The 143,178-nt window shown below is 39.7% G+C and overlaps 12 protein-coding genes and 1 long non-coding RNA gene across 19 annotated transcripts; 7 read left to right on the top strand and 6 right to left on the bottom strand.

The window, feature by feature from the left end:
- Nucleotides 1–32,390: 32,390 nt before the first annotated feature.
- Nucleotides 32,391–37,157, top strand: LOC6562134 (tubulin polyglutamylase TTLL4). Of its 4 annotated transcripts, none has more exons than XM_032736246.2 (7): nt 32,391–32,555; nt 33,100–33,730; nt 34,311–34,740; nt 34,808–35,188; nt 35,257–35,443; nt 35,508–36,687; nt 36,779–37,134. In XM_032736246.2, exons 2-7 carry the CDS (start codon nt 33,134–33,136, stop codon nt 36,947–36,949), a joined length of 2,946 nt encoding a protein of 981 aa, XP_032592137.1. In that variant the 5' UTR covers nt 32,391–32,555; nt 33,100–33,133; the 3' UTR covers nt 36,950–37,134. The 4 variants fall into 4 exon arrangements, with proteins under 4 accessions (XP_032592137.1, XP_001988489.2, XP_032592136.1 ...); XM_001988453.3 differs by having other exon boundaries at nt 32,508–32,555; nt 34,299–34,740; nt 36,779–37,155; XM_032736245.2 differs by lacking the exon at nt 32,391–32,555 and adding an exon at nt 32,805–32,996 and having other exon boundaries at nt 36,779–37,157.
- Nucleotides 37,158–37,517: 360 nt separating this feature from the next.
- On the top strand, nt 37,518–44,234 carry LOC6562135. 2 transcript variants are annotated; one of them, XM_032735784.2, is made up of 9 exons: nt 37,518–37,971; nt 38,057–38,441; nt 38,567–38,877; nt 39,286–40,380; nt 40,561–40,701; nt 40,773–40,912; nt 41,220–41,359; nt 41,689–41,979; nt 42,052–44,234. In XM_032735784.2, exons 1-9 carry the CDS (start codon nt 37,813–37,815, stop codon nt 43,698–43,700), a joined length of 4,311 nt encoding a protein of 1,436 aa, XP_032591675.1. In that variant the 5' UTR covers nt 37,518–37,812; the 3' UTR covers nt 43,701–44,234. The 2 variants fall into 2 exon arrangements, with proteins under 2 accessions (XP_032591675.1, XP_001988490.1); XM_001988454.3 differs by having other exon boundaries at nt 38,564–38,877.
- A 212-nt stretch (nt 44,235–44,446) lies between these two features.
- Nucleotides 44,447–46,894, bottom strand: LOC6562136 (sterol carrier protein 2). Its single transcript, XM_001988455.3, has 5 exons — nt 46,764–46,894; nt 46,122–46,445; nt 45,855–46,045; nt 44,899–45,782; nt 44,447–44,833 (listed from the first exon to the last, which is right to left on the bottom strand). Exons 1-5 carry the CDS (start codon nt 46,806–46,808, stop codon nt 44,643–44,645), a joined length of 1,635 nt encoding a protein of 544 aa, XP_001988491.1. The 5' UTR covers nt 46,809–46,894; the 3' UTR covers nt 44,447–44,642.
- Nucleotides 46,895–47,252: 358 nt separating this feature from the next.
- LOC6562137 (sterol carrier protein 2) lies at nt 47,253–48,899 on the top strand. Its single transcript, XM_001988456.2, has 4 exons — nt 47,253–47,379; nt 47,437–47,760; nt 47,837–48,027; nt 48,185–48,899. The coding sequence occupies exons 1-4, from the start codon at nt 47,335–47,337 to the stop codon at nt 48,846–48,848; spliced, it is 1,224 nt and encodes a 407-aa protein (XP_001988492.1). The 5' UTR covers nt 47,253–47,334; the 3' UTR covers nt 48,849–48,899.
- Nucleotides 48,900–49,270: 371 nt separating this feature from the next.
- On the bottom strand, nt 49,271–54,392 carry LOC6561445. The gene is made up of 8 exons (XM_001988458.3): nt 54,197–54,392; nt 53,679–53,964; nt 52,788–53,161; nt 51,897–52,535; nt 51,560–51,832; nt 50,774–51,038; nt 50,338–50,717; nt 49,271–50,279 (listed from the first exon to the last, which is right to left on the bottom strand). The coding sequence occupies exons 2-8, from the start codon at nt 53,952–53,954 to the stop codon at nt 49,361–49,363; spliced, it is 3,126 nt and encodes a 1,041-aa protein (XP_001988494.2). The 5' UTR covers nt 53,955–53,964; nt 54,197–54,392; the 3' UTR covers nt 49,271–49,360.
- Nucleotides 54,393–55,241: 849 nt separating this feature from the next.
- On the bottom strand, nt 55,242–57,517 carry LOC6561446 (UDP-glucosyltransferase 2). The gene is made up of 5 exons (XM_001988459.3): nt 56,964–57,517; nt 56,432–56,814; nt 56,179–56,377; nt 55,617–56,065; nt 55,242–55,557 (listed from the first exon to the last, which is right to left on the bottom strand). The coding sequence occupies exons 1-5, from the start codon at nt 57,228–57,230 to the stop codon at nt 55,263–55,265; spliced, it is 1,593 nt and encodes a 530-aa protein (XP_001988495.1). The 5' UTR covers nt 57,231–57,517; the 3' UTR covers nt 55,242–55,262.
- Nucleotides 57,518–65,262: 7,745 nt separating this feature from the next.
- LOC116805267 lies at nt 65,263–65,973 on the bottom strand. The gene is made up of 2 exons (XM_032736225.1): nt 65,839–65,973; nt 65,263–65,766 (listed from the first exon to the last, which is right to left on the bottom strand). The coding sequence occupies exons 1-2, from the start codon at nt 65,880–65,882 to the stop codon at nt 65,667–65,669; spliced, it is 144 nt and encodes a 47-aa protein (XP_032592116.1). The 5' UTR covers nt 65,883–65,973; the 3' UTR covers nt 65,263–65,666.
- A 2,945-nt stretch (nt 65,974–68,918) lies between these two features.
- On the top strand, nt 68,919–69,803 carry LOC116805289. Its single transcript, XM_032736355.2, has 2 exons — nt 68,919–69,101; nt 69,169–69,803. The coding sequence occupies exons 1-2, from the start codon at nt 69,049–69,051 to the stop codon at nt 69,266–69,268; spliced, it is 153 nt and encodes a 50-aa protein (XP_032592246.1). The 5' UTR covers nt 68,919–69,048; the 3' UTR covers nt 69,269–69,803.
- On the top strand, nt 69,407–70,443 carry LOC6570603. Its single transcript, XM_001996786.3, has one exon. It carries the CDS (start codon nt 69,407–69,409, stop codon nt 69,614–69,616), a length of 210 nt encoding a protein of 69 aa, XP_001996822.1. The 3' UTR covers nt 69,617–70,443.
- A 10,556-nt stretch (nt 70,444–80,999) lies between these two features.
- Nucleotides 81,000–81,559, bottom strand: LOC116805296. Its single transcript, XM_032736408.2, has 2 exons — nt 81,522–81,559; nt 81,000–81,470 (listed from the first exon to the last, which is right to left on the bottom strand). Exons 1-2 carry the CDS (start codon nt 81,528–81,530, stop codon nt 81,096–81,098), a joined length of 384 nt encoding a protein of 127 aa, XP_032592299.1. The 5' UTR covers nt 81,531–81,559; the 3' UTR covers nt 81,000–81,095.
- Nucleotides 81,560–81,813: 254 nt separating this feature from the next.
- Nucleotides 81,814–83,358, bottom strand: LOC116805275. The gene is made up of 4 exons (XM_032736284.2): nt 83,299–83,358; nt 82,753–82,797; nt 82,281–82,693; nt 81,814–82,180 (listed from the first exon to the last, which is right to left on the bottom strand). The coding sequence occupies exons 1-4, from the start codon at nt 83,317–83,319 to the stop codon at nt 81,889–81,891; spliced, it is 771 nt and encodes a 256-aa protein (XP_032592175.1). The 5' UTR covers nt 83,320–83,358; the 3' UTR covers nt 81,814–81,888.
- Nucleotides 83,359–83,775: 417 nt separating this feature from the next.
- Nucleotides 83,776–84,363, top strand: LOC116806111. The gene is made up of 3 exons (XR_004365534.1): nt 83,776–84,010; nt 84,154–84,232; nt 84,301–84,363. It is a non-coding gene; the product is annotated as an uncharacterized LOC116806111 (long non-coding RNA).
- An 8,321-nt stretch (nt 84,364–92,684) lies between these two features.
- On the top strand, nt 92,685–129,207 carry LOC116806194 (transcription factor hamlet). Of its 3 annotated transcripts, XM_043214584.1 has the most exons (9): nt 92,685–92,742; nt 93,143–93,317; nt 107,718–108,214; nt 112,569–112,703; nt 112,794–113,076; nt 119,143–119,251; nt 121,570–121,726; nt 126,498–127,487; nt 127,704–129,207. In XM_043214584.1, exons 2-9 carry the CDS (start codon nt 93,257–93,259, stop codon nt 129,129–129,131), a joined length of 3,660 nt encoding a protein of 1,219 aa, XP_043070519.1. In that variant the 5' UTR covers nt 92,685–92,742; nt 93,143–93,256; the 3' UTR covers nt 129,132–129,207. The 3 variants fall into 3 exon arrangements, with proteins under 3 accessions (XP_043070519.1, XP_043070520.1, XP_043070521.1); XM_043214585.1 differs by lacking the exons at nt 92,685–92,742; nt 93,143–93,317 and adding an exon at nt 104,177–104,376; XM_043214586.1 differs by lacking the exons at nt 92,685–92,742; nt 93,143–93,317 and adding an exon at nt 107,064–107,086.
- The last annotated feature ends 13,971 nt before the right edge of the window (nt 129,208–143,178 follow it).

The following is a 143,178-nucleotide window of genomic DNA, read 5'->3' as shown; positions in this document are numbered from 1 at the left end:
ATTCGAATTATTGGTGGGAATTTCTTAATTTTGTTTATTGAAAATAGTTTGTGAATATCGTACAAAATCAAATTTATTATTATTCGAAGAGTTTGGCTAATAAATTTTTGGAAACAAAGAAGTTTTAAATACGATAACGATAAATATTGATAACGTACTTTACTTATTAAAAGAACTGAAATCAGTTTGACTATAATATGCTTATTCTATTCCATTGTCATTAAATGTATTATTTAGTTCAACTCTCTCAAATTACTTAAGCTTTCAACACATCATAGTTCCTTAGTATGCTGTATGCTGTGAAGAAAGAAGAATGGGAAGCTGTGAAGATAGCAAGAGATAGTGCTGTCAACACTCAATAACCCACATAAGTCAACCCAAGTTAATCAGTTGAGTTCCACACACACACACACACACACACACCAAACACCAGTTTGAGGCGATGAATCTTCATTACAACTGCTGGCAGCAGTTTATAAATCACAACAAAGTTAAACCAGAAAAACTGGCGCCAGTTTCAATCTAAGAAAAGTTTCTTGAACTTGGTTGGTGCCGAACCCAGATCCAAGACCCGAACCGAAACCCGATTCAATCCGAATCGGAATCATGCACTCAGATCTTCATCCATGTGAACGCATTCAGCTTAACTGGCAATTGAGGCAACTAGAAGTGACATCATATATAGGATAATTCACTCGAAATGTTTATACAGCACATAATCCGTCGCATAAGGCGAATAAATTGAAAGAAATATGTTCTCGGCTGGAATGATGATGATGTTGATGAGTATGGAGCCTGGTTCGTCAGAGTTTACGTGGAAATGAGACAAACAAATAAATTTACTTTGATTGAATAATGGTCGCATAATTGGCAACTTGAATGGAATTGAGTAGCAGGCAAAACAGATGCTACAAACTCAATTGAAATTGTTACAACAGACAACAGATGATGTTGCAATAAGATAAGACGCTTCATCCATAAGCACATAAACAGACATATCGTCCGTCTATATAGATAGCGTATATACAATGCTATAATTCTATGTATTCGCGCGCATTAACTAACTGAATTGGATAATCTCATTCTGATTCTCATTCTCAGCAATTGAGTCAACGGCACAGCAAGTTGCCGACTCAATATACCCCGTAACTAGTATTTAAGACTGCAGTTTGTTGTCATTTATAGAAAATCGACTTTGGTTTCTAGAAATATATTCTATATTTACGAGTGTATAGCATTTATCTGACTTTAGTTGTGAATATAACCCAATAAAACACTATGAAATGGGCAGGGTATTGAGAATAATGTCTGAACCAACTGGCGACTGGCAACTGGCGTCGCATTGTCGCCAATTGTTGTCTAAGATTTGGTTTAAATTGAAATGTGCAACTGTGAAATGTCAGGCGGCAATTGTCAGCTAGATGGATGCGATATATGTTCCACATACGCCCCGTTCGCCATGCCCCACTGCGGCAGGAGAGTGAAGAGAGTTGGGCCTGTGTCGTGAGCTGCAGTTTATTAACCTGAAAGCGACTGCAAGTGATTCATGCAGCTGGGCAAGTGAATAAGATTAAAAGATGCAACAACAAGAAAGAAAGAAAACCAGTAGCTGGAGTCATGCAAGGGCTTTCCAGGGAGTAGCAATGGGGGGCGGGGCGGGGCAGAGGGGGCAGACCTATGTCTACACAATACTTGAGAATTGGAAAGCTGTTGAACTTGCTGGCTGGCTGGCTGGCTGGCTGGCTGGCTGGCATCTTGTTCTTGCAACACCTTTCTAAAGTTCTAAGCCCCATTAATGGTGCACGCCACAGATTTGTAATAGCAATGCCAGAATATGTTGTAAATAATATTTTTTATTATATTGCATTTTATAGAGTTTTCATAATAAAAATGGAACGAAAACATTTGCAATCAAAAGACATATAGATAAAAATAGGACTAAATCCTATTCTTTTATAAATCATGATATATATTTATATGCCAGGATCTATAGTTCAAAATAAAATAAAGCCCTGATTGCTAAGATGATTCTTATTAGAACTGAATCCGGTTCTAAATATCCATCTAAATATCTAGCTACATGTTTTTTACTACGTTTTTACAAACATCTACTTTAACAATTACTTTATAGTTTATTTTCGGGGATTGCCATTTATTAATAACAACAAGATATCGCACCCAATAGGCCTGTTTTTTAGTTGAATGACATGCAACGAGAAAGAAACTATGCCTCAAGGCTTTTGTGAGCTTGCAACTTGTGTGTGTAATATGTAAATAGATTGTTGTAGTAGCTGCTGCAATTAGATTAGGAAAGAAGTGCACAAGAAACATTATATATAGAGTTGATGTGGGGAATGTTATTACTGAAAGGCTGCACGCTTAACAACCAAGTCACGCCCTCTGCGAAGGGGGCCACACCCACAGCAAATTGTTCGTCATCGTCATCGTCATCGGTTGCAAGTCTCTGTTTTTTTTTTCTGCTTTTAATTTTTTTGTGGGTTAGAGTTGCAGAGTTGTCATGGAACCCGAAGCAAGCAACCAACCAGCCAACCACATGAAAAGGCAGCGAGCCGACGAGCGTTGAGCATTTTGAGGCTGTCATGAATAACAATGTTTAAAATCGCTCATTAGGAGCGAAATTTTGTAAACTGAACAAGCGATAAAGATCGCTCGTAACTGAAGAATGGTTGAGCTCAGCTCCCCACGCCGCACAAATGGCGCCCCCCGGCGGACAGAAGCGGACGGACGGACCAATGGTAAAAAGCGCACGGCTGGGAACAATGGAACGGCAAAAGCGTGTGGAAATAATTTGGTTACAATTAAATAACAAAAGAATTTGTTTGGCAACTCTGGTGCGCATTTTGGCCAACAACTGTAGCCGCAAGTCGCAAGTGGCAGTTGCCGCAGGTGGCAAGACTGAGACGGCAGACGTTCAACTTGGCGGCATTACAAAGCGTACACTCAAAAAAGAGAAAAAGTTTTAAGCAATTGCAAAAGGAGTTCTTTTCTTAAACGTAATATTTTTTCAGAAAATTCTTAATTTTTTAAATTTTTATTTTACCAACTTTTCTCTTCAAGTTTAGAAAAATATGAGTAAGTCTGGCTTACAATTTTAGCTTTGTATTTTGGCATTGATGTGTTTATTTTTTCTATAGTAAAATGCATATATTTTTGTCTGAGTGTACATTGGGCCCTCCACCCCCGCCACTCTACTGGCTTTTAGCCATTGTCCATTGTCCAGCTGCCTGCTCGCTCCAGATTAAGTCTCCGTCGCCATGCGGTGTTTATAATTAAGCAGCGGTCAGCTGCTGCTGCTGCTGCTGTTGCTGCTGCCGCTGCTGCTGCTGCTGACTGAAAAACTGTCTGTTTACCATAACAATGAGGGGCACACACCAGGGAAAAACACCTTTCCAGCAAACGTCACACTACCTCACCCCACCCCCATCCCTCGCGCAAAGAGTGTGCTCTGCCCCCCCGCCTTGAGATCAGGTGTTAATGTCTGTGTTTATGGCCTAAGTGAATAGCCAGACAGGTTAACCCAAAAAAAAAAAAGCGTTGCCGACTTATATGAGGTGCGCAATTATCGTCATTAGTCGACGTCGCTGCATCTCTACCTAACCGTACCCCGCAGCCCGCATGCCGCACTCTGCCCCATGCAACCCAACCCCTGCCACTGCCATAGCCTGTTGCCTTTGGCATTGTTCGTTTGCCGCTTTAGTTGCGGCTTGTTGTGTATCGATGTGCATGTTATAATTTTGAAAAAGAAAAAAAAATGAAAAAATGATTTCTTCATGCCAGTCACAGTCACAGCGACGCGTCACACTCATCATAATACATAATACATAATACATAATCATCATCGTCATCATCATCGTCATCATTATCATTATCATCGTCAATGCTCGCCTCGACTCATCCAATTATTACAGTTTAGCCAGGCCACAAGTCAAACAAAAGGCATCCACGCTCTGCAAACTCCCCACTTGGGCATTTGCTCCGTTTTTTGTATCTTACAAGTTTTAATTATACTAAGTAGATACATATTTGTGGAATGCATTTCAAATGAGCATAAAATAGATCTTTTCCACTGCCAAAACTTTGTCAAAAGTGAACAAATGTTCACAGGCAATATCCTTTTGATCTGCATTTTTGCCTCTATAATTTGACTACGTTTCAAATTGTGATCACACTTTTTAGTCGAAATTTATATTTATATAGTTCCATTCATGGTTTTAAAATTTCGATTCAAGTTTATGAAAAAATCTGGCAAAAAATCAAATAAGGGCATCGAGAAAAGTTTTACACTTTCAAAATTATATTAAAGAAAACCAATTTTCATTAGAAACAGTCAGATTAGAAAATATTTAATAATCATAAAATCAATTTCTGTAGATTTTAATATATCTACAATTTAAAAGTCTGGAAATTCAATCTAGAGAAAAAATACCAGATAATCATATTAATTACAATCAGCAGCATTATAATTAAAGCCTTTTCTCAACTTATACTTGATATTTTAATTTGCCTTTGCTTTGTGAGGCACGTGTTAAATAACATCTGTTATTCAATTCATTCAATTTTCACCAAATATCCGTTGATCTTGTGGTCTGATTTTCTGTTTAGGGATCAGAAATCCTTTTGTAGTACACAGAATGTTACCCCAACCATTTGGTAAGTAGTTCAACTTCTCCTTTGTCTGTGCATAAAGTGCCATATCATTTATCGTATAACATTCAATGAACTACTTATAGACAGCATCCTTTACCGCACAATGCGGAGCCGAAGACGCATTAAAGGATAACTCACTCCTTGGCCAGCCACAACTGGCCAACAGATTAAGGCCAATAGAAAAATGGCAATACACACACAAAAATTGCAAAAGGTTTTTGTTTTGTTGTTTTTTTTTTCGCTGCATTCTACTCGTTGCTCAATATCCTGCAACTTAGCTGAACATGTTGCAACACAAAAGGTCAAGGGATCTGTGGCTATTGGATACTATCTGTGAAGCGGCTTAAGATTGTCTTTCACCCGAGCAGCTGTGTCCGCAGTGTCCATTTTGATTCTTTTACTTTTTGGTAATATGAGCAATAATATTTTCCTAGACTAAATTGGCTTAAGATTTGGCAAACATATTTTTGTGTTCTTTTCTTGTGGGGTTGAGAATAATGATTGTCTGGGAAATATATTCACTTGCAGCTGTTTTTGTATAATTTCCTGGGAAAGCTTTTCAATTTGTCAGACCAAAACACTTGAGCACTTAAAAAGGCGCATGAATATGAGCCCAGGACTCGCAACTGACTTCCTATCCTGACTTCCTGCTCGCTGCGTCTCCACTTCTTGCGGCTTCTGTGTATGTGTCAGTTTGTGTAAGTGTGTGTGTGTGTGTGTGAAGTGTGCGTGTGTGTGTGTGTGTGAACAGTTTGATGTGTGCGGCAAACAAACTGATTGTTTCAATGCGCTGCTTGCGTCGTTTTGTATTGTTGGGAAACAGTCGAAATGAACTCATTGATTCCAATTGACTGATTTCCATTGCAGTTAAGTGTCTGACGCGGCCAAATGCCAAAATGCCGCGCGTCCTGCCACACAGGACACACAGGACACAGCGTTGAGCCTCGAACGCCGCTGCCTTGTTGACTTTTTGGGCGGCGCTGGCAGCTGAACGTTGATCGGGGAGTCTTTTTTTCTGTGTGTTGGTCTCTAATGCCCTAGCCGAGGGTATTTTAAATTTGTTAAGCATTGTGTAAACTACTGAAAAATGTTATGCCTATATATAGTTATTACATATATAAATATGTAGTCAGATCAATCTTATTGGTCCAAGGGAACTTCTACTTATATGTTCCTCAATCTTAACCATAGAAATCTAACTGGATTTTCTTCAGCTACTAAAGACTCAACTTCGATCTTAAAGACTAGTTAAAATTTTAGATTTTTCCTTATGCATACATATACAAATATATATTCTCAAATATTTACCATAAATTTATTTAAATGTGAAGAGTATTAAGTTGTTTGTGATATTTTAGCTGGCGATTGCTTATTAGTTTCCAAATTGGGGGTGATTGTAGAGCCCGAGGTGTATGGGTTCAAGTTTTCAAGTGGAGTGCCTTGTTAGCTGCCGTCGAATGTGCCACACAAGTGGCTCACATCAGCGGGGGCAAACAACTTAACCAACGGCGCTTCCCAAGAAATCGCAGAATGAGCTACTAGTCCAAGTCCAATTGCAGCAGCAAGTCCAAGTTTGAGTTGAAGTCGAAGTCGATGTCGATGTCAGCAGGCAAAGTTCAAAGTTGCTGACGTCGTCGTCGTCGTCGTTGTCGCTTCCGTTCAATTGACAATTGAACTCCTGGAGCTGATGCTGCTGATGCTGCCTCCAGCTGCTGTTCAAGTCTCTCTGTTCCTCTCTCGATTCAGTTGCAAGTCGGTGTACTTAATTTCCCGTTTAAAACGCCATTCATTCAATTAAGCCAATGAATTTGAGGCTGCCCCCAGAATTGTGTGGAAGATGGGCACGTTGGACAGGGTAAAGATCTTCAAGTTGTCGTTCTCCACTTTGACTAATCAGACGCGGGTCAAAATATTTACCACTTGACCCGATTGATTTAATTAAATAGTTGCAAGACATTCAACCATTTGTTGTCGCACAAACCAGAAAGCTACAAAACGCGCGAGAGACTTCTGAGTCGCTCTCTCTCTCTCTCTCTCTCTCTCTCTGTGTGTGTGTGTCTCTCGCTATCTCTCTGTCGGAGCTATCTGTTTGCGTTACTCACGTTCGTTGCACGATCTTCGACGATCTTCGTCATCGGCTGTCAACACAGATTTCGCATTGCTGCCCCAACTAAAGACGTGTTAATTAACGAGAGTTAACTAATTGTTGTTAGCAAAATACTTTCGTAATTTGATACTAAATTAATGTTACGCTCAACTGGCTCGATCTGCGCTTTTGTGTATCGCTCCAGTCCAACTCCAACGCACAGTGGCACAAGATCAAAGAGTTGCCTAAGACAAAAGACAGCTAATGAAGTACGCCATTTGCTTGACGATTATGTTAATTTCTTGGCCATTCTTTTTTCAACGTTTCCATAAACATTCCGTTACATTGTTTATTGCAAATTCTTTGCTAAATTTGCCAAGGAAAGGAATATGTTTTAGCATTATTTTTAATGAGCTTTATAATTTGCCATTTATATTTTAAGAAAAAAACTCTTAATATTATTCAAAGTTAGTTGATCTTAGCTTTACTGTGGGTATTTTTCTGGGAATTACCTTATTAATTGGAAATTTTAAATAAAATTGTATGCCAACAAAGTTGTTCGTTTTGTTATGAAAGAATTGGAAGCGTTTAAGTTATTATCTTAATGCATAAGTCTGAAGAAGTTATTTTCTTGAAGCTGATTTAAAACTTCTATCTTATAGATGTTCTATTGTTTTTATAAAGTGCAGGGGTTTTTTTTACAATTCTTAATTGAGAAACTAAATTAATTGATACAAAACTTCATTCTTATGTTTTTTTTCTTTGAGAATTTCCTTTCTTGAAGGTTGAATTATTGACTATTAGCAAGAGCGCTGGAAGACTTTAAGATATTTTATTAAAGCACATACTTAAAATAAATATCAGAAGCTTTTTTCTTGACAGTATATATTAAATGATATACTGCTTCATTTGCTTATTATATTATATTAGTAATTATACTTATAAATCAGTTGCTAATACTCTTGCACCACTGTGCCTCCAAAGTGCCGACTCCAAGCCACCAATCTGCGTTGTTTTTGTTGTTGTTGTGGTTGTCGCTGCTCATGTCGTGGAATTGGGAATTGGATACCTGAGCGTTGTCCAATGGCCACAGAAATCTTGTCTTGTGTGTTGTGTCTTGTTTGTGTTGTGTTGTGTTGTGTTTTGCAATTCGCGCGCGCCTGCCTCATGGACTTAAAACCCCAGCGTCTACCCTCGGTCTCCAATCGGCGGGGGCATGGGGCATGTGGGAAGACAGAGAAGACAGCAATGAATCGGTTGGGCAACGCCTTAAATGTTTTATTGTTTTAAAGGTTCGTAAACGAGCGACGGCGCTTGGAAAAGACAGAGAGAGAGAGAGAGAGAGAGAGATTGATATAGAGAGAGTGAGGGATCTGAGATCTGTTTGAGACAGCAGCAGCATAAGTTCCATAAATCAGAATCTATAACGTTTTAAATATTCATGAGCAACGTGTGAACAAGAAGAGGCCAACAGGCAAGCAAATGGTAGGCAGGCAGGACTGTAAAGGAAACGACGTAATGTATTAATTTCATTTATTGCCATATTTATTCACATGACAAGAGGACACAGGATGCCGCATGGCGAGTGAGAGAGAGAGAGAGAGAGGGGTGGAGCGAAGAGGGTGCGGGGTGCAGTGTTGTGCGCGCAATTTAACGGCATGGCTGGCAAAACGGGAGCAGACATTGCGACATATAAATGACAAGGACACACCCATATTTAGCACGTTTTAACAGCCACGCACAATGGCAACTGTGGCCAGGACATTATTCGGTGGTGCCTGGTAGTCCTGACTGCCTCACGGCCTGACTGCCTGCCTGCCTGGTGCTGCTCTTGGTGGTAGTTCATCCTGTGGCACCCTAAAAATCACAATCACTGCGCGCGCGGGTTAAATGAAATGGAGAATGCCATTCCTAATTAATGTGATGTGTGTGCTTCTCTCCCTCTCTCTCTCGATCTCTCTCTCTGCCTCTCTCTCTCTCGCTCTCTATCACTCTATTATCCTGGGCACCCTTTTATATTGTTGCCGCATTTAGCTTGGCCTGTCGTCGCAGCCATTGTTGCTGCCCAGCCACAGGATGAAAGATTTCGTATTATATATTTTTATTTATTTTTTTTTTCTGTTTTCGAATCTGGAATTTTCTGTTTCCATTCGCGCATCCTGCCCAGAATGCCAGCCGCTTTTATTTATTTGTGTTTATAATACAACAAAATCAGCTACGCTTGCACCCGGCACCATGCACCCTGTGTACCCCCTGCCCCTGCCCTGCCCCTGCCCCGCATCCCAATCCAGATCCCTCCTGCTCGGACTTTGACATGGCCGCTGCCTCAACATCAAACTGGTTGCCTGCCAGTCGCTACCACAACCACTCTCCCCTCGCATCCCCTCTGGCACAGCACCACCCAACTCCCAACTCCCAGTTCGTCTCGGTTGTTCGCCGTGTTGTTGGTTTTGACTGCAATGTCGACGTGATGTTTACATTTATGGATTATTGTTTCCGTATGTCCTGGGTCCTTGCTGGCTGCTTGCTGCTGGCTGCTTGCTTACCGCCACATAAGTTCCGCACAATCATGCTCATCAGCATTTCTTTCATTTTTTTTTTTTTTTTGCGTGCCATGCTTCACTAGAGCCGCAAGATTTACAGTGGGACGAGTTGTTGTCTAATACTTGTGGCTGCCCTAAGTGCGCTTAAATGAGGCTGAGGTGTTTGCTTGAAAGCACTTGAAAAATTCACAACTTTTAAAACTTCTGGCAGAGTTTTCAATTTTGTTAAAGTTATGTTATGCTGCAGGACTAATTATGATAAAGTTTTTTAGCCATCAATTTCAAATTCAGCATGATTTGTAAGCTCCTTTTGAGACTACTAAAAGTTCTGTAGTTTTCTATCTATATTGCCACATATAAAGACCTTTTTATATGCTTCTCAAATCTGTACATTAATCTAAATACAGCTTTATATCTGTGCATTAATAAGTTAATTATAAGTTAATAACTTAAAGTGTTTTTCGTTGGAATAAGGTTTAGTGTTTCCTTGGAATTTGAAATATGTCGCAGTTTAAAAAATAAAAAACTAGGAGCCATCGAAGGATGGAATTAAAGAAAATATAAAAATTAAAGAAAATATATGGGAAAAATAAAAAGAGAACAGCAAACAATAAACAACTAAGCAAATAATCGAAACATTTCAGATCTGTTTATGCTAGACTTTATTGTCATTATATTTTTTCTCTATTTTGAATATCTATTAAAATCACTTTATATCGCTTGTGGATCGCATTCGACAAACTCAAGCTCACACACTTTTATTGGCATACTTTGGCCCCACTGTGCGCACTGCAATTGCCAAGAATCATTGCCTTATTGAGCTGCTCTACCTTTTGGCTTAGCATTATCCACTTGAGTTGCATTCGATTTGCTTGCGTTTTGTTTTTTGCTGTTTTGAAAGTTTTCTTTGATTTTACACACACACATACACACTCACACTCACACACACACACTCACACACACTCACACACACTCACACATACACACACTTTTGTTTCAGTTTGCTGAAGTCGCATTGAGATTCAAATAAATAAAATAATATTTGGAATTTCGCACCCTAAATACTGAGGCGAGTTTCCGTTGCAAGCAAGCCATTATCCTCGCCATGCCCCTAACCCTACCCCTGCCACCAATTTACGCTTTCGCTGGCATTAGTTCGGCTTTATAACTGTTAAAGAGACGTTGACGTTGAGGTAGTTGTTAATATTTTTCTTTATTTTCATTTTCATATTTTTTTTTTTTTGTTGCTGTTGTGATTCGCTACGACATTACACACATATACACATGTATGTGTGTGTGTGTGTGTGTGTATCTGTATGTGTATGTATATATTTATATTTGAAATTCTGGCCCTGCTGCGCTGAGGTCTTAATCTGACCAGAAGTGTAAACCAGCCAAGCAACCCCGAGGGGGGTTTCTCTGTTTTCAGGGCATATGCGAGTAGACAAGAAACAGCGCATATGCTATGTTGCAGCAACCCCCCACCCCCTGCCTCACTCTCTATCTATCTGCCTGTCTCACTCACTCTCTTTGCGTATTACACGGATTTATATTACGCTCTATTGACTTTTGCCTGCTGCCTCATCCAAGTGGCCTTTTTGGGTAACGAGTGGGCTTAGTCGGGAATTTGGGATTTGGGATTCGTATATCACGCTTCTATATATGTATACACATATGTATGTGTGTGTGTGTGTGTGTAGGGTATCTCACTTTTGGGGTGTTTGCCATAAACGCAGATTAAGACATTAATTTAATTGCCTGACATTGCGAGGTGTGAATTATAAACTGATAGTTTCGCAAAAATCTGGCTTGTTATTTGCACATTTGATTAGCGGCTCCTGTCACAGTGTCAACGGTGGCAATGGGGAAAATCTCCGTTTGATTTATGTACTGTTAGTAAATGTTGATTTTTCCCATGGTCACAACGGCTGACAACAGAAATCCGGAAAGTGGACGACTCTTGATTTGCTCAGCTGGAAGCAGGTTTTTCTTTGAATGAATGGCATACATTCAATTATTCATTCATTAAGGTACTTCGGAGATTATATATGTGTCTATTAGAAAGATAAATGTTACTTGAAATCGTTTTTGATTATATCTCAAACATTTGCTCAAACATGGGTTAAATGCTATCTTCAAATTATCGATCGATTACCTTTCTAATTCACAGCAAGTTTACAAATCTAATTTACCATTCAGAATGCCACTGATGCTTTTCACTGTTATTTACTGATTTTGCAGCAGCGTATGGGAAGAGTCAACAAATTGAGACATTTAGTTGGCACTTGGCTTAAATGCCAATGCTATTCGCAACTGTTAGTTGACCACACCTTCCCCCACCCCCACATACATCTGTGCTGCACTCGAGAGGATCAGTTAAGTGCCTGGCAACAAAAATATTATCAATAATAATTTTCACAATATTCAACTGGAAATTTCACACAGAGCCAGGCTATGGCAATGGCCTAAGTCTGAGTATGTTGTCTCGTGAGACTTGGCTAAGCAGCAAAGTTGGCCAACTGTCCAACTGTTGGTCGGCAACTGCTTCTCGTAAATCGCGCTGTGATGCCAACAACAACAACAGCAACAACAACAACAACAAAAACATTTGAGCCACAAACTGGCGAACGCTTTTTGCTGGCTGGGCAAAAAATGTTAATTAACTTTTCAATCCTTAAATAATGAATGATCAACGCATCCGCGGCGACACGCTGAGTTCCTTTTTATCACTGAGCCTCGGCGAGTATGCCTCCCGACTCCGCCGGAGCCTGACTTTGAGCCTGAGCCTGAGCCTGAGCCTGAACCGCCCCTCACCGTCCCCAACAAAATGAGCCGCCGCCAAACAAAAACAGCAGCAACAACAAGAGAAAACATCTTGATAATATATATATGCCTGCAACTGAATACTCTTGCATATCGAATATATATTCTACAAAAAGATGTTTGCCTTACTTTTATTTTAATCTAGATCAATTATCATATGTCATTTTATAATTTTATGATATTTTAGAAGCAAATAAGTATTACATTCATATCCTACATAAGCTAGTTTTTCTGATTGAATCTTAGTTTTTACGTCTGCCTCAACTTTAAATAATATATTTTATTTGTTTCTTACTGATCGTTACAGACTTAATTCTATATAAATATAAATATTTATTGCAATATTAAATATTAGTCATAATATTTTTATGATATTTTACATCACAAACAATTAAGTATTCTATTTTTTTCAGAAGTAGCAATATTCTTCCAATTGATTTTGTTATATTTACATCTATCTCAACTTTTTATCAAGATAACTTCAGCAATTTGACATAAATTTAGAAAACTTATCCATTTGTAAAATGTGTGCTTCAAAGCATTTTAAATAATTAGAATAGCTTCGGCAAGAGTGTTGCAAGTGAGACAAATACAGTCATATTCTCTCTTGCTCTTCCCCTTGCTGGGTGCATAGTTGTTGCTCTGGTGATCTGGTGATATTGCCTTGTATATAATTTATATGCAATACGATAAATTTATGCGCTGTGCGCGCGCATGCGCCTGCAAAACAGCGACTACCGTCGGAGTCAGAGTCGGGGGGAGGTGGGAGGTGGCAGTGGCAACTTGGAGTTGGAGTCAGAGTTGGAGTAGCTGCTGTTGCCGTCTAGTTGCCGGCACGAATCGCATTCAAATGGGTAAAAGGGAACGTCTCTACTATGGCCAAATGTCAGCGGGTGAGCCGAGTGTTTACACGCAAATTTACACTCTCATTTGTTGGCAACGAAATTGTGTTGTTGCAAATCCGCAAATCGGTGGCTGATGTGGCTGATGTTGCTGTTGCTGTTGCTGCTGCTGCTGCTGCTGCTGCTGTTGCTGCTGCTGCTGCTGCTGTTGCTGCTGCTGCTGCTGTTGCAAGTTGTCTCGGCCACCGCTTGCCATAAATAAAGTTTTGTATTATGCGCACTCGCATTTGGCAGCGCATCCCACAACAGCAAAAGCAGCACCACTGCTGCTGCACCACACACTGCACCACTCGCTGCCACACTCGTAAGTAGTTTGGGGCACGGCAATTATCGCTCACTGTGCTGAGAAATTGGTTTTTGCCACTTCGCACTTTCATGATTTTCAATCACGTTCAATTTTAATTGAAAATATTTTCAAATGTTACGCAAAACGAGAAAAATATAAAAAAAAATATAAGAAATGATAATAGTGCAAATAAATAGTTGCAACATTGTGTGCTTGCAACATGGCGACGGTAAGCAATTGCTGAAGATGCATAGAAGAGCATTCAAGGTGTTCAATGTTGCCGCACCTCTGTGCAACATTAAAGAATGCAATTTACGCAATCTTTTTTATTTTTTCACATGCTCGAGTGTGTAAGTTATGACAACTTTAATTTAAATAAATAGAATTTTCTGCACCAGTAATTAATTTAAGTAAATATGTTTATGAAGTATTTGAATTTATATAAATTAGAAATGGATTTATTGTTTGATTTTGGCTGATGTGATCCCAATTTGAATACGTTTTGAGAGCAGACATGTTGTTTTGTGTAACCTCTCTCTCTATCTCTCTCTATATATCTCCTCCCTTCTCTATCTCTATCTCTCTCTCTCTCTCGCTTATCCCTTTTATCAGCTAATTTGCATAGTTTTGCCTACAACAATTAAATAGCTGACCACATTTTGCCAGGCACGCCTCACAATAGACCATATCATGGCTGTTCCAGTGCCAAGTATATTTAAGAACTTCCTTATACACACCCTCCCTCCCTTCGCAGCGCTCTCTTTTGGATTTGACGATTATAAAACATAATACTCGTCGGATTTCGCTCGGGTATTTAAAGTCGGCAAAAATGAGTTGTTCGTCGTCACTCAAGCGACCCTCTTTGATAGGGCTCCCAAGTTGCATAACTTGAATGTAGGTCTGCATGTAAAAATGTATCGAGTTACGATCTCTGATAAGCTGCTGGGCAAATACATGTATAATATTTATACGCAAACTTGCTCAACGACAACGACTGACAGACAGACAGACAGACAAATGTTTGCTGCGTACTCTGAAATAAAGGAAAAACAAATAAATACAATTTGTGGAATGGGGCACTGCAAATTTGTAACGATTTTCTAATATTCAACAAACAACAAGCCACCCCAAAAAAAGGTAAATTGTTAAATCGAATGCCAAATCTGATGTAGTTGTTAGTGTTGTTGTTGTTGTTGTTGTATCTGGCTGATATCTGTTGAAATCGCTACAACAAACACAGCAGCAGCAGCAGCAAACACGACAAACAATGAAACGAGAGAAGAAATCTCAACAAATGTAACAAAATGCGGATTATTCGACTGATTGTACGTATGTATACCGAGTCCTGATTCCTGATTTCTGAGTCCTGAGTCCCGAGTCCCGAGTCCGACTGCTGACTGTCGAGTCCTGTCGCCTGTGCACACATTAATGAGAATATTGTTAAATTAGTAGGCTTTGAAATGTGATACGCCCAACCACAGGAACAGAGGGTCCTGCGACTGCTTTTGACTTTGCCAAAGCGAGCAGCTGTGTGTGTGTGTGTGTGTGTGTGTGTGCGTCACCAGGGCAGAGAGAGAGAGAGAGGTTGAAGGGGAGGAATAGCATTTCATTTGCACTCTTGATTGTAAATGTCATAAAAATGGGTTATTTCTATAGCTTCCACAAGCAAAAAGAGAAATAAAATAAACCCAAAGATTCTCCTCTCTCTCTCTCCTTTCTCCCTTTCTATTCTAACTGGTAAGTGCAGGGAGAACTTTTGGCCTAAAGCTCCCTTAATAGGCTTATGATAAACATGACACTTGACTTTTGTGTCGCTGCTGCTGTTGCCCGTGCAGCCCAAATTGCCAGTTGACACTCAATTTGACACATGAGACCCCGCCGCAAGCTGCCGTCTTCTGTCTTCTTGGCTAAAGGCCGCGTCCTCCTTTCGACTGAACTTCATGTGCTGCATGTGGCAACCTCAAGTGTGTGTGTGCTCCATGGTTACTCGCCTTGGCTAATGATGCGCCCCATTGCCCGTTGCCCGTTGCCCGTTGCTTTCGGTTACGGTTTACGGCTTACGGCTTACTGATTACTGCTTACGACTTACGGACTAACGGGCACACGTCTACGGTTTCAGTTCAGACATATGAATAGCTAAACATTCATCATTATGGCACCAAACTCAACAGCAGTTACGATTACAATTACAACAACCAGCAACCAACAACTTGACTACAACTCTCGGTTGGGTTAGCTCAAACTTATGTCTTTGAGTGTCTGGATGAGCACACTTCATCTGGTGACGGAGGTGAAAGGAACGACAGGAAAGGACTGAAATACATAACACAAGATACGATATAGAATGCAAGACAAATATAAATACAATTATATATATTAAAATCAACTGTAGATGTAGGAAAATAAAAATCATAAAATCATTACGGTTCCATCTTTCTACATTATTTTGTATTTTATTTAAATTTCTTCTTCCGATCTGGCATACATATGGCATCCATAGCATCCATTAATCAATGAAGTTTTAGAAAAGTCTGCAAAAAGCCATATTATTACATTTTTGGTAATCATTCCTACTAATTTTATCAGCGATTGTTTATAAATATTAGTCAAGGTAATAGTAAGAGTTTTGACAAAGTTCTTTAAGTTAGCAGTAATCGCCTTTGTTCTGAATTTAACAACAGTAGAAAGATTTTGTGTAGCTTGAACTTAGTTCCCATCAACTGACTAACATCTTCACAGAACAACTGCATTTGGAATCTTCGCTCTATTATAATAGTTCACGCATAGCTATTACCATTGTGCTCCATAGAAAATCATATGTTTTATGAGTAACCATTTAGGCTTGAAGGGGCTGTCGTCACCCGATGAAAACGATCCACATTGGGCATCGGAATCACCAAAACTAAGCGGCACCTCATCAACACATCAGCATTATCATCAGCATCGGCATTCAATATATATATATATCTATATATATGTATTTTAGTCGCAGGCACATGGGTCGCTAGCATAATAATAGCTATAATAATAATAAAAGATTTCAAACCTTTGGGCATTTGTGGCATTCAAAGTCGTCGCGGGGCATTGGAGGCACAAAAATATTTATGATTATGAGAAATACACGGCAGGCTTATTATAAAATATACAACAACTTTTCCAAAATCAAAAGAAAAACCGAGTCAAGCCGACGCACAAAGACCGATCCGGACTTTATTTAAATATGTATGTTTGTGTCCCAGGTCGCTTAAGTAGCCTTCAAACCGTTCGCCTTTCGGCCATATCGACAGGTAGCCCAAATATTTATAGTGTTCAATAATTGAAATACACATTAATGAGTCTGGAGCTGGTGCTCTGCTGTGATTGGAGGGAGATTGGAGTTGGGGTTCGCTTTTCAAGCTTGAATTGGAGTTTGAGTTTGAGTCAGAGTCCGACTCAGAATCGTAGTAGCGCCCATTATTTCATTTTGAATAGAGCAAGCATTACTCTATAATCGTCCATTATTGACTAACACAACAATCTCAAGCATTTGGTGACGCTTGAATAGAGAATTTTCTGTATAAAGGTGTAAATTGTGATTATAGTAAAATATATAAATGCTAGCTATGTTTTAGATGTAAAAAATTAGTAAAAAACTAAATTCAAATATCATGCGAGTCAGAAAATCAGGTTCTATTCTAAAATATATGATATACAATTTATATACATGTATATAAATATAAATGCAGTAAAATATATTCAAATTCCATTAATATGCATGTTTTTGGTTATAGATTCAGGAAAAGGAAGGAACCAAGATTATGTACTTTATCAGATGTCAATATATATAGTTAATATAATCATAATATGTATATAAAGAGTTCTTTGAGATATACATAATACTGGGAAACATTGCATTTATTAGAACGTTCAAGTATATCTAATGCTGATCTTTATTAGGCGTCAATATATATAGATAATATAATAATAATAGGTATAGAGTTATCTGACTTATATGATAGGAAATATTGCATTTATTAGGTATGTTCAGGTATATCTATTTTGTATTTCTCTAAGCTGTCTGTAGTGTATTTTCCATTCGTTGTGTTGCCTGCCTGCGTATAATTTGTTTTGTGGGTTCAGTTCGAATTCGGTTGTCTGTTGTTGTCATTGTCATTGTTAATTTAAATAATAATTTTTTGTTGTATTTTACAAGCAGCTCTTTTGGCTGCTTTTCTCACGTGGGCTTTTGGTAACTAGGCAACGGCACGATTCAATATATCTGCATCTGTATCTTTTGAGACTCTATCTGAATGCGGTGTCTTTTGTCGGCTTGCATTCGCTTTGATTGCGCTGCAACTTATTAGTTGTTGTTATTTGTTTGACTAGACACAGTCATATAGTAGTATAGTATCTCTGTATTATTATAATGTTGTCGATTCGTTCGTTGAGGGAAGTTGCCGCTTGCCGCTTGCCGCTTGCCAGTTGCCAGTTGCCAGTTGCCAGTTGGAAGCTGCCGCTGTCTGTGGTGATAATGGGACAAATGTCGAGAGAGAAATAACCGGGCTTAATCTTCAGGTGTCTCTCTCTGTCTGTCTCTGTGTGTGTGTGTGTGTGTGTGTGTGTAATCATTTGTGCCCTTTTCTTTGCCGTTGTCAACATAGCTGGCTTATATGTGAGTCAGAATTATGTGACGATCGTTCGCTCGCTTCTCAGTCGGCCTTTTTGAGGTTGCACAGTCGGCGGACTGTTGCCACATGTTGTTGCTGGCTTTAATAAAGACATCAGCCGCGTATAATTATGGATTTGTAGTAGCTGTCCCCAGTTCCCAACTTACCAGTTGCTACACTCACAAAAACAATACATATTTCTAAGGGCAGCTTAAGTTCTAATTATTTTGCTTTAGATTATCTATGAAGGAACGCTGTTTCTATTTTTTAGAAGTAAATATCGTAAATTTATAAATTAGTTTTTATTCGAAATACACATGCAGAGATTTTTTAATGTGTGCGGCACATTTTCTCTGAGTGCAACTTCTGTGGCAGTTCTTTAGTTGTTTGGTTCTTTGGTTCTCTCGTTCTCTGAACTCTCCACAAATGCAATTCGTTCAGCATCGTTTTTCAGCCTTCTTTCATAAGTCGTAGATTGGCATTATTGTCATGAGTTTGGCTCGGGTTGTTTTTTTCTGGATGCCTCTGGATGCCTCTGGATGCAGCTACCTCCAGCTTCGGTTATCATTTAATTCTATTGCATATCACCGCATTCCAATTCCATTTGCAGTCGCTTTGGATTTCTTGACCAGCTTCGGAGCGATCCAATGCAAATGAGCTCTATTAAATTTATATCAAATATTAGCTACTGCGTGACTCTTTTGTAGTCCCCATTTTGGGGAGCAGTTAAGTGCAGTTAGTTCTTTTGCTTTTAAAAACGAATAAAATGTGTTGTTTTCAGTTACTGTTAAAACATGTTTTCTACTATTTAAATGCTTCAGATAAAAGTGCCTTTTATGAGTTGAGTTGTCTATATAAACTTGTGATTAATAGAAAAACGGAGACTTAAAAAATGTAGTTGGATATGTGATGCAGGTCTTTTGTTTGGCATTATTTTATTTATTTATTCTTGCTCACATTGGATTATATAAGCCAAACCAGTATTAAATCGTAATATTAATGTATGAAATCTTTGCACATTTTAAATGATATTTTAACAAGAAATTGTCTAATAATAATTGCAGGCAGATCTAAAGCTTTAGTTTGCAAATTTTAGTTTTAAATTGCATTTCAAAATACTTTCTCCAACAGGAAAAAAAAGCAAACTAAGCAAAATTCGCTCAAGATCATCTCCAAGCTGTGTTGTTTTATTCCTTAAAGCTTAAATCCATTTGCTCTTCTCATGACTCTGCCTCGCTAGCTAGCGATCTTCCCATGGAAGCCAAGCCATCCAGCTGTTTTGGGGGAACTCAGACTCTTTTTATTTTTTTTTTTTTTTTGTATTTATAATAATCCCACACAGCCGTTGACAAGCTGCGTTGATATGGCTGTCATAAATATCGTACATAGATGGCTATAATCTTGCATCTAATAGCCGACACATAAGCAGCAAACACCTCTTATCTGCGACACCCCCAAAAAGGCGACGGGCATAAGAGGGAAGGGGGCAAGAACAGAGTTTGTGCAACGATGTTGAAACATATTAAAATTAACAAATGTGTTTTAATCTCCGACAACAAATTTGAATTGTATTCTGTGTGAGTTGGAATGTGTTTTTTTTGTATTTGGTTTTTTATTTAGGCGAAATTCGTTTGGCCGCTGTTGATTCGATCACCCGCTGCTCGTCAGGTAAACCTTTGGGAATCAGGGACCAGAGAGTTGCCTCTGCTGCGTTTTGTGTGCTACCCGGTTAAATGCTGACCCGCTATGCGAGTTGTTCATGTTGCTGGCATTGTTGAACAGGTCGATCGATCTATGACAGATGAGATCATGTTGACTTGGCACAAAAGCACCAAGCACCAAGCACAACAACAACAGCTGCAGCAGCAGCAGCAGCAACAACAGCAGCAGCAGCAGCAACCCAGAGAGTCGAAGCTGCTGGCGTTTCAATTCCACGACGAGTCCTGTTGCTTTTCGATGATGTATCGTTTTGGAGTTGGGTCCTCTCACTCACTCACTTATTCACTTATTCACTCTCTCATTGGGCTGGGTAGCTCAGTTTGAATTCACGCTATGCTGCGTTCCTCATCTCAGCGCGCAAATTCTCATTCGAAGTGACATTTATGCCATGTTCTACACATTCCAGACGATATCATTTGTCTGACTCAAACCCTATATATATATATGAATATATATGTATGTATATTCTGCATGGTTGGGTTCTTGCGGTGGCACAATGAATGTTTATTGTTTCTGATTTGTGTCTTATTTGTTGACAGTTTATTTGGCTTATCAATTGCATTGAGCCCTTTTGTCAAGGGTGCGCATTCATTTTGGCATTAAGCCTACTGTTCTTCTTTCTAGAAATTAGCATTGCATTGCACTGAGAACAATTCGCAGGTGATTAAAGTGATTTTAGCTATGCTTCAATAGTTACACACTTTATTATTTTATTTATTTTATATGTCAATTTTTAGTTTTTTTTTAATTATAATAGAATTATATTTATCTAATATAACCAATATAGTATGAATCAATATGTTATGCAAATGCTTTTTTTTTTAAATTAAAGCACTTAGTTTAAGTTTATAGCAAGCTTTTTTTAAAGCACATTTCTTTAACTAAAATTTGCACATTAAATGTACTTGAAGCGAGTAAGCAATAAATAAATGAATAACGTTTAAGCCTTTAGTTTATAGCCATTGTTAAAAATCTTTTCTGATTATTCTTTACTAACATTAACACTTAGACACACTCATAAATCAGGGCAACCTTATTTCTCTCAGTGCTCACACACAATTTGCATGTAGATTACCAGTTGGCAATTCGCACACAGATAGTCACACCTATATATATATATATATATATATATATATGTATATAATGCACAATTGAGCTCTGAGTGTGGACATTTCTCGTGCTGCGTTTAGTGGACATTGCCTTCTGGGTCTGCCATCCATTGTTGCTTCCGTTGCAGCAGCAGCAGCAGCAACTGGACCTTCTTCCACTTCTTCTTCTTTTTTTTTGTTGGCCTGGCTCATGTGCATGTCCAGCTGACATTTTAGTTGTTTTCCTGCTGCTGCTGTTGTTGCTGTGCTCGTTTATATCAGCAGCTCCGCCTTTTTCTGTTCAGCTCTTTTGGCCTGTTTCTTTCTTCCTTTTTTTTTTTTGCAACTGTTGTGGAAATGGCTGCAATTGTGGGCCAATTTTTGACGTATGCGCATTTCTTGTGTTCTGTTTGTTTTCCAAATCGTGTTGACAGCATGTAGAAGCTGCAGCAGCAACAATAACAATAACAACAACAGCAGCACTGGCAATCAATCAAGTTGGCCAGGAGAGAGAAACACACGCTTGGCACTGTTCCACATAACTGGGATGACTTTTGGGTAAAAGCCCCATGGGGGAATTTCAAAGGGCGTGCAGTTTTCCGTTCCCTCTCTTATTTTTGGTCACAGTCACAGTCATCTGGAGTAGTAACCGCATTCGGCGTAATCAATTGTTGTTGCTACCAGAATTCCATAGGGGGCAACGCGTGGCAGACAATAGATTCTAACGGTTAACAGCTGCTGCATAATATTGTTTGTTCTTGTTGTTGTTGTTGCTGTTGTTGTTTTGTCTTGTGGCTGGTCAAGCCTAGGCCCCAAAATTTTGATGTAGTCTCCACACACAGCGCCATGAGTAATTACAATTTAATACAAAAAACAATTCAGCAACAACAACAATTTAACCATACAAAAGTACAACTCATACTCACACACACACACACACACTCACACACACACACTCGTAGTCATAGCGAGTACTCAGACTTATATTCATACACTCATACGAGTATCATTTGGCGCGCGAAGCCGCTTTGATCACAACAACAATGCTTGCCACAACAAAACAACTTCTTTGGCTTTGTGTGTAGTTGTCTGCCTGAGGGAAGGGGCAAGGGGCAAGCTACAAGCGGCAGGGGCACTAGTTGTTGTAGAAGAAATGTGTGGAAAATGAGAAAAGAAATCCATCTTCGCGACCGTTTCACACTGATCACCACCACAGTGGTGAATCGCTCTTTAGCTGTGTGTGTGTGTGTGTTTGTGTGTATTTGTGTATGTATGTGTGTGTGTGTCTGTGTGTCTGTGTGTGTAGCTCCATTTAGTCACACAATGGCCGCCGCTGCTATGGCCAGCCGTTATTATACCTCTAGTATTTAGATAGGAAGGGTATGATCTACTGAAAGGTTGTGCAAATTTTTATATGTGAAGATTGGCGTGCATATTAATAATAAATGATTTCCATAAGGCGGATAAAGAAAGATAGAAACTGTTATTTCCAGTGTTTATACAGGAGACGTTCGATTATATGTTTTTAAGAATGTGAATTTTTGATACTTTACCTAAAAGTAACAATTTATTTGATACAGGGTATCCCAAATTCGCGCACTCTTCAATAATTATCCATTACTTGTTTTATTATTTTTTTGGTAGTAGCTCGCGCCGAATGGTAAAACATTTCGTACTACTTGAATCAAGCATTTGTAAACAAATACGGCCATGCAGCAGTGCCACACCCCGACCCTCCCCCCTCACACACACACACACACACACAAGAACAGGCACCCCTCTACCCCAACACTTGGCTCTCAAACTATTCGTCGTTTGGTTTACAACTACAACTGCAACTACAACAAGAGCAGAGAGCAGATGATTGTAGTTGTATTCGTATAGTGCCACAAGTGTGTGGCGTTTCAGGCATCCTAATGATAATGGACGGCACATTCATGCCACATACCACATACCACATACCATACATACTAGTCCTCTTGGGCACAGTGGGACCAACATAATTCGCATTTTGTTATTTTTTACCATTTTATTTTTAGTTAATCGAATTTATAATTATTTAAATAAATTATTTATAATTAAAATTTAAATAAAGTTTCAACTTATTACATAACATAATTGAAAAGCAAATGAAATGAAATTTATTTTAGTTCAATTTCGAAGTTAATTTAAACTTTAGTTTATAACTATCTTCCATTTATCGATATGTTTAATGTCCTGATTACTGATTACTATATTTGATTACTTGATTATTATATTTTTTAATCATATACAAATTTGTGTGTGTTTTTTACTCACATTATTTAAAGCACTTCAGCGTGACTCGATTATTATTCAATGCTTGGCACACTGTGGCGCAAACATTGGTTTCCAAGTGCTTTGGCCCAAACAATTCAATAATACAATAACAACAATCATAATAATAACACAAAACACACCAGCGAGCACTGCAACAGCAACAGCAACAGCAACACCAACAACAATAACAATAACAATAACAACTGCTTGAAAGTTAAAAAGCGCAACCACATCAATACTCGAATACTCGAATACTCGGATACAAGTAGACACCCCCACAAGCAGACACAATGCATACACACTGAAGGGGTGGAGGGAGGGTGGGGTGTTTCATATAAACATATACATCATAACGCACCGACGCCGACTGACAGTCAGTCTGACTGACTGACGAACGTCGCGACTTCGACGTCGACGGCGAAACGACCTTATTCCACTCACAATCAGTCAAAATTGAAAATTTATTGAATAACGAACTGAAAATACAACAAAAAACAACTAAAACGTCTTGCCGTGATCTTGCTGTGTGTGTGTGTGTGTGTGTGTGTGTGTGTGTATTGGTATTGGTATGTGTTTGTGTTAAGATCAACAAAGGATTTCTTACCAAAATAGCTCGTGTCAAAAGACTTTGATCCATTAATCAATATGCCGCAGCCGCCGTGTGTGCGAAGGTTTTGCCAGCTTGCTAACCCCTCTATCCCTACCACACACACCCCACCCCCTCCCTCCTTCTCGTTCCCCACTCTACTGTTTGTTGTAAGTTTGTTTGATGATGAGTCCAGAGACACACAGACCCCCAACTTCAGTTCCAGTACCCCAGTCGTCAGTTGCGATACAAAAGCAAGTATTTACCTTTATTTTTTTTTTTGGTGCCCGGTCAAGATGATGATGAGGCTGTTATTTGTTGTACTCGGTCGAATATTTTGGTTGCCCGAGACACTCGGTAGGTATTCACAATGATGACGTTGTGGATGATTGTGGGGGGGGGAGCCCCATTGCTATTGCCCTAGCCTGACGCCCATTGTTACACGTAATGCTCGAAGAGCATGTGACATGTGTAAGTGATAGCGTTAATGCCGCTCTTAAGTAGTAATTACTACTACAATTGGGGCCTTTACCTTGATGGGTGCTGGAGGCTGGGGTGGGGGAACGTCGCTCACTAGAAAACTATAGAAAAAAATACTTTTGGCTGTATGTTTTCTAGGTTAATTACAACTTGGAAATTCTATGCGATGAGCTGCCTGAAGTTTGACCATTTCAAAGCAAGAGTTTCTCTGCATATTCAGATTGTTAATAGATTTTTATGAGTTGAGTTCCTCATGCAGAATCAAGTAAGCGCCTAAGACGGATCTGGAATGCTTCTTATTTCAAATTAATATTGAGCGAAAATCGTATTACAAAAATTTCAATTGTCGATTTTTAGTTATTTTTCCACATTTATTTGACGTTTATGTTTTGTTAATTTATGTTTTTCTGTGAATAAGGGATAATATTTGAATTACATTTTATTTATTATTAAAATATCAAATTATTTAATTATCTATATTGTCGAAATTGCTATGCTGTGATCCATTTTACATATTTTATCATTCCAAATCAAGAGATTGTTTCTCACAAACCCACCTGCAAATTATTTTTCCATTTTGTTTGGACTTACATCTTTAAGATTTGGAATTCTAAGTAAGGACATTCTATACCGGCGCTTAGTGGGCAAACTTCAGTTCCATGTCAATAGTCTTCTCTCAACAATTGTTGTTGTTGTTGTTGCTGTTGTGGCTGCTGCTGCTCAGTCAAAACTGGAAACCAAAACAAAACCCAAACTCCAATTCCGTGTGAAGCAATAATTGCCCCCTAATCTCTGAGAGAAGTATCCGAGTCCAATGAAAGCCTCAATGCGGCTTTTGTTTTTGTTGTTTTTTTTTTTTACGAGGCAAGCAACGAGTGCTAAATTAAGCTCTTTTTGGTTGTTGTTGTTGTTGTTGTTGCTGTTGCTTTTATTGTTGTCATAATTATTGTTTAGTGGCGCAGGATGCGCTGCCAGCCAACTTGTGTCCTGGCCGGATGCCCCCCTACCCCCTGCTCCTACCCCTTTACCCTTTCGCGTTCCCGCCTGCCTGCTAAAATACAAATGTTGTACATAAATCGCGCACACAAACGAATGGCTGGCGATTGGGATGCGGGATTAAAGAGCAAAGATATCGAATTACACACCTGACGACAGGGTCTCTACACTCAGAAAAACTCAATACGATCTAAAATCTACAAGATCGACATACTTCTGACAGCCTTCGGGTTGCTTAAGCTTGTTCAACATTTTTCTACTGAGCCAAACTATTTTTCTTAAATAGGAAAATAAATTTTTAAATAAAGGTTACATTTTTAGGGTTATCTAAAGTTCGTTTTTATGGTTTTTTCTTGTTAAGCCAAAAACTATTTCGATTTTTTCCAAGTGCACAGGGAGAAAAAAATGAGAAGCGGGCACACAGAGAGCTGAGGGATGCAGACAAAAGCTAAGCCATCGTATTTTATTGTGAACTTTCATTTGGGGATTTTGCAAGTGGCTGTTGCTGGTCGGAACTGTTGGCCAGAACGCAGCTTCCAACATTTGCCAAGTGTCAAAGTCAGCTGGCTGGCTGCTTGGCTGGCTGGCTTGGCTGGCTGGCTTGGAGCAGCTAATAACCAAGGCACTGCTGGCACTGCTGCAGTGCATCCTCTCAGCCACAGCATACTTTATGGGCATTAAAAATTCAAGTGGCAGCAATTTTTCGTTGGCAACTTCAAATGGAAAAAAGCCGCCGCCTCGAAAACAGTGCCTTCCGTCCTGGGAGCTCTCCTTGGGGCCACCAATTTAATGTGTCGGCGTGTTTATCGGCTAATGAAGTTGACAACACGCGGATTAGCGCATTTAGTTGCCAACTGCTGGCTCTGACTGCCAGTCTCCTCCATTCCACAGCCAGCAGACTCCAGCCTACAGTCAACAACAGTCTCCAGTCTGCAGTGTCTCGACTCTCACCTCTCTCTTGTTTCTCGTCTCTCCTCTCGTGACTCTTGACTCTTGGGCATTAGCACAAAACAACATAAGTTATTAACGATAACGATGAATATTATTTTTATGCACAAATTGCGGTACCTGGCAATAGTACGGAGCTCCGTCTGCAATCATCCTGTCCATCCTTCCACCTCTCTCTCTCTCTCTCTCTCTGTCCCTCTCTCTCCTCTCTCTTTCTCTGTCGCGCACTCTCTTTATGTCTTTCATTCTTCCCAGCCTAGCGGTATTCAAATATGTTGCTGCTGTGAGAGCTTAGGCCTACTACAAGCTGCATCCCATTAGCTATTTATACCCTGCACTCATATAATTTAGCAGAAGGGGTATTTTAAGCCAATAAGAGCCAGAAAGGGTCATCAATATTATAACTATTAGAAATATAAAATTGACTTCTACTTATATAAATAGGAATTGATCATTTTTCGCATATTATGTATATTTATTCAAAGAACCAGGTTAAAATCGGCGTTGAATTAATTTTATTATGTTCATATTTGTTAACCCTTGGCAACAGGGAATTCCCTAGTTAGACACTTTCCTGCTTGTCATATATATATATATATATATATATGCTATTCATAGCGAATGTAATTTGTTGTCATTCATGTTTTTGTACACGGCTCTATTTGGATTGAATCTGGTTTCCAGTCAGCGGCTGTGGTGACACCGCAAGTTATACGATGTGATAAGACAATAAATATTTTTACTATTTACAGTTCAATTATGAATTCGTTGGCCATATAAGCCACATAAATTTGTCAAAGCAACGGCTCTCGCCACAAACCAGCTACCAGTCTAGACTAGACTCTAAGCCCAAGTCTCAAAAATCTAGAGTACCGTCGCCAAATCAACTTTGTGGACTTGTCTTGTCGGCTTACCATTTTCATTTTTGTGTTTATTTGATTTCATATCTAACTGAAACACAAATAGAGTTTGATTGGTTGCGTGGGTTTAATTGGAATGACAATCAAATGGGTTTCTTATAATCATAATCATAATAATCTTAGAATAGTAACTAAAATCAATTTGAGATCTCTCAACTCTGCTCTTTGGAATGCGCTCAACAAATTGTTGCAGTGTATGATTCATTTCAAATTCTTAGAGACTTGTTTTGTTTGCAAATAAAATTCGGGACTATTAAAAACAATAATAATAAAATGTATTTTTAAAAATCATTAAATAACCAAATTAATAAATAAATAAATAACATTTGCATACAAAGTTTAGTTTTGACATGTTAATGGGAGCTATTATAAGGCAACAACAAATAACAAGGAAATCATATATATATGAGTCATGTGATGCGATGCGAATGGAAATTCAATATTCCGTCAAGCTCTATTTAAATGCACATTCCGATTGAAATGAATTTCGCGTCAGCTGCGAATGACAAATGCAAAACTCCGTTGAATGACAAATATTTATAATAATTATACACAACAATGCTGATGAACTGATGCATCCAAACCACAAATGAAATCATTTCGAAGCGAACCATCAACCATAAAAGAAATGAAGGATAATGTTTATAAAAAGGAAATACTCGCAATTTGTGTACAAACATGCGACAATGAAAACTAACTTTGTGGAAAACAAATCGTGCTGTTCGAACCACAATCAAATGCCAACCCATAATTACAAAGCAACGCAAAGCTCCCCTAAAAATGCCAAGGATGAGCGTCATGTGTTAAAGACGCTACCAAAGCGGACGTGTCTGGTAGTGATAGTGGTAGTGGGAGGTGGGCTGTGTGTGGGTTTGGGTGTATGTACTTCATAATTCATGGTTTCTAAACCTGACATTAACTTAAATTGCTCGGAAAACGCACAAGCGGACAGCAGCAAGTGGGTGGTGCGTCTGTGGGTGCGAGGTGGTGCTGCTGTTGCTGAACGGCATGTAATTTAAACCAAGTTTTAAATGGTTTACTACCTTGGCTAACTGTGCGTGTGAATATGTGTGTAATAGAGCGTCACTCAGCGCCCAGCTGGCTGCGTTCACAATGCGCCCCAGTTATATAATTTGTTGACGAGCCCAAAGCCCAAAAGCAGCAACAACAGAACCCAACACAAACCCTCGAATTCAAATCACGGCACACACAACAACAACAGCAAAAACAACAGCAACAGCAACAGCAACAATAACAACAACAACAATTCCGTCACGTGGCTTTATTTTTTAGTTAACTGTTAGTTGCCTTGACGTTCATCGATTGCGTCTGCAAGTCTGCATCATCTGCGAGCAAATTAATTCCCAGTTCTATAGCCCAGCACACAATGCTGTCAAAATATTGAATTCTTATATACCATATGTATATCTATGTGCGTATAATTTCGACAAATTATCAACGTCAGGCGAGCTGCCGGATGGGAAGCACACGCGGAGGTGCAAAAGTAGAAATAACAAGAAAAAATACAACAAAAATTAAGATATGTATAACTCTTTTTGGCAAGTCGAAAATTAGATGCCCTTTGCACATCTATATTAATAATCGTATCTAAATTAATATTAATAAAGTACTTAGTCTGTGAGTCAGGTAAAAATTCAAGAGTTTATATTGAATATATATATATTTATGGGGTTGAAAATATCGCCATTTATTTTTTCGTTTTGGTTTTGAAATATAGTTTTGCTATCTTCAGTTCAAGTGATTTTATTTTATGTACTAAGCAGGTGATCATGATTCGTATTTAGAAGGATATTCACAGCATCCGCTTAGTCAGCTGTGGAGTTTGAAAGTTTTTTAATGACTGAATTAAAATACCTTTAGGCAAAAGTGTATAATACAAAAAATTCGCGACGTTTGTTGTCATCGTCAAAATTGCCTCATCAACAGCTTCTTTGGGCGTTTTTAAATTCGCAGAAGCTAAAGGTAGTCCCAGCTGACAGCCCCTTTGCAGACAGAACCAGCGAGAGAGAGGCAGAGAGAGAGAGAGAGAGACAGAGACAGAGAGGGACAGTGAGAGAGAGAGTGAGAGAGAGTGAGAGCTACCCCGTTTTTTGTTTTTTTTTTTTATTATATTTGTTTGATGCCTCACCCATAACGACTGTAAATTTCCAATTTTATTTAACCGCCGTCACAGTGAAATACCAGAGAGAGAGGGTAGAGCTTATGGTCTTTTTATATGGACAGCATGAAAACAAAATAAGCTATAAAATTAATCGTCAACTTAGCTGCCGATTAAGTTTATACGACTCTCGTGGACAGCATCCATTTTGTGTGTTGTTGTGTTGTTTTGTGAATGCTTTCAACTCAAAGTAGTAACTAAAATCTAATCATCAATTTTGGCTGACAGTGTCTTTTCTCTATATATGGTTGGCTCTTAGGCGTTGCTTGAAATGAATTGGAAATCTCAACGAATTTGTATCAATTTGTTTTATGTCTTTTAAATGAACTTATTTACTTAAAACTTTATTTCATCTTTTGTGAGATGTTTTCGCTGAATCAATAATATATAGGTCCGGTTTAGAGTAGCAGGTTGCGATCTGATATTATTCATGATGTGATATGTTTGCCAGAGGTTACCATGTTTTCCATAACATTAAAGATTATGTCTTATTATGTTTTTTTGTAATAAATGGATCGTTTATAATTACTCATTAATATTTGTATATGTTTTCAAAATAGTTTGATACACATCTCATCAATGCTTTACAACTCATTTTACTCTTTTGTGAGCATCTGCTTTTCTCTGTGTGCATCCGATTAAGTAAAAGATATGCCCAATTTTACACCTTTTTTGCACGCAAAACTCGAAGAATAAATAATGTTGAATGGCTATAGATATGATCGCAGGCATGGGTTGGGTTGTGTTCACCTGGCAAAATGCCTTCTCCATTACGTAACACGCAACCGATTAGATCGAAACCATATGTGAGTGAGTGTAAGGAGCAGAGAGGAGAGGAGTATGGGGGATGGATGCTACAAATCAGCCATATAGATTTATGAGTACCCTTTTGTAATTGAATAATGGCAAAGTGAGTCAGCTCAGTTTCGTCTTAAGCACACCTTGAACTGAACGCTGTAAATTGATCTCTAATCAGTGTGCGAGGATCAAAAGGAGCGTACGAATCCTTTTCAAGCATCTCGGGTTTACCAAAAGGTGCCGAAACTAGCAAAAGGCTTAGGAATACAGAACCAGGACCCAAAGCACACACATGTCTCATGTCCCCTGTTCCCTGTCTATTGGTATCCAATGAATAGAACCGAATTAGTTATATAAATATGGCCAAGGCAAATGGAATACAAAGTGCATTGTGCAAATTAATTGCATTTTACGTTTGAAACTCGATCTTTTCTAGAATGCGTGCCGCCTACACAAAGGAAATGAAGCCAAAGGGAACCTGAAATTCTAAACTTGAGCAGCGAGAGGTAAGACTCCTCCTCCTCCCGTTTGTTGATATGCCATTAATTATCTACATTATGGCTTAATTAATAATATTTAACAAACAAATCTTCACGCTGTGAGAGCCAAGATTATAATAAAGCCAAAGAGTTTGCAAATATTTGAAAAATATTTACGATTTGCTTTTGTTTCTTTTGTTACAATCAGAAAGAGTTTTTCATATGCAAAACTCAGCTGTTAAGTAAATATTTTTTGCTTTTTCATGTAAACAACCAGTAAGTATTGAGCATCAGATATAATTTCAAGTGCCTAAAGTCGCAGACAACAAATTCTAAGCTACTGTGAAGAGGAGAAACTTGAGACTTGTTGATATGCCGTTAATTGTGAGCATTATTTGTGGTAATTAATAATATTTAATAAACAAGCAGCGCGCTTATCGCACACAAAACCAAATAATCAAATATGATGAGAGTGTGGAGTGGAGTGGAGTGGTTAACTATGAGCTGGATTGCCAGATTGCCAAATTGTCGGATTGGTCGCTTGTCAAAGGCCTCACACAGAGAGAGAGAGAGAGAGAGCGAGTGAGCAAAAGAGAGAGAAAGAGAGAGAGGAGAGGGGAGCTGGAGCAGCTACTGGATTAGGCACATGGTCATATCTACATCTGCCATCCGTCCAGCCACTGCACCGCAAAATGTCAGTCAGACAGACACGCAGACAGACGGACAGTTTGACAGACGGAATGTGCACACACAGAAGAACACGTTAAACAATATTCGAGATGAAGATAAGTTCAGCATCGTAGCCAGTTGTTGGACAGGCTGGTTTCTCCTCTGGGTCGGGGTCTGGGTCTTGGCCCGGGTGTTGACGTTTTCGTAGGCGGTGCCTTGAGTGCCGTTTAAACGCTCATAAAGCCGCCGTCGCAGCCACAACTTATCGACAGATTCCTATCGTCTTCTCTCTACTTCACCGTGTCTCTCTCTCTCTGTTTCTGTGTCTGTTTGCCGCACAGGCAGCGGGCTCTGTTGCAGTGCTTTTGAGTTTGAGCGTTTTTGCCGCAGGATCTGCGATAAATCACTTTGTACCTCAGCATCAGAATCAATAAAAATAAAACAAAGAATAACAACAAAAATAAGCAACTGAAGGTGCACAAATTGAAACGTTGATGTCTTCATCAACAATATGAGGCGGCATTTGATCTGAGCATTCGTTACACTCATGTAGGTCGGACCGCCATGTGTGTGTGCATCTGTTTGTGTGTGCGGTGTGGTGTGTGTGTGTGTATTTTTGTGGGTCCACAGTTAGTGGTCTCTTGGGTCAATTCTAGTTTGATTTATGTGCTTGGAACTTAAAACACTACTTATTGCTCATCAATTTGACACATAAGCGATGACCAACTGATGAATTTATTTTTGATTCTAATTTTGTGGTTATTTGAAGTTGAACTTGAATATTATTTCGCAGAATTTAAATTTGAATTCGCGCTCAATATCTTGGGGTCTTCGGCTATACTTGATGCTGGGTGACACTGTTTTTCATTGATCACACTTGTAAGCTCTGCTGATATACTTAAATCCTTGTTTAAATAATTTCCGATTGCTAGGCAGCACTTTCTGTTGATTCCTTTTGCTAGGCCTGTACCTTTATATATGTTGAACAGGTTAACATCCTGATGGCTTTTAATTTGATATAAGACAATTAAATGAATAATAGACATTAACAAACTTAATTTGCTCTTCATCTTCACTATTTGTATATTTATATGCAAGACTACTTTCAGCTTGGTTACAAATATTTCAAATTGAAATGCGCGGCCTGTCACAAAACTTAGTTTGGTAGCACTTGCTGCTCAGCACCACTGCATGATTGGCCACACTGTCCCTATCATATGTTTAGTATTTTTATATCGGCATTTTTTGTTGATTATCGTTCTTTTGACGCTCGGTCACTTTTGGTTTTGTTTTGTTGTCTTTAGTGTTTATTGTTTGAAAATAATGAAAAAAATATTTGTATTTAATCTAGTAATCTAAAAACCAAACTCACAGAAACATTTTTCGGTTTGTTTGCTTTGCTATATTAACAAAATTATTTGTGCACGTATTAATGTAAAAGGTGAGTCTAGCCTTGTGTGTCTGTCCGTGATTTACTCTAACTACAAAAAAAAGCGCCACGCCGGGTGCGCAAGGCCAGCAATCACAATAACAACAACAACAAACAGCAACAACAAAATTTACGCGGGCTGCAATCAAAGCATTTTGAAAAGGTGCAAGACTTATTTTTTTGGTAGTTTTTTGTGAGCATTTAGTTGGCCAACGCCCAGCGATCTTGATTCCATTGATACGAATACTAATTCAATAGTCGATTATCGAGACCAGCAGACGACGGATAGATAGAGAGAGAAAGATAGAGCGAGTGGGGGAAGGGGAAAGAGCGGGGCGTTGATCTTGGTGCTGTGCCATGTCGAAAATAGCAGCCATTGACAACATGCAACTGCAACTGCAACAGCAGCAGCAGCAGCAACAGCGGCACACATCCCCCAAAAATCGAGCAGAAGTAATATGGCGCGCATTAATCACATAATCGAAACAAATGCGAAAACAGAGAACAACAGTTTGCATTATCACTTTTTTCAATTCCAATTTCATCCCATTTGCAGTAGTCCAAATTAACTGTGGAATATATCCCCCCATATGGCTCAGATAACAACGGAAAAACGAACAACGGGAACAACGATGCGACCAATACATCATGCGACACCATCGGGCGCTTCGACAGTCATCGCTGCGAGTGCCTCAGCCTTGGCCACAAAGGAGAATTCGCGGCATCAGGCAACATCGCGTGGCGGCGGCAAGGGCATCGAGATCTTGGACTTTCACGAATCCTGGCTGGAGGAGGTCGAACTGTACAAGAGCAAGTTGGTCATGGGCAAGCAGCTGTCGCAGCACAATCATCAATCGTCCCATCAATCAGCCCACAACTATACCAATTCCAATTCCAATGGCCCCTCCAAGCGTTACTCCACGCAGATACGCAACTCCGCTGGACACTCAACCACACCAACACCAACATCAACAAGATCATCACAAAAAGCCAACCAACAACAACAACAGCAGAAATCTCCAACGTCGCCAAGACGCCAGAAGCATTCGGATGCTTCAGCTGCGAACATTGTCACCAATGGAACGCCTGCCGCGAAGACTGCCCCGCCACGTCTAACAACCAAATTAAACTCGGTGCCAGCGCCCGTTGTTGGCGTTCTCCAGTCGGAGCCATATAAAAAGGTTCAGGTGCGTATCCATTGGAAAAAACAAAATATGTAGCATCGACTCATATCCAATTATTAATGTTAATCAACTGATTTCAACTGATTTGTCTGCATTAATTTAAATCGAGGATTACTTTAAGCCAATTTCTCAAAATGTTGCATTTAATTAAAGTCTGTCTAATGTTGTCGCTCTAATTATTTAAACTACCAATTTCTGTTGAGCCAAAAAAAAGTGCTTGTTTATTGTTTGTGTTGAATATTAATATACTTTCCAGCTATTCCATTTGGATATTCCTTGAGCTTAAAAAAAGAAATCACTTGTTGATTGTTGATGTTGATTTTGATATACTTTCCAACTATGCCATCTTATAATTCCTCAAGTTTTAATTTATTCACAAATATCTATTCTAAAACGTACTGCTCCTTACATTAATTTGGGGCTGTTCAGAAATTGTTAATTCTGTTTTTGAATTTTCCCATTTTTGCCTGTTTACCTGCTAATAATGTCACCTGTTATCTAACTGTGTTACCTGTTTCATTGTATTGCTTGTTGTTTGCTTGTGCTTTTGGCTTTGGATGCTAACATGCAGATGCTTTTAAAGCGTGCACGTGAGGATGTGCTTGCCAAAAATGCCACGAATAGCAACGGCAATTGCTATAAGCGTCCCAGCATCAGCACGGCCGGCACAAGTCCACCTCGGAGTGGATTGGCACGCAGCCCGAGTGCGACAACGATTAAGGCGGCCAGCAAGATTGTTGTTAACCCGTTCCACGGCAGCAGCATGCTGAGTGGACAGCAGCACGATGAGAAGAGCAAGATACTAACACAAAATGGTCTAACCAAATCAGCAGCCACAGCCCTGGAGACATCGCTGTATGCCTCGCTGTACGCCCAGCCCACCCAACTGCCATTCCAATGCATGAGCACGCGTGTCGCCTCCGGTGAGCATAGTGGCAACAACTATATGGGCGTCTCCCTGAACAAGTCCGTCAATCATGATTGTCAACACAGCGACGATGATCCCTGCGGTGGTAAGTTATCTACATATATAAATCTATACCTTTATCAAAGATAATAATATGGCAATTCTTCCGACAGCTATTGACGAAATCACTAGCTATGATGACTCGGATTCGGATTCGGATTATGTTGGCACACCATTCTATCTGGATGAGGATAACGAAGAGACTAGCCAGAGTCGTCACATTCGCTTAAAACTGGATAAGGTGGCGTCAAAGACATCGGTGGCAACAACGAATACCACAGACACTGAAGCATCTGTGTACTTTAAGCCCGAGACAATATTGTCGCCCAGTCTGTTCCCGAATGTGCCACCATATTTGAATTTCACCTCGCATGCAGACAAGGGACCGCCAATGCCAGCCGTTCTGCACCGTGTGCTCAAATGGAAGCTCAGTCCAGTTATGCCAAAGATTGTGAAACGTGTTGTCCTCAATTCAGGATTTCGCATTATCAGAAGTGAGCAGATGCAAACCAATCCAATCTGCGCGTATATCATATTAATTAATCAATTGTTTTCCAAACAGATACCACTGACTGGATGGCCGTGTGGGAGAAGCATATGAAGAGTCCTGGCTTTCGTACGATACGCTCGCACCAGAAGTACAATCATATGCCCGGCTCATTTCGTATTGGACGCAAGGACACTATGTGGCGGAGTATTGCTAACAATATGAAGAAATTCGGAAAAAAGGATTTTGGCATTATGCAAAAGTCAGTTGCAATCCACACAAAAAGTACTCTTAATTTGATTTATGTATTTATGTTTTATTTGCAGATCTTACATAATGCCCGATGATTTGGAGGACCTGCGTCAGGTGTGGCCAAAGAATGCATCGAAGCTGACCAAATGGATTGTGAAGCCGCCGGCAAGTGCCCGCGGCACAGGAATTCGGATTGTGAACAAATGGAGCCAATTTCCCAAGGATCGGCCGTTGGTGGTGCAAAAGTATATCGAACGTCCGCTGCTTATCAATGATAATAAATTTGATATGCGTATTTATGTGTTGCTAACCTCCGTGAATCCGTTGCGCATCTACATGTTCAAGGATGGCCTTGCGCGATTCGCGTCGGTCAAATATAGCTCGGAGCTGGGCAATCTGGATGAGCGATGTATGCATCTGACCAACTATAGCATCAATAAGTTTTCACAAAACTATGCGAAGAACGAGGATTTCAATGCGTGCCAGGGACACAAGTGGACTCTGCAATCGCTGTGGTCCTGCTTGGAGAATCGTGGCGTCAACACCAAACGTCTGTGGGCCACGCTGCGCAATCTGGTCATCCGGGGCATTGTGAGCGGTGAATCGGGTCTGAATCGTATGTACCGACAGAATGTCAATTTCCGTTACAATTGTTATGAGCTCTTCGGCTTCGATGTGCTGCTCGACGAGAATCTAGTGCCTTGGCTGTTGGAGATCAACATATCGCCATCGCTACACTCCGAACTGCCTCTTGATTTGCATGTGAAGGGTCCACTGATCCAGGCCGTACTCAACACGGCCCTCTATCAGGTGCCGCCCAAGCTGAACGAGCGACAGCAGCAGGAGGTGCTTGACGAGCTGGAGATGCAGGGCCCGCTGGTCCATGATAAGCGCATCTTCACCACTTGCCTAACTGCGGAGGAGGTGCGCAAGCACAATCATTTCACCAGTCGTGCCATTGAGTATCGGGAGGAGTATGTGGATACCATACTGGATAATCTTCTGCCCGACGATGTCCGCTGCCTGATCCTGTCGGAGGATGAGCTGGCCCGCTGTAAGCCACTGGAGCGCATCTTTCCCACTCCGAACAGCCATACTTTTCTGCCCTACTTTGAGAATGCGCGCTACTACAATCGACTCCTAGATGCTTGGGAGACCAAGTACGCCAAGAATCGTGAGATGGGTATCGCATTATTGACGCGCTTTTGTCAGGATAAATATCATTTGCAGGTCTCCGAAGCAGCCATGGAAAAGGTAAGCATTCCCTACGTATTTTACACACTTCTATCAATTTAATTTTGATCATTTATTATTATTAATATTTTGTGTAATTTATTATTCACAGGAACCGAATGTGGCGCTCACAGAGATTGATATGCTGCATGTGAAAAAGGATGAAATTTTAGATAATCCAACTAACCTGCCGCCTATTAAAGCCGTAGAGACCAATGATGCTGCGTTGCTATCGGCCAGTGACTATATACCGAGAAGTCCAGAATCGGCAACAATTAACTAAAAACAAACAATATATCACAAATCTTAAGACTGACTGTAAAATTGAATTGAGCAACTTGGCGACAACATATCCACTTTCTGTTTGTTGTTTCATGTGAGTGCGACATGAGAGCAGTTTAAGCAATAACTCCAGTCTTATTTTAAATTCACGTTGAATTTCCCACAAAAAATAAAGTTCAAATATTTCTGGTTAATATTTTCTATATACATATATTTTCTATATATACAATTAAATATATTTAAATTTTTTGAATGCAACGGCAGCTTAGCAAATGGTGCATAAAAGTATCGATACTATTGACGGTTTATTAATATACCATTGTAAGTACAGGCAATAATTTAAGCAAGCAATCCAAATCGACGATGGTTAAGTCGTTAAAAATTATTGCCAGCATAATTATAAATTGCATAGTAATAAATGGTTCTCCGTAAATTTATATTCAACGTTTTTCTGACGATAATCGACGATTCTCGATATATCGGTTAACAATCGGCGTGATGATTGCACGCCGAGTGCCCATTGATGCATGGCCAGCGATGGTGCGACAACCCTAAATTATCGGCAAGGCAAACAATGAATGCACGACGTACGACGACGTTTCGTTCTAGAACGAAAACGCGAAATTGTTATTAAAAAGTGAACAGGCATCAAATTACGAGCAATAATCCGGTCACCACTACCAATGCAAACGTCAAGTGAACAACAAACGAGCAACAGCAACAAATTGCGCGTGAGAGTTAGATAGCTTCCTGAGTAGCGTCACGTAGACGGCAAAGCGACTTGCAAATCGATATTCACACTCACACATACACACACACACACGCATACGCATACACATACAAACACCCACCAGTACAAACATTATGGAAAACACATTAGAAGAAGGCGGCGGCGGTGGCGGAGCCGAGGAAAGTGCTGTCCATAGTGAAAATACACCGGTTACCATGTGCCAGGATAGCGAATGCATCACTAGCAACACACTCCCAGCGACGGCTGTTACAGCTGCAGCTGCGAAGCAAGCGGTAAGTATCGCAATCTGCCGCCCAATATTTTTTGCGCCTAATACTCATATTTTTCTTTGTTTTTCCCATCCATGCACACCTGCAGCCAATGATATGCAGCGAAGTTGCTGCCTCTTCATCGACATCGACATCAACAATCGCAAAGAGCAAGTCGCAATTGGAGAAAGAAGAAGAGGTCAGCACGTTGGCCACGGATCACCACAATAATAAAAACAACAACAATAACAACAGCAACAATAACAATAACGAAAGCAGCACTAAAACTATTCAGCAACAACAAGAACATGAAGAAGAAAAAGAGCAGCTGTCAGGCGATGGCAATGCAAATACCACAGTACCAACAACAACTAAAGCAATAACAGCAACAACAATAATAACAACGAATTGTGTCAAAGTGACGGAAGCAGTGACGGCGACGACGACGACGGCGTCAACTGCGTCCACCGAAACAGCAGACAGCAAGAAAACGGGTAAGGCTGAAAAATGCCAAAAGCTCTTTCATTTTTACCTTCTGTTTGTTTCTCTTTGTGTTTGTTGTACTTGATGCACGAACCAATTCTTTTCTATCTTGTTTTTCTTTTGTTTCTTTTAGCAGAGCGCAATCACAAGAAGAAGAAAAAAGATAAGGAACGTGAGCGAGATGAAGATAAGCGACACAACAACAACAATAATAGCAGCAACAGTGGCAAGGATCGCGAAAGCAACAGCCTCAAAAACAATAGTGGCAGCACTGGCAGTGGCAGCACTGGCACCAGCGGCGCCAGCAAATCCTATTCAAATCGACATAGCAACAGCAGCGATTACAAGTCAAGTTCCAGTTCCTCAACCTCGACCAGCTCGCGCAGCAAAGACAAAAAGCAGCATCGCAGCGACCGCGACAGAGAAAGAGAGCGGGAAAGAGAAAAGGTAAGTGAATTGAAAAAAGAGAGAAAAGCGTTGAACAAATACTTAACTTATTGCAAGCCAATGTCAACATTAAAATAACAAACAGTTTTCGCAACTTTTAATTAAATATTTACTGACTTATTGCCTAATTTTTGCTCGAATATTAATTCATAATTAATTAATCGATTTGACATAATAATATTATATTACAACAATTAAATGAAAATTAAATCTATAATAATAGTCTTGCCATAATTATGACAGAAAGTAATTATTTCCTTTGTGTTTATTCGAAGACTTACAAATAAATACATGACTCGTCAATGAAATGCCAGCTTCTAGTTACTCAATACAAACATTTGCTCAACTTCTTAAAGTAGTGTTTGCTCAACAATTAGTAATGAGAATATTTCAAACATTTTACAATAGATACCATCGTCATCGTCCAGCTGCTCATCGAATTCGCATCGCCGTCGCAGCTCGGACAGCAGTCGCAGCAGCAGCAACACAAGTTCCAGCAAGCTGAATGTGATCAAAGAGGAGGAGAAGGAGAAAGACAAGGAGATGGGAATCAAAACGGAGGCGAGTGAGCAGAAAGAGGCACCGTCTGGTGCATTAACGGTACTTAACCACAACAGCAGCAAAGATATCAAATCGGAAGCAGACATCAAAAAGGAACCAATCGAAACGAAGCCACTGCTAAATGGCGATGCAATCAAACCATTGATTAAGACACGCGACGAAGTCACGCGACAGCTGAACTTCGCTGCGGCTTCAGATGCGGCAAAGATAAAGGAGAACAACACCAACAGCAGCAATAATTCCTCTTCCCTTTTAATGCCTTCGCCTGCACCCAAAACAATCAATAACAGCAGCAGCAGTAGCAACAGCAGCAGCGGCAATCATCATTCCTCATCCAGTTGCAGTGCGCGTAAAACCTCCTCCTCCTCCTCAAGTTCCTCCGCCAGCAGCAGTCATCACAAGACTTCCTCCTCCACCTCATCCTCCTCCTCGTCACGCCATTCGTCATCCTTTTCCTCATCGCGTGATTGTTCCAAATGTTACAAGCGCTCCAAAATACGTCGGAGCAGCGTTGGAGTTCAGAGCATTCAGCATGCGCCCATTGCTGGCGCCTGGACAACGGTTCCCAGTTTGGCGAAGCCAGCGTCAGATCGCAAAGAGACGCTCACCGGCCTCGAAAATCTGAAATACGGTCGTTACTTTCAAGTGGAACAGTATCCGAATGGTGGCGCATCCGTAGTGCATCTTTATCAGCACGATATAGATGCACTGCCGCCGGATGAAATGGAACAACTTGTCGATGAGTTCTTCAGCGTATGCTTTGCCGAGGATGAGCAAGGCTATGCACATCATGTGATGGGCATCGTTCATGACGCAGCCCGCTATATACCCGATCTTCTCGAGCATATGGCCGAGAATTATTCAACGCTCACAGTGAAGGCTGGAGTGCTCGGACGCAACTCGGACATTGATACGTGCACCATGGCACAGTACAATGAACAGGTGAGATTGAATAGAATTTGTAATGCAATCGGTAAAATGATAGTTTTATCATGTTTTTATTATGCTCATTAAATTGATTAATTATTTACCGAGCATTATATAAAAACATGTAAAAAAAAAGCATGGAAATTATTTGTGACTAATATTGACATGATAATTGAATCTTGCTTTGCTTTGCAGGTGGTGCGTAATTATTGCCAGGGCACATTCCGCTATGGACCGCTGCACCAGATCAGCTTGGTGGGAAAAGTGCACGAGGAAGTCGGCGGTTATTTTCCGGATCTGCTTGGACGCATCGAACAGAATCCATTTCTGCGCAAGGCAAGTCCTCATCTCCAAACACACCTTAATAACTACTCGAACTAACTGAAATTAAACCAATTCTCCTTTAGACAATGCCCTGGGCTGTTAATTCAATACTACAAACGGATCCACGACAATCAAACGATGGACCAATTCTGTGGATACGTGCCGGTGAGCAGCTGGTGCCCACAGCGGAGCTCAACAGCAAGACGCCACTCAAGCGACAGCGGTAGGTGCATATTTTGCTAGATTCCCAATTAACTATCTACAACAATCATTTCTTAATCTCTAAAAATGTACAAATCTTTCTCTATATAAATTTTTTAATTAATGTTTAAAATACTGAATTAAATATATTTGATGGCTATCATAAATATATAATAGAAATGAATAGCTAAGTTTGATTAGTACAGAAAATATCATGAAACCATGAAAAATAAAAATAACTACTTTTATCATAAAATAATTTACAAACTAAATATAAATAATATTTTGGTGAACTTTTAATTAATGATTGCATACATTTTACTTTGCAGCACTCGCATTAATGAGCTGCGCAATTTGCAGTATCTCCCGCGTCTGTCGGAGGCACGCGAAACGATGATCGAAGATCGGACCAAGGCGCATGCCGACCATGTGGGCCATGGACACGAACGCATCACCACCGCCGCAGTTGGTGAGCTATAATGCATCTTAAATGCTTTTTATTTAATACGTCGAACACACTTTTCATCAAAGTATTTTTGTTTTATATGCTACGCATAGTATTTTCTTCAGATTAGTTTTTCTCTACTCTACTTCATTGGTTCTCTTCTACTACATGTTATCCATTTCTTCTCGAATGTGAACATTTCTAAATTGCAATGAATGCAGTGAATCTTTCTTTTTATTTTATTTTCCATTTTCTATTGCTTATTTCTTCAAATCCTTCATTTATTTGCTTCAAATTTCTCACCACTTGCGCATTATTTGTTTATAATCATTGTCTGATTATGTCTTTTGTAGGTATTTTAAAGGCTGTGCACTGTGGACAATCCTATGATCAGAATCGTATCACCAAGGATGTGGTTGCCTTTGCCGCTCAGGACTTTAATACGCTGGTGGAGATGCTGCAATTGGATCTCCATGAGCCACCCATCTCACAGTGCGTGCAGTGGATTGAGGATGCCAAGTTGAATCAGTTGCGACGCGATGGCATTCGCTATGCTCGCATCCAGCTGTGCGACAACGATATCTATTTTCTGCCGCGCAACATCATTCACCAGTTCCGCACCGTGACCGCTGTGACGAGCATAGGTGAGTGAAGGGGGATACCTTTTAACAGACTGGATCTCGGAATGAATTGCCTATTATTTGTTTATTTTTAAGCTTGGCATCTGCGTTTGCGCCAGTATTATCCCGGCCAGGAGGTAATCAATGAGAAGAACAATCCCGTGTTGGCTGAGACACCGCACTACAAGGAGAAACAAACCATATTGCCCAATCCGATTGGTCACGATGAACCGGCCAAGAAGACACCCTCGAAGCGCACACACGATGGCAAGCCGAAGCGTAAGATCATCGATTTGGATGGCAAGGAGCGTCGATCCAGTGAGAGCAGCCAGGACGATCATTCGTCATCGGCGGGCGCATCGCCCAAGAGCAATAACGGTAGCGGCAGCAGCAACAGCAGCGGCACACCCAGAAAGAAACCGAACAAAGATGACGCCAAAATCGATATGCGCAAAATGGTTCTCGAGCACAACAAATATAAGCTGACCAAGGCGGCAGCGGCCACGGACACGGCCACAGCGCTCGACAAGGATCGTAAGCCAGTCGTCGTCAAAAAGGACAACAACGAAAAGTCCACTCGTGATAAAGATAAAGACAAAGATAAGGATAAGGAAAAGGAGCGCATCATCAAAAAAGAGACGAAATCGGAGCATTCAGCAACGCCAGTGAAAATGCCGCGACTGGCGGCTAACGAAGCCAGCATATCAACTAATGTGTCAACTAATCCTAACCCTAATCCTGTTCCAATTGCCGCAGTGCCATTGTTGCCACTGCTGCCCCTCGTGCATCCGAAGCCCTTCATGCATCGCGATGCGTATGTGAATAGCTTGAATCAAAAGGAGCCCGAAATCAAAATCCAACTTAAGATGGTATCCGATGAACCCAGCAAAACGGAAGCCATCGCCACCAATTGCATGGCAAACCCGAAATCCCCTTTCGAAACAATTGTGCCCGATCCCGTTGAGGATGTGGGCAATGAGCTTATTGTGGAGAGCACGCCACAGCTGGTGGTGGATCATGAGGAGGAGGTTATCGAGCTGTGCGAGGAAGTGATTCCATTAGATATACCAGTGCCAGCTCAAACAGCTCCACCAGCTCCTGCTCAAACTCCCGCTCTCACACCCACAGTTACAGCCACACCCATACCCTTGCCAATGATGCGCATCACACAGCCACCATTACCCGGAACGACTGCTGCTTCTACAGTTGCGCCAGCAGCATCAGCACCACCACAGGTTGTGAAAGTCGTTTTGCCCGGTGTGGTGGGTCGCTTGTCCGCTGTGGTGCTGACGCCACCATTGCCGCCGATGCCATTGCCACCACCGCCGCCACCGCCACCACCACTACCAACAGCTGGAGCTGGAGCGGCAGCAACCATACCGACGACAGTGATCAGATCCGGCAGCAATCCGAAAACAATGACAACGACAACCACCTACAAAACGTTCAATTTGCCCACGCACAAGATTATACTCGCCGGCAGCAGAGCAGTTGCAAAGACAGCAACTGTAACCCCAGTCGATCTGCTTGGCTCCATCATGGCCAGCATGGACAATAAGAACAGTATCAGCACCAACAACACCAGCAGCTCGAGCAGCGCTTCCACAACAGCAGTCACAGCTGCAACAACAGTGCCTTCCAGCATCAGCAGCAACAGCAGCAGCACGACAACCAGCACAACAAACAATAACGCTTCGCTGTCTTCCTATGCCGCCAACTCGTCCTCCACTAACAACAGCTACTGATGAGTCAGCAACGGCAGCCACAGCAAAGAGGCTTCTCCAATCCAATCATTATTGCAAAATTGTTGCAACTTGTTTTTTTGTAAATTGTGTTTTCGATGCGGCAACTCTGAAAGCTGTGCAACGCTTTAGCGTCTAACGCAAGCGAGCCCTCTTTCGAGTTGGTCCCCCAACAAATCGTTTATTGTACATAAAAAAAGGGGTGGTGTCTTCGTTCTCACGTTCGCCACCCCTGAAACATATATATTATATTTGATAACAGTAGTGAATTAAGCTCAAAAATGCTAATTACTTTTTAGTCATGTAGTTTTTTAATTTATTATCGCATGCACTTTAAGATACACACAAACACATTGGCAACTGATAGACAAAAGTTTGATATGCGTATATATATGTATATATATATATATATATATTTATATACATATATATGTATATATATTTAGATCGGTATAATAAAGTAATGTGCGCGCACATTGGCAGAGTATTTTTTTACGTGTCAACTAAAGTGCAAAGGGCGCCCAATTTATTGGCTTATTTTTTGTGTTTTACCTAACGACATTTTAGAAGTGTTTTGCACACACACACACACACACACACACATATATATATATATATGTATATCAATAATTATGATATATTCATATATATATACATATATATATTTATATATATATACAACACATATAATTGTAGTTTTAAAGCCAATGCACGTTGATGAAACAATAAAGATTCGGATCGTACAAGAATTACACATTTATAATCGTTTATTGTGAGTTTTCAACTTTATGTCTACGAATATAAAAAGAAACAAATATTTTAATAGCTACAAGTAATACAATATCATACATATATTTATATATATATAAGTCCATTTAGACAACGGTTTTAAAAACAGCCCAAACCGGAAATAATTGCAAAATGCCAAGGGAATGCTTAAGGGATTTAGAGTTTGGAGCGCAGCTCCTCTATGCGACCCTGCGCTGAGCGCTGAAGATCCATCAGTTTCATGGCGAAGCCCATGTTGCCCTGGATCTTAATCTTGCCCTGGAAGAAGGCCTTCTGCGGCGGCAGCTTGCCCGTCAGCAGCTCAAACACATCATCGTCGCTGATTATAAAGGTAACATCACATTTTTCTGCGCAGATAAAACGATTAGTTAATTATTTGATATTAGATTTTAGGTAAGAAAACTCCACTTACGTGTGCCATTGAAGGTAATCTTGCCCCTGCCCTGCTTGGCATCGATCACCCAGAAGCCAGTCTTTCCCTGGGGACCATTGCTCACCTTGAAGCCGTACACGGCGCGCACCTTTTCAATCAGATTATCCTTGTCCTCCTGCATGGCCTGCTCGAGCAGCCTCAGCAGCGCCGACACCTTGAAGCCCTCCTCACTAGTAGCCATTTGTACGGCCGCAGTTAAATTGTGTTTGATTCCGCTGGATGCCGGAAAACCCAACCGATAGAGTCCAACCACGACGGCACCACCCAATCCCAAATTGTGCTGCAGAGCCAACTTGACACCATTCACTTGCCGCTTCTCGGCCAGGCCACGCAGCTGCCAGCACAGCTCAGCACACTGAGCCAAGCCAGTGGCACCAAGTGGATGACCCTTGGAGATGAGGCCTCCGCTGGGATTGATTACAAATTTACCGCCATAAGTATTATCTCCACGATCGATGAACTCGCCAGCCTTGCCCTCGCCACAGAGACCCAAAGCTTCGTAGGTGACTAGTTCGTTGGCCGAGAAGCAGTCGTGCAGCTCCACGACCTGCACATCCTGTGGTTTGTATCCGCTCTTAGCGAACAGACGCTGCGCAGCCAGACGGGTCATATCATAGCCTGCAATCTTTATCAGGCTCTTATCAGCGAAGGTGGATTCTGGATCACTGGCCATTTCCATGCCGACAATTTCCACAGCCTGCTTCTCCAGTCCATGACGACGCACAAACTGTTCAGAGGCCAGAATGGCAGCACCAGAGCCATCCGATGTGGGGCAGCATTGCAGCTTCGTTAGCACTCCCTCGACCACCTGCGGCGACTTCATAATCTGCTCCAGCGTGTATTCATCACGAAATTGTGAGTAGCTAAACAACACAATAAAAAATATTAGATTAGTAAGTGCAAAACATTTGCACTTTAAGATCGTTAGTACTTACGGATTGTTGACCGAGTGCTTGTGGTTCTTCCAAGCAATCTTGCCAAAGTGTTCCGGTTTTGTGCCATACTTCTTCATGTGCTCCTTGCCAGCATTGCCAAAGATCTGAGCTGCCATTGGCCCAGCCCCAATTTCAGTCAGTTCGCCCATTTCAGTGATATGTCGCTCCATAGGGTTAGCCCGGTCAAAGTACTATCAATAAAAAATAAGTATTAAGTATACGTATTATCAGTTCAGGGCAAGTTCAACTATAAAGTCGTTGACATACTTTCGCGGCCAACGAGCCACGTTCCATTTTCTCGAAGCCCAAGGCAAGGACACAGTCCGCGCTGCCCGATTCGATGATCTGCTTGCCCAGGTACAAGGCACTCGATCCAGTGGAGCAGTTGTTGTTCACATTGTAGACTGGGATGCCAGTCATGCCCACTTCGTAGATTGCTCGCTGGCCACTTGTGGAGTCACCATAGACATATCCGCAGACAGCCTGTTGCACATCGGAATATTGCAGCTTGGCATCCTGTAGAGCCTTTGTAACGGCCTCCTTGGCAAAGTCCGGATAGCAAACATCGGCACGGCGACCAGGTTTCTCAAACTACATGCGATAAGATGTGAAAAGTATAAATCCTAAATACTAATATGACTTATATATAGCAAGAACAGCATTTAATCGATCCACTTTAGTTTGTGGCTTAAGATTAGGCAGCCACTTAGATTAGCAATTAAGATTTCTCCATTGACCGAAGTGCACCGCAGTTCAAAGTCCGAGTGCGATAATTATTATGTTGTTTTGTTGATTGAGAGTGAGGAGGGAGGAGGAGTATTAAGCAACTTGCTGTTGCAGCTTCCTCAAGAGCTGCGCTTTTTCTTTGTGGCAACAGCTTTTTGCTGTGTGGTTGTTGTTTGTGTTTACCTTGGTCATGCCAACACCAACAACATAGACTCGAGTTTTGGTCATTTTGTGGCTAAAGATTCAAATCTCTTGTGGAAATTGCAAATACAAGTACAACCGCTTCGACTCGGCTATAATCAATAACTAAACTTTAATTATTAAAACTGGAAAACAAAAAAGTAAGACGGAGCTAAAAAAATCGATGTTTATATCGATACAATAACTATCGATGGATTTTAAAAGTCCTAAACTCTGATAAGAATTATTGGTATTTGTAACAGTCAATAATATCAAGAGGTATTTTTTTATTTATAATAAACGATTGTAAATAATAAAAACTAGATTTTTTTAGCGGATTTTAAACGACACTAATATATATTTTACAAATTAAAATACGACTGCAATTTTGAAGCCAGTATGATTAAAAGTTGTGTGACCAGCTTATTCGTAAATGAAAAATACCAAAAATTCAGAACACAGCGCTGCTCATATGAACTGGATTACCAGCCACAGAGGTGATCTTGCGCGCACCTCGTCAGTCCCGAGAACACTTCTCTTTTAGACGCTGACCACAACAGAAGTACCACAAGAGATGTTTAAGACAAGAGTTTATGTTATCGGCGTTGGCATGACCAAGGTACGAAATGTGAAAGTGACCTTTGAAATTGTCTGCAAATTTTAAATATTTACTTAGTTCGAGAAACCTGGTCGCCGTGCCGATGTTTGTTATCCGGACTTTGCCAAGGAGGCCGTTACAAAGGCTCTGCAGGATGCCAAGCTGCAATATTCCGATGTGCAACAGGCTGTCTGCGGATATGTCTATGGTGACTCCACAAGTGGCCAGCGAGCACTCTACGAAGTGGGCATGACTGGCATCCCAGTCTACAATGTGAACAACAACTGCTCCACGGGATCGAGTGCCTTGTACCTGGGCAAGCAGATCATCGAATCGGGCAGCGCGGACTGTGTCCTTGCCTTGGGCTTCGAGAAAATGGAACGTGGCTCGTTGGCCGCGAAGGTATGTTAACGACTTTATATTTGAACTTGCCCTGAACTGATAATACGTATACTTAATACTTATTTTTTATTGATAGTACTTTGACCGGGCTAACCCTATGGAGCGACATATCACTGAAATGGGCGAACTGACTGAAATTGGGGCTGGGCCAATGGCAGCTCAGATCTTTGGCAATGCTGGCAAGGAGCACATGAAGAAGTATGGCACAAAACCGGAACACTTTGGCAAGATTGCTTGGAAGAACCACAAGCATTCTGTTAATAATCCGTAAGTTATAAGCAACGTAAATGTAACAAAGACCAGTCGAAAGTTCGTTCGCATAAGAGACACTCTTATCTAATCGCTTATCGTTATTCCGCTGTACTTTGTAATCGCCATACTCCACATGCTCTTCTCTTCATCTGAGGCTTGCTCTTTGTTCTAGGTACTCACAGTTCCGGGATGAATACACGCTGGAGCAGATTATGAAGTCGCCGCAGGTGGTCGAGGGAGTGCTGACGAAGCTGCAATGCTGCCCTACCTCTGATGGCTCTGGTGCTGCAATTCTGGCCTCTGAACAGTTTGTGCGTCGTCATGGACTGGAGAAGCAGGCTGTGGAGATTGTCGGCATGGAAATGGCCAGTGATCCAGAATCCACCTTCGCTGATAAGAGCTTGATAAAGATTGCTGGCTATGATATGACCCGTCTGGCTACGGAACGCCTGTTCGCTAAGAGCGGATACAAACCACAGGATGTGCAGGTCGTGGAGCTGCACGACTGCTTCTCGGCCAACGAACTAGTCACCTACGAAGCCTTGGGTCTCTGTGGCGAGGGCAAGGCTGGCGAGTTCATCGATCGCGGTGATAACACATACGGTGGTAAATTTGTGGTCAATCCCAGCGGAGGCCTCATCTCCAAGGGTCATCCGCTTGGTGCCACTGGCTTGGCTCAATGTGCTGAGCTGTGCTGGCAGCTGCGTGGCCTGGCCGAGAAGCGGCAAGTGAATGGTGTCAAGTTGGCTCTGCAGCACAATTTGGGATTGGGTGGTGCCGTCGTGGTTGGTCTCTATCGGTTGGGTTTCCCGGGAGCTACAAAAGCGAAGTTGTAAATAGTTTACTCATTTTGTAAATAAATCACATTGAATTTTTATAAATTTAAAGTGTACGCCGAATCAGCTCATTGAGAAATTCTTTTGTTGCAGCCTGGATTACGATTGGCAATGGTCCTTGAATGCAGTTCGATAGAGTTCGTGTCCTTTACAAGTCTGCAAAGATTTGGCCAAGCTTGAACTTTTTGCGCTTTCGCTGCTTTGCCCCTAAAATTATGCATGAAATTTTTAACGTGTACATAATTTAGCAAGTACCTCAACCTAAGTTGTGCCACTGCTGTGTGCAGATGTTATCCTATACAGCAACCGCAAAAGAAACAACGATGTAGAATAACCACATTTCCTTAATTTGTAGCTTGGTGTTTGTTGTTGCACAATTTGTATAATTGTTAAAGACTAGTTTATTATTGTATAATTATCTAGATATTGTGTTATTTATAATATTTCTTAAACTGATTTATTGATAAACTGGAAAACATATTTATATGCAATTATTTTCTTTATCTTCTACACTAAAGCCGCTTGTGTTTTTGCTGTTGGCGTTTATTTTTGCAGCACAAGCGCCAGACTCCAATCACACTAGCAGTGATCACAAGGAGAGTGATACCGACTACCATATAGACGTCCAGGGAGTAGTAGACAAAGCGATTTAGATGCACTGCACTGGATTGCAGCAGAGGAGCACCTCGAGTCTCGGCCACATGCTCCACCCACCACAAGGCGGTTTCCAATGGCAGTTGGGGGCGTTCATTGTAGGCAGCTGCAATCTTCGCAGCATTCTGCTTGTATGACGGATCCAGCGCCTGGGAAAGTGCTTCAAAGATCGACTGTTCACTCAAACTTTGAAAGTCGAGCTGCACTGCCATCTGACGTTGCACTAGGGCAGCCACATTGAGGAATTGATCGCCCAGGACGGGCATGCCCACAATTGGAACTCCACTGGACACCGCCTCCGTCAGTCCCATCAATCCGCCGTGTGTGAAAAAGACCCTAACATTGGGATGACTGAGTATATCGCGTTGTGGCAACCACTTCATGATGTGAACATTTGCGGGCTGATTTTTCAGCGTCTCGTTCTCCCACTTCCAGATGATCTGCTGGGGCAGACGAGCAACTGCACGGAGCAATGCTGCCCGCTTGGTGCTCGAGAGCGAGATGGCCTTCAGCAGGGAACCCCAACTAATGAGTATGACGCCATGCTCAGAGGCGTTGTCCAGCAACTGCTGCAGGTCATCGCTCAGCGCTTGCTCTTTTTTCATGTGTATCCCACCCACTTCGATGACGTTTGGCGGCAGCGGCTTTGATCCGCTCAGCGAGAAGTGCTGATTTAGCAGCATTAGCGAGGTGCGCTTCACCAGTTCGCCAGTGGATGGTAGACCAGCTCCGAATCTTTGACGCAGCAGGTCATCAGCAGCAGGCACACTGAACCAGCTGCAAGCGGAAATGGAAAGGTTATTGGAGCTGAGTGAAGTCACCTTCGTCTACTTACTTATAGAGCCAATTAAGCGTATGTGTGGTTATCCAATTGTTTAGGCGACCCGCAAAATTCATGTCCTGTGAATGGCCCAAGAACAGGGCCGAGATGTAGGAGGGTATTATGGGGGCACCCATGCGCTCATAGTGCCAGGGCATCAGGGCACAGCTGCTCATGGCTACAACAGGCGCTTGCAGCTGATGTGCCACGCCCATCATGCAATCCGTATTGAATTGCTCCAGTATGATGATGTCATAGTAACCAGCAGGATGTTGCAGTACTTGCGCAAGTGCATCGGAGTTGAGCGTACTTTGACAGGCAACCTTACCATACTCGCTTAGAATAAAGAACTCTATGTAAGGTTGTAGAAATGTCAGACTATTTTCCTCGAACATCTGCGGAAATAGTCAGCAATAATAAATATGAAAGATAGATCAAATATAATACTCACATCCAAACCGAGTTGATTGCCCAAACTGACGCTGGGCAGCACGTAATCCTTGTAGCCGGATGGGGATTGCTTATCCGGAAAGGGACTGACAACATCGACACTGTGACCCGATTGGGCCAATTGACGCATCAGCGGATGAAAGAACTGAAAATGACTTGGGGCGGGATGCGGAAAGAGACCCAAGATTTTTAGTTGGCCACTGCTCACCGAAAACAGTGAAATCAGCAGAATCAATTTCGTAATACAATTTTCACTCATTGCAAAACTATGAAAATGATGCTAAATTGTTTCAATTATACTTATATAGACTATGTATCTATAATTAACACTCAAATGTAGAAACTTCCGTTCACAGCGAGCAGCGTTCAACAACTGAGAAATTTTCAAAAATATATTACAGATTAATATATATAAATATAGTATCAAGGAGAGCGTGTCTAAAACAATTTTGTGCGCCAAAAAATGCTCTGCTTTTTAAAGGGGCCAATTTTGAGGTCTCACTTTGGTGAGAAATGCTTTTGAGTTTCAGATTAGATTATAATTTTGACCTAATCTTAACTTATCAATTCTTTAATTGATAAGAAATATACGATTAAGCAAACACATTTTTAGTTTAAACATTACAAACAAAAAATAAATAAATAATAATCGCAAATAGAAATAATAATCGCAACACATTTTAAACTACACTGTGTATATTTAGGAGACGGAGTCACTAGTCTAAGAGGACACCTACAGACGTACACATACAAAATATCACATAGACTAAACGAGAATCAGATAAGTTAATCCTTCTTGGTCTTACGATCCGGTCTTTTGCCACAGCAGGAACGGATTAAAATAATCCAACTGCCAATAACAATGCCCAGAATGAGACCCAAGGCGAGGTAGCAGTCCAGTGAGTAGTAGACGAAACGTGACATCTCCACTGAACTGGGCTTCAGCAGGGGATTGCCATTGGTATGAGCCACATGCTCCACCCACCACAGGGCCTTCCGCATGGACTCTAAGGGTCGATGGTTGAAGGAGTGCGAAACTAACTTGGCAGCCTGCATATGTCTGTAAGACAATGGAAAAATCGTTGATTATTAAGTTATGGTGAATGGACATGAAGGGTACTCACTTGGGGTCCAGGGCACGCCTTATTGCCCTCATAACGGTATTCTCGTTAATGTCCTCGTAGTGGAGCAGCACACCCATACGACGTTGCACCAACGCGGCCGCATTGAGGAACTGATCGCCATACATGGGCGTTGCCACAACGGGCACACCACAATATGCCGCTTCGGTGGAGCCCATTAGACCCGCATGCGTCATGAACACCTTCACATTGGGATGACAGAGTATATCGCGTTGTGGCAGCCACTCCATGACATGCATATTGGGTGGCTTGTTGGGCAGCGTCTCGTTCTCCCACTTCCAGATGACCTGCTGCCTCAGTCGGGTAGCGGCGCGCACGATGCCATCCCGCTTGTCCGCCGACAGGGAATTGGCGCGTATCATGGAACCCCAACTGATGACGATCACTCCGTGCTCGGCATTGTCCAGCAACCGTTGCAGTTCGTCACTCAACGGCTTGGCCTTCTGTATGTGCAGCCCACCCAGCTCAATAACGTTGGGCGGCAGTGGCTTGGGGCCGCTCAGCGCATAGTGTTGATTCACAAAGAAAACGGACGTATTCTTCGCCAGCTTACCCACCGAGGGTGTCTCGTGCCCGAATTTGTACTGCACCAGTGCATCAGCGGCGGGTATGGAAAACATCCTAAAAAAAGTCAGAAGAAACAGCTTGTGAATAAGGCCTAATATTTCTATCTCAATGAATGTTTAAATGAAGATCTTAAAAGTTGAAAGTAATATTAGTATTCATAATAGTTTTTCGTTTAATCGAACGTATATCTATGCGAATAGCCTAATATTTAATATTCACGAATGCATGAAAGAAGTACTTCAAAGTTGCACTTAAAATGCAAACTAGTTTTTCAGAGAGTCAAGTTGAAAATATCTATTCACTTACTTGTACATCAAGTTGAAGGAGTGAAATGTGATCCAATTGGCGAAGCGACCGACAAAGTTCATGTCCTGCGACTGGCCCAAAAACAAGCAGGGTATATATGAGGGTATTATGGGTACGCCCATATTCTCGAAATACCAGGGCATCATGGCGGAGCTGCTCAGGGCAATGACTGGCGCCTGGAGCTGATGTGCGACGCCCATCATACAATCCGAGTTGAACTGTTCCACGATGATGACGTCATAGTAGCCAGCCCTGCGCCTCAGCACCTCATGCAAAGCATCTGAGCGCAGCGTCAAGTTGCAAGCCTGCTTGCCCCACTCGTACAGCATGAAAAACTCAAAATAAAGAGTGTAGAAAGCGCGATTGTCAAACATCTATGCAGAAGCAGAGAAAGAGAGAGAAAAGGTTAATTTACTTTCGCTTCCGTTAATTGTTTAATTGTTTTATGATGAATTGCAAAATTTTGAATTAGAGATTAAACTCGACGAGGAAATACTCTAATTACAATTGTTTAATTTGGCTGCAACAGATTTGTTTTTAATGAACGAATAAATATAATTTCTGTAAGATACATTTTTTTGTATCAGCTGAAAAATAAATATTTTTTAAATTTAGTAATTTCTATGAATGAGTTTTCGTATAGAGATCATGTTTCAATGCCAAAGTTAGTAAAACGAGTCTCTCAAAAAATATATATATGTATATGAAATGAATATCTCAGATATTATATTGCCCATTATTATAAACTTATACAGAATATACAAATAAAAGTGAATGTAAAATGATTTCAAGGGGCAAGCTACGAGAAATATTACGCATATTCCACCGGCTTTTTTTGTTGCATTAAACGGTTGCATTTAGTAATAGCCATTTAAGGTTGTGCTCACTCACCTTCAGGTCCACGCTATTTGTTAGTTTATCCATGCCTGTAAGCGGATAATCCTTGTAGCGTACGGTAGGGTTTTTCAGCGGAAAATGACTGACAACGTGGACATCATGTCCAGCCTCGGCCAAGGCTTGCATCAGTGGTTGGAAGAAGTGAAAGTGACTGACACCGGGATGTGGAAACAATCCGAGAACTTTCAGCGGTCGACCGGCTTCGACTCGAACTTGCAACAGCGCCAGCAGCAACGCTGGCAGCAGCAGCAGCGAACGCAGCAGCAACATTTTCTTTCCCCTTTGCGTATGTAAAATGTTTAAAATTAGCAAGAAAGCGAGAAAAACTGAGAAAATCAATCGAAACAATAAAAACAACAAAAAAAAAACACTTGTTGGATTTAAATTGCTATTTCTTAACCTTGGCTGCGGTTCACACTGCGCATGACCCAAAAACACAAAACTTATGTAAATTGACTAAAAAAAAGATATGCAAGCAATGCCCACAAATTGTACATTCAATTATTACTTACGAAAGCAGCGACGAGGTGGCTCTAATTGCTTTTGTGAATCGAGCAGGAATTTAATAAGTTCATCCAAAGTTGGAGTTCAATTAAATGCCACACACAATGCAGCAAAAGCGGTAGCACCCACTTGTTACTTGCTTAGCTATCGATGAGCGACTGGCGAACGCATTTCAGTCGTCGTTGCAGAGAGCCAAAAAAAGAACCGACTGCCAAAAAAAAAGCCGACTGGCCAAAAAAGAAAGAGCGCTAATCGATCGTGTATGTATTGGCGGTCTTTCTACTCACTCACTGCGTGCGTGCCTAAATGCTCTCTCTCTCTCTCTTTCACAACATTTTGCAATGTTCTCCCCAAACAGTCAGCGTGTACAGTCAGCGAACGCACTCTCAGTCACATACATATATATGTATATATATATTAACATAACATGTGCACAATATATGCAGGTTTTGGTATTGGATGTGACCCCAACCTCCGAAGCTGAGCTGCTTTTAAGAACTGGTAACCGGTAACCGGTTGCTTTGCACGAGACGCATAAAACGATCTGATTCGATCGTTCAACCAACTGTCTTCTTATCGGTTAAGTTTTTCACGCGTTATCAACTTGATTGCTGCTGTAAAACTTTACTGTCGCTGATAAACGTAGCTTACTGTACTTTGTTGCTTGGAGTGTTTGTTTAATGTACACACAAATTGTTGTCTCTCTGATGACTTTGTATGAGCCAGCTGTTTATTAGCATATTTATTTTGATAAGGAATATGTAAACAAGCTGGTAAGTTTATACACCGAACCATTTAATATTCAAGTAAGCTTTATAATCAATATTAATTTGTGATAATACTATATTGGGGATATTTCAATGACTTTTGTTCTTTATAGAATTTCAATTTAATTGCACATCAATAATCCGTAAATTTTGAATTTAAATAGTTTTAGCTTAAGTTACAGAAATAAGAATTATTTGTCTTAGTTAATATTTTATGTTGAATAATCCATGAAATTTGTAATTAATGGGATCAGTTTTTATTGTGAGGCGACTGAAAAACGAGTAATTTGTAAACGATTCTTTGTGTTTATTGCTGTTTTGGTTTGGATTGCGTTGTGGGTTTATAACACTTGCCCGAGACCCACTTGATTAGTTTACACAATTGCCAGACACTGCTCAGACCGAGCAATGCGATAAGCACACAGCAAACGTATACATCAATCGAGTTGTAGATAAACCAATTGATATGCCTTGCCACACTCTGCGACAGAGTGGCGCCCCTTGTTGCGATCACGTGTTCGATCCACCAGATAGCCAAATCCAGTGGCTCTTGTGGACGCTCTCGGAAGGCAATTGTCGCGTGTTTCATCTCAGTCGCAAAACTACAAACAGTTTGGCAATTAATATAGAAAAATATAGAACAATTTTGATGTAACTCAACCTCTCATTTAGTATGTGACGCAGTGCCTGCATCAGATGGGGCTCATCGAAATCGCCAAAGTTCACAATGACTCCGAAGCGTCGCTGGACAATGGCGCCGGCATTGAGAAACTGATCGCCATAGAAGGGTGTCACCAGCATGGGCACCCCACAATATACAGACTCGGTGGTGCCCAGTAGACCGCCATGCGAGATGAAGGCCTTCACTCGGGGATGGCACAGCAGATCCCGTTGTGGCAACCAATCAAACGTATACAGATTATTGGGCTTATTTTCCTCGGACAGCGTTTGATTTGTGCAGCGCATCACGAATGTGTAGCCAGGCAGCTGGGCGATGGTGTCGAAGAGTGCCTGCAGTTTGACTTTGGGTAGAGTTCTCGAATCCACCATGGAGCCCCAACTGATATAGATGATGCCCAAGTTAGAGGAATCGAAGATTTTTTCCAGGTGCTGAGTGATAAAGAAATACATAAAATATATTCGGTATGCCAAAAAATAGTAGACAAATAACAATTTATCTTTTCAAACTAAACAAAATAAATATTAAATAAAAACTAGCTAACCTGAGGCAGTGGTTTACTTGGTCCCACTTGCAGTCCGCCGACCTCAACCACATTGGCTGCATATGGTCGTGAACCCGTCAGCGAATGATGCTGATTTATAAGCATTAAGCTAGTGTTCTTGACAATATCATTAATCGGTGGCAGACCATAGCCAAAGCGTTCCGCAATCAGCTCATCAGTGGCAGGTTGGGTAATAAAGCTGCAAGGCAATTAGTAGAATATAATAATAAAATATAAATAAATATAAATATACCTGTAGAGCAGATTGACAGTGTGAAAGTGCAGAAAATTATTCATCCGTGCCACAAAGCTCATCTCATCCGTGTAGGGCAGAAAGTTCATGGGCGTAATTGGGTTAATAAATGGTGTTCCCATGCGTTTATAATGCCACGGCATAATGGCACAACTACTTAACGCTATGACGGGTGCATCTAGTAGATGTGCCACAGCTGCCAAGCAATCGTTGGAGAAGTGCTCCAGAATGATGACATCATATCGCCGCGGGGAGCTCAACAGTTGGGCGACATGCGGGGAGTTCAAGGCGACCTTGCAGCTGCGCAAACCCCAATCGTGCAGCATGAAAAATGTAGGCACCTTAAACGGTTGTCCCAGCAGCAGTGATTCTCGTTCAAAATTCTACAAAAAAAAATGCTTATAAGGAAATCAGACTTAAAGGTTATAATTAACAATAATATATAATAATATATTCCCAACATTTTTTTTCAGATTTAATTTTGTTTGGCAAGAACTGGTTTGGTAACTGGACAAGTAACTAATTAACCCACCCGTAAGTCCACAATGTCAGTCAACAGTGGCATACCCTCGAAGACGTAGTCAGTGTAATTTGCCACGGGCTGCTTAAGCGGAAAATAACTGTACATGCTTATATTGTGTCCTCGTTCGGCCAGTGCCACAAAAATTGGCCGAAAGAAATCGAAGTGACTCTTGCCGGGATGGCCGAACAGGCCAAGTATCTCAGCCGCCTCAGTTTCACGGAGATCGGTTGATAGGGCCAGACCCAACAGCAGCAGCACTAACCAATAATGCCTCATGTTGCAACTTCAAGGTTAAGAAATTTTTTGTACCTGCAGCGTACGTAAATGTAAAATGTAATCTTTATGTCAAGATCGTGACAAGTATTAATGTTGTAAGCTATTGTAACTTCCACTTGGTTGCAGTTTGCTGTTTGCAGTTTGCAACTTTTGCTGTTGTACAAGTTGTTGTTTCTTTTTCGACTTTCAAGTTGCTGCGTTGGGAGTTTAATTATAGCTTTAGGTATAACGTGTTCTAAAATATCATTAGGAACACACAAAGTCCATTGTCTTTACTGTAAAATAGTGATCGATATCTACTTGCGAAATTTAATAATTATATGCAGTTTTATAATAGTCGAAAAACCTATTAAGTATTTTGAGTTGCTCTTGATCTTTGTTCAGATAATAAAACATTTGCAATCATACTAAATAAGTGAGTGTAAGAGCAATTTAAAAAGTCCATTTTGATACAACTTTATTTAATTATATAATACTATATTATTATATACAGTTAAACGCTTATTTATTGACACCATTTATATTAATATTTCTTTTACTTTAATACTATTCGTAAATGTATGAATCAAAGACTTTTTGTAGCAAGAATATAGCTTTAGTATAAAGTTTGAAAGTCACTTAGAGTTTTCATGAACTATGATTTGAACTGATTAGTTATTTTTCTGGGCATATTGTTAAAAAAAAAAACTTGTTTATTACATTCTAGTAACGCTTATATAAAACTTCGATTAGTTATTCGATTTTTTGTGATAGATTTCAGAGTATTTTAGTATGGGAAAAAAACTGTTTGAATTTAATAAATATTTTTCTTGCTGCCTTTTCACGCATCGAAAAAACATTTTCAACTATGGCTTTTTTTTTGTATTAATTGAACGCTATTGAAATGTCACTTTGAGTTGCAACTGTTTGTAAAAACAACAATAAAGAGAAAGAGAGCGAGAGAGAGAGCTTTTGTGATTAGATCATTTAGTGAGCATTTCTCTATCTAATCTGTAAAACTGCGCCTAGCTCTGCTTTTGCCATATCTTTTCGAAGGCACACACGAAAAGCAACTAGTCACCGTCACGTTTCTAAATAAACTGAAATTTAAAAGTGTCTGCGAGTCGCAGATAAACGAAACCTGACTCAATGCTGAAGCAATCAGAACTGTGAAATTGAGACACAGAGACCCTGATTTGAGTCTCAGTAACGGCAAATCAGTTGTCGGTGCCTGCGGCAGAAGGGGCAGCCTACAAACTTACCACAAGCTCAGTCAAGTGTAATGCGGAAACATCATTTTCGATTACGTTCAACTTCAGATCAGTTCAAAAGTTTTTTGCGGATTATAAATTAACATATGTGCAAATTGCATTTGAGTTGAGGTTTGTGAGTCAAACGACTACAAACTTTAACTCGTGATTGACTTCTCCGCTGCGATCACAAGCAATATTTATAGATATTTAATATTCCATCGAATTATTCTCCATTGTTCTCTTTGGTTGTGTTTTTCTTAGAGCAGGTTTTCCATGCGTATATACAAATATATGTATATATATGTATATGTAAACACATGTCACTGCTGGGTGAATAGCTAAATATAACTAAATTATTTTATTTATATTTATATTATTAAGCAATTGCCAGACACTGCTCAGACTGAGCAATGCAATAAGCACATAGCAAACGTACAATACATCAATCGAGTTGTAGATAAACCAATTGATATGTGGTGGCGCCCCTCGATGCGATCACGTGCTCGATCCACCAGATAGCCAACATTTAGTGGCTCTTGTGGACGCTCTCGGAAGGCAATTGTCGCGTGTTTCATCTCAGTCGCAAAACTACAAACAGTTGTTTATTTTATTTAAATCTACAATTTTTTCGTCAGAGCAGGTTTATAATACATAAAGAAAATTTGTATAAGATTAAGATAATTTGATTAAGATATGATCATAAGATTAAATTAATATTTTAATTTTCCAGATTACGGGATTGCTCCACATTATTATTTTAACTTTATTTAAAGCTTTATTTTATTCATTTTAGTTCTGAATGAACATTTTTTCACTCTTCCACACTCAACATTTATCACTTGCTAATGTAAGCAGTATTTGGTAATATAGGTAAAATACTATAATAAAATTCCCATAAATACACGAGGAAGTACTGTATTTCAAGACATGTCCTTCGCACCATACCCCTCTGTTCAATTTTAGCTGCGCCCAAAACAAATGCTATAAATAAATGTTTTAATTTTCATTCCTGTCAAACGCACATTTCCTGTTGCATGCTTTCGGGCTGTCATTTAAAGCGTCTCAGCCTCTGATTAGAAACGCTCCTCACTGCCAGTGGAAAAGTCAAGTGAAGTCATATTTGTGGAAGTTAAGGGATTTCCCAGTTGAATGACAAAACTTTTTTTTTTTGGGGCTGGCTTATTAAAATTCACTTGGGTGATAATGTGCCGAAATGGTAATAATAACCATAACTTTTGAGATACTAATTTCAAAATGTTGCAAATAGCGCACACATAAAATATCAGACGGAATGCAGGCATTTTCATTTTCATTTTCTGGGCAAGTCGTTAAAATTAAGGAAATCATTTAATTAGGAAAAATTTTCACGTTCCGCTCAATTAGCGTGAGGCTGAGATTTTGGTAAACTTTTTCACTGGGTAACTGGACGCTGAACGGACGATGTCAACAGCTGCGGAGAGGTTGACTGACTGACGATGGGACGGGGTGGGTGAGCGGGTGTGCTGGGGGTGCGGAGTGCGGAGTGCGTTGTAATAGACGACGCCTGGCAGGAAGTGTTGTGTTAATATTTGCGACACGTCATTAAAGGTCCTTTAATTGTGAAAATTTTCAGAAGCCAAAAGTGAAATGCCAAATGCAGCAAAATTTACGACACATTATCAAATCAAGTGTGGATAAAGTTGGTGTCGGCAAAATTACGCACACACACACACACATTAACAGAAGTGTATTGGCAGCTGCGAGGAAGTTGAAATTGTTTAAGTGACACAAAAGCTGTCGAATTTGAAGAAGCACAAATGCTTTTGTACAATCCGCCAATTGGCCAAAAGTTTACTTTATTCTGATAAAAATACGGCTTAAAATGTTGTTTTTTCTTTGTATAAATATATATAAATCTTTAAAAATGTTGAATACTGTATTTTGAAATTTAAATGACTAGAAAATCAATTAAGTTTTGACCAGATTATGGTAGTTTAAAGTTTTGAAATGGCATTTGTAATAGGCTCATTCCATCTCTCCTTTCCTCGACAATATTATACCCTTTGTCAACCCATTTATATCGAAACGGGGTGTGAAAGCTAACTGAAATAAAATGCTACCTATCAATTTATTTTAACGTCACACGTTTTTTTTTTTCTTGTTGAAATTTTCATTCACTTTTGTTGTTTACCTAACGCAGAGTTTTCTATTTGCTGACAAACGGCAATAAAATGGAATTTTAAATGATAGAAATCGCATTGAAAAGTCGGAGATAAGCTGAAAGGGTTACAATCAACGCGTGTCCTGCGAAAAGTGGGCGGGACACTTTTAAGAATTTTCCAGCCATTTACATTTAATAGAACTGCATGAAAAGATAAGCGTGCGGGTGTGTTTTTGTATGTGTGTGTGTGTGTGTGTGTGTGTGTATGTGTGTGTGTGTGCGTGTGCGTGTGAATGTATGAAATTTATAACAAATCAATAAAATGACAATAGGTGCAAACTTTATCGACGGATTGAGAATGGGAGGGAGAGGCATTGGACGTCGTTCTATTGTGCAAAGAACATTTGCCATTGATACAGCTGATGGTAGATGGGAGATGGGAGTTGTACACATATATATATATATATACATACATACATACATTTGTATATAGACGAAGGAGCGGAGTGAGGTGAATGAAAGTTTTCGATAAACAATTTTTCGCACGGAAGTGCAATTTGAAGTGAATGCTTCGAATCCATGTCATGAAAATGCGGAAATTATACAGAGAAAGTTTCTAATACATTTGTTACCGCCAATCAATTCCTTTGTCGTAGATATTTCGTCCCTATTACTTAAGGGTGGCTCATATGTATCTAGGTGGCTAGCCAGAATGGCAGCTAGTCAACTTTTGCGTCAGATAGGCCAGTTACCATCTCAAGGAAGGGCCACTTATTTAGCTTGAGTTCTACTCAGTTCATACAATACTATCTACATACTTACTCAAGCATGTTCTGCGCTTAGTTTTCGCTCATATTTCAGTTTTGTTTAATATAACTGAATACTTTAACAATCTTAAAAGTAGACCAATTGCTGAAGTATTTCATTGGGATTGCCAAGATAAACAGAAATAAATTATTTTTACGACTGGGTGCTTGCCACAGAAATTATAGAAAAATATGTATTATTTCCTATCTAATGGAATTACTAATAAAACTATCTAATACGAATTACTATACATCTTGCAACACACACACACACACAAACACTCCTTTGTGGTAAGTCTCCGCCACTTTTAGCCAGGAAGCAACCACTGCTGGAGGCATTTACCTGCTGCAGGTGTCTTTAATTGACAGGCGCCAACTATTTATTGCCACGTCACGTGATCTATAAACGTGACGACGACCCCTGCCACCTGCCCCCACCTCTGCCACATTGCCCCTGCCCCTTGGGCCATATGGCGACTTGATTTACACGTAAGCTGCTTTTGACTTTGAGACATTTGGAGCAATTCAGACTTATAGCTCTTATGAGCAAGGTGTCCTGCTCGTCCTGCTATATCGATTAACAAAACAAACTTAAGTGTGTGTGTGACTCTGTGTGTGTGTGTGTGTATGTGTGTGTCTATATGTGTGTGTTTGGAGCTGTTCTAGCTATTTCCGTGACAGTAATCAATTTATTTTTGGCAGTGCGCCGATTGCGTTTCCGTTCCTTGGAGTACTCACTACTGTTTGCAACTGCCACAAGAAGAATAAGAAAAGGAAGAAGAAGAAGACGAAGACGAAGACGAACCTGTGTGTTTGCCACCTTCTTGTATCAAAGTTTTTTGGCCCAAGTTGCGATTTTCGTTTTGGCTTTTTTGGCGCAGCGATTTCCGCCAAAATGTCGATAAATCATGTAGTGAAAATGGCAGACAGCAACAAGAATTAAGATTGAAGCTCGGCTGGGGAATAGGTATAATGTTTGGGTCTGGGCATTGTTGTGGGGGCCACAGCCAGCGACAGATCCTTTCAGGATGTTGGCGTGATAGATAAGTTGACAGAAGGGTTATCGCCGCCGCTGTCTGTGCGAGCGAGCTTAATCAATCTTTCGCTCGCTCTTTTCAATTTGGCAATTAATTAATTTGGATCCAAAAGCCGACGGCACGTGACCATCGAGTTTGCACGCAAGCTGAGAGGATGAAATAGAGATAGAGAGAGACAGAGAGAGAGATAGAGCGAGTAAAAGAGAGAGAGTAAGAAGAGAGCCGGTTCTTTAAAGTCTCTGTTTGCTTCTTTTTGGCTTGGCTCGGGTCAAGTGCTGGAATTGATGTTTCGGTTATGATTTATCGTCCAATTCAATTGGCCAGTCATCGTATCAGTTACCCCCCTTGACTCTACATGCACTGCACACTGCTCTGCTTGCCTTACCACCAGGCTGACATCTAATGGCCAGCATATTGCACAACAGCAGCAGCAGCAGCAGCAGCCAGGCAAAAACCAAAAAACTAAATTGAACTTGGGCTGCGTTCAGTTGGGTGCCATCTAGAGATGGTTGTGTGACACGAAGCACGACACGATTTATTTGAGAAATTGCTGCTGAAATTGTAATTGTTATCGTGTTTTTTGTTGGTTTGCAGCATTTATATAATTGCCCATAAAACTAAACTTCTAATTTTTGAGAAAATTCGAATAGTTCTTGAGTTCAAAAAGTTACATTCTCACGGGTTGTATAACTTTAACTAGAAATCGATAAGCTTATATGATATTTTATACTCTATATATATTTAGTATATTTTCAATTATGTCTAGTCTAGTTCAATCTGGTCACGCATGATGCATAATTGAGTTGGAAAACAGGAAAATCGTCCATCTCTAAATGGGATGTTGTATGCCAGAGCATCGTCGTCGTCGTCGTCGTCATGCTGTCATAATCATCAGAAGACAGCATTCATCCATCGTTCGCCCGTTTTGCAACGCCCACATGCGCACCACTGCCCGGGTGGTGCAGACATCTCCATCGGCGTGGAACTCCAACCTCGGCAATCCTGATGTAATAACCATGTTTTCAGCTTGTAATGCGGCAGGGTAACAACAACAACAACAACACATTGCCAGACCTTAGGCATTTCATTGCGGGGGTTAAAGTCAAGTTCTGGCAATACACAGCAGGGTCGATAGGGTGGGGGGGAGGAGAAGGCAGGGCAGGGCAGGGTAGGGCAGGGCAATAGCTGGGCCAAGAGGGTCGCTGGGGTTCTAATAGAGGGTGCAGAGCAGGGCGCTACTTGTGAGTTGTGAATTGTTTTTGATGTTAAATGTGTGATAATTTAATGACTGTCGACGCCTGACGCATCGCAGGACTCCGGGTTCGCAGGACTCTGTCTCAAATTGAGCAATAGGTCGCAGCCATAAGAACGCAATCTTCACTTGAGCTGAGCGTTTAATTTACTGGAATAATAAAAACGTTTTTCGGGCATAAAATCCTGTGGCTGGCTATGATTTGTGCACTTTTCGATGTAACAGATTGTCTTTTAATGGTTATTCTCCCTCACTCTCTTTTCCCCCCCACTCTTTGGGCCATGACATAATTTGTGGGAGGGTTGCTTCCCATTCAATCCAAAGTGATACGATGATTAGCCACTTGGTGGCCTGTGGGAAAATACAGCAACTGATGTGATTGCTCATCATACATATATCTAATCAACAACTGTTTATAACTATCCAAATTAATTCGAATACGCAAGTCTTCTATATTTTGTGTATTCAAACAAACATTTACATTTAGTTGTTAGTATCTCAACCTACTTACAATTGCAAAAGACTTGTCGCCAAGCCACTTTTATTTTTGTTCAATATATAAACATTTGTTAAGTAAGGAACCAGTTAGATAACTAAGATCAAATAGGCATTTGCATACTCGACTTGTTTGTTTTTATATGCATAACAACAGTTTTTCTAAATAGCAATAATTTTCTTTAATATGGATGATGAGTACGTGAAAAACACGTTCTTCATCGATGTAGAACTTAAACATACAAATTATTATAATTTTTATTTATTTTTTTGTTTTTGAAAATTAAAAAGCAAAGCTATAAATATGTTAATTTGTTATGGAAAAATTATCGAGAGTTGTAGGAAGTGACCTCTCTATAGACACTTGACTGAATCTGAAGTCAAAACTTCACCAACCTTTCAGATACATAAAAACTAATAATATTTGGACTTGACTTACTCCAATACTCATTCAAAACTATGCTAAAAATGCTATAAGTTAACCTTGGAAATTTATTTATCGATAAAAACAAAACTGTTGATAGCAAGCCAAAACACAAGTGCATTTAGAACAAGAATCTCTTCGTTTAACCTTTAGTTTATCAAAACACCGCATGTTTATAAATAAAACAACACTTCTATTGTCACATTTTAATTATGTTTTGACAGAAGCGTGTTTTAGCTTTGTGACCGCGTTTTTCTTGTATGCCCAAGTGAAATTCAGCTTCGAAGCTAATCAAAATTTATGCAAATCCAAGTGAAGCTTTTTTGATTTTGCACTAATGTGAAAATATGGCATATGGAAAAAAACTGAAATTTAAATGTGCGAAATGTGGCAAAGACCACGCGCACAACCACATCCATAGACGGATACAAACACGTGGATATGTGGGTGTGTGTGTGTGATTTGCATATGATGACAAAGTGGGCGCAGACAGCCGCAAACAATGAAAAATGCTTTCAGCCGTCGGCTTTCTGGAACGGATGCTAATAATTTAATTTGGCAAAGAGGAAAATCCAAAAATGGCAACAGAAAAATAAAATCTGCGACACGTGACTGGGATTTATGAGTTAAAACAGGCGGTACAATTAATTTTGAATATATGGAATTATATATTTATTGCAAACATCATTATCAACACGAATATATTTATCAACATTATCATCATCATTATTATCCTCTTCAGTTTTAGCAAAAATGCAGGGCATTGAACTTTTCCCGATTGTTGTCGACCATATTGTTGTATTTGTAGGCCGAATTTTGGGAACTGTTGCCAGCTCCTGCCGTATTCACTGTCAACCTCGTATTGCGTAGGAAACTATCTGCGGGACTGCTGGAAACGGCATATTTGCCAAGCTGCAGTTCCGTATTTCGCATGGGACTCAAATGCTTGGATGCAATTGCCTTGCTGGATGTACGATTCTGGTGAACCATTTTGGGTAGTTTAAGATTTTCGTTGCAGTTACAGACAGTACAAGATTGGAGCGCTTTCACTCAAGGCACGTTGGATAAATGGTTTAGCACGGAGAATTCCAGACGGTTACCGCAGTTACTGGTGCGTGAACCCTTTTTAGAGGACAGATGCTTGGAAAGACTGCAAAAGGACCAAAAAATATCTCATTAGTATAATTCCAAAATTGTATAATTAATTCTTAATAAAACTCACCTTATATTATTTAGTAGCTTCGCTTTAGTGTCCGGTCTCAGCATTGACACATTTGGTTTGGCACGTTTAAAGAAATATTTTTGATTCTTATTTTTTTCAAAAGTTTGGTTCCAGCAGCGTTCGTTGCTGTTTTGATTGTGTGACTGAAAGCGACGAGTGCCTCCGGCTTTTATACCCCGGCGAACCGAACCGAATCCATTCGTGGACCGCTGCTGATCTAGTTGGGATCTTTGTCTCATCATGCGGTCACTGCGTGTTAGCCAAAATATGTTTATCGTGTTGACCACGAAACAAGTTACGGCCCAGACAGATATGCAAATCGCAACTCTCATCTTATGAAAACAACTGAAAAATATTGTCGTCGTAGACCTCATCACAATACTATGCGTCAATGCTGATCTCAAAAACCTGGTAAACATTCGAGAAAGCTACGTCATATTCAGAGAATTGCCAAATGCTTAACGATTTGTGGAAGAATAATACCATTTTGGAGTTCCCCCCAGCAGAAATGTTTTGTTAGAGTAAGAAACTGAACTGTACAAAGGATATTATGACTCATATATGTATGTTCAGCTAAATCTTTTCTTATAGTTGTGAGTGAGAACTTTATAAAGGATATTATTACTGAAAGGTGAAAAGTAACTGAAAAATAAGTAGATTTACAAACTATATTATTCCTAAAGGGTATTCAGCTACATCTTTTCATCTATTTACGAGTGTTCACATATCAAAAAGGTTTTGTGAAAGTAATATATTTGAAATAGTCTAAGAGATAGGAACTAAATCATATAAAACAATATTTTATTGTCATATGTTATATTCTTTATTTTAGATAGAACCACAACTTATATTCCATTAAAAAGTTTGGCCTCAGCTTCAGTTATCTTTGGGTGTGTTTCTTTTGACAGGAACCAGTTCCAAAATCGAGTATTTTGTTTGGGACATTTTTTAAAATAAATATAAATAAAGCCCATGAGTCTGGGTAAGTTTGCTTATATAAATAACATTTTTTCGTTTAATAGCTTTGCAAACATGTGGCATAAAATTAGCGCCGATTTGTTTCAAAACGAAAGTCAAGTGCAAAAATTGACATTTAAGTCAGCAAATCCTAGACGTTCAAAGTCCAATTTCTAAATTTTGGGGTTTTATTGCTGTCAATGGCCAATATTCGATTGAACCGAAAAATATGTTTGTTGTTTACGTACAAGCTATGTATTATATATATATATATATATATTTATTTAAAACATTTGATTAGAAGCAAAAAATATATATATTGCTTACAGGAAAGCTGGCAACGACTACATTATTTTGCTATTGATAATTGTTAGGTTAATCGTAAGAAAACAATATGTGGAAATGAATAGGAATTAACTATAATATTGTAATTTAATTGGACGGGTTTCAACGGAACTGATGTTATAGATGTATATGATAAATGATAAATGATCTGTGATGCTTTTGAAACTAGAATTTTGCTGGATTTGAAAAAGGCCCTGACTTTAAATAAGATTCAATTATTCTCTATCTAACAGATATAAATATTAATAACATTAATTAACTTCGTTTTCTTATAACAAAAAATCAATAATTTTATTGATGATTATATGATTTTTATTCTTGAATAAGATTTATTGAAGAGGGTTCATATTCTTGTAAAATATCATAGTATAAGTAAATGGAATATGATTTTTAAGACTTCATTTTTAAATTGTTACTTTTTTTTAATCAGTTATTGGTGAAGTTTGTGTTAATTACTCGTTCAAGGACTAGACTATGCCTAGACTTTTGCGTATTATCATGCTTTATATGACATTAATGGCATTGTTTATGTATACTATTATCGCAGATCGGTTAACTATATAACCAAGAACAATAACAACAACCAATTAAAATACATATACACTAAACGGGCAACAGGCTTTTAAGCTGATTTCTTTACCAAATTGGCTGATGCAATGCAACGGGCACTTTTCATCAGCCAGGCTCATGCATAATATGGCGATATATAGTCGTATAGACAGAGACAGAGAACACATAAAGAGAGGGAGAGGGAGATAGCATTCGAAATACATATTCATATTATTCAAGCGATGGCCACATGACATCAACGGAATGGAAATGCAATATTTATCACTGCAATCAGACAAACCAACAAACAAATAGTTAAAAACAAATTAAAGAAAATAAAAGACAACTCATTTAGGCAGAGTTCCTCATACATTTAACCGAAATAAACCCTAGAGCCGGCCGGTGGCAAAAGTTGACGCATTTGCCCACAAACTACATACGTGAGTCTCAGCAGGTTCAGACAGCAGTCAAACGCCAAAACCTGGCGGGGCAACAGCGGTCACTTTGCGTGTGTTTTTAAAAAATATGTATATATATATATATATGTATATGTATCTTTTTCTATGCACCCTGCCGCCATGATATGTGTAAGATTGGGTAGCTTGTCGTTTTGTACAGCTTTGAAGCAGATCAAATGAACTCTGAATAATATTTTTCTTGTGTATTTTCTAAATCAACCCCATCTAAATAAGTAGCAACTTTTTGTAAGTCTCAACATTTATTTGACATGTTTACAGGATAATTCTCCGTTGAGCATGCTCTATGAGAGCACTCTTACTTGTCTGGCTGTGGTTGTTTCTGTTTTTGTTGTTGGTTTTGAGTTGCGCTTTTTGCAAATGTGACAAACCAGTTAGTTGGCAACTCTAATTTGCATTGCCGACGTCGTTCGACGAGTTTTTGTCTGCGTCTGACTCTGAGTCTCAGTCTGAGGTCTGGGCTTTGAGGTCTGGGTCTGGTTCGCGTGGTCTGTTTACGGGGGGTCGGGGTTGGAGCAGGGTGTCGGTGTCGCTGGCGGGGCTTTCTTCGTTGCTCATGCGACACGTTGCCTTGCAGCTGCTGCTGTTCGCTGTTGCTGCGTTGCTGCTGCTGTTGCTGTTGCTGTTGCTGCTGCTGTTCGCTGCTCGCTGCTGTTTGGAGCTGTGCTTAGAACCGTAACGCAGTACAGCGAACTCGGCAATTTGTTGCTGGCGTTATTTAAGCCAGATGCAGGCATCGTTAGAGGTTTAGTAGAAAGTTCACAACAGAGGCGAACGCTGCAGTTTGATCCAATATTTGGAGCACATTGCATCTGTCGAGTTTCCCTGCAACAAATTTATTTTATTCCTTCTCCAATGTGCAAATTGCAAAAGTTTTGTGTCAATGCCAAAAATTAACAAAACGAGTTCGAAGGAAAAATTACTCAAGCAATTGGGGTAAGTCAGGTGTACAAAACTATGGTGGCAACAAATTATAACAAATTAAACTTATGCCTATTGACAGATTGGACAACAGTCTATCGTCCAGCAAGGGATCTCGCACAGGCAACTCGGCTAACAATAAAGAACTGAAAGTGTTAACGCTACTGCAAACTGTGCCGTGAACTCGTCCTTCAACTCAGTAACAAATTGAAACTGCGCAGCTCAGCTTCATTGAAAATTTGAATTGAAATTGGTCAAAAAAATCGCTAGAAATTGATCCCAACAACCCAAAAACAGCTAGCAAACAAAGCAACAGCAAAATGGTCTACACGGAACGCAACGACAAGTGTCTGGCGAACAGTAAGGACAAAGTCGGCCAAAACCCGTACTCGAGTGAGGAGAAGAAGCCCCAATCCAGTCCCAGCTCCTCGGGTGCCTGGAGCAGCCAGGCATCGAATGCCGAGAAATGGAAGTACAATAATATGGTCAAGGATAATCGTGATAAGTTCAATGGCATGCACTTCTCCTAAGTCCCTCAAACTGGACACACTGATTGGAGTTGAGCTCTAATATGTGGGGTCTTTGGCTAATTTAAACATTGCCTGCAACGTGATTGACTTTTATTATTATTGTTATTTCTCTGGGTTCCATGGATTAATTATATTGCCTAGTTGTAAGTCTGTTAATAATTGGATATAATATACATTATGTATTGTACATTTTGAAATTATAAATTATCTTACAAAATTTACTGAAAAAGATGCGCTAACAAAACAAAGAAAAAATATATTGATAAAAACCAATGCGTAATTTATGAAACGCTGACAGCGTTTGCAATTGTTAATTTTAAGGTAAGTTTGAGTGTATAGGAATTAATTGAAAGTTAACTTCAAATATTCACAATTCTATGCCATATTACGACTGTTGTAATCAAAGAGTGAATAGCTAGAAACAGACTGCACAGCCTAATAGGTCCCAAAAGGATATACATTTCATGTTAAAATGATGTGAATTAATATCAAATCTCCCCAAAACACAAGAGTCAAATGGAACTTTTAAATATGCTGTAAATTGAATACTCATTGAAAGCAATTCCATCTAATCCACATAACTATTAACTTCCTCTAATAAATGATATACGCATTTGTTTTTATTCGAATCCATATAGCTATTAGCCTGCTCCAACAAATTGTATACCCATTGACCTTGCTACTTGACTTTTAGCATATCGCATCTATTACTGTCTGTAAAACATTTGCATCCACAGTGGCTATTATCGTGATTAGCTTAAGTTATGCACGGCCAGCCGTTGATATCACCCCTCTAAAATATATACGTATATATACATTCACTGAAACCTTGAGCAAAGTGCACTTAATACACATTAGCTACGCTTATTTGACAGACTCCCCCCAGCACTGCAATATTGATGATGCCTGAACGTCTTTACAAACAGCACTCCCCCGTTGCCACCCTCTTCGGTGCTCATCACCCTCGACAGCTGGCGAACGGGAGCGTGTCGTGTGTGTCGGGGAAACAAGTGTATCTCTGGCTGCTCAGGCATATTACCGCAAGGACGACGTTCGTTTTTGGGTCCGGTAGTCGTTACGGCGGAATGGTCGACAGCATTTTACGCATCGGATGGATTAGAAGTGCGAAATTTTTGATAATTTTTCAATTGTATTGTTTGCCACCACTGGGCAGATACGATACGATACGATGAGGAGAGAGTCCTGGGAGTGAGCTGCGGTCGTCCTTTTGACACACGACTGCACAGGACACAGGACCCACAAGCACGTGGCGTTGGCTATTAGAAGCGATTTCCTTCACGCCGCTAATACAACTTTTTCCATAGACACGTTTACAATTTTTGATATTTGAGTGTGTTGGAAATGTTGTGGCGTTTTCCGGATTTTCCCGGGGGCAGACTGTCACCGTGCGAAACACTTGACGTGTTTGGCGTCTAATTGAAGCGCTTTATTTTCTATTTATTTCCTATTTGCTTCTTTTTTTTTTTGTCGCACTCTTCGGCTATAATTACTTTGTTTCCAAGCGCCGGGCGGTCGCTTCTTAGTCCCGGTCTGGGATGTCAGAGGACATTTCCTTTTTTTGGCATCTTCGTCACATTGCAATTAAAAGCGCACAGCAGGTGTGCCCGCAAGGACCTTTGAACTTTGCGCTATAAAATGTCTATGTGTCACTTGCAAGGATTCCACAACCGGATGATGACAACGACCAGCGACTGAAGCCCGTCAGGAGTTGGACTCCTGTGATTCCTGATGCTAGCCAAGCGAAATGCAATTATCAACTCATTATCATAGAGAAACCCGCAAAAATTCTATTCTTTTTTTGCTCAGAACACTACGTAGACAACACGTGCCCTCAGGTTAGGCCGGTCAAGCAAGTTTCTCCGGAAAATGCTGGCATATCATGCTCTTTCTCTGCCTCTCCTTCTATCTCTTTCTGTAAGCCAATATTATCTAGTGCTGGCTTCCGTTGACAGACAACCCTTATTGTGCGGGCCCACGATAACATCTTCCGACAACATGTCACATGCCACATGCCACGTGGTGGAAAATTATGAATAATTTCCGTAACTTCTGTCGCAACGTCGGCAAAATCGCAGCTTGCAATGAATAAGTGACACCATGTGACCATGCCTACCGTTTGAGAGAACGCCCCCTTGCCATAGCCGTTGCCAGACTGAGCCGCGTGTCTGAAGTGTGGGGCGTGCCGTCAGATACAACTTCCGACATCCGACAGATGTTTTCTCTGTGCGGTGTGCGGGAATGCAAAAGGCGACCCCATCTCCCCCCTCACTCGAATCTGGTTCTACCTTTGATACTGGCTTGTGTCTGATTTTTTGGGAGTTGCGCCCGGTTGCAGAACAATTGACACGGCAATTTCTCGGCGCGGATGTCACTCCGCCAGCAGCCTGTGAAATTGTATTCGAAATTGTGAGTGTTAATGTGAATGTGAATGTACTCGAACATAATGTACGGGCGTTCACATTTGCCCAAAAGGTGTTTGGCGGGTTCTCGTTATTGTTGATCATGTTCTTGTTGTTGTTGTTGTTGTGCGTCTCTTATGGTAATGTTTTTTTTCTTTTTTTTTCATTGGTGGCAAGGTGTGACGCAGTTGCCAAACACGTCAAACAGACATAATCCAAAATTGATTCGCCCCCTTCTCTGGCTACTGTGCAATGTGCAATTTGTGCGTTATTTGATGACAACAACAATTGGAATCGTTAAAGTGATCAATGTGCCATGTCATCCATTCAATGGTGGCAAAAGGTGCAATTGAGTCATTCAACTCGAGTTAAAGGATATACTTCGCAAACATGCCGGAGAGATTACCCATATTCCAAGCAGAATGAATAATTTAAAGGGGAATACAAGATTCAAATTTAAAAGTTAGTAAATCAGTATTATTATAAATTAGCTTTAAGCAGTTTTGGAAAAACTAATAAAGAACTTGCCTGTTGAATTTCTACTTAATGTGAATCGAGTCAGTTCCATTTGTATTTAATTTCAATTTGTGTTTAAATAGATTTCTAGTTAAATTTAATTAGATCAATTCTTGGGCAGATTAATTTTATGGCACGAAATTAGCATGACAAGTATAGCTAAAGATAATCTATACTGTTGATAAAAATGAATATTTGATATCATATCATATTGCATATCTGACATTTCTGGTCTGCAGATCAAAGTTATGCAAATGCCATATAATTTACAAAATATGCCAAACACGAGGCCACACAAAGGGCGGCAATTACATGAAAATCTCAATTCAATTCAATTGAGAGTTGTGAGTTGAGAATTGAGACGCACGGCTGTCAATTGAGAATTGAGAATCAACCACCGTTAAATATAAATTTATAAAAACACAATATTCCGCCGCCATTTCTCATTTCTCATGCTGATCGACAGCTGTCACGAATGACAATTGGATTGTCGAGCAATGAAGTCCTTGCCCCTTGGTCCCCTGCACGTTCCCGTTCCCGATCCTGTTCCCGCTTCTGTTTGCCTTCCCTGGCAAATTCATATAAAATATGCAATAAAAATCTGAAACCACAGCATTTGTATTTATAGAGTTCCTAAAATGCTCGAGGTCATCAAAATCAAAACAAGAAAAACAACGAATAACAACAACAATAACAACGAAACCGATATAAAAATTGAAACAATGGCAATGCTCTCTACTTTTCCCAACTCTACTCTCTGGGACGAGAGTGGTTCGTTGCGAGTCTGGAGGATACTTGAGTAAAACGCAGAAACGTGGTTGCGTTTTTGTGGGTTGTCATTTATGGGGGAGTGGGGAACACCATTACAAGACTGAGCTTACCCATGCGAGGCACTGCCAGGGAGCTACCCTGCACTTCATGGATCATCTGAGCTGCCCAATAAAAAAGTATAAATAATTTAATAATTTAAAATTACTAATGAATTTAAGAGATAGTATGAGCTGGAAAGAGTTAAATTTGTTGAAGAGAATGTTTTATTTATGTAATAATAATAATAATTCAAATTATCTTTCTGATTATAATTTATAATAATATGCAAACTGAAATATTACAACTGTCTCAAACTGATCAAGTTCTTACTAAAGATTATACTCTCCAGGAATTTATAATAAGTTAAACAGCTAAAATACGAAAACAACATTCAACAGTAGGGCATCACAGTAGTCGGTGTAATCCAGGCAATTCCTTGTTTGCCTGCATTACAAATTTGTCTATGTTTTCATACAGAAAGCGTATGTAAAAATCTTTAAATGCAATTATGGTTCATGTGCAGCTCTCACAAAAAACGCCAATGATATGTTGGTAAGTGTCTTTTGTTGTGGCTTAAATACACACACACACACACAGACGCACACACACAGAAGCTACACACATTTAGACATAATCAGGGCGGTTATTTTCTGGTGCGCGCCAAAAAAAGAGGAAAAAAAGCTGCAGCGAAGCTACCATTTGTTGCACGTCCTTCGGGTGGTTCCCAAGTAGATGAATGGGCGAATATATATATATAAATACACACATATATATATATATACATACATACATATATATATATATATAAGTATATATACAATCGCATCATTTTGAGCAATTAAGTGTGTGTATTATCCGCATAACACCGCCACTGTCAGAGGGCCTTGAAACACTCACAGACATACACACATACACACACACACACACACACACACAGATACACACACTCACATCAAAACAGACGCAGGACGGGGGCCTCCCCCTTCCCACTGCCTCCTCCTTCTCCTGCTGCCCTGCTTGTCTCCCTCTCAGGTTATGGCCCGGTGCGTATTCGCTTATAGGTCCTGCCACCGGAAGTACATTGAATATGAGTGCGTATGCATGTGTTTGTGTATATATATATATATATATGTGTGTGTGTGTGTGTGTATTTGTATGCTTTTATGTGCAAATTGTGCATTTATGTCGACAATGCCCGCAACGACTCAACTTGACGCTTTGCGAGGTTAGCACACGATTCAGTTTGAGAATCGTCATCAGCGTCAGCATCAGCATCAGCTGCAGCCTCTGCTTCAGCTTCAGCTTCTGCTTCAATCTGTGGCAGAAGCCGCAGCAGGACAACAACAAAGCGGCTGGCTACATGTGAGTGCATAAAGCAGCGCAACAGAGAGTGAATGTAATGATGATCAGCAGCAGCTTCCTTGTTGCTCTTATACTCTAGCAGAGGGTATTACAGTTGTGGCACGTACTGTGTAACGCCAGAAAGGGGACAACTCAAAACTGATCAACTTTGTTTGTTTTTCGATTCGATATCTTCTTTATTCCTGACAATTGCTAACTTAATACAGCTCTATACACTTCAACAAAATGAATAATCGTTCTCTGTTTAATATATCATATAGATAAAGCTTGCATTTCTACTTTTAGAAATATTTTCAATTGTTAACAAGTCTATTTAAAATGTTGTGAATTTTGATTTTACATTTGGAAATTATTTGTAAATACAAGAATTCTATAATTTCCACTTTTATACAATATAGGACTATTTATTTTTCCTGAAATATCGATCAATCTATTCATTTTAGCAAAATAGATAATTATTCCCGGATTATTATATTATATAGACTCCATAGAAAGAATCAGTCAAAGTTCTTAAATATCACCAGTTTTTATAATGGTTAATTAGTAATTAGGGCATTAAGTGTTCTACATTTGAAACCCAGCTCTACTGTCTTCTGCCGCTGTATTTACTGTTGTGGCTTCTGATCCGCAATCAGCATCGCAGTTGCAGTTGCAGTGGCAGTTGCAGTCGTCGTCGACGTTGACGTCGTTGTCGCTGTTGCAGGCACAGTTGAGGTTCACTCATTGTGATAAGCAGAGTCGTGCCCACTTTTCCGCATTGCTTTGTTCCTCGCTGGGAGGGAGGTGAGCGGCTGTCAAATGTGTTGATAAACCAGTGACTAGTGAACCATCAAGCAGTCACTCCTACAAGCAACTGATGGAAAGGGCTTCTCGGGAATTACCCCTAATCTGCTCGACAGACAGCTATATATATGAATAAAGATATAGAAGCTGAGTGCTACAACTGAAAGTTCTTTTAATAGCAGTTATTCAACGCTGTTCCAAACCATTTTCAATGCAAATCTGAAAACTGAATCGATATTCACAGCAAATAAGAAAAAGTAAAGAAAAACAATTTTTACGCTTTACAAATTCAATTACAATTCCTTCCCATATATTTCCCATTTTCATAGACAAGACTTTCAAAGCATTTGTGTTTTGTAAACAAGTTATTATAACTTCCAATAGTCCAAGACTTGTCAAAAACCTCAAATGCTGTCCGCAGCCACGCCCATTTAACGCCCACCACCACAGCAAAAACCATGTGTGTCAGTGGCCAATTTAAAATTCAATTTAAATTCAATTGACTTGAGATTTGGAAATGATTTCACAGCAACCAGAAAGGACGACGCTCCATAATAACACACACACACACACACCAACACTCACACTTAAACACACACACCAACACCCACACTCACAGCAGGGAAGCCCCATTAAGAGCTTTTGCAGTTTTTACTCGGACTTTTACTTTGTGGTTGTCGCTTGAAAAGCAACAGCAGAAAGCAAATCTAATTACAAAGGAGTCGTTTCGAAATTCTTTGGTCGCAGAAAAGTCAGAAGTGAAAATGTGATAATTGAAACGGGGCTTCCAACTGCCAGACAGCGAGTAGGAAAACAATAAATTATGCACACAGCACATAAAAGACACAACCTGCCGGGGCAACCTGTGAACACAAACCCGAAACACAACCTCGAGCCCACACCCTCCCCCCTCGCGACAACTGGCCACAAATCCAAAAAAGGAGGGGGGTGGGGAGCGGGAGAAGGAAAAGCAAGTAACACTAATTGCCTGGCGGCTCCTTCAACAAAAGCATCCTGCCACAAACAGTGGCAACAGCAGTTTGTTTTTGTTTTCCCAGCGACGTCGTTCAGCGACCAAAAGCCTTGAAGCCTTACGACACACGAGCACAAAGCACATCCCTCCCCTTCCTTCCAAACTTCCCTCCTCCCCGCATACAATAAAAATGAAGAAACATTTACAACACGTTCTGGCAATCTCATAAATAATACCGAAATTTCATTAAGACAAATTAATGTCTATCAATATGTTGCCAATGAAACGTTGCTAAGCTGGTCACGAAGGATTCGCAGCACTCGCTATTCTCTACTTGTCACTCGTTGCTTGCCACTCGTTGCGTCTACTCGTTATACTATATGTGATATACTAATTTAATACTTTCTCAACAGCAATCGAACTCCCTTCAAACAACTTTCTTGAGATCGCCTCACTATTGTCGAATCTAAATTGAATAACACAAGTTTGATTTTAGTTCTCCAAGGAAGACGTCAAAATTATATTGATGGCCACTGAGGCGCTATACAAATCTTAATGGGCATAATCATAAAAATGTACATAAACTGTCGCGTAATTCACATTTCAAATGGTTTTTCTATTGCTCTCCAATAACTGAGACTGCAGTTCCTGTTGTGGTCCAGCTGTGCGGTAATCTTCAGACAACTCGGGCCACTTATCAAATTTCACACTCGATTTCTAGTGGAACGCGTCGAAGACTTTTCCTCGATTTTCTTCTTTTTGATTGGATGCACCGCAAATCGCGCAACAAATCTGTGTGACAGTCAAATTTGTTGAGAATATATATGTATATATATGAATAAATGTCTATGTATGTGTATAATTATATTTAATTTATGGGCTCATAACAATTAGGTCGAAGTCAAGTGGTGGTAGCTGCGGTTGGTTTGGTGAGTGGGAACGAAGGAATATTTTGACTAGATAATTTTCTATTTTCTTTGTTTTTTTTGTTGAAATAGTTGAATAGAGTTGAGCCACCCTCAAGCGTACAAGCAACAGAACTGAACTCGAACCTAAAGCCGAACCCTTGCCATGATCGTGATTATCTCAAACATAAATGCACATCCCTCTCGAGAGTTTCTCAGCAAGCACGTGACTTGTGTACACACACACACACACACACACACTCACTCTCACAAAATGGTCTAAAGAGACGTCGTAATTCAATTTACTGTTGTGGACCGCGGGCATGTTTAATTTCATATCCAACGTATTTAAGCTGAAACCAAACCAAACCAAAGCAAAACAAACCAAACCCAACCAAACCAAACCAAAGCAAAGCAATGGAGGCCAACACACAATGAACAGACGAGCCGAGTTCTGGTTTTGGGCTGTTGGGGTTTGTGGTCACGCTGGGCTGCGAGGGGGAGTGAGTGGGGAGTGAGGCGTGCGCGCAAAATGTTCAATTTAAAAATTTATGCAATTATGAGCCGCAAATATTATTATATAAACACAAGCACAAATACGGACAGGTAAAACGGCAACACACAGCATGAGCAGCCACAAAATGAGCAGCGAGTTAATAGTAACGAGTTAAGCGTATCGAGTATCGAGCTTACATTCGTCTCAGTTTATTCAATTAAAAATTAGGCTCACTGGTATTTTATTGAAATCCAATAAATATAAGATACTTTCTTCTCTCTGTACAATTAGACTCATTACTGGATTCATTACTCTATATGTAGGATATATTTTAATAAAATAATATATACTTTCCTTAATACATGATATTTTGATTATGTTCTATTATTCTTTTATATTTATTGTATGATATTTAAATAACATTCCATTGTTTAATTGTATAGCTTACTGTATTCTTTTTCTTTCATTATTTTTTTTTTCAAATTAAATATGATATATTTTCCACGTATCTGTTTCTAAAGTGCAATATTAATATTTTGAAATATTTAATGTAATATTTTATGTATCATGATGAATTTTTAGGTTTTTAGGTTGGGCTTGTGTCACTTAGTTATTTTTTTCAAAGTAAATCTGTGTGTAATCAACATTTAATTGTTATTACTGAAACAGGATTTGTAGGCACTTAGTATCCTTGTTGAACTCAAGTCTTTTGCAATCTATCACATGCAATATCTCCGCCCAGTACACACTACTATTATTATTATTATTGTTGTTGTTGTTGTTCTTCACATTTCTCATGTCCTGATTTCAGAACCTGTCTCTCTCCCACTCGCATTTGGCTACAGAAAAATCGCTTAAGCAGCTCTTGCCCGGTAACCGAGTATTTTATGTGTATGTATAAAGATTATATGGTCAAACACACACACACACACACACACACACACACACATATATATACACACACACGCACAACACTAAAGACACTAAGCACGACAAAAAGACATTAAACACGACAACGAAATAAAAGAGAGAAGGAAGAAAAAAATGAAACAAAACATTGAAATTCCTTATCAGCATTTCCGCTTTTCGTGACCAATGTCTCGGACTCTATGCGCACGTGCCTATGTGTGTGTGTGTGTGTGTGTGTGTGCTTGTGTGTGTGTGTGGGTGAAGGAGTATCAATTTCGCACACACGCCTTGGGTCCGTGTGGTCATGCAAAGGTTACAGAAATGGAAAAGCCCAAAGGAAAAAAGCCAACTTTCGGCCAAACATTGTGAGTGAGCCACCTGTCATTGGCTTTTCGGTGGTTTCAGTGGTGCCTGCCACAAAAGACACGCCACCAAACTGAAGTTGGCCAGTCAACTGGGCCAGTCGTTGGACATGCCTATCCTGGTTATCCTTCATTATTCATAAATATGCAAATCGACCTGCTCACACAGTGTGTAATAAATTCTGAAGTCTTTCGGCTTTCGGCTTTCAGCTTTTGGCTTTCAGCTTTTGGCTTTCAGTCGTTTGGCTTTTTGGCTTTCAGTCGTTTGGCTTTTGGCTTTCGGCGTTTTCAGCCTTCTCTGTAGTTCTATAGAATTTGTTTGGCTCCTGGACATGTTTAACACTCAATCTGTGTGGCAAACTGCGCGCTGGCAGAGCATATGCCACATTACCTCCGAAACAAATTAAATCGTTTCGCATTCGACTCGAACTGAGCAGGCAGCTCAAGCATAACCAGCAGCAATAGAAGTAGCAGCAGCAGTAGCAGTAGCAGCAGTAGCAGCAGAGGCAGAGCCAGCAGTGGAAGGAGCAGCAGGAGCAGAACTGCTGCAAGGACTACACATGCTGGATGCCTCGTTAAAAGGGGCGGGCGATGGTTGGCTCTGATGTGCGTGGCATGTGGTGGGCGTTGCCACAGCTTTGACTGACGCACACACACACAGACACACACACACACAGACACACACACACACACACACTCAATTGTGTGTAAGTAATCTAGAAAACCACACAACTCACACAGATATACGATTGCAGACTCTGTTCTGCTGTATCTGCAGATACATATATCTTGGGAAAAATATTTGTCTACCCTGTAGTCTTAAAATGTCCAAAAAGGGGTAGCATAATTTGAGCAAAGGTTTTTTAAAGAGACAGACAATATTTAATAGAGTACTTGGGAATTTTTATTGCTGATATATTTGATTTATACTTTCCATTTTTTTGATCAGAGTTTCATCTCTGGAATAATACGACTCTTGATCATCAGTTTGTTTGTAGCAACTGTATTCTGAGTTGCTGCTTCATTTATTTTGTTTTATATTTAAACTATATTTCATAGTGCAATGCAGGGTATCCATTAGACAAACTCTCTGGCTGGACAAGTCATATTTGCTATCGCACTCGGGCTTCTTCCCAGAACATCGGTTGATTGTCTGGCCAGAACGTTGTTTGATTTAAAACAACGTAAATCATAAATTTCTCAGGCAATTCCTTGCCATATACTCGCACCCCACTCCCCTTATATATATATACCATATATATGTATATATATATGGCATATAATGCGCAAAATCGCAGCCATAACACGAATTGAAAGAGGGGGCGCCTGGAAGTTGTCCTTATGCTTGGGCAGCATAAAATGAATTTCCCTCTTCCTTGTCTGGTAACTGTAAGGACTCCAACAAGACTGCTTGGCTGAGCAAACAAGCGTATTAAATTGAGCTACAATTTCGTAACAGGACATTGCAGCTGATCCCAACATTCTGCCGGAAGTTAAACTCCATGTAATTTAAATGATTCCACACACAAGAATGGAATAGCTGCAATTTCTGATTAGGAAAATTATATTATATATATTGGAAATGGTAAGTGTTAGTTTGATAACTTGGAATCAAATACACCTTGCTTCAAATACACTTCCTTACTTATTTAAGTTGTGACATTTCTCCAAATTAGCCATTTGAAATATATGTCATTTAAATTCTATGCAGATAGGTTGATGTTTTTGCACATTCGACTATAAATATTCCGTTTGGCATAGTTAAGTATCCTGGGTTAATTTTATATGGTCGATCAGCAAATACAAACGAGAAGCTGGTTTCAAATTTTGTGGGATAAGACATGTTGTCAAAGGTTCTAAATCATTGTTTATTCATAAAATGTGAAGAAGTCTATTGCGAGCCAATAATTTACATGTGCACTCGATCAACATCAAAAGTCGAGTCAATAGCATAACGTCAGCATAAATCTGCAAGGATATCTCGAACCTAACAAAAAATACAAACACGACAATATGCCCATTGGAGAATATTTGTTCATCACATTGGACTCGGTCTGGAGACTCTCAGTAGTATAAAGTGCTCCATCTCCAAAGCGCACATATTTCCAAGCTCCAAAAGTCGGTTGGTTATTTTGGAATCCCGGAATTGCACCAGCAGCATCATCAGCTCCAACATCCCAAGGGTCAGACCAGAAATTCAGAGTTTTTGTCGTAAAACGTGGATGCGCCAATTGTTGTTTCGACATGTCCTTCGGAGTTTCTGATTGTTTTTGAGCTGGAACCAGCAGCTTTTTAGTTGAAATCCACACAAATAATAGCTGCAACAGGGTTTGTTAACAAAACTGAAGGAGTTTTCACTTGGCACTTACGATAAGCATGGAAGCAATGGTCAAATAAAATAACAAATTTAGCCTAAACATATTACAAATAAAATTAATTTTGCTAAAAAATTTCTTTGAACTCAAACTAAAAACAATTTTAACTAAGCATCAAAATTTGCTTATTTTGACAAAGTCTGCTGTGTTCAAAATGTTGGCAGTAGATCATCCGAAGATGCTTGCTTTTAAAGCAAGATACAGACCACAAATATAGTCATTAGAGGAACATTCTCATTCATTTTTCAATTCTAGCTCAATTTCCTGGATTGCAAATGCATTGTAATTATTTATATGATAATTCAAGATAAGACTTTTATTGAATCAAGCACTACACAATTTGGACAGCCAGTATTAAGAACTAATGAATTGAAGATCTGTATCCCATTTGGTGCATTGGATACATGGGAATAATAGATTCCAGTCGCTGATTGCGCCTGATTGCGCATTCCTGATAATCCTTCCACGTTGTGTACAGTGTCGCATTGTGACACTCCTCGGACTTGCCAACATTAAAGATGTGTTGCCTGAGCTGGTGCCAGATGGGCCGACTTTTTATCGTATGATTGTAGATATTTCGTCTAAGCCATCTTTCCACTTTAGGCGTACCATATACCGTCGATTTATCATAGCAAACAGTCTCAAGCTCACCGCTGTTTCGACAAAATGGAAATATTATAAACAAAAATACAAAAAAAGATAAACTAAATTAGAATTATTACAAGTATAATCGATATATAAAAATATACGAACGTTGGATAATATTCTTTGGGTGCATTGGAGTCAACACCTATGCGATTGATGGTGTAAAAGCCTGTAAATCGGCCATCTTGAAAGATATTGCCATAGGTAGCACCCCACAAGTTGTAGACCAAATTGCCCATGTGATCCTTGATGAATTTGGGCCGCGAGGTAATGCGTGGACCAGATTGAGGTTGAGGATCAGGTTGAGGGTTAGGCAAAGGGTCACCATGAGTTTTTGGTTTAGCTTGAGGATTATTGTTGCCAACGCTGCCATCTTCTCTGCTTAAAGCATCAGCATCAAAAAGTTGTACAAACTTCGTTGTGAGCTGTGGTTGCACTTGGGACTCATTGTTTGGACTATTAACGATGTCCTTAGTCGGAAATAGACGCATGACAATTGGCGAGGCATATAAGTTCTGCAACTGCAAATGGATTTTAAACACACTCGAATGTGTTTGATCTTTGATTATTTTAAACTTACGCTTATCAGCCAAGCAATGAAGACAATGAGACACAAAACATTTGGCTGAAACATGTCACAAATAAAATGAATACACCAGAAATTTACACGTCTTATTATAAATTCAACATAAGAAACTAAAATTTATTTCCCATATTTCCCATAGTTCGTTGAATTTGTTGTCAGAGTCTGAGACATATAACAAAGACTAAAGATGACGACCTTAATAAAAAGCAAATACAAATATTATATCTAAGGTTATATTTAAGGAGTAGTCTATATATATTCATCATCATATTTTCTTTACAGATTATCACTAGTCATGGGATCTTGCTTGAAATACTTGCAGCGCTGGAGTTAATTAATTGCTGCAAGCTAATTAGCAATCAAAGAAAGTAAATTTTGCGCTACGATAGTTTGTCAAGAAGCTGGCCCAACCCAAAATCTGGAAGCCCATTCGAAAATGTCCTTGCTGGCCGTTGTTTAAGCATATTTTTTGTGCTCGCTTTACGAAGCAGAACTAATAAATTTGAACTGAGCCAATTTCACAGGCAATGCCCAAAGTACCAACTGGAGAGCAGCTATCATTGAATGGCTAGAAAGTGAACTGGTTGGGGTGACTGTAGTACTCTGAGTGGGTGGTGCAGCAGCAGCAGCAGGAGCAGCAGTAGCAGTAGCCACTTCAAGCAGCCCCCGAATGCGACTAAAATGCGTGCAAATTCGCTCGTTCCGCTGATGTGCATGTAATACAATTAAATTATAAGCATTATGAAATACTTTATTACACATACAATTTCAGTTTTAATTTAAATACCCTGCACAAGAACAACTAAACTCTATTGGCATGCTAGTTCTACAGAATAATGTGTGTAGATTCCATAATGATAATAAAATATATGAAATAAATAAAATAAGTTCAAGCATCAGTTACTTTACAAGTTAGTAAATAATTAATCTACTAGTATTCTTAAATATATTTACAGGGTATTTTGTACGAGCTTGCTGCTGCTGCTGCTGCAGCTGTTGTTGTTGTTGATGTCAAGCTATGAGCATTGCGGCTTGAAATGGCTAAATGGCAGTTTATGCTCGTTTGACATTTTGTGGCAACGCTGACTCCGTTTACTCATTTCCCAGCCCCTTCGGCACCACCCACCTGCCCAGGCATCGAGTGGCATACTCGAGCATGTCTTTACATCTCTTTACGCTTGGCTATAGCTCAAAGTGCTCAGCGGGCTGCCACCTAGGGAAGAGGGATGGGAGGAGAGAGGAGACGGCGCAGGTAGGTAAAGCTCTGGCTACAAAATGGCAGTCGCCCGCATAAAGTCAACAGCTGACTGGCAAATAACGAGTTTAGAATGCAACAAGAATACATATTATAATAAATCAACATATATTCTACACATGTTCATCTTCTGTTTAAAGATAAAATACTCTGGCATTTAATGGTTTATGCTGGAGTCTGCAGTCGATAGTGCAACATTTTCAGAAGAAGAGAAAGAAGGTCTGGACATAGTCAGATAGCGAACCCACATTGTATGATCTCGAGTGTCTGTTTGTTTGTATTTTTAGACATTTATCTGCCGGGCACAACAGTAAAAACAACATCAGCATCCACAACAGCAACAACAGCAGCAACATCAACAAAAACATCAGCCGCAACATCAGCATCCACAGCAACAATATCAACAACAACATCAGCATCAACAACAACGATTTAACATCTTAACTTAGTTCTGTCTGGTCAGCAAAATTTGAGTTGCTCACTTAGCCTTGCTGCTGCCTCCTTCCACACTCCCACTTTCTTGTTATTCTGTATACCCTTTACTCATGCACTTGGAGGGCTGTAATATAGCATAGTGTTTAAGTGCAGATTTTACTAAAATAAATTGCAGAAAACAGAAAATATTGTTTTGTATTTTAAATAACATTCCTTTCTCTAAATTCATCACACAAAATTGTTGTTAAAAGTCAAATTTTTGTATATGTTTAAGGTTCAAGTCTATGTTACAGGGTATGCGCTAGTTGGTCACACTCAGACACACACAACTCAACTGACTGTTACATGTTAAAGATCTGTATCTGTTTTGTGCTGTTTGCCCCGAAGATTGTCTGAAAATCGATCTGTATGGTGTGGCAAGCGCCAAAATGCGAAAAAGTCACGTAGTCAGCAGACGGAACAGACAATAAAGAGCCTACTATAACCATACATATATAGGAGCCATATAGACAACGATAATGAGTACACACAGCGATTTATGCAAATCAAGTGAGATCCAAAAAAGCCTGAACTGAAATGAACCCATAAACTGAAACAGTCTGTTTTTTTTTGTTTTTAATATTTATTTTGTGGTGACTTTGGGGGGGTGTTCACTGTGGTTGCTGCTGAAGTCAAGTGAAGTAGTGGATGTAATCCCAGTGAGCAATTAAAGTGTCACAAGTTCGGGACATGCAATATTTCATGACGCAATGGCCAAGATTATGAATATAAATGCAAATTAGGCACAGTTTCAGGTGAAATTCGGAAGGGGTTGGGTAGTTTTGGCTGCCTGTCTATTGGGGTCTCGATGGGGTTTGGGATAGTGGAGAGTAAAGAGTGGCAACTGGCAAGTGGCAAGTGGGGTGGTGTGGAGTGGGAGCGTGACAATCATTAAAAGTCAAGTCAACTTTAGTGTGCCCTGAACAATCACTGAAAATGACTAACGGTAACCACGATAGTCCACATCCGGCACTACAGTGTACCCCCACTAGGGTGTGCAGGTGGTTGAGTGCTGGTTGTTCAGGCAGTGCTGGTAGTGCTTCTCCTTGCAAAGCTTTTAACCTGCAGCGCTGAAAGAAAATTACGCTCTTATCTTGCTTCCTGTCGTGACACAATTTTCTATCATAGCCAAGGACTTGAAGGACTTCGCTGGACATTGCCGTTGTGTGTGTGTATGTGTGTGTGTTGTGGCGCAAAAGACATAAAGTTATTATTGCCTTTTCTTTCGATTTTGCTTATTTCGTCGGGTTGGGGGTCCATGATAAATGTGTCCAGCGCACGTTTTGGCCAACGTCATAATTTAGTCAACATTACATCATATACTTGTATATAGTCTATCCTTCAGTATAGTATATATACATATATACTATATACAAACTATTTGGCCTAGAAAACTTGGAAAATCTTTGCATAATTAGATAGACCCGTCACATGCAAGCTCAGCGCGATTTTTATAGATTAACCAGAAGGGTTTGTGGGTTGCGGTCTGTGGTGGTTATGATAATTCTATGAATTTCATAAATACTAATTCGTTATTAAGTGAATATACTCGAACCATCCAACTCGAAACTCCTCGAAACACCAACGCCTCAAGCTGTTGCAGTTGCCGCAGTAATGAGCAGAGGCAAAAATATATCGAACTCAAAATCGACTGTACGTGACAAATTGAAAAAAGCGCATCAGTGAAGCGAAGTTAACTAGTGAGACCTGTGTGGAATCAAGCATAGAATATTGGACGACTTCGTACGACGACAGTTTTGTTTTTTTTCTTCTTTTTTTTCTTTTCTTCCACATATTGCTTGTTGTTGTTGATGACTTCCTACGAGAGCAGCCAACCCACAAACAACAACAGCAACAACAAAAGTGAAAAAGGCTACTGCAAATTCACTGCTCTCTGTTTTTACGATCGTTCGTAAATAAAAAATAAATAAAAAAAAAGTGAACGTCCCATTGTCGCAGTCAGCCCCCAAGCTCCCCAGTTGTGTCAAAGTTTTGAGATTGCAGCAGCTCTCGGTGTTGAAAGTAATACTATCTAGACACGTGAAATGAGTTGTTATCGCAACGTGCAAAACTGCACAGTTGCACAGTGCCACAAAGCACTGAAATTGTTATGCCACAACAAGGTCTCGCCTCTATTTGTAATAAACATTAATTGCCTGGCAAATAGGTCAAAGAAATATTTATAATACATATTTATAATATATATATATATATATATGTATATCTAATAGTTAATAGATTGAGCAAACCTCTCTAAAATGTATGAAATAATAATAATAATTTTAAAGACTTTCTGGCATTTTGAGAAAGTACATTAAATAAATCTGAAATGAAATAAATTCTTTGTATTAGTTAGAAACGCAGTCAACAAAAGCCACATTATTCAGATTGAATTTTATGCCCGATCACTATGATATATACATATATATATAATTTATATAATATATATATTTTGCATATATTAACATTGAATATGTGCAGCCAGCATTAGTTTTGACCACTGTGCGCTGCCAAGATGCTGTTGCTGGCTGCAAGTGGAGGTATTCGACTAGATGATACCCTGCACAAATCTCAATAGCTATGCAAATTCTGTTACAGTTATGCATTAAGTATGCTTATGTTATTTGAGTAGTGAATTTGTATTTTTTTCGGGGAATAATTTCGTATTTTTTACGGGAAATTAATAAGTAGCTGCAAGAAAGTTCTAATTCTGGAATAATGTGTTTTATTTTTAGTAAAAATCACTTTACTTTTTTAAGTGTTTCAGTCGATTGAACTAAACTGAATTTGACCCCTTAGAGCGCCATTTCAGTTTACAGGGTATTCAAACTGATTACCGTGACGCAGATCAGAAATATTCACTGACTGTTTGTTGTTTGACTTTAACTGTAAGTGTTACTGTTGCTTACTGCCTGTTTTTGCTGCTGCTGTTGTTGTTGTTGTTTTGCCATTTAAGCACAAGTATTTTCCTTTTTCTTCTTCTCCTCCTTTTAGCACGCTCTCTGACCACGAGAAATGATTTCTGGTTGCTATTGTCACCCCGACAATCCCAATTACCGTACACACACACACACACACACCTACACACACACACATATACACACATGAACGCACAGATGATGTGGTTGGCCCCCAGTTGTGCCCCCACTACTTGCAACCACTGGCTCTTATGGCTCATAACTTTTCAGTTAATGAAGACATAAAACTCAGCGGCAGCTGCGGCAATAAAGCTGCAAAGCAGCAGCAGCAGCAGCAGAGCAGAAGAAGAAGCCGAAGAGCTTTTGTTGGCCCTTTTGCATTTGTTGTTTGTTTGTTTGGTTGTTTGGTTGTTTGCTTTTGGTAGTCATACAAGTTAGTTGCAAAGATTCGCGTATCTGGCTATATGCCAAATACATACCTATATATATGTATATATATACATATATATGTACATATACTTCTGTGTATCTGCTGAATGATAAAACGTGCCCGGGGAAACCGAAAAGAGACGTCTATATAAACATACATATATATAAATATATATATATATACAAATGTATAAATATATATATTGTGTGTACACAGAGAAACGCCATTTTGAAGTCGCTGTCTCTGCCACTGCAGACTGCGCTGCTGGCGCGTCTGTTGCTATCAGCGCACATCAATGGACCAACGACAGTGGCGACATTTTGGAGCACATTACGCTGGTCAAAGTGCGAGCGAGCGGGATGGCACCATAGTGAAGAGATAAGAGAGCGAGCGCGCGCTTGCAAAATGAGCAGCAGAGCAGCAGAGGCAGAGCAGCAGTGGCAGAGACAGTAGGAGCGACAGTAGCAGCAGCAGCAGCAGCAGCAGCAGCAGCAGCAGCGCTTCAGCATTTTGCGGCGACATACACAGAGATAGAGAGATATGATAACAGATGCCACGCCTACAATATTTTAAGGTGCCGTCGGTAAAAAGAAAAAAGTTGCGGCTAACCTAACCTCAATCAAGGACTCTAGTTGCGGCCGGCCGCAGGCATTGTCCTTGGCGCCGCTGTGGCATTGCAACAGTTTGGCGTCGTCGTCGTTTGGCCTCTTAACACACTTCATTAATCAACAATAACAACAGCAAAAAGAACAACAGCAAAGAGCAAAAGCAACAAATAAAAAAGCAACAAAAAAATTGCCTGCAATTCGCCGCACACAACGTGGCGAATTCAACGCAACAATGCTCTCTCGCTCTGTCTCTCTCAAACTGTGTGTGAACAAAGCTCCACCTACCGAGGCAAAGCGCAGACGCACACAAAGCACAAAGCCAGCATAATGCATAAGAGAGAGAGCGAATGCGAGAGCGAGAGAGAAATAGAGAGAGAGAGCAGTGGAGCTGCGGCTGCCAACTGCGCTGCCCAGTCGACGGCGATGACGATGACAAACGAATGACAGACACTCTCGTCGCTCGTCGTTGCTGTTGGGGAGAGAGATAATGGGCAAGAGATAAGAGAGACGTCAGGCAGCGCACACACAACCAGCGATGGCGATGTCAGCAGCAGCAGCAACAACAATAACAACAACAATGAACGAAGAACCATCCGAATGCCCGCCAGTCAGAAACGTTCGTTTTTCGTTTTATGCGCGCGTGTGTGTGTGTGAGTCTGAGTGTGAGTGGGCAATAAGCGTGCGTGTGGCTGTGTGTCTCCGTGTGTGTCTGTGTGAGTTCGCTTGTATGTGTGTGCGCTGGGCAAATATTTGCGGCGTTAGCCAACAAAAAAAGTGTGTGTGTGCGGGGGTGCTGCTGCAATTTACAATTACCTCATACTGCAAACTGCATCTCTTGCCTTATATGCACACACACACACACACACACATATACATTTATTTATATAGAAATATTTATATATATTATGTACGACTATTGCTGATAATTAAATGTACGCTAAATTATTTAATTTCACCAATGCAAGGCAGATTCCCCGCACAACTCTTATCCAACCCACGTCCACCATTTGAGCTGCCTACAAAATTAATGAGAACTTTCTTAAGGTTCTGCAAGAGGCCTTCACATTCTGCCTCCGTTTAATGTGTGTGTGTGTGTGTGTGTATTTATGAGTGTCTATGTGTGTGTGTGTGTGTGTTTTTAGCTCTTAATTAAGGCAACACATTTTGAGGTCAATACGTTGCGGCAGTGCTAAAGATGCGACTGGCCACCCAATTTTCAATGGAAACTTTAAGTTAAGTTAAGCATTTGGTCAAATATAAAAGTTGCTATTTGTTTTTTATAATAATAATAAATAATTAATAGATAAATAAGTTTTGTTATAATTTTTAAAGCATTTTAAAGCTTTAAATCAAACAATTTTAGTTTTCTAAACAGTTTTCCCATGTGTGATTCATTGAAATTATATCATTTGCCTACGACATGCTTTAAATGATATATATATATATATATATATATGATAGACTCGCTGTAAATAATATAACTGTTCCTTTTGTTATTATGCATGAGTTTAAATAAAAGTTTTTACTCTGCCTTTAATATTTCTAGTGTTATAATTTACCACACTTAGTTTATCATTGAATTGAACAAATGGCAGTTTTCCAAGAATTTTTCCATTTGTGTTTTCTGATTGCTTTCTTTCAAATGAGTTCATCAACAACTACAACACTTATATAGATGATAAATATAGACGTTAGACATTACTAGTACATTTCACCTTGAAATTGGCAACTCCCACGAGCAATGCATATGAATGAGTGTGTGTGTATGGATATAAGCAAGATCAAGTGCATTTATAATAAGAACAATGCATTTAACACCACTGTACATACTTATATTATATATATATATATATTTATATATATTTACATATGTATACACGTATATATTTTGTGGCCGATTTTCACGTACTTGTTGTATGGCGCCCAAAATGAACACACAAAACTTAGATAAACACTAATAAAAATTGTGAATATTGTTAATAGGGCGCAGCGCATTTTTGGATAGCGAATCGTTTACAGCAATTATACGTTCCATAAAGCTGCCAAAAACAAAAAACGAAAAACAAAAACCGAACAAGAATTATTTGCTAAATCTTTGCATATTTTACGACATGGCAAAACAAATGTTTTTCATTCGCTCGAGTTGCTTTTATTATGAGTTTTCTCGTAATATGAAAAAAATGCGAGCAATGCAAACTGCAATCGGAACGCAGACCGCAGCAGGCAGGTGATAGAAGGTGTGCCCCCCTCACTCCCCCCCAAATGCAGAAATACATATTTGTATTGATTGCTGGGGGTAAGGGGGCGGGAGGGGAGAGGGGATAGGGGAGCAGCAGTCTTATGACAAACGACTGACACGCGGCCTGCGCAGACGACAAATGCAACCGTGGAAAAGTTACTATAAAACCCACAACACTCCCCCCTCCTAACAATAATTCTACTGCTCTCCGAGCCCGCCGAGTGGCAACCACCACCCCCTGTCTGGCTGGCAGTTGAGTGCCCAACGGGTGGTGGTGGCTCTGCCTCTTGACCATTTGTCTGCCCATTGGCTAACCAGGCGAGTACGGTTCGAGTATGGTTCGAGTACGGCTCTTGAGTACGGCCGTCGAGGGCTGTTCATTAGTTGTGCAACCTTTGGCTGGGCTTCAATACTAAATGCCATAGGCATATATGTTGGCAGTTAGATGGCATAGATAGCAAGGTTAAGTGAGCAGTCGTTAAATCATAAAACGAATCATAAAACTTTAACAGGGGTTCCATTTTGAGATCTATGAAAGGGTTCAGCGGTTCGCAAATGTGTCAGAGTCACAACTAGTTCTTGGCTTGGCATGATGAAACTTGGAATACATTTTCTTAAGCTACTTTAGTTTACATTTATATCAGTTACCCAACTATATTTCTATAGACTTCTGCTAGTTTCACAAATTGCTTGGTAAAAACTTTCAAACAAGTTCGCAAAATAAATATTTGAGTTCGACTTGAAAAGGTTGTAGAGATCTAAGTGGGATTTATACTGATACAAATTTAAATATAAATAAAGAAGAATAACTTGATTTGTTTCCAATTCCACTATCAGTCGAAAATATTTTGATTTTCATATTTTTTTTTCTTCCAGAAATGATTCTAAGAGCTCAAATCTCTAATTTTTGTCGGAAAACAGTTGGCATTTTATAATAATATAATATTTAAATTGGATTGTTAAACCTTAAAATTAATCTTTAATAAAGCAAATACCTTTTAATTTGTTTGTAATCGTATCTGTATAAAAAATAAAGGGATAAGATATAGTAAAGTAGTCTAAGGCTCTCTCTAGGAATTCCGATTAACAATTCGCGCCAGGCACCAGTTCGCTGGCTTTCGCCCCACTCTGCTCGTACCGCTGTACCCCTAACTCTCTCTCTCTCTCTTTCTTCCTCTCACTCTCTCTCTGTTTGTGGTAGTGGCCAGTGGACCTTATGAGTACGGGTAGTGTAGTGTAGTGTAGAGTGGCGCTGTGTCTTTCGCTGTGACTTTGTGCGTGACTTCATTTGCATGAATTACGTCGCATTTTTTTTGTCGTGCTCCAAGAACCTTAAGAACTCTATCCCTGACTTACTCGCTCTGCTCCTCCCCCTTTCCCCCCACAACCGGTTGACCCCGTGCTGGTCGTTAGTGTCCTTTTGGCTGGAGCTAGGCAACACCTACGACGTGGCACGTCAAGGCACACGTGCCTTGAGCTTGCCACCTATAACCTAAAACTGTGGTTGCTGCTGCTGCTTGGGTCTCTTGGACAGGACTCTGCCGCCTGCCATAATTGCCACCGCCGAGTAGTCAGTCGCAGTTTGTAAGCGCCGCCTGCTGCTGCAGCTGCTGTTGCTGCCTCACTACAAAAATAAAAATATAAAATACAGTTTTAAATAAAAAACAGAAAAAACAAAATATATGTAAAAAAAAATAGAAAAAATAAAGAACTATTGCTAAGAGCATAGACGAAATACTCGCAGTAGTCTCGTTCGTCGTCGGCGTCGTTGTTTCTGTTTGTTGCCGCTGCTGTTGCCGTCATCGACATCGTCGTCGTCGTCGTTGCCGCCGTCGTTGCCGCCGTCGTCGCCGTCGTCGTTGCCCTCAGCGTCAGTCGCGTCTGAGGAGCTTCAATGGGCAGGTGTGTGTTTGCCACACAGTCGGAGTCGCGTCAAAGTTGTTGTTATTGTTATTGTTGCTGTTGTTGTTGTTCTTGTTTGCGTTTTTTTTTGCGCTGTGTGCCTTAACTTAAACTTTCAACTTTTTTGATGCAACAACTTTACAACACACTTTTTTGCCGTCGGTATTTTCGTTCTTGTTGTTGTTGTTGTTGTTTGTCGTTGTCGATATATATTTTTGCCAATCGCTCAGCCAACCCAGCAGCGTCTTCACCCCCCTTCCCATCCCTTCACCAACCCCCGCACCTTGCGACGCGTGTGTGGAAAAACATTGCCACGATTTTAAAGACGACCCACAGCTTGAGGGGTGCTTGAGTTTGACACCCATCCCTCCATCCCTCCATCCCCCTGGCCTGTGGCTCATATGCAAATTTTAAATTGTGTCGCTTCAGTCGGTTCGTTGTGCTTCTCTTGATTTAACTTGTGATTTCTAATTGTGCACACACACACACACATATATATATATATATATTTTTATATATATATATATATAAACAGAGAGAGTCTCTGCTGCATTTTAGTGTATGTCAATGTCAATGGCCTGAACTCTTGAACTCTGCTGGTATTGCGGATTAGCTGAAAGTCCTGTGTGTCTGTCATGTGGATATATATGTTATAAGGAGAGCTCAGCATTAATGACGTCACTGCTGGAGATTATAATGCGATCCAAAGCGATTGCGAGAAAATTCAGTCAAGGTAAGATACATAAATCCATCTAATTCTAAATTTAAGGAAATGTGAAAACAAAACTTATTAAATATATTCTTATATTATATATGATTCAAAGAAGTGGTTTGAGTTTTTTTTAATAACTTTTTATCTTATATATATATGAAATATCTGAAGAATTTGCTTGTTTTAAGTTAAGATGGAGAATAAATTTAGAGGACAATGGAAGTTTAAAGTCTTCAAAAATGGTTGCGATAGTATTTTCGTCTTAATAATATAAAGATATATGCATCTATGTGTGTATGTTTATCTTGCATAAGAAAGTCCAACATTTGTATAATGTTTATATTAGATTGCATGTTCTTTCTTGAGAAGGAATCCTACAAATTCCTTTAGAGTGAGCATTATTTATTTCAGCTTATAATTAGATAAGACCTGTCGGGATCATTCTAATCTGGACGAATAACATCTGTTTTGTGCAATACTTTTTCCCTTTATTCTCATTTTATTGTTGTTGGTTTTCCGTTACTTATTTATTTGTGTGCTGTTTTTGTTCTGTTTTTTTTTTTTGGCGTTTGAGTTTTAAATTTAAATGCTGTCGTTTTCAGATAACAAATACGGCAACCAAGAAGCACATGTGAATTCTCAAAGTTTTGTTCTATTTTAAGCATCCAAAACTGTCGTGAAGCCAGCGCACAAGCCCAGTTTATCAGTCAAAACTTCCGAAAGCCATTTAGCAATTCTTATAAAAAACACACATCCAACTATATTCATGAAACGGAATGATAATGCTCCGTTCTGTTCTGCTCCGTTCTGTTCTGTTCTGTTCTGTTCTGTTCTCCTCTGTTCTGTTGTCGCTTTGGTCACGAATACGGATTGCAATTGTCTGTAATCAACTGACATTGAAAATGTTGGCCAGCGATAACTTGCGCTGAGAAGTTGCGAAACAAGCTTATTTTAATACATGTTATTTAATGAGAACTAGAAAATAACATGAATAAAATAGGGCCGACTATCTTTCCATGATGTCATATTAGCTTACATGAACTTATTGCTCTATGTGGCATGAAGATTTCCGGGCCACAAATTGACCCATATAGAATCGCACAGTATGCCTGATATTGAGAGCGATTAGCCCGCTTCCTTCAGACTTATAGTCGGTTGTTGAAGCGATTCAAAGAATTTCTCAATCGCATTCTGACTAATCATTTTTTTTTTTTAATGTATGCTGATTTTTCCTTTAGGGGGATTGCGCGTCAGATATATTTGCATTCGTGGAAGAGGCCAGATGTGGGCCTATAACACACGCACGTCTCTCTCTCGCCCTCTGTATATGTGTGTGTGTGTGTATAATCAATATATACATAGATCGTGTGGTGAGCAACAATTGCCGATTCTGGCTCATCTGCGGCTATTTCATTTGACAAGTGTTACACTTAGCCAAACAATGATTTTAAACGTTTACAAAAGTCCAACAAGTCAATTATGAATTTGGCATATAGTAAATATTATTTGTAATTTTCAAGTAAATATTAATTATTTTAAAGTATCCACAAAAGTCATGTTTAATCTACAGATTGCCCACAACGGATTTAAAGTCAACCTTTGACTCAGTTCCATCCTTGAACACCATAAAAAAGCGCACATAAAATTCGGCGCGTGTATGAAAATAAAAAATAACAACAAAGTCGCCATGGACAAATAACCATAAGAACAATTGCAACAACTCAAAAATTTCGATCGTCAAATAAAAAAAAAATGTGAACGAAAGTTGGGCATCGGCGTATCAGCGTTTTTTTTATTACCTGTGAATCGATTGTATTAAGAGCTATTAAAATATTTTCTAAGCCTGCTATCATATCATTCAATTAGGCAAGAAATGGCTATATATAGGATCATAAAACATAATATTTTGTGGCTGATAATGTGAAGACCTATTCAATATGCGTTCCCGCTGTTGTTCTTGTTGTTTCCCAACGCACATTAGAGCCCCCAATAAATATATCAAAATAAAAATGTCGCCTTCATAATATTTATAGCTCGAGTGCAGATAATGGAAGACGCCAAGAACCAGATAGACTACAGTTGGAGTAAATATATATATATACACACAAATATATATATATATATTCTATATGTATATTCGCAGTAGACAATTGAATTCAGTCTCAGGGTTCTAACCACCTTTCATGTACTTTTTTTTTTGGCACACAGATAAACGCCAGATAAGCTACGGATCAAGATTAGGTGGTTTTTGGGTAGTTGCTTTATCAGTTGTATGGCTGGATGCTCCATAAACTTGATTAGATCTTTGGCTTTCTTCTAGTTGGTGTGTTGCGCTCCCTTGAATTTATGAAGGCATATTGCTACTTGATTGTTATTAGTTCTGTTCAACTGGGTTAGGCAATTCAAGTACGAAAGTGCAAAGACTATTTAAGGCGATGGTGTCGTCTCAGTTTTATTGGATTGTTGCTTCATCGGGAGGAATATCATCGGTCGCGGTGCAGCACCTGATATATTTATGAATTTACAATGCCCCAAAATTATTCTCCCAATTTCGACAATTTATTACCGAGAGTACTTTGAACGTTTATTTGCCTCGAATCGACACTCAAGAAAAAGACGGCACTGTCCCCCAAAACTGTTTGTGTTTTCCTCTGAGTGTGCGAGTGTGTGTGTGTGTTGCAGATAAAACAACGAAAATGTTGTCTAGATAGAAGAAGAGATAGCCACGAGCAGACCCTGCGTATGAGCTATATACCTCTATGTTATATGATGGCCAATAAAGTTAAGCACCCTCTAAACTCGGTCATAATCGATCGACTCGCAGGCAATATACTCAAACACTCACTTCTCCCATTCAAAATCATTCGGTCAGTCAGTCTGAGTTCGCAATTGTGAGCTGGTGAATTTTCCATTTCAATCTACTTGCAACGGGGCATTCCAGGGGGTGTTTATCTATCGACCTACTCAACGCGTTCTGTGTGCAACTTGTTTACATTAAGCGTTACGTCAAGGCACCACAAGATCCGACCTCTATGTTCTACATACACTTAGAAAAAAAAACTATAAAAAACTCTATAAATCAAATAGAAAAGTTGTCGAACTTGACGAGAGTGAAAATCATATTTTTTTTTCCTGTATTCCCTGTTAAGGAATAAGTAAAGTTTTTAAACATCCTCAGATAGTACTAACTGATTCGAGTAAGATATTTTATTCCTATTATTATTTTCGATTTTAAAATGAAACCAGATCAGTTTGAATTAAAATCATATATTACTTGAAGGGATGCACTTTTTTTTCTGGAAGTGTATATGTATATCGTTTAAATGTAAGTCGCTTTTGTGAGATAATTGCGTTGACAAGATCGAGTGTTTACTTTGATTCCAACTTTCCTGGAACTGATTGTGTACTCGATTCTCCTACTCCTTTTCCACAAATAAAAATATTTATATATATAGATATTCTGCTCTAGACTACTCTCGGATTATATGTTGTATACGAACGGGCTTTGCTTTATCGACACGACTGTCACTCTCTTGTCATTGGACCATTGTTTATGAGTGTGGGACTTTTTCCTACATATATCTATATACATTTATTTACAGTGCCCCATTACATGACAGATAGTTGTGATATGCGGGCAAATTGATATATGAAACGAAAACAATCTTTATGAAAATGGGGCATTTAAAGATTTAAAGCTTATTAACACTAGTCTTTGTAAATGATTAATTTATGCGTCGCATGGGGAAAGTTCTATATCATTTCAAAAATATACATTTAGCTTAAACTCTATGTGATGGCAAGTTGTAAAGATAGCGTTTCCATTTAAAGACTAATTATAATTGTGACAATTTATAATCAAGACTCAATTGGCATAAAAACTGCGTACAATTGTATTTTATTGGCACTTTTTAATGTTTTTTTTTGGGAAATTCCTTGAAATATTGCATAGATAGATTCGGTTGGGTTTAAAAAAAAGTTGGTTGTTCATTGGTCAACTATCAACCGTCTACATTCAAAGAATTGTGTGATTTAACAGCGAATTCCTTGTTCTGATATGTAAGCCAGCCACTTGGCATTTTATAGTTGTCAATTACAAAGTATCTAATAATCATTTAATCAGTAAATATGACCATTGCAGGGTATTATCCCCAGCCTAGCAACCAATTTGGGGTATACTCGTATTCTGCTCGCCTCAGAAGAACTGCAAACGAATTTATAGTTTTAGATTTAAAAGATCTGAAAACGAATTTATAGTTTTAGATTTAAAAGAACTGAAAACGAATTTATAGTTTAAGTTTAATTTGAGCACTTCTTAAAGATATAAATGAGAAAAAGACGTTGCAAATAAGGAATTAAAATAGTCACTTATTTAACTTAGAAGCTGTTATAAAAGTTTGAAAAACATTTATTGCCTTTTATCAACAGAGATTTGTTGAAAAACCAACATGTTATTATTCATTGAGTACTTACAGGATATGTAAGAGTCTGTCAATGCCACGTTCCTTGGCTATAATCGTTAATGTGTTTATTTTCATATTAGAAAATAGATAGTATGTAATCGCCTTTAAGGCAACACCAACAAAAACAACCACAACAAAGTGCATAGTACACTTTTTGTTATACGGAGAAGCGATCACAGCGCAACAGAGCGAGCGACAGAGAGAGAGAGAGAGAGAGTCAGACTGAGCAACAGAGAGAGAGAGAGAGAGTGAGAGGGGGAGGGGTAGCAGAGTGGGAGGGAGAGAGACTGACACATGGACAAACAAACAAGTGCTCGTGTTTTATGAGTTTTAGGCTATAGGCGACGACGACGTGACTTTAACCGATGGACGACGTGCTTCCAGCTTTTCATATTCTTGTTGCTTTTGTTGTTGTTGCTGCCGCCGCCGCAGCTGCTGCTGGTGCTGCTCCCAATTGTGAAACGCTGTCGTCGGTGTCGACGTCGACGTCGCACCGTCGCTGAGCAGCGCAGCTTCGAGGCTTTTTTTGTTGTTGATATCATAGCACTTCAGTTGGGCATATAATACAAATACTTTGAGCATTATATTTGTTGTTGTATTTTTTGTTTTTTTGTTTTTAGCTCTCACTTTTTATTTATGGTTATAAAAAAGTCTGTCACCATTTGAAAGGCGTACGGCGCTCTCTCCGGATCTTTGCTCCTCCAATTTCAAGTGTGTGTGTGTGTGTCTGTGTGTGTGTGCGTGTGTGCGTGTGTGTTTTTCGTAGCGCCTCCGGCTCATTTAAGGTTGCGCTCCAAATGTGGCGATCAATTGACGACGAGCCAGTCAAACGCATAGTTTGTGATTTTGTCAATTTTGTCGTGTGGCTCCCAAGATGTGTGTGTGTTAGTGTCATAAAGAAGAGGAGGAAGTGAAGTTGCACAGCAAAAGAAAATTGTGAAAAGCAAGCAAAAGGAAAATATTATTGCAAAAATCGATTGCCCGATTTAAGTGCTTTTCTCACGTTCATTAAAAAACAAAAAGTGAAGTAGAAAAAATGTGATCATATTTTGTGGCAAAGTGCTCTTTTTACCTGGCCAAAAGTGACTTAATAGCTGTGCCCTGTCGCAAGGGTTACGCAAGTGAGTGACATTTCTACACTGGATATATATGGATATATGGACTCAAACCGATCGACAGATCTTTGAGGTTAGTCACCCTCAGTGCGAGAGACAGCTGTAGATAAGGATGTCTGCTGGGCTGCATCTTCCGGTGCAAGATTGCATTCTAATTGCAGAGATGGGTTGTGTTAAGGGCGCGTGCCTTGAGAGATTGCAGCTTTGCTTTGGCTCGGTATTAAGTTACGAGCTCAACTGCCACGCCTACTCCAGCGTCATCTGCCCTAAAATGCAGCAGCAGCAGCAGCAGCTACAACAGAAGTATTTCGCATTTGACCTCGTTATAATTATAGTGTCTGACCCCAGTAGACTACTTGAATTTGACTTGAGAACTTTGCAATTCACTGGATGAGTTCTCGTTCTCGTTCTCGTTTTCTTTTTCGGGTATTTGTGTGGCAAAAGGGACGACTTCCGTTCCGTTTAACAATAGCAGCAACAGCAGCAGCAGCCGTCGAAGTTGTAGTCCTGGGCATGTCAATAAGACACACAATTGAAATCGTAAGGTTTACAAGATCAGCCAAGGCAGATATAGCTCACTGTACTGTATGTGTACTGTGTACTGTGTACAGTGAGTACTCGAAATCAACTCGCAGAACAATGACGACGACGACTTTTGATTTCTTCAAGCACTCCGCAGCGAGCAAAACTTTCAAACAACAGCACACAAAAAAAAAAAGAGAAGAATAATAATATGGAAGGGGCAGCAGCAAAAACAAATCATACGAATATGAATACAAGTTCAAATGTGAGTATGAGTACGAGTACGAGTATGAGTACGAGTATGTTAAAATCACTCACAAAAGCTGCTGCGGCAGCAATCCAAAGATTCCATTGTCCTTGTGCAGACAGTTAAAGTCAAAGATCAGCCATCCAGCTGAGTTAATTATAGACGACAGCTACAAGCCGAACACAGAACACAAGAACAGCAGACAGCAGAGAGCAGAGAGCAGAGTCTGTGAGTGAGTTTTGAATTGGGCAAGTCAAGGAAGTGTTCAAGTTCAGGACAAGCCTGGTCTGTTGCAAGGAGCACCGCCTAAGGACACACACACACAGGAAACACAGTTGGAGATTTGGCGCGAAAAGGTGGGAAACTTAAAACAGCAGTTAGGCCAGACAATTGACAGATTGCCAAGGATAATAGGGTGATTACTAAGTAGCAGCTGTATATAAACAATATCTATGTTTAATAATAATAAATAAATAAAAAGAAAAGCATGGCAATTTATTCAAGTTTTCATTTAATTCTTTTATACAAAGCTCATTTCTACTCTTTTAGATTTTTGATTTCTTACAAGTTTATATTATAAACGAACATTTTGAATTTCAAAGATTTCAAAGTCTTTCACTTCTCGCACCTTTCCATTGAGCTAGTTATCTATTATGCTATTGATATATTTATAGTCCTGTGTAAAATCTGCGTAATGCAATTCTCTGATAATATTTCCGTTGACTTTTAAGGCGTGTTTACCGATGAATTATGTGCAGTGCGCACCCCAGTCAATATCCAAATCAAATGCACGGCAAACCAAAGCGAAATGCAAATAAAAAAAACCCAACAAGCCCAACACGTATCCTGGCAATCCTTTCTATCTGTTTGCTTCATGCCAGCCCAAAAACTGTATAAAAGTGTGTGTTAAATTATGTGACAAGGGCGCCGAGTTGTTGATTATGTTGTTTTAATTTAACGCTATTAGAACCTCAGACCCTTCTTGTTGTTGTTGTTTTTCTTTTTTTTTCTGTCTGACGGCAACGAGGACGAGTGTGAGGACGACCCTTGCAACCCTTAAGGGCGCCCCGATCTTGATGATGATGATAATAATGACACAAACCAACTTTTGGACGTGCGCCTAATTGACTGCTGCTGTTTGACAAGCACAAATAGATACAGGCACAGATACAGATACAGATACACATACACAGATACACAGACAGACAGACAGACAGACAGACAGATACTGTCAGCTTGTAGAGAGGAATATTCATGACACCTTTTTTTCTTTCTGTTTTTTTGAATTGAATTCATATTTTATCGCATTTGGACTGCTGTAAATTATTAGGGGGCTTGCCCTTAAGTGGCCATGCAAATAAATAACAAGTACACACAAATAAATTTATAGCCCCATCAACAATGCAAAAAGATATTTATATCTTCTGCATTTTGGGTAATTCTTGAATTTATTTGCTTGCACTGTGGTGGGAAATTATCATATCGAGAGAAGGGTTTTTTTTTTTCTGTCATTTCAGCAACTGCGCAATTTATTTGTAAAATAAATGTTTAAGATAAACTTATCAGCAATTCGAAATGTTAAAATTTCAGCGTTCAGAGAAAATCTCAAAAATGTAAACACAAAAATAATAATTATCAGCGAATATTAATGGCAAAAAATAAGAGAAAAGAAGGGATCATTAAGTGCTCAAAGAAATCAGTAACAGCATCGTAGCTTTTTAAGTTTTTAAAGCTATTAAAAATCTCCGATAGTGCAGTGCAGGAAACAACACAACAAAACACACACAGAAACACACACACACACACATCTGACCATATATAAAACAAGCCGAGGTCAAATAAGCAATTAATTACTTTTCAATATTCATATCCGGCTAGAAGCAAAATATATTTGTCATATTTTAAGTGAGATTTATTGCAATTCAAAAAGTATTGTCACACTTAAAGTGCTGCACATTCTTAAGGACGTGTTAATTGTTTCAAACTGCCTATCGAATCAGCCCTTACAAAAAACAACATAACAACCCCCCACACACACACACACACACGCAACCTGCTAGCCCTGTGTGTGTGTGTGTGGCATAAACTTTGACGACAGATAGAAAATTAAGTTGCAAACAAAAGGCCGACTGCCTAAAGAAAAAAAATCAACCTTGTAATATGTACATAGCCTAACCGCACACACTCACCCACACACACACACACACACACACACACACTCATAGAATTTTTGTTTGCTGGGGCGCCGCAAAAAAAAAAGAAAGAAAAAAAAAAACATTAAAAAAGAAAGCAAAAAAGAAAAAGCGCAACAGAAAATGTGAGCAAAGTGAAAAGGCCCCCAGGCCCAAAAGCTGGCAACGCAGTCGCTTTCAATTATTGCCGTGTGTATTTTTTTGTGGCCAATACACACACACACTCACACACACACACACACAATGCACACACACATACAATGCACACACACACACATACAGAGCCATTAGGCTAATGTGCGCTTATTGCGCACGCTTTGGAACCAGGGACAGACGCAGGTGGCAGGCAGGCAGGCAGGCAAGTGAAAATCAACCCCCACACAACACACAGTCGAAATGAACGGGGTTGGTGGCAAGCCACAAGCCAGAAACTTGCCGCTGTCTGACTGCAAAAGGTTAGTTCAAAGTTTGGGGCTGGGGGAGGTGGGCAGCAAAAAGGCGGGTGGGGGCCTTGTGGGAAGGATTGGCTGGGCCACAAAACCAACACACACACAACCCAAAACCGCAAACAAGATGTGTGTGTGTGTGAATGAGACAGCAATCGCACAGCAGCCAAACTGTATCTGTATCTCTCAGTTTGTCTGTATCTGTATCTGTATCTGTGTCTGCATCTGTGTATCTGTGTATCTGTGTGCATAATGAATGCGAAGATGTGCACGCCCTATTATCCTGACGTTGGCTGGCTCCTCCCTCTCAGCTACTTCTGCTGCTGCTGCTGAAGATTTCGTGTATCTGTGAGATACATAACGCTGCTGCTGCGTCGCAGCTGCTGCTGCATTCTGATAGGAAAACTGTGTGGGTAAATAAGAGAGTTTGCTACACATATATATACACTAATATCTATACGTGTGTGTGTGTTTGTGTGTGTGTGTGTTTGCTATCCTTTTGTGGCCAGGTCAGACAACAACAACAACTAAAACAACAACAGTCAGCAGCAGCAGCAGGAGTCCAACTTGAGCCTCGGCACGCAGTTCGAATCAGAAATGAGCAAAATAGATTTCGGTTGCTGCCTCGTCATCATCATGATGATGATGATTATAATTATGAGGTTACAGTGCGCACTCGTTAGCGGGCACTGACGGGATATAAATAATTATTGTTGTAGACAACAAAAATGAAAGCAATTTGTTAGAATCGTTTTAGATGTTTAATGAATGGAATAAACAATTGTTAAATGGAAAGAAATAATAAATCTACAATTTATTTTCATTTTGCTTTCTATATTGAAGGTGGTATAAATATTTGTATATATTTTTTAATTAAATTGCCTTGAAAAATATACAACTTGCTAAAAGTTCAATATATTTTTAATTTTTTATTTAATTTATCCATAAAGAAATAAAGAAATAACTCTGAAGCCGCAAGTTTTCCATTTTCGAGTGTGCACTGTAGCCAGCATCATGACAGCTCCTTATAAAACTGACACAGATTCAGACACACACACACAGACACAATCAGGACAGCACAGAGAGCGAGAGAGAGGGAGAGAGAGAGATGGAGAGAGAGAGAGAGAGAGAGCAGCACGCTGCCTGCATGCACATATATATAATATAGCTGCAGGGTAGTCAGCTACAGATACATGCACTACACGCTCTCTCTCTCTCTCTCTCTCTCTCTCTCACACACACACACTGTCCATCTCTCTCTCTTTCGGTGTGCTGGTTGTGCTCTCAATTTCATCCCCTGCCGTTGGCAGATAGTCAGCAGCTCGATCATCAGCAGCAGCAGCCGGGGCATCATCATCTTCATCATCATCATCATTTGGTGGCATCCTGTGGTATAACCACCAGCACAACAACCAACCAAAGGGACGTCACTACCAGTACCCACTCCCATTGCCATTCCCCATTCCCATTGCGATTTGCAGCAAACAGCAGCAGCAGGAGCAGAAGCAGCAGCAGCAGAAGAAGCAGCAGCAGAAGCAGCGACAACAGCAGCAGCAGCAGCCGCCGCCGCCGCAACAGTCATTCAGTCAGTCAGAACATCATCACTTAGTCAGTCAGTTGGTCGCTGAGCGAGCGCTCGCAAATCGGGAATCACAATTTTTTGTCGACGCTGTCGTCGCTGTCGCTGTCGCCGTCGCCGTCGCTGCTCACGCTGGCGTCGCAGTTGACGTTGCCGTTGCCGTTGCCGTTTATACTGCTTCTTTTTTTTTGTTTTTGCGCTATCGTCGCGCTGCCAGCGTCACATATCCGTTCGGTACTCAGTCTTGCGAAGACAACCGGCAGATAGAGACGACACCAAAATCGAATAAATACTAGAATCAAATATATATATATCTCAATAATATATACTAAATATACATAAAGAAAACACTCATACGCAACGTGGGCCGCGCTTTCAGCCATGTTGTTGCAGTGTCGCGTGTGGCAAATGTGCTTTGGCAAATGAAAATTGGAAATTGTTTACACTTGGAAATTGTGATAGTTAAAAAAGACAACGAGTAGCGAATCATGTTATTCGATCGTTATATTATATCAGGTTGGTTCCAATAACGGTCATTTAGTGAATATAAACGAAGCCGCTTCTTCCCCCCTCAACCCTCCCCACCCCCCACTCCCCTCTCTCCCTGCATGTAATGTGTTATCAGTTCTTTATTGCGAATAGCAAGTTTTGAGTTACCAATTTGATGAAGCTGTCACAAATATTTATTGCACCAGCTACTAAAAACATTGAGCCATGTGTAAATATATAAACTCTTTATATAGATATATATATATATCACTTGGATAAAAAGACTATATAGAAAACGGATTCAGTTTTCTAGTCATTGTGTATCAGTGCAGACGTGTAAAGCTTTGTGTCAATTATTATTGTCAAAGTGGGCAAAGAAAGTGTGAATAAGCCAAACAAATAAAACTTGATTATCAATAATATAAATTATATTTACTTCCAAACATTATTATTAGTATACTTAATAAGGAGTATCTTCATAATACATTATAAATAGTTTATATAGTTCATGTGAAGAATAACCGCAATGATTTATTCAACCAGTGCTGTTGTTGAACTACTTTGTAATCCATATAATTAATTGTGTGATTTTTGCGATTAATCATCATCATTTATTGGTGTAACAAAGGGTAACTTTTGCATTTAACTATTTTATCAAATGGTATTTGTAATTTGAAAGCTTAATGCCATTGGCCCAGATTAATTAGAAACAACTTTATTAGCTAGTTTCAATATGTTTGGTCTGATTACATTAAAAGTGTGTGAAACCATACGAATAGTGCAAACATTCAAGAATTATGCCACATAATAAAATCTAAGCACATTATTAACAAGCTGTAATTGTGGAAGAGATTAATATATAGAAAAGATAACAATAAATTTGACTGTTTCAACATTTTTTAAAGATAAATCGCTGTTCCAAAAAAATGCCAATCGCAAATTGTAGAAGCAGTTTTCGCTTTAGCTGATTCACAACTGGCATCTTATCAATGCAAATCGGCAGCTTGGAACAATCGGAGCCACTTTTAAAACAAACCTCAAACATAATTAACTAAACTAATTAGAACGACAAAAACCCAAAATAAAAACAACAACAACAACAACAAAAAACATGTGTGGCGCACTAAGTGGATGTGAATAATAAATAGTCATGATAGCTGTGAAGAAACCAATGAAGAGGAAGCTACCCCAAAAATAAAATAAAAAAATAAATAAAAAAGAACCGCATAAAGAAGCATAAAGAACCTACTGATACGGGGTACTCATCGCTCTTATCGCGCCAGAATGTCAATCTATACTATGGAACAGTTATAGCTAGAGGCTAGGGCGATTATAACTGTATAGTTGTATTTAACTGATCGGTGCTGATGGAGATTCGGCGGACTCGATGGACTCGGTGCGGTGGATAGGCGCGAAGACAGGCGGCTCTTGAAGGCACTTCAAAAAAAAGTAAAAAAAAAATAAACCAAAAATAAAACAAAGAAAGATTTGGATGAAGATGTTGCCTGGGTTTGTTTGAGGATTGTGCAGGATATTTGCTGTTGTTGTTGCTGTTGTTGTTGTTGGTTTGCTATGCAAATAGCGTGTGCCAAGCAAGTGCGAAACTTGTCAGCTTGTTGAGGATTGTTGCCGATTGTGGATTGAGTATCGGTTGTTCGGAGCACTTGTGTGCGGCTTATTTATATGGCAGATACTTATCAAGTGAACAACATTCAGACGTATTACTGTTACTACCTATTACGATTGTTGACTGTTCGATATCGTTTCCCCCGTTTTCGAATTTCGTTCTCGTTTTCATTTTGGCCGCTTATCTGTGGCACTTGGGCAGTTGGGACGACAGCGCTTGTCATATTTTGTCTAACAGCTCAAATTACGATTTAGTTTCAAGTGTTTAAATAAGGCGGTGTAGGCACATACAAAACACAACACAACACAACACAACACAACACACAAACTACAAGACCCAGACCAACCAACAACAACAACCAGAACAACAACAGCAACAATAAAACGCCTTAACAACAAATAAATAAATAATCGGTGCGTAATTTGTGCAAGTCTTATTCTTTTTCCTCTTTGGGACAAGTGTTTTTATGTTTATCTCTCTTCGTGTGTGTCTCAGTTGAGATTGCAGTGTTTTAAGGGTTTTCCTAAGGCTCCTTGGCAACAAAGAGGGTGGCAGTGTGGGCTGGTAGAGGCAGTTTGAGTTATTAGCAATGTAATTTTTGCATATTTTTAATCAGATTATGTCTTATGCGCAAATCTTTCATTTTTTTAAATTTATTTATTTTATTATTTTAGAGTTTTATTATTATTATTGTGGGCCTTATGCACTGCGACATAGTTTGATATATGGCTAAGAAGTGAAAAGAATGTATAACAAATTTTGACAAATTCTCGTCTTAAGTAAATGCTTTGAGGAATAGCCTAAAGTTGACGATATCATCTATCGCTGAGTTAAGTGTCAGTCTCAAATGTCTAGTCTGTTTCGAGGAATCGTTGTGTTTTTTTGTCTATTTATTTGATAAGCAACAGCTGAACATGTCACATCTTTCGAAATAAATCGAAAACAAGTGCAGAAATATAAATTCAATATAGCAAAACAAAAGCAAACCGAACAACAAAATATATATAGAAATATTTGGAATAGTTTCTCAAGACATTGTTTGCACAGGCCGCATTCAAAACAAATTTATTAACAACATACAAACAAGCAATCAAGTAATTCGATCTACAGGTGAGCTTTCAAAACGCACTCCACACGGTGGCATAGTGGCAGAGTGCCAGATTGGCAGATTGGCACAGTGGGACGCAAGTGAGAGATAATCGATGATAGGATATGTCAGAATTGAGAGCTCGAGTGACTGATTGGCTGCTTAGACAAGGTGAAGTGCAATCGAAATTGCAAAATCAATGAGCCAAACACCAATTTAAACAGCGATGACATCTCCGATATACTGCGACTGATATTCCTATATGTATATATATATATATATATATAGTGTCACAGATATGATTGTCTTTATCTGTGCCGTGACTTCTATTTGCGGACTGACAGACGCCTGGCAATTGATTCTGATTGGGATTAGAGAACCACTCGAGTTGCAACATAAAAGTTTAGGCTTAATCGTAATTCTTCTTATTGCTAATCTATTTCTTCTCGTGACGTTATTCGTTATTCCGTAATCGATTTCTTCGCATTATGGGTACAAAGTTTAATACGAATCGTTAATCGCTTATCGATCGATCAATTCGATTATTTTGGCTTAGCGATAGAAAGAAAGCTTGTCGAATTCTTTGAAGTTTAACTTTGATCAATTCTTAACACTTATCGTTAATCGATTAATTCTTGACTTTATCGATAACAGGCTCTAACGGCGACGATTACGATCCGAGCGTCGTGCGCCATCATCACCATCATCATCACCACTTGGATCACAGCAGTGGGGCGCCGGCATTTGCACCATTGCCGCCGGCGCATCTAACCTCCGGTCAGACGAGGCCCGAGGAATCGTTTGGTCGCCACCTGCCGCCAACGATATCCCCGCCACCAGCAACGCTCCAGCAGCAGCAGCAGCAGCATCAACAGCAGCAGCAGCAGCAACAGCTGCAACATTCACCGCCCACGCTGCCGCCTGCCTCAGCGTCCGTCTCCAACGGTTCCAGCATGGAGCATCTGTTCAATGACAAGGCGCAGGCGGAACGCTTTCTGCTGGAGATGGCGCGTCTGCGCGAACCCGTCTGTGATCTGGATATACGTGATACTGGCGTCTATGCCAAGACACATCTGCCCCGAGGCACCCGCTACGGACCCTTTCCCATGCGACTCTGCCAGCAGCCCAGCGATCGACACTTGGCCTGGGAGGTGAGTCAAACATTTCGATTCATAAATTATCCCTATATCTATCTATATCTATATCTATATCTATATCTATATCTAGAAGAACATAAGCTTTCATTGAGATTATTTTCTTGAGCATTTACACGAGCCTAATCCAATTTATATCAATTGCAAATATTTATTTACTGATTAAAACAATTAGCAAGCACTTTAAAAACTGCCAATCTAAAAAAAACGAATTTTTCCAAATTAAACAACAAAATTATTAGCAGGAAATACTTTGCTGGCATTATCATAGAAAAGATTAGCAAAATCATTAGCAGGAAATGCTTTTTTAGCATTATCATTAAAAAAAGTTTATAGTTTTTCAACTACAAATTATTTATACAAATTTTTAAGTGTGCTTATTATTTTATCATTTAAATGTAGTATTTTTCTAGATGTGCAGCCATGATAAAAAAATATATTGGTTTGAAAAATCGTTACAATTTTGCCGTAGAAATTGTCGCTTGCTAATTGCGAATCTTTTTTTTTTTTTTATATAGAGACAAATACATTTCTACTGTTACATGGCAGCTATAATCCTTTCGCATATGTGCGAATATTGCCTGCGAGTCGTCTCCAATTACCGTTGGGAAATTTAATCCCATCAAATCTGCGCGCGAAACTTTATTTTAGATGAAAATTGCACAAAAATTGCAAGCATTTTTTTTTGGTTTTCTTTCTTTTTGTGTGGAAAATCAAACGATTGGAAATAGATTTGATTAGCAGGAGCTAGGGTCGGCGGTGGCACGCCTGGGTACACTCACAATTGTCAGTCAAATGTGCTTAATCCTCGGCCAGAGCTAATTTCCTGGTCTCACCAGCAAAAATCCACAAAGTGCACCCTAAATGAGGCTTAAGTTGAGGCCCGCCTGATGATGATTCCAATTAGTTTGGGACGCACCCGACCAAACGAAAAACGAACCCTTCGATCGATTGTCAGTCAGTCAATCCGTCCGTCCGTCTCTTTGTCTGTCGGTCAGCCAACTGACACTTTAGCAGCTACTGCTGCCAGGCAGACAGAAACTGACAAACTGACAGACAATCCAATCAAATTATCGCGCCTAGTCCTGTTGATAATTGTCGTAGGTTTTCGTAGGCTCTACCTACTGTCCTGGAGGGTATCTGTGTCCGTCTGTCTGTCCGTTTGTCATTCAGGTATTGCAACAATATTATTGTTATTGTTATTGTTGTTGTCGTTCTTGCCACTCGAGCCAAAGCGACAACAACTGCAAAAATTGGCAAGCTACACGCAGAGAAAAATGGCAACTAATATTCAAGTGCGATGCAGTTGAAATACTTAAAATAATTCCAGTAAAAAATAGGTATTCTAAAGTTTTTACTAGCTAAAAATCTATCTTGATCAGCTGAAAGTGGAATAATCATTGGAATAATCATTATACTTGAAAATTGGTTAGTTGTATGTTAAGATGATATCAAAACTGCTTTAAGAACCTGTTTAGTAATGAGAACAAGCAAACTTAATTTATTCTGTGACATTCTGATATCTCTAGCGTTGTTAAATATAAATTTTCGCTTTATATTTTTTCTGAGTGTAGACGTTGACAGTTCTGTCGGCTGATCCCTTCCCTTTTTCCTGGATGATCCTCAAATCAAGCGCACTTTTCTCTCGTTCACATTTCCGTTTTGACAGATACATTGGCCGTACCTTTAGCTGTATCTGTATCTGTATTTGTATCTGTATCTGTATCTCTATCTGTAGCTGTAGCTGTAGTTATGTTTCCCGTTCCGCTTTGAAACGTTGGTGTGAACCGAACACTTTTGAGATTATCTCTGGCGCGTAAATATTTTTCTTGCCCATTGACTGTGCCCATGTTTTTGAACGGTTCTTGTGGCCTCTTTTTTAATAAAGTTATGAATAGCAAGGAGTGTGCAACGGTAGCACAAACGGACCTGGACATGTGCCGGCTTGTCCCAAGGATTAGCTCACACTGAACAATACAACAACAACAACAAGAAAAACTTGGCGCTGATCTCAAATAACTGAACAGCCGTCGCAATCTTCATTCGCATGTGTCTTGTGTATATCTATTGGATATATCTTGATGATCTTATCTTTAGTGGCCTGCCTCATATTGCAGTTTCCGTTTCCATGTGTGTGTGTTTTTTTCTCTGTGTAGTTTGAGCTAATGCTAATCTCTGCGCTATTTGTTGCCTGGCATTTTGTCGTTGAGATTAGTTCATGTTTTGTTTGTAGTTGCGGCATCAAATGGAAAACAGCTTCAAACATTTCCTTCAATCACTTTACAAACTTGTGATAAATACTTGTCTGAATTGAATAATGTTGGTATTATTTCGATTTATGTGTAAGCAATGCTATTAAGGAAATCTCATAAGTTAAAGAAATTATTTCCGATTTTTAATAATCATATAAACCTCTACTTTTCAATCTCTTAGAAAATTGAATATATTTAAAACGAAATCTTTAAGATTGTTTACTCATTTTTAAATTCATATCTAACAATTACTCCTTTTTTTGGCACAGAACTTTGATTAAAAGAGAAATTCCTTAAGCGAACCTTTTAAGGTATTTTCCTATAAAGTCTTGCTCAAATTGACTGATAACAAAATAGTTGAAAAACATTTTAGAATAGAAAACAAGATGGAATTTGTGTCAAAAGTAATTCAATTTAACTAAAGTATTCCACAAACAAATTTAGTATTAAAAATTATGTTATTATTTAATATTATATATCATATTTATTATATGTGAAAGCGTCACTTCTAAGCAAAAAGTTGTGGGATATAAAAAAAATATCAATAGAATAGCGAAAACAGCAGAATCGATAAAGCTACATACTTATTTATAATATAATTAAATAATAATTAAAAAGCGATACATTATAGCTGCTTATTTATAATGTAATTAAATAATAATTAAACAAATTTTGCCTATTAAATCTCATTTTTATTAACAATATGCATATTAAAAATACTCTTCATAAGTTGAAGCATCAAAGTCGCTCCATATTTTACACACACACACACACCGCACTTGACCATAAATGCTCGCAAACTAACTCACACACACACACTCGCAAACACACACACACACACGCGCACACAGTCGCTCATGTGTAAACCGCAACTTGAATTTATATTTTATAAAATCTACTTGCATGCACACACACACACACACACACACACAAATAGGCATAAGTTTGTTTGCGTGTGTGTGTGACTTTTTATGTAATTCTTTGCATACGCCACGGCGCGAGCACTTGAAGCGTTTTTAACTTAATTTTTGGAGCGTGCACAAACATATGCTCTCACACACACACACACTCGCCTGCTCTCCTGTGCAGCCCAAAAAAAAGTCTGCAGACTCTCCCACTCAAAAGCACTTAATAAAGAATAAAATGCATAAGGGAAATAGGTAAAAAAAAAAAATAAACGAACTGCTTTTAAGCACCGTTTTTCCATTTGACTTGATAGACAAGAGCATGACGGCGGCGGCTGCGTTAACTGCGACGGCGTAACGGTAAATGCCCAGTCATTCAGTTGTTGTTGTTGTTGCGTCGCTGGCGTCGTTGCGTCTTCGACGTTGCCAAACCGCAGTCAGCGGTTTGTGTAAATTATGCGTATTTAGCAGCTCGTTATTGTTGTTGTTGTTGTGGCTGCTGCTGCTGGCGTCGCTGCTTTTATTTTGCATACAAAAACTGTTGGCGACTCTCTTCTTATTCATGCTGTTGTTGTTTTTATTGCTTTTGCGGCTCTTTTTCTTATTTTGCAATTTGACCTTGACAAAAGCAGACGCTGGCAATCAGTTGGCGGGGGCGCTGACAGAGAGAGAAAGAGAGAGAGAGAGAGGGAGCGAGAGCGAGAGAGCAAATGACGTCTTGCTGAGTCTAAAAGCCATTGAGCTTTGTTTTGACTGAGAATGTTTTTATAATTAGGGTTCAAAATTGAAAGTGCTACTTGAAGCAAGGGCTAAAAATAGTTTTCAGCTGTAGGGAAAATAGCGATGTGAGCTTGATAAATTTATGCATATACAAATAAGTGAAATTAGGTAAAATGTAAGCGTCTCGTTTGTTTTATTTGAAGTTATTATTTTTACTTTTTTTAATTTTGCTGCCTTACCGCATAAAAAATACTACTATTTACACAAATATGCTACCTTTTCACACTGCCATATGGCAGTTGGTGTCGCTGCTGCTGGTTTGCGTCTGTGCTAAGCAGTGCGCTTTATTACACTTAGCACAGTTTCGCCAACAAGCAGACAACAGATGGCGCCAGCAGTCGCAATGAAATGAAAAATCAATTTATAAATTAAAGAAAAAAGAATATTAACTAAGTTTCTTTAACTAATTTTTAGGTGATTGCCGGCCCATTGTTTCACGGTTGGCTGGAACCCTCATCGGATGTGGCCACATGGCTGAAAAAAATACGCGCCGTTCAAAGTGATGAAATCGAAGAGGCTAATTTAAGGAATTTCATCATTGCCGGCTATGTGAGCAAAAAAAATAAATAAAAAAAATACAAAATTAATGATAATTGTTGACAATGTTTTAATGATTTCTTTTTTCTCTCGCTTTTTTAGCTGTGGTACGAGACGAAACGGGATGTAAATGCTGGCGCTGAAATTGTTGTCGATGCCCGTCCGAAAACCCCCTACGATATCAGCGACAGTTTCATGAACGGGGCAGGGGCTGCCGGCGGCGCGGGCAGTGCAACATCGGCGGGGGCCAGCAGCACAGCAGCCGCTGCAGCGGCAGCAGCAGCAGCAGCAGCAACTGCAATGGCAGCGGCAGCAACATCCAGCAACAACAACAACAACAACAATGGTTCGTTGCCAGGCGATGATCGCAGCGATCGTGATAATGGTGAGTGCCCCTAATATATATGATATATAATAAGAATTGAAGACATATAAAAATATTTAGTTATCTCCTTATTTACTGTCAACGAAAGTCAGTCGACATTTGATAAAAAATACAAAGAGTAAAAATAAAATTTAAATTTACAAAAATAAGATATATTTATACGATTTATAAAATGATATGTATATATATGTGCATATTTTATTATATGGAAAATGTTGTCATAAGATATATATATGTTTGATCAGCAACAATAGCCGAGTCTATATGACTAACTTTGTCTATCCATCTATTTACCAGACTATCTGAACTCAGTCAATTTTGAGTTTATTTTGATGACATTTTAAATATATGCGTCTCTTTGACTGCGAAAGTATATATCTTGGAGTTAGTTGGATCGGATCACTATATCATACAGCTGCCTTAGGAATCATCATCAGTCGGAAGATGAGTTGTTGTATGAACAACTCTTTTGTTTTTTTTTTTATTGAAATAGGTAATAAATATGCCTGCAATATTGAGGCAAAAAGTGTCTGTCGGATCGGAGCACTATATCTTAAGATGGGCAATTATTCCACGACAATTCTTAATCTTACAATCACTAAAATATTTTTCAATTCGAAGAGAAATTAGCTAGAAACTTAGACCAAAAGAGAGAAATAGTTTCGAATTTGAAATTACTTTTATATTTATTATATTTATAGAGAAAACACAATTAGGCGCTGCTTGAAAATATAAATTCAAGTTTGCACACAATTTAAACATATTTATCTTGATTACATCAGATACAAAAAAAAAAAAACATTATTTTTAAATGTGTTTTGGTCACGGTGGACTTTTAATGTGTAAAATGCCCATATACGCATTTAAAATGTATGCAGGCTGTGTGAAGCATATTTAATACAGCTGGCAATCAAATTAACGCCCGCCAGGATCTAAGAGAGAGAGAGAGAGAGAGAGAGAGAAACAGTAGCAGTTGAGAAATACGCGTGACAAAGCCGCTGGCACGAGCCAAACACAAAATATGATATCATCAACAGGCCACATCAGCATCAGCATCATCATCAGCATCCGCATCCGCATCAACATCAGCAGGATCAACCACTGAGGACAGCTTATGATGAGGGCTGCTGCTGCAAGCAGGCATTCACTCATTCACACTCCCCTTCCCCTTCCCCTATCCCTATCCATACCCCTCCCTCTGGCCTATCACCCTTTGTTTAGGTCTACCCCTCGGTAAATGGGCAATTTGTGCTCATGGGTTCCGTGGTGCATGCAATCTGCGGCAATATTGTTGGGCAGCGTAGAGAACCGCACATGTTTTCATTTGTTATTAAAATGTTTGATAATTTCATTAGGCAAGTCAGTGAAAATAAAAGCGGGCTGCAAATGATACCGATCCCAACTCTGATCCCGAACCGAACCGATCCGATCCCGAATATTTTGTGTGTGTTTCGGGCACACGCTTAATTTAATCCTAATCCAACACTGTTTGCTGTGTTGCGTCTGTTTGCCAATCCAACCCCGCCAGATCGGAGCGTGTTTGCCTATAAACATGTGGGATTTGTACACGTCTCATTTGCCAATTCCCATCGGTTTCTGTAGATGGCTTTTCAACTTTTTCCGCTTTTATCACGCGTCGAAATCGGTTTTTATGTTTTTCGAAAATTGTTTAAAGCCAGCTTAAAATTTGAATATGTTATGGATATTAGCATATGGTTTTTTTTTGATATTTTTTTGATATGCAAGCCATGATTATCTGACAGCTTCTCACTCCTGCCGCCTCTGTCAACTTTGGCTCGTTGCTTTTCAATTAAAGTTTTCCCATAGAGTCCACCTGTGAATAAAAATGGACTCGTGACTTTTAAGCGTATTTCGGTGCAAGTTTTTCTTCCGTTAACAGTCACGGATTGTTAAGCACACGAACTGCGCTCGGCTTCGGGCGCCTGCTCGGCAAAAAGACAACGCATGTCCTTAATGTCCTTAACTATTTTGAATGCCAGATGGGCGAGCGAGTTGCAAGAATAAGTTGCTGCGATCCTTAATGCAGCTAAACAGGGTTGAAACTGGTTGCCGCCAGTCAAATGCTAAGCATCGTTGAGTTGAAGGTGGAATTGGAGGTGGAGGTGAAGGTGGAGGGTCTAAGATTGACCGTTACATTTGCGAGACATAAGGAATTCATTTGAAATTTGAATAATAAAACGGAAGTTGAAAACGGAAGCAACTTTTATAATGAAACAGTTAACAGTAAAGAAATTAAATTTATTTCAAAAGTGTAGATTTTTAAAGCATCAATCAGCAGTGGAATATTATTATATATATCAAATCAATTTCTTCTTCTTCATTAATGACGAGCAGCTTATAAAAATGTGTAAATAAAATGCGTATTTATTTATACAAAGTGCGCAAAATGCTTGCAAAAAGAAATAAATGTAATAAAAACCCAATTAAAACTTGGCCAACATCAGCTTTGAGCCAAGTGCTCTGCTCGGTTACTCCATTCGCATTGCTTAGCTGTTAATTTTCAGCGAACTTCGCAATGAAATGACAAAAAAAAAGTACACACAACTGTGGCACCTCATCAGGCCTGCAGCAAGTTGGAAAGCAAACAATAATAGGAGTCTAAGGCTAAACCACTTTTGAGATGGCTTTCAGCTTAGCGCACGCGGTGCGACTTCAATCGACCAATCAAAGATTAACAATTGAATTCAGTACTCGTAATACTCGAAGTACGAGTTGATTTCAGGGAGCACACGCCAACAGCAACAGCAACAGCAACACCAACAGCAACAACAACAGCCAACACCAAGACCAAGCCCAAAAATCAAATCTTAACTAACTACCAGTACACACACATATATATATATATATATATACTGTGACATTGTCGCCAACAAAGTTGATAGATGATTAATGAGCTGGCATGTTATGCCGAGTTACCAAGACTATAGACAAAAAAAGGCATGAAGTAAGACATATCTTAATCATGCCGAAGTTGGCATACTCTTGTAGAAGATATAAACCTTGATTGTTCCTATAGCAGCAATATAGAATACAGTAGTCTAATCTTTGTCAAAATATGACTAGTCATAAGGCATTTTGAGATATGTTTGCTAAACTGTAAAGTTCATCAAACACTAAGTCACCATTCCTATGACAGCTTTATGATATAGTGCTTCGATCCAGCTGACTTCAACATATATACCACCCTCAGCTAAGAAAAAGCATATATTTTAAATTTCATCAAGATAACCCCGAAACTGACAGAGTTCACATAGTTGGGGTAAATTGGTGGTTAGACAAACTTGGCTCAATCGACTCAATCTGAAACTAATATACTTCAAGCATCTCAATCAATATGTTACACACCTAACAAAAAATCCAAAAAACTCTTTGCAAGCGTATTTCGAAAAAAGAATTAAATAAAATACAGAAACCCAAAACCAAAAACTAAAAAAATAAAAAAAAAAATTTGGCTTCTTCTTTCTGCTAAATGATCATCGTGTGTCAATTTGGGCATCATTAGGAGTGTTGTTTTTGTATTTTTCATTTTTTACCAAGCCGAACCCTTTTTTTATTTTATTTATTTTTTTTCTTTTTTTCTTTGGCCGGCTGCCAAATCGATTAGCAGGCGGATCTAACTTTGATATTTGCTACAGTAGTTGTAAGGTGTAAATAATTCAATCAATCATTTGTCAACAGTTTTTGGCTTCCGTTTAGGACTGAGCTGAACGTATTCGATTCAGGGTCAGGCACACGATATAGACATAAAACTCCCTCCTCCAACAGTTCCTCCCCCCCCTGCTCTGACCATCTTGCATCCTGATCGCAGTGACTACCATTTTCGAGAGAGAGAAATAAAGAAAAAAATAATAAAATAGAAAACACGCCTCCATTGAAGTGTCAGCCAGTTGAGCGCTGAGGAGTAAATCAATCGACAATCTACCAGGTGGAATGTGGATATTGCTGCGACAGCTGCGACTGGTGAAAGGCGTGAAAGGATTGAGCTGCATATGTGCAGCCAAAGACCAAAGACAAAGGGGAGGTGTGCAGTGGAAGAGGGGCGAGGTGTTATTGCAATTGATAAGAAATTGATGTGAGCTGTTGGAATTTGATAGATTAGTCAAGAATTTTATACACAAGTGGGGAGATTTTCAGCCTTAATTGCATGCTTACAAACGTAATCAGAAGTAATCAGTGTGCGGCACAAACAGCTGAGCTTTGTGTGTGTGTTTCTTTTATAGATGGAAAGTTGCCTGATATTTGATTGGTTGATGTCGATTCTAGTCACATTCATCAGCAATTGAAAATGTATCCATACAATTGGAAAGAAATTAAATCTAATATATTATAAATTATAAGTAACTTTATATGCCAATAATCTTGATACAGTTTTCGAGTAGTTTTATATTTAAATAAATATATTTAAATTTTTCTCAACATTTCTTCATTTCTTTAGACCAATTAGATTAGAAATATAACCTAAATTTTATACCACTAGAAAAGGATATCTTCCAGTCTTTAACTAGAGTAAAGTACTCTTGTTTGGTTACCAATTTTCTCAGGCTGCTTATCTGTGGGCCAGCTGACGTTGTGCCTGCCTCGAAGAGTAGTTGGGCTTGGGAGAACCTTTGCTCTTACCAAATCCCACGCTTCCTCCCAGACTTGACCATAAGGCACAAGTTGACTTGACGTGGGAATCTTTAGCTGGGAGACGAAGTTGGGTGAATTTTAAGTTGCTGCCCTCCTCCTCCTCCTCATGCTGAGCATAATGCACACTCGCTGAATGGAAATTAACTTTTGACCCGAAACATACAATATAGACGCGACCTGCAATTATTGAGTCGCACACAGGAGCACATGCATCAAGTCACCCCTGTAAGAGTGGGGTGGGGGGGTGTTACTGCCTTGAGAGGCAACACCTGTGTGTTCTGTGTGTGCCTCACTGCTGTCGCTGTGCCACTCAGTTGCTCAGGTGCTATATGACTTTTGTAACAGAAATCAGTCCAACGGAACCGAAGCAAACCGCTAAAAACCGAGCGACCCCTTGCTGGATGTGTGTTGCATGTATTGTTGCTGCTGTTGTTGGTGTTGTTGTTATTGTTGCATGCATAATCTTTACTGGTCACTGTCATCCCCTAGGCTGCATTCTTTGCTGCTGCACTTGGCTCACCTGGTGGTTGACCAAGTTCACGACGCACACAGCTCGTCCAAAGTCGTCCGTCATTTCCCCTCGGAATTGTCATTGGGCTTTGTGTGCTTGCCACCAGGACCTCTCAGCCAGGACCTTTGCTCTATATACACGTATGTGTGTGTGTGTTAAGGGGGTGCTTTACTTTCATTTCGGCAACAATTATCTATTCAACGTCAACGGCAACAGCAATACCCTATATGAGACAGATATGTATATGAGTGCACACGATTCTTTGGTCGCTTGCTACCAATTTTGTGTTAAGTGTTTGCGTGTTTACTTCTGTGTGTGTGTGTGTGTGTTGGTCATAAGCCAGTGCGTTCGTCCGTCTGTGCCGGGCTAGTCCTTCCGCAGATTGTTAGCGGGCAAATAAAATATTAGCTTCGACGGCATTATGCGGCACAGTGCGACACACTTGTTCCTCAAACGCGAAACCGAACGGTTGTGTCAAGTGCTACCTAAAACTTATACAATATATAATATCATCTCGACTTGTCTGACTTAACTTAGCACTTAGCTGAAGAGCTTACATCGCGCAGTAGACTCAACTAAAGTGTGAGTGTTGAATTTGCTTGAAAGAGTTCTAAGAACTCGAAACCAAAGTTAAATTAAATAAATAGGAAACAATCTATTGAATATTATTTCTTGGTGCACGTTTAAGAAATAAAAATTTATATTTTTTTATGAATATAATTATTAAGATGTATATAAAATATCTTCAAGGCAGTTAAAGTCTAAATATAAATTATGAATGGCATCATTTATAAATGATTATTAAGAACAATCTATATACAAATAAAAAATATACTTATTTCTCAACTGATCTTCAAATTTGTTACAAATATAATATATATATATATATTGATCTATGTTTGCAGGCTTTTATAGCGGAGACGAGAAGAAAGGCGACAACGATTTCACGGACGACGAGAACGGTTTCGATATACGCTGTGAGGTGTGTGATAATGTCTATACGGATTTAGAACGGTAAGCGAGGCCAATTGGCAATTATTATTACTAATAATATTATATAACTATCTCGTAACGCACAACAACTTGGTTATAGTTTTGGTTTTGGTTTTGTTTTTTGGGGCTCGTCGGAGAATGTCCACAAAATTGCTTTGGCATTTAAAAGCGCCGCCAAGAGCGACAATAATCTAAATCAAATTTGATTTCACAAAAACAAAAACAACCTATAAATGTTAAAACAGAAAACAAGCTGCCAATTAGCTTCCAACTTACCCATAGAATTATGGGTAAGGCGCATTGCCAAACTATTGACTCGAGGCAAAATAAAAAATAAACCCAAACAGCAGCAGCAGCAGCAGCTGAGAAAAAACTATTCCCAATTGTTGCTAAACGTTTGAGCCGCATGTCGGCGATCTTAATTAAAAGTTGATAGCGATAATACCTATTTAGTGTGGCCAATAAAATCGCCATTAAACAACAACAACAACAACAACAACAGAAATACTTCAGCCAGTTTGAAAGTGAGAGTTGCCAACGCAACTGAGTAGCAAATGAAATGTTTACAAAATTCATTTATTTATTTATTTATTTATTTGTTGTTTTTAAATCAAACGATTAAAATAACGTATATTCTGACTGGTTTCAATTGATGTGCAATACATTTAATTCGCATAGAAAACAATTACAACAATCTCTTTTTTCTGTGGAACATTATAACTTAATCAAAATATATTGTAAAAGGCAATTTAATGTTCAATTAAATGTTTCACAAGTTGTACAGATGAAGATAGTTAAAGATAGTAAGCATTAAATTGTTTGAAATCATTTTCAAAGTGTGATAACATTTAAGATACTCACTAATTATTGTAGTATTGTATTGTAGTATTGACTACCAACTACCAACCAATTACAACATTTAATGCAAAACTTTTGTCTAATATTTACAAATGTTTTGCATTGTAAATAACTCGAATAATGATTGCAGTAAGAGCAACATGAAAATGACATTTCTCGCTCCTCAAATTTTTTAGCTTTTTTCTTTTTTTTTTTTGGCCTTTTATGTTTGTTTGCTGTTCAAGTGCTAAAGTGCGCTTTGATTTCATTCACCGAAGGTTGGGGGAAATTGTTATGGAGCCCAGCCAGCCAGCAAGTGGGTGGCCAGCAACACTTATCAGTGTGTATGTCAGTGTGTGTGTGTGTGTGTGATTTATTGAATTTTAGATGAGAGAAAAAAAGGTACTGAAAGGAGAAGCTATGCGAGCAACCTTTCCCCCGTTTCTCTGTCTGATGTCTGCGTGTCGCTGAAGTCCGTCAGGCTTTGCAATTTATCTGATGTTGAACATGCATAGTTTGCTGCTATTGTTATTGTTATTGTTGTAGTTGTTGCTGTTGTTGTTGTTAATGTTGTTGTAAGCAAACAAACGCCCACACTTCAAACGCACAAGAGGCAACTGGCCCAGTCAACTCTTCCATGTCGATGACAAAAATCACAACTACAAATGCGAACAAGAGCGCTCACACTGGGAGTTACCCTGTAAATTTAACTAACATATACTTGCAGTATTTTATTAAATTTTTGTATTTATTGTTTATCAAATTTGTGCTAATTTCTATGCCAAAATTCAAAAAATATAAATATGATAAACTAAATCAGAAATATGCGGATTAAATACAGATATGCAGATATTTTCAAGTGGCTACAGGGTATATACTAAAATCAAAAAATAAAAATAAATTCAAATGAAACGAAAAATATATATATATATATATATGCTAAAAATGTGTCCGCCTTTTGTCGACGGTTGCTCCTCCCACGCGTGCGCTGCTCGCTGATAATCATCGCACTCAATATGTCTGTTTGTGTGTGTGTGTGTGTGTGCTCCACAATCAAGGACAACAGCACGACAGACAGACATGTCACTGGAGGACACTCATTGGCCGCAGCTGTTGCAGGACGCGATCGCTTATCAGCAGCTGGCATATTAAATATTGAACATCATTTGACTAATTGACGCCAGGGAGAGCTCACCAGGCTAGTGGATAGTGGGTAGTTGGGGCTGGGGGTGGGGGAGGAAGAGGAGGAGGTGTGTGGGCGTTGTCCATAGTTGAACAACAAACAAAAGGAGCAGCGCTGTTGGGGGCGTGTGAACTGTCGCACATGACGCTGATTCGAGGCGGGCGATTGTTGCCACAAAATGCTAATTTCATTCGCTGATGACAGCGACATCGATAAGAATATGCCTATATTCCACAAAACAACAAAAACAAAAATAAAAGGAATATCCTTAATAATAACATTACTAATATGCCTCGAACTATTCTTGAACTGCTTCCAGATTGGACGATCATTTAGTGGGCGCACATCATTTCAAGCGCGGAGAATTCCCCTGCGAGCTTTGTGCCCAGCGTTTCAGCCATCGTCCTTTGCTAATCAAGCACGGAGCCATCGCCCATAATAATATACGCAAATATTCCTGCGAGAACTGTTCCAAGGTAAGTCAAGACAAACATCAAATACAAATCGAAAAGATTAGCTAGATTCTGAAAGAGAAAAATGCTGAGAAATATAAGAAAATAAGAATGTTTTTGTTATTAAACATGAAATTAAACAGATTAAAATAGTGTGGATTAATAAGGTTAATCCTATTGCTAATGGGTGAATTATATTAATAAAAACAATTCTATTGTTTGTAGTTTTGAATTGAGTTTTGTGATTAGAAATAAAATAAATGCGAGAAGAATTCAGCTTAATTTTAAAGAGCTTTGGCAAACTGCTCTGATGTAGATGAGATATAATTTATAATCTAGCTATGGATAATAACAGGGAAGCTGCTTAGACTCTTTTAGTATATATTAAATAATTGTAATTCCTTTTCAATTGCCTTACCTATGAATGAGAGACTGACTAATGACAATAAAAATATAGATTTAAAATTGCTTCAAGATTGAAATGTAATCAATTCTGCAGCTATTTTTTTATTACAGAAACATAACTCTGCATTAATCTCAAGTGACAAACTAAGGCAGCTTTTGTGGTCTGTGTAAAGAATGTAAGGGATTTAGATTGCTGCCAAGGTGTGAGGCCAAAATGGGAGTTATGGCCAACTATCAGGTCATTAATTATTGTATCAGCTCTTGTGGTATGTGGTACACAACTAAAGACTTTTGATTTCAAGCAGATCAATAGCCGCGGGCCGTTCAGTTGTTAACTTGGCCTGAAAAAACCTCTTTCGGTTGCTTGTCTTTTTTGCTGCTTCCACTTTACTTCCCCCCTCCCCTCCCTCCAATTACTCCCCTCCACCCACAGTCTGTGCTGCTGTCGCACGCGCTGGGGTTAATACGAAATCAGGGCGTGTACTCATCCAAAACACTTAAGCGACCATTTGAACCGCTCTTGAGTAATGAACAAACTTTGTTGCTGTTGTTGTTGTTGTTGTTGCTGTTGTTGTTGTTGACTTTTTGTTGTACATCTTCGCGCTGCATTTGAATGCCAATGTAAATTGAAAGGGCGAGGAGGAGTAGTATGAGGAGTATGGGGAATTGTTGTAGGAGAGCTTTTTCAAGTCAATCCATCGCATTCGATTCCATTCGATTCGATTCGATTCGATTGCGAGCGATTCGTTTCATGCCTAGCACTTCGTCATTGTCATCGACATCTCGACTCCGACATCGACATCTCTTGCAAAGATGTTTTAATGGCATGTTGATTACAATCTTGTGGTCGTCAGCTACCAATCCAGTGAGCCAGCTCCAAGATTTTCTTTTGGATTTTCCCTTTTTTTCTCTCTCCATATACCGCGCACCCAAAGGGTCACATCAAATTGGGAGTATCTACGACACACAAGTTGAAGAAGATATCTTTGACTTTATGCAGCTAAAAATCAAGTGCAAGATTAGCTTACGCAGTAGCTAAATAATATAGCGATGACTGTTCCAGATCAGAAATAATTATTGATAATTATAGATTTTCTTCTGCTTAGAATTATGTATATTTATTCGTAGTGTTTGCAGGGTATCTGGCCGTGTTGCACACTTGACTCGATCAGTGCTCCTAACATGCTTTTTCATTTCCAACGGTATTTCAATCGGCCTGCCCCGCGATGCATTACAGTTAGTTTACTTAGCGCTCTGTAATTGTTTCGGTGGCATGTAAGTAGCACGCATTGTGGTAGAGCCGAGGGACGCCAGCCCTACACCCTACCCACTGCCCCCCTGCCCCGTGCACCGAGAGCGACATAAACGGGAGCCACACTGAGGCTAAACAAATGATGATCGATCTTGTGGGGCACTCGGTAACGGGCAGTGCTACATAAAAGGCCAATACTTTCGCTGGGCCTTCGGGTCCAGCATTGACAGGCCCCAAACGATGGAAAAAAGCAACAACAACAACAACAACACACATATATATATATATATATAGTAAGTAAGACTGGGGGTATCTGCAGCTGTCAGCTTTGTTTGTTTTAAGCAGGCGGCTTAAAGCGTTACAAAAGGGATTTGCCACGGATCTAACATGTTTTCCATTTGCGCTTAGCTGCACTTCACATTTGAAGGCAACACTGAGTCACAATTGAACAGCCACGAAATGGGCATCGCAACTACTGAATTGGAAAATACTTATCTGCCCGACTTCCTGGACTTTAACGAATTCAGTGCGCTATATATGTGTGCAACAGTAAGTGGCAGCTATAGACTAACGATCCGAACTGAATCGACACCAAATTAATCTAGTCAAGGGTATACATCTCCCATCAACTTTTTAGCTGAACTGAATTGAATTAACTTCATTAGATCTAAACTTATTTCGAGCTTTTGGCAAATGCTTCCTTCTAAGTCTAAAGCTGAATTGAACCAACTTCAGTTGCTCTTTACTTTCTTGTAAGTCTAAGTCTTCTATCTAAGTCTAAGTCTTCTATCTAAGTCTAAAGCTGAATTGATTTTGGGAAACATTTCTTTCTAGACCCTCGACCAGCTTAAAGCCCCAAAACTGTTGGTGACATTTGAACTAGCTCGATTTACATTTGAGCTTTAGCTGACATTAACTGCCAGCAGCAGATATTCATAGTTCACTATATAACTACTACCAATACCATTAAGTTTGATGTTGGCCAGTTTACTTTTGCAACAGCTAGTAAAAGTCAGTAGCCACAGGAACTGCCTGAAGATATGGCAGTCGTAATTCCAACGTAATTAGTATTTTGCTGTTTGTGAAATGAATTTCTTGTTGGGTTTAGCAGCTGGAACTTGTGCTGCTTTTAACCAGTTTACAGAGCACACAGCACACAACACGGCTGCATTGGAGATCATCTACCCAGCAATCTTCTTTCATTGCCCTACTCCAGACGCCTTTGGGGCTGACCCCACGTACGCTCCTAACGCCACACAGCAACAACTGCAGCAGCAACAACAACAACTGCAGCAGCAGCAACAGCAACAACAACAACTGCAGCAGCAACAACAACAACAACAACTGGCTCACATCCCAGACAATCGCATTCCAAAGGCGAACCTTTTGCCAAAGCAGCCAAAGCCAAAGCCAACTCCAAAGCAGAGAGACGCAGATCGTTGTTGCCGTCGCCTTTGCTGCCTGCGTTGCCTGCATGCCACAACACCTACACTAAAAAAAAAAAAGCCATGAGTCTTTAGCTTCAGCTGTAGATTGTTGTTGTTGTTGTAACACCATCGTCGTCGTCGTAGTTGTTGTTGTTGTTGTTGTCGTTGTCTTTTGTGGCCGTTTTTCGCCTTTTTGGAGAGGTAGTTGAATCTAATCCATTTGATGTAGTTATAGCACGAGCTATTCTTGTGTGTGTCGCACTCTCTCTCTCTCACTCTCTCTCTCTCTGCCTCTTGCCACATCTTCTCTCTCTCACTCTCCCGCTGTTGACTGGCGATAGACAAAAAAGGCTGACTCGATCATCGTTTGATATGAATTCGTAGCGCATTATGACAGCATGATTAGGCATAACAGTTTCGTAAAAGGCAGCGCGGGTGGAGGCTGACCGAAATCAAGTTTGAAGTGGGTACTCAAACTGGTACCGCGGCACTATATGAACGCCTGCTCTAGCCTCAACCTCCCTCCCCCTCGCCTTGCCCCTGCCCCTGCCCCTCTCACATTGACTTGTGTCTTTGCCTGGCCCAAAATGAATGGCTCGATCTGTCATTGCGTTAGCCCCCCAAAATACAAAAACCAAAAAAAAAGTAGAAAAAAACAAAGCTTTAGCTGTGGATTTAACTAGGGTTGCATGCCGCGTAGAGTCACAGTGACGAGAGGATTTACCTCAAATATGTGATTTTTGTGTGGAATTCTTTTAGTAGTTTACCGTTTTGTGTTTTGAGTCCAAAATTGAATGTCATATTCTGAGTAAATAGTTACAGTTTGACAACTATTGAATTTTGGAACAATCAATTTTTTTTTTTTTTTTCTCTGTTCTGCAATGTTGCAAGCTTGCTTCTTCAAAAGTAATAAAGTTATTTTGATTTTGAGTTTATAGTTTTTTATATACTTCGAATACTATCCCCAAAAATCAATATTTTCCACAGTTTTCAAGTCAAAATTTACGTAATTTGTTCGGTTGATTTGAGTATCAAAAATTAATCATGAAATTGTTTTGCATTTGTTAATCTTTTTATGCTCAATTATTAATTATTAATTTAAGTCGTTTAATATTTAATAGTTTAATATTTAAATTGTCTGAGAGGCACATATTTTGTGTATCACAGTTCGCTTCACAGTCACAGTTTAGAGTGAAGCATGTGACGCATTGCTGGCTTAAATAAATATTGACATGGCTTGTAGTAGCCAGCTTAAGGGGGGACGGGGGCGTCACAGAGCAGGGGTAGGTGGAGAGAGGGGGGGGGGGCAGGGGGAAGGGGCACCTCGGGGATGGTCAGGCTTACGACAATTGTAGCAATTGATGTTAATAATTGACGAAGGTGTTGCTGCCGCTGCTGTTAGTGGGTGGAATTGTAGTTGTTGTTGTTGTTGTTGTTGTTGGTGGTGTTACCTTTGCGTAATCTTATAGAGCGGTGAGCATTGTCTGGGCAGCTTCGCATAGATCCGTTTAGGGGCCATAGCAGGCATGATGATTGATTAATTTCAGTTTCATTTCATTTGGCACTGGAAACAGAGCAAACGTCTTTGTTTTTTCCTATTTTTTAAGGTAGTGCGCTCTCTCAATAAATACATATACATACATATATATATATATATATATAATGTACTCATTGAGTTTGGTTTTTTTCTCGTTTCTTGTTTTTTGCGCAGGTATTCTGTGACCCATCGAATTTACAGCGTCATATTCGCGCCTATCACGTCGGCGCTCGCAGTCATCCGTGTCCGGAGTGCGGTAAAACATTTGCCACATCATCGGGTCTCAAGCAGCATCAGCACATCCACTCATCGGTTAAGCCGTTCGCCTGCGAGGTGTGCTTCAAGGCGTATACGCAATTCTCCAATCTGTGCCGCCACAAGCGGATGCACGCCGACTGTCGCATGCAGATCAAGTGCAAGAAGTGCAACACGAGCTTCAGCACGGTCACCTCGCTGTCCAAGCACAAGAAGTTCTGCGATACCTCCGACAGTTTTCGCAGCCAGCAGCAGAGTCGCCTGCAACACGCCCACGATCGCCACCATCACCAGCATCAGCATCAGCATCATCAGCAGCAGCAGCAGCAGCAGCAACTCTCGCAGCCACCGTCACTTCTGTTGCCACCCGGTGCCCATCAGCGACTTGCCGCCGAGACATCAAATTCGGCCATGGCCACGCCACCAAATCGCATATTTATGATGCATCCGACACCGTCGTTCTTTGCTGGCTTTCCCAATTACGGGCTGCATGGCTTATTTCCCGGCTTCCAGCAGGCTGGCAATTTTCCGCTATCACACATGTTTCCCAATTCGCAGCTGGGCGATATGAGTCGCGGCCTGACGCCAATTGTCTCCCAAACAGCCGCATTCCAACAGCAGCTGCAGTCAGCGATGACCATGAAAACCGAATCGCCACATTTGAAACGCGACTCCAGCACACCGGAGCGTAAGCCGATCAAATCGGAGCTGCATCCCTCTGACGAGGAGTCCAATTCGCTCAGCTACGACGAGCTCAAGCTGAAGTCGAGCAAGTTGCAGGTGCAGCAGGAGTCGGGCAAGGTGAAGCGGGAACTTAAATCGGAGGCCAGTTGCACCCAGCAAGCCGACGAGGACAGCGATCATAATAATAGTGACAATGATAACGATAATGATATTGAAAATGATAGGGTAAGTTGTCCACTCTCAAATACAACACTCTCAAGTCTTAAGCATTGACAATTGATATTAATTTAAACACATATTTTATGGCTTTAATATTGCCGAGTGCTAAAATCTTGTTGAATTATTTCGCTAGCCAAAAATAAATATATATTAAAAATATTCATAAAAATCAACTAAAGATTTTCCTTAACTAAATTCCAATTTGAATTCTCTTCCTTACAGAAATCGATTGACATTGTTAGCACTCCGCCGCCAGCGGAAACGCAAATGAAGACCGAACCGGAAACGGCGGATGTGGACAAGAGCAGCGCTGAACTGCCGCTGGATCTGTCCATCAGTCGCAAGCGCCGCAGTTCGTTGTGCGCCGCCTCCACGCCCGCCCCGCTCTCCATATCGCTGTCGAGTCGCGAGCCTTCGCCCGAGCTGGACGCCGATGAGGATGAGGAAGAGGATGAGGACGAAGTGGAGCTGCTGGCGCCGCCGGCAAAGCAACCAAAGCACAGTTCCGGCGAATCGAGCACTTCCCGTCAGTCGTACAAGGGCTGCAGTCCGGTGCCAAGTGCAAGTGCCTCTCCCGGACCAACACCCTCACCCTCGCCACCCATCAGCACTGGCGGCGAGTTGAGCAGCATGTCGGAGAGTGCCGCTGCCAATGCAACGGCAACGGCAACGGCATCGGCAGCTGCCGCAGCCGCAGCAGCAGCGGCCGCCTCAGCGATGGCCTGTCCACGGCAACTGCATCCGCAGCTGCTGCTGGAGGAGCTCTACCGTACGCGATTCCCAACGCAGCCGTTTCATTTTTTAGGCCAAATGGGCGGACGGCCAGGTTTTGAGTCACTAAAGTCGCCAGCGATGGGTGCCGCACATGCGCCCATCAGTGGCGGCGGCTCGCGTCATCTGCCGTTTCCGCCCGAGCATAATTTCCACGAGGCACTCCGTGCCGCTGGCTTGGCGGCCGCTGCCGCCCGTCCGCCGACAGCGTGCAACGCCAGTGGCAAGCTAAAGGATCGCTATACGTGCAAATTCTGTGGCAAGGTATTTCCACGTTCCGCGAATCTAACACGGCATCTGCGCACCCATACCGGCGAACAGCCGTACACGTGCAAGTATTGCGATCGTGCCTTCAGCATCTCATCGAATCTGCAGCGTCATGTGCGCAACATCCACAACAAGGAGCGACCATTTCGCTGCCACATGTGCGATCGCTGCTTTGGCCAGCAAACGAATCTCGATCGGCATCTCAAGAAGCACGAGGCAGATGCTGGCGGCTTCGAGTACAATGATTCGCCCAGTTCGAATGAGGCAAATGATCGCGATGAGGCCTGCTTCGATGATATCCGTTCGTTCATGAAACGCGTCTACACGCCCACCAGTTTGGGCGGGGCGGATGGGGATACGGAGGAGTATGCGGGCAGTGATGATCAGTTGTCCGTTTCCACGCGTCAGTCTGCCAACTTTGACAAGGAGCTGCTCTCAAATGGCAACATCATCAACATCAACAACAACAATAGCAGCAACAATAACAACAACAACAACAATAGCAACAACAACAATAGCAACAACAACAATAGCAACAACAACAACAATAGCAACAGCAGCAGCAACAATCAGACTTTAAATACATCGGAAACAATTGCCGTGAGCACCTAAAGCATTTCTACTTTAGTATTCCCAGCTGCTGTTTGCTCTTTGCTGAATTTCTTGATAACAAAAACAACAACAAAAAAAAAAAAAAACAAAAAAAAATAAGAAAACCCTAAAAACATTACTTTAAAAACTTTACTTAAGCGTGCCTCCGAGAGGGAAAACTTATCTTATAAGTAGTTCGCATTTTTCCTTCTAGATATTTAACAATATAACTAAAAAATCATAAAGAATTATATAAAATAAAAAATATAAAAAAAAAACTACTTGTAGCTATGCAATCAATGGAAAAAGACGGTGAAGTAATCAAAAAATTAAAAAAAAAACAACATCGAAATCAATTTCAATTAAAAAAGAAAACACAAAATAAAAATCAAATCAAATGTTTCAATCGATGATATTAAAATGTAAAACTTTTCTGTAATCTTTGTAACTATGTATACAAGAACAACAACAACAAAAACACACACACACACACAAGCACACACCTAAATGTAAACTATGCTTATATACAACATTTAAACATATATAAATTGAACTTATATATTCTAGTTAACTTATATGCTAAGTTTTAGTTATGAGCTGTAAATTGAGCGGATGTAAATATGTATAAGTAAAGTCAAAGAAGCACTTTTGTCGGCCGGATATTTTGAATGCGATGCTATAGTGTTTACATATATAGGCTATATAGATCTATATGTACGATAAGCATGTTAAGTGCGAATAGGTACGAATAAGTTGAAATATGTTTAGTGCTAATTATTGCAATTCTCAAAAATAAATTTTATAACATTTACTTAACGTTTAAAATGGTATATGTATGTATATGGAGGAAACTGACGGATCGTTACGGATATATTGAAAAATCAATAAATAAAACAATCACATCAAATTAAATGCTTTTACTTGAACGAATACAACGAATATGTTTAATCTCGAAAGGAATTCGAATATTTCTACAACAATTTCTTGGGGTGGCTCCAAATTGCTCAATCTTTCTTAATTTGTAACAAATAACTTAATTGAAGCAGTTTCGTAAAGTTTTTTTTTCTCGTTTTTTTGATATACCCAAAAACAAAAAGAGGTTATAACCACATGGCCCAAGCACTTTGCAATCATAATAAAGCCATTAAAAAGCTCATCTACTGTAAATGAGCGCATAAAAGAAGACTTTATACACCCATCAATCCTGGCAGCGCCCCAAACATCATTTCGAACGCATTTGCCTATGAAGTTTGCTTTTATTATTAATCATTCGCACAAAAAACCAAGACAGAAGATAAAAAAAAAAACAAAAAAACAGAAGTTAAAGCAAAAGAAATAACCTGATACTTATAGCTTTTTAATATACACAGCAACAACCAAAACCGAAAAAAAACAGAAAAAATCGAAAAAAGAAGAAAAAAATAAAAACCAAGAAACCAAAAAACCAAACCTAAAGCATTCATTCATCCAAGCATCTATCTATCTTCGTATCTATCTAGCCAGCTATCCAACCAAGCCAACCAACCAAGCCAACCAGCCATCCAACCATCCATCCATCCATCCATCCATCTGCTCTGAATGCAAAGGCGTGATCGGCAAAGCGAGTTAATTACCCTTCCGGTTTAGAGTGTGTTACGCCTTCGGCGAAATGCGGTTAAAACTATGAGCTACCAATACTTTTCATTTTTTTGTTTTGTTTTTGTTTTGTTTTTGATTTTTGCCTTTTGTTTCTATTGCCTTTTATTTGGGGCTGCTTTGTAGTTTTTTAACTGAATGTTAAGTTGTATTAGTTTGGTGCCGTATTGGCATCAATCATTTTTTGTTTTGTTTTTTTGTTTTTTGCCATATTTGGCAAAGTTTCAACCTGTGCGCTTAAGCAGTGCACTACAACAGAGTACACAGCAAAAAAAAGGATGTATGGAATAGATCGGAATCAAAGTTTTAAGTTAAGTTCACTTCGATAGAAAAGTTTAAAATTAGTGAATAATTCTCGATAGAATTATATATGTATTTAGTAATACAAAATGTACAAATATATATTTAATAATCATCAAAAAAATACAAAAATGACAAGAGATAAACTGAAATATTTTCTTTTGCTTTTTATAGCATAGAACAGGAGAAGAATTGACTTTGAATGCTCATCGGATTCTTCACAATACACTGTAGACGAAGAAGACACTCAGTCAAACTATGTAGAATCTGCCAATTTTGAGACAATGAGAAGAAAATCTCAAGACACATCATAGAGAATTGTATAGTCTAACCCAGAAGAGGAGGCAGTTTCCTTGGGAACTTAAGATAGATGAAGGAGCGCTAAGCTCTGAAGGAGGCACAATAGTGCAAAGTAGGTCGCAGTGAAGCCTTAAATAATAATAATAATAATGTTCAATATCAAAATACAGTTGTATCGATGGGTCTCATGCCTGTACTAGAACTTGTGGCCGGATATATTTCCTTCTGCCTTTTACATAGTTTAGCACAACTTAATTTACCACATTTCCCATTTTGATGGGTTCCACGGATAACAAGCCAAAGGAACCAAATCCAAATACTTGCAACAACTAGTTCCTACTGCCTTAACTAATCGGTGCTCTTACAAAATGTTTTGAGCAGAGATTTTTTTGATTTTTTATTTTCCGTGTAGCAGACAGCATACAGAGTGCCACCCAACCACCGCACAGCACCACTCTAGCGGAGAGACCGTTACCTGCCGCCACACAATAGATCAGTCAAATAGTATTTGCGGTTCGGTCACTTTCGATTATGCGAAATACATTTGGCAGTTGGTAGCCAAAATAATAATCTTCGACTCTGGCCACAATTGGCTCGACTACGACATAGACACTGGCTCCGACTCCCTGCACCGCCTGGTCTTCACTTCTCTTCTCCTCACCTCTCCTTTTCTTTCCTCTATTCTCCTCATCCTCGTCTACGTCTTCTTCTTGTCCGGTGGTGGTGGTGGCGCGTGGTTGGCCCTGACCACAGTCAACTTCCACAATTGTGTGCCACAAATTTGAACGCAAAACTGGCCAAATTATGTTAAATTTGTGTAGAAAACAGTAGATAATTGGTAATTGCCTTCATTCCAATGAGACCCCCGCCCCCTCCAGCACCCAGCAGACCCACTACACCTAACAGAATTTAGATGTGTATTAGTCGGTTAATATGTTTTTTTTTTTTTCTTTTTTTTTTGCTGTTGTGTGGCCTTTGGGCGTTAATTGAAGAAGGCATAATTTGAGGCTGGAAATATTTGTGTTTGTGTTTGTGTTGTGTTGTTTAGTAATATGTTGGCCAATTATTCGATTGCTTTTGACTTGGTCAATGGCATTTTGGCCTGAACTCTACCAATTTCGGCTTAGGGTTTTAATAGCTTAATGCTTGAATTAAGACTAGAGCAAAGAATTAATGTCCAGCGGCGGCTTATGTAATCTGGTTGAATCATGACATCAAATAGTTTAAAACATAATTCGAGAACTACGAGCCTAAGCAATTATAAATCATTAGAATTTCATGAATAAATCAAATGCAGGTAATTTTATATAATACTAATTAGTATAAAGATCTTGAAGTTAATGCGGCAAATAAGAAAAATTGTGCGTAAGCAAATAAATTATTTATTCACTTTACTCCATAAAGTTTCAACCACTTCCTCTCTCTCTCTCTCTCCATCAGCAGACACAGGTGTGTGGAAAAGCCAATCTTACACCTGGCGGGAAAATAATGTGAATAAAATTATACAGCTTTTTTATGACACTGGAAACAATGCGGATATTTAATTTACTACTACCGTTTAATGGTTTTTTACACCCACAATCAAATACCCATTAAAAATGGGTAGATCACGAATTTAAATATTACATTTAAAATTATCCAACAAAAAAAAAGAAGCATTTCGAAACTAGTTCAAACTTACAACTGACATAACTTTGATTTTGACTTCTTGAATAGGGTTTAAATGTTAACCCTTGGGCACAGCTCATAAAGCATAGAAAAACAGTTTTAGTTTTAGTCAATTTCTTCAAAAAACTTGTAACACTTTTCGCCCAAAGCTGAAAATCTCAGCTGATGATGGTCAATCGAACAAGATGTAGACCAAAGAAGACCAAGAACAGGATGGCATTATGGGAAAGCAATCGCTTGGAATGGCTTATCCATGTGCTAGTGCCCAATAATGGTTGATATTCAGGTCACTCACACCTCTCGCTGATTACAGAGTAGCTGCACCAGCTACTCTGATGAGGAAAATGGAAAATGTGGAACAGCCAGAAAAATGTTGCACAACACATTATGGTAACGAGCATGCTTAAAATATAAATACATGGTCTATGGCCCTAGACCCTGACTGACTACCCTGACTAAGCAACTGTTGATTATGTGCCAGTTACACAAATGGCCCAGTTACACGCCCCAAACACCATGCTGCACACCCAGGCTCTGGTTGCCTGTTACACCGTTCCAAATCTGGCTGCCTTGGCCGGCCAAGAAAATGCGCATCAATGCGCACATTAGTCTGAGTATCGAGAACCGTTAAACGCTGCCAGACTCTGCGGCAGGCGGGCAAACATATCTCCCTGGTAGTATCTTGGGTGACTTTCGAAAAAGGCCCCCCGAAACGGATGCAAATGTAGACACAAGCCAAAGGCGCCCAAAGCTGGGCCACAACTGGCCAACTTACGAGTTGCTACACTGACAAAAAATCACATTTCCAAGTTGTGCTGTCAAAAGTTTTCTTTTGACTTTTACATAAGGATATCAACAATGTTTGTGTTTGAGTTGAGAGCAACAATTATATAATTTTTATATTTATTTTGAGCGTGGTTATGCTTCGCTATTCATTTTTAGAATTCACTTTATTTATGATGAGTTCTCTTAGTTGAATGGCTTTACTATTGAAAATCTTACACAAGTGTTAATGTATATAATAAGTAATAATATATAATCGAATCTGTGAAATTGTATTGCAGACACTTGTCCAACTCAGGGATTTCTGCCTCAACCCAAATGCTATGTTAAAATGATGCAATATATGAAAACAATGATCAAGTTATTGCATAAATGTATATTTAAAATATATTATTTCTCAATTTGCATAATAAGTTTTGTTACAAATGTGCGGCTTACATTTTTGGCAGCGCTCAGTGTAGATGGCGGCTAGTCTGTGGTGAGTCTGTCGAGTCCGTCCGTGGCGTGGAGTCTGCTGAACTCCCTCTGTGTCTGTGCTGCAAGCTAATGGCACAATTATGGCAGCAAAATCAAAGCAGCCAACGGAAGACGTGAAAAGCGCTGCAATGGAATCTAGCCGAAGGATATCACGCGTATCCCATTGATCCATGAAGACCTACACTGCACACACACACACACACACATATATTTAGTGTGTGTGTATGTGTGTATCTATTTTTATATAGAGAGGCCCTCGCAGCAGCAGCAGCAACAACAGCAGCAGCAGCAGCGGATAGAGTACATCGTCTAACTGTTGTTCATAACTTGGCTGAGTGATTGGGCAGAGTTGCTGCTGTTATTGCCATTGCTGTTGTTGCTCTTGTTGTTGTTGTTGTTGCTTTCTTGTGGCTGCAACTGCAACCAGGGGGCAATCAGTCAGCAGATGTTTTCATTTCCTACAAACGAACTAAGTGAGCACCCAAGATATGCTGCATTGCAACTCAGCAATGCAACCCAAAGCACCCAAAGGTAGCGCAGATGTTGTTTTGTGGCACAGTTTCGTGTAGCAAATTGCGCACAGTGGGCCGGCCCCGGGTCCCCGGTATTGAGTACCCAGTACCCACAATCCTAGTGTACAGTACCCAATACCCCAGTACCCGGTATACCCGATCTACTACTAACTGTCCAGTTCAGCTCCACCCTCTCCTTGCGCTGCGTTGCCGTTGCTGTTGCAGTTGCAGATGGAATCAAATATTGTGCAAACTACAACAAGAGCATCGTTCAAGTCCAACGGGGATTTTCTCTTCAGCTTCTCCAAGTCAGCGAGCTGAAGTGCTTATACCCATTCTGAAAGTTCCCAAAGGGTATATATTAGTTGTGTAACTGAACCGAGCAACATCTTCATGTGTTTAAGCCACAATTCAACTAGTTTTAGTGTACAACAAGGAGTTGACGGTTGCCATTTAATTTGAAAAAGTTCATCTTAAAATATAAATATGATTCTCTATATGAATGGGAACAAGCAGAACTTCTAATAATTTTAAGAACATATATTCACATTCTTAAAAGTTTAGACAGTCCAGAGAAGTCCAACAAAGGTTTACTTAAGTGTCAATAGCTGTGAACTGTATGAATTATCAGCAAATTCGCAATATGTAAACATATTCATCTATTAAAGGGACTACCACTTCCAGAGTCAGCAGATTACAGACTGAATAACTTAATTCAGAATTATTTATATATTGCATCTAAATAAAATCCATAAAAACATAATGAAAATATTTATTTTTTATATATATTATGACAAAACTATGCTAGAGCCTTATTTACTATAAACTAGTGACAACAAATTATAAATTAAATATTAATATTTTTCTACTCAATGCCATGCCTTGCTTATAGGGCACCTTCAAGTCGTGCACTCTCTTCGAGTGCCTCTGTCGCGTTGCTGTGTTTGTGTCCGTGTCATGCGCCTGGCACACGGCCTGTAACTAAATCACACTAATCAAGCCCCAAGTGCTGCTCCAGCTACAGCTACAGCTACAGCCTCAACATGAGCTCCAGCTTCAACTGCAGCTTCAAGTCTGGATCCAGGTTGAGCTGCAGCTTTGAGCTTGAGGTCTTCAGCTATCAGCTGAAGCGCTGCTCGTGCCGCTTGTCGTCGCCCCCGAGACACAGACGAGAAGCGTCGAGTGATCACTGAAATTGGCAAATCAAAGCAATTGATACATTAAATTACAATGCAGACGATTTGTTCACGATTCCACGCCTCATGCAATGTCTTTTACTCTTTTTACTTTACTTTAGTTTTATTTTTTTTTGGTTTTTGGTTTTTGTTTTTTGTTTTTTTGTTTTGTTTTTTGGTATTCTACGTCCACGCAATGCAACAAATTTATCGCCAGACAACATGGTTGTTGTTGTCTTCATCTTGACTGGTGTCATCGTCAACGTTGCCAAAATGCCACAGAGATACAACAACAACAACAACAACAGCAACAATAACAATACACAACACAACAGAATGTCTTTTGGGGCCAACACACGCCATTCAACACCCATTACGAGCCTCAATTGTTTTCTCAGTGTGTGTGTGTGTGTGTGTATAAAAAAAAGAAAAATATGTGTGTGTGCACTTAGAAAAAAACAAAGAATTTATTTACTTAACAATTAAAGTTGTTGAAATTCGGCCAAGGCCACAAAAATGTATACTTCAAGATCGTTTTCTTGCTGTCTTCAAATCCCTGAAAGTAAAATTGCTTTGTTTATAGCAATTCAGATTGTTCTTATTTATGATTTATACTTCTTAAATTAAACAGTTTATCACTTGGCATAAGATATTAAGTTATCAAACTAACCGTGTTGTAAATCAGCTTGAGGTTAAGTTGAAAAACTTTAAATTAAGAAGTGATCTAGAAATGATCTTTACTATAATAATTATATCCGATTTATACATCAATTTAGATCAGCATTTTTCGCTGAGTGTGTTTGTGGTTTGCTCCTCTGATGGCCCGATGCGTGGGCTTAAATTATGTTGGAAATGTCATCGTAAGATTCAACACGACAACAAGGGATGACATAAATTTCCACCAACATCATGTGTTGCCACATGAGCGACGTGGCAAGCAGCTCCAACTTCAGCTACAACTCTAGACTCAGCTCCATCCTCAGCGCCACACTCGCATCCAAGCATCCAAAAATGGCAACACTTATTCTTGTTGTTTTTGTTGCTGTTGCTGTTGCTGTTACTGTTGCCTGCTATTGCAAACTAGAGTATGTTGGCCAAGTTAAGGTTGCGCCTGCGTCTGCGCCTTGTCGGTCGGTGCAACTTCAGCTCCAGCTCCAGCTTGAGCTCCAGCTACACACAACACACATATCATTGCTCTATCAGTTGAGATCTCAGGCGATTGCGCGCCAAAGCCAAAACTCAAACTCGCTGGCAAAGGAGGAGGCGGTCGCCAAGACGACAATAACAACCACAACAACAACAACAACGATGATGATGACGGACAAAAGCCAGCGCATATCTAGCACTACAAAATGCATAGAGAGGGTCGTTTGAAATTTATCACTTGTCCTCAATTGAATCTAGATCAGTTTGAAAATTATATTAAATAACTCAATTCCATTAAGTTGAATACCTTTGATAAGCCTGATTTTCTAGCATCTTTTAGGCCATTTTTTCTCATTCAAATTTATTCTGCAAGTCATTATTAATGCACTTTCTATATATCAAAGTTTTGAAGCTTCATCAAAACTACACCGACTTTAATATCGGCTATGCCTTGTCGCCTACATAGAGTCTATATCTAAAATTATGCAGTTTTCTTTATTTAGAAACTAGAATGAGTTTTTCCAGTTCGAAAATATTTTTCTGTATTTTCTATTTTCTATCTCTCGCTCTCTCACTTTCCATTTCTTGCTGTCTCTCTCGCTCGTTCTCTAATTGTCTATATCTCTCCCTCTCTCTTTGCAGCTATATTTGTCTCTGTTCCTCAGATTCTATTCGTTCTCTGTCTACCTTTCTGTCGAACTCTCTCTCTCTCGCTCTCGCTCTCTCTCTCTCTCTCTCTCGCTCTCTCTCTTTTTATATCTATATATATCCATCTTTCTCTCTCACTCTCTCTCTAACTTCTTCCGTCTCTATCCCTCTCTCTCCCTTCCTGTCTCTCTCTATCTGTCTCTCTCTATCTGTCTCTCTTATCCCTCTCTCTCTATCTCCAACTCTATATTTCCCTCTCTCCCTTGCTATAACCAACTGCTTCCTCCAATGTTTCCTATCGAGAACATTTCAAACGCCTAGCGACAAACTCTTCAAGCTCCCCATTCGTCAGCATCATCATCAATGTGGCCTTATGTAGTGCAAGATCTGGCCAACAACAAACTAAAAACGGATCAAAAACCATACACAAACACATACGAATCGATGTCGAGCCAAAGCCGAAGTGCTGAGCTGGAGGGAGGCTTGGGACGACTCCTCCTCGTCCTCACATCTGCAGCATTGCCACAACTTGGTGGCTCTTGGTTGTTGCTTTGGCCGTTTGCTGTTTGGTGGCTGTGCCTGCCTGCCCCATCTGCGACTCCATCAGCATCTCCTATGCTATCCAATCCAATGCTATCCGCCTGGCTGTTTCTTGGGTCTTTTGCCTGTTTGGCTGTCGCTGCAAAGGTGTTTTGCAATTTAACTGGCAACGCCGCAGCACCCAGCACCCAAAAACTATCAGCGGGTTGGTACACTGCACAAAAATCTATATTATCTAACTTGAGAGATGAAAAAAAGGAGGGGAGATTGATTCAATTACTTTCAAAACTCAAAAATAATAAACGTTGGAGAATGTAAAAAATGATATAAGATAAATTTTCAACAAAGTAAATTCTTTACTGATATATTTAAAAATATTTGTAGTTACCACAACATTTTGTACAGTGCACATGTGGCTTGGGATATGGATGTAGATCTATCTAAGGCACACTAGCTCCACTACGGCTGGGCCTCTGACTCTGGCTCTGACTCTGGCTCCAGCTCCAGCTCTGGCTCGGGCTCTGGCTCGTTTATTTCTGTGTGGTTTCTTCCAAGACGGTGTGCAGGGTGGAAGGGGAGAGGGGGGAGAGGTATCGTATCTTGGCTCCACTTCACATGCCACATGGCAACATAAGTAGGCGCGTGGCATTCGTGTGTTGTTGTTACTATTATTGTTGTCGATTATTGTTGTCGTTGCCGTTGCTGTTGTTGTTGCGGTCGTTGTTGTTGTTGCCAGACATATAACAACAACGTAAAATGACAATAAAATGCAAGCAACATACAACACAAAAAAAAAAAAAGAGTTGAAAGCAGAAGAGGAAGGAAAAAAAAATAGGCGAATGCCAAATCCAAATTGAATGCAAATGAAAGCCACAAACTATGCTAAATTCCTGAAATCGCATCGGATTGGCAATTTGTGCTTTCCTTTCTTAATATCGCTATGTGTATATGTGTGTGTATGTGTGTGTGTGCTTATGTAGTTCCAGCTGCTCTCGAAGGCCTCTTTCTTTATTTAGTTAGTTAAAGCTGCAGTTGGAGTCTGAGTATGAGATACTTAGGCATCCGCTCTAAGAAATGATTGCCCTGTGGAGGCTTCTTCTTCGATTGCAAAATGGGGCTTGCACTTATGATCAGTATGCCGTCCATCTGTCTGACTGTCTGTCTGTGTTATTATACGAACAGATTGAACTAACTAACCTAATGAACATAGCTGTAAAGCGATACTTGAAATTGCATTTTGCATTTTTCAGCTCAAGCATTTTGCAATTGAGAATTATTGCATATCATGAGTAAACAACTGAAATTAACTTGCCAAATGACAGTCGTGCAGATTGCTATTAAATCAAATCTGTTCAGTTTTTAAATATTGCTAGTGATTGCCAATCTATAAACTGCTAAAAAGTCCAAATGGGCTTTGCCCGATAAAATGTTTCCAGATAATTAAATAACAGTTTCAGTTTTCAATGGGGAAATCTTTCACAAATCTGTGAAAAGAAGAACATTTTCAGCAACAGATTTTTCTCTTAACCTTTCTTTAACTTGTGGAAATGACGATAATAGAGTATGTAGGAGTAAATTTCAAGAATCGATCGAAACTGAGTCAACTAATCACTCATACAATGAATAAGTTTAAGTTAAGACAAATCTTGAATATTTTAGCTTTTATTTGAAGTCCGTTTGAATTTCCAAGAATATTCAAACGGACCTCGAATGGTGTCTAAGATATTCTAGATTATAAATAACTATTATAAATATGTACTTTCTACACATAACAATCTCAGAATAATGCCCATGATCATTCAGAATTTGTAAATAAATCATCGTCATAGGGCCTAAATACATTCATATATGCAAATACCCGGAGCAGTTAGATAGTTCAAGTTCCTGCATCCGTTTATTGAGCTTGGGGGTCGCCCACACAAAACTTGGGTTAATTGCAAAGCTCCACTCAATTCAACTGAACTCAACTGTCCGGCACTTTCCGGCTTTGTCAACCGGGCCGCGGACTCCTCCGTCCAATCAATTTCTGACCGTGTGTGTGTGTGTAACTATTACTTGAAAAACTCTGACACATTTCGCTCTGTACGCAAAACGAAATAAATCATTTGTCGACTGTCGGATTTCATGTCGAAATGACCATTAAATAACATTTCTACAACTATTGAGGGGATCATAAATAAATTGCAAAAATAAATAAATAAATAGAAAATACAAACCAAAAACAATAACAACAACCAAAATAGCCAAAAGCCGGAAAAAAGTATAACGCATAAAAACATTTTTTTCTATTTATATTACAATAAAAACAACAACTCATCATTGAAGCGGTCAGTCAGCAAAAACAACGCCTAGTTATGGACATTTCTTTAAATGTGTGTATGTACACTTGGAGAAAAATATAGAATTTCGTACAGCGTTGTCCAAAGATAGCAATGTTCAAATATTCCAAGTATATTTCAATTAATTAGTAATTATTTAAATCATTTTGAACCACAAATTTGGGTTCATAACTTGACTAAACAAGAAAAATACTTGTCTTGAGTACTTTTTTTTACTTAAATTGTTTTACTTTAACCCATTTATATCTGTAAGAATTCACGAACAAACTTTCGCTTGAATTATTATAGCAACTAAACTTAGAATTCAGGATAAACATTTTACTCTGAGTGTATGCATATAACATGTTGATACACAATATATAAATATGTATATATATCGGACAACATATTGCGGCGGCACCTAATATAGCAAAACAAATTTAATTTAAATTACAGGCGTGGTCGCAGCACTCAAAGCTCTCATTGTGCACTACTAGTTGCTGTTGCTGTTGTTGTTGTTGTTGCTGTTCTTATTGTTTTTGTTGTTGTTCATAAAATATGCAATAATCTACCACAGAGGCGCGCAAGCAATATACTTAGATAAAGTTTAGAGGTCGACTTTGACTTTCTAATTTATTTATGCGTCGTCGTCGTCGTCGTCGTCGTCGTGTTTCCATTTTATTTTTCTTTATTCCTAGGCCAGAACTCGAGTCGAGCTTTGATGCGTCAAATCTGAACAGATAGATAACAGATTCTAAACAGCTTCCAGCTTGAACTGATGAAGTAACTAACTAGCTGGCATTGATATATTGTAGTAGAACCCCAGTTCGAGTCGAGTCAGAGTCAGAGTCAGAGACAAAGGCTGTCTGCCTGTCCGTCCGTCCACAGGCTACACCCAATTTCCAGCTGGAAGTTGTTGTGCCAGCTGAAGTTGCTGCTGATTTTGCTGCTGCTGCTGCTGCTGTTAACGTTAAAGTTAAAAGTCGAGACCACCAAGGAACACGCCCAAACAAGTCGCACAGCTGCACACAGTAGACAAAGTCTGCACTGCATTGGTTTTAGTATGGATTACAATACTTATATACAATACTTATGCATTTGCACTATCCAAAGAGACGCCTAGCAAAATTTAATTCAATTGGCCTGCTTACCTGAATACAAAACCAAAAAACATAAAACAAAAAATGAAGGAAATCTTATGGCAAACAAAACGGTAGATCATTTGACAAAAAGTGGTCTTGAGCGCCGTAAATAAAGTTGTAATTACATTTTAAAAAAATAAATAAATAAGAAAATAAACGAAGCAATGAAACACAAAATGATTCACATCGCACTTCAATCTGAAAATCAATTATTTTGTTTCAGTAATCAGGAGGAATATTTCAATTATTATTAAATAGTTATTAAATAGTTTTCATATGCTACACAGTCTAACAAAGACAAATCGTTCTACAAGTAAAGAATATAAATTCTTTTCTGTCATATTTAAAATCATATATAAAAATATCCAAAGTTATATAAAAATATTAAATCGCTTTTAATATACAAAAGTGACCTGCTGTGACATATTTTGTCAAAAAATAATAACAATTAAAAAATAATTATCTTTCACTTTTATTTTTGATTCGCTGTCAATCTTTAAGTTTGCGTAATGGAAAGTATATAATGCTACACATACATTTATATCTCTCTGTGTCTATTTAAATGCATACATATTTATTTATTTATTTATTCGCCTAATCGCAAAACGCAATCGCAACAAATCGTAATCGGTCTCTGCAAAAGTTGCAACCATTTTTTTTCTTCTTAAATTGTTTTTGTTGTACATTTTCCATTTTGATTAAATTGTAACAAGTGCCAGCCCACATATCGTTTTTCTTTTCCGCTCGCCACCAAAAAAAAATAAAGAGAAAAAAATCATTTACAAATTTATTGCTAATATTTCATGTTATGTGTCGTGTTGCATAAATACAAAAAGGCCAGCCCCAAAGACCCAGTGCAACATGTGATATATCCAACAAAAGCAACGAACACAATTTTCGCTCGCTGTTAATTGCAAACTTTTGCTTTTAATAGCAACAACAACAATAATAACAACAACAACCAATACCAAAGAGCAGAACAGAAGACGGAGAACGAACGCGTCGAGAGAATCGAGGCCTCGACAAATGGAGTCCACACACCAATATGCGCAAAGAGAGCACAAAATGCTGGACTGAGCGTTGAGCTGGCGCTAACGGTAATAGGCAGCGCAGTTGACGTCAACGTTGCTGCTTTACTAACAACGCCGTTATGGGCAGTAGCCAATGCAGCCACAGCCAGCTGCCTGGGCGGGTGCCCACACCAGCAGAGAGGAACACACACAAATACACACACACACACACGCACACATGCACAGCTGTCAGACAGTCGCTTAGTCAGTAAAATTGTATCAAAGGCCGCTGCCGAGAGACTCGAGCAGCAAGCATCGAGCATCGAGTGAGTTTGTTGCCTAAGTCTTTTGTTTTTAGCATTGAGCGTGACTCGTGGTTTTTGTTTTCTTCTTTTTTTTGTCTCTCTTTTTTGG

This window comes from Drosophila grimshawi, unplaced genomic scaffold, assembly GCF_018153295.1.
Source record: "Drosophila grimshawi isolate 15287-2541.00 unplaced genomic scaffold, ASM1815329v1 contig_1377, whole genome shotgun sequence".
Taxonomy (NCBI): domain Eukaryota; kingdom Metazoa; phylum Arthropoda; class Insecta; order Diptera; family Drosophilidae; genus Drosophila; species Drosophila grimshawi.
This window is presented reverse-complemented; position numbering and strand designations above follow the sequence as displayed.

Bases quoted from the DNA above. Each gene is read 5' to 3' on its own strand.
- LOC6562134 (XM_001988453.3), top strand. From the start codon at position 33,134: ATGGCTCAGATAACAACGGAAAAACGAACAACGGGAACAACGATGCGA. The intron at 33,731-34,298 runs GTGCGTATCCAT...GCTAACATGCAG, and splicing joins AGCCATATAAAAAGGTTCAG to ATGCTTTTAAAGCGTGCACG. The intron at 34,741-34,807 runs GTAAGTTATCTA...TTCTTCCGACAG, and splicing joins CGACGATGATCCCTGCGGTG to CTATTGACGAAATCACTAGC.
- LOC6562135 (XM_001988454.3), top strand. From the start codon at position 37,813: ATGGAAAACACATTAGAAGAAGGCGGCGGCGGTGGCGGAGCCGAGGAA. The intron at 40,381-40,560 runs GTGAGATTGAAT...TTTGCTTTGCAG, and splicing joins TGGCACAGTACAATGAACAG to GTGGTGCGTAATTATTGCCA. The intron at 41,980-42,051 runs GTGAGTGAAGGG...TTTATTTTTAAG, and splicing joins GACCGCTGTGACGAGCATAG to CTTGGCATCTGCGTTTGCGC.
- LOC6562136 (XM_001988455.3), bottom strand. From the start codon at position 46,808: ATGACCAAAACTCGAGTCTATGTTGTTGGTGTTGGCATGACCAAG. The intron at 45,783-45,854 runs GTAAGTACTAAC...TGTGTTGTTTAG, and splicing joins AAGCACTCGGTCAACAATCC to CTACTCACAATTTCGTGATG. The intron at 44,834-44,898 runs GTAAGTGGAGTT...TTATCTGCGCAG, and splicing joins GATTACCTTCAATGGCACAC to AAAAATGTGATGTTACCTTT.
- LOC6562137 (XM_001988456.2), top strand. From the start codon at position 47,335: ATGTTTAAGACAAGAGTTTATGTTATCGGCGTTGGCATGACCAAG. The intron at 47,380-47,436 runs GTACGAAATGTG...ATATTTACTTAG, and splicing joins TCGGCGTTGGCATGACCAAG to TTCGAGAAACCTGGTCGCCG. The intron at 48,028-48,184 runs GTAAGTTATAAG...TCTTTGTTCTAG, and splicing joins AAGCATTCTGTTAATAATCC to GTACTCACAGTTCCGGGATG.
- LOC6561445 (XM_001988458.3), bottom strand. From the start codon at position 53,954: ATGTTGCTGCTGCGTTCGCTGCTGCTGCTGCCAGCGTTGCTGCTGGCG. The intron at 51,039-51,559 runs ACTTATCTGATT...TCATTTTCATAG, and splicing joins CGTAAGACCAAGAAGGATTA to TTTTGCAATGAGTGAAAATT. The intron at 50,718-50,773 runs GTGAGTATTATA...CTATTTCCGCAG, and splicing joins GCAATCAACTCGGTTTGGAT to ATGTTCGAGGAAAATAGTCT.
- LOC6561446 (XM_001988459.3), bottom strand. From the start codon at position 57,230: ATGAGGCATTATTGGTTAGTGCTGCTGCTGTTGGGTCTGGCCCTATCA. The intron at 56,815-56,963 runs GTGGGTTAATTA...TTTTTTTTGTAG, and splicing joins CTGACATTGTGGACTTACGG to AATTTTGAACGAGAATCACT. The intron at 56,066-56,178 runs GTTAGCTAGTTT...TTTATCACTCAG, and splicing joins CAAGTAAACCACTGCCTCAG to CACCTGGAAAAAATCTTCGA.
- LOC116805267 (XM_032736225.1), bottom strand. From the start codon at position 65,882: ATGCTGAGACCGGACACTAAAGCGAAGCTACTAAATAATATAAG. The intron at 65,767-65,838 runs GTGAGTTTTATT...GTCCTTTTGCAG, and splicing joins AAGCTACTAAATAATATAAG to TCTTTCCAAGCATCTGTCCT.
- LOC116805289 (XM_032736355.2), top strand. From the start codon at position 69,049: ATGCCAAAAATTAACAAAACGAGTTCGAAGGAAAAATTACTCAAGCAA. The intron at 69,102-69,168 runs GTAAGTCAGGTG...GCCTATTGACAG, and splicing joins AAATTACTCAAGCAATTGGG to ATTGGACAACAGTCTATCGT.
- LOC6570603 (XM_001996786.3), top strand. From the start codon at position 69,407: ATGGTCTACACGGAACGCAACGACAAGTGTCTGGCGAACAGTAAGGAC.
- LOC116805275 (XM_032736284.2), bottom strand. From the start codon at position 83,319: ATGATAGCTGCTCTCCAGTTG. The intron at 82,798-83,298 runs GTACTTTGGGCA...GACATGTTTCAG, and splicing joins TGATAGCTGCTCTCCAGTTG to CCAAATGTTTTGTGTCTCAT. The intron at 82,181-82,280 runs GTTCGTATATTT...TTGTCGAAACAG, and splicing joins CCCAAAGAATATTATCCAAC to CGGTGAGCTTGAGACTGTTT.
- LOC116806194 (XM_043214584.1), top strand. From the start codon at position 93,257: ATGACGTCACTGCTGGAGATTATAATGCGATCCAAAGCGATTGCGAGA. The intron at 113,077-119,142 runs GTGAGTGCCCCT...CTATGTTTGCAG, and splicing joins TCGCAGCGATCGTGATAATG to GCTTTTATAGCGGAGACGAG. The intron at 127,488-127,703 runs GTAAGTTGTCCA...TCTTCCTTACAG, and splicing joins ATGATATTGAAAATGATAGG to AAATCGATTGACATTGTTAG.